This window comes from Diadema setosum, chromosome 7, assembly GCF_964275005.1.
Source record: "Diadema setosum chromosome 7, eeDiaSeto1, whole genome shotgun sequence".
NCBI classification, from domain to species: Eukaryota; Metazoa; Echinodermata; class Echinoidea; order Diadematoida; family Diadematidae; genus Diadema; species Diadema setosum.
The window spans coordinates 24,748,069-24,868,682 of NC_092691.1; the positions used below are offsets into that span (position 1 = coordinate 24,748,069).

General features: G+C 37.8%; 2 protein-coding genes and 1 long non-coding RNA gene across 3 annotated transcripts; 1 reads left to right on the top strand and 2 right to left on the bottom strand.

The window, feature by feature from the left end:
• Positions 1 to 5,346: 5,346 nt before the first annotated feature.
• On the bottom strand, positions 5,347 to 20,898 carry LOC140230978 (WD repeat-containing protein 41-like). The gene is made up of 10 exons (XM_072311122.1): positions 20,826 to 20,898; positions 16,034 to 16,146; positions 15,204 to 15,468; positions 12,841 to 12,949; positions 12,014 to 12,223; positions 11,027 to 11,175; positions 9,062 to 9,186; positions 8,150 to 8,287; positions 6,774 to 6,945; positions 5,347 to 5,756 (listed from the first exon to the last, which is right to left on the bottom strand). Exons 1-10 carry the CDS (start codon positions 20,853 to 20,855, stop codon positions 5,682 to 5,684), a joined length of 1,386 nt encoding a protein of 461 aa, XP_072167223.1. The 5' UTR covers positions 20,856 to 20,898; the 3' UTR covers positions 5,347 to 5,681.
• A 2,382-nt stretch (positions 20,899 to 23,280) lies between these two features.
• LOC140230471 (uncharacterized) lies at positions 23,281 to 29,969 on the bottom strand. The gene is made up of 3 exons (XR_011901396.1): positions 29,865 to 29,969; positions 26,959 to 27,076; positions 23,281 to 25,527 (listed from the first exon to the last, which is right to left on the bottom strand). It is a non-coding gene; the product is annotated as an uncharacterized lncRNA (long non-coding RNA).
• A 17,342-nt stretch (positions 29,970 to 47,311) lies between these two features.
• Positions 47,312 to 60,944, top strand: LOC140231028 (activated RNA polymerase II transcriptional coactivator p15-like). Its single transcript, XM_072311180.1, has 4 exons — positions 47,312 to 47,454; positions 51,209 to 51,310; positions 56,110 to 56,218; positions 57,724 to 60,944. The coding sequence occupies exons 1-4, from the start codon at positions 47,401 to 47,403 to the stop codon at positions 57,804 to 57,806; spliced, it is 348 nt and encodes a 115-aa protein (XP_072167281.1). The 5' UTR covers positions 47,312 to 47,400; the 3' UTR covers positions 57,807 to 60,944.
• The last annotated feature ends 59,670 nt before the right edge of the window (positions 60,945 to 120,614 follow it).

Here is a 120,614-nt window from a genome sequence, read left to right on the forward strand (position 1 = left end):
ATGCATGAGTGAGCACATTCGTTTTTGTCCTCCAAGGCACAAAATTAAAAATTGCAAAAATTAACATGTTCTCTTTCATTTGCAAATGCCCTTCACGATAACATTAACAACAAAAGACCAGTTTAACACAACGTGAAACATGAATGAAATAGGAAAAATAAGTTTTTGTTCTCTTTATCTCTTTATTACCTCTAGGAAAAACAAAGTGGGAAACTAAAGGGGAAAAATAAAAATTTTCTGTCAAGTCAAACTTCAAGTGACATAGGGAATAAAAAGCATAAAGATGGTTAAGTGAGCAGAATTTCTTTATTCATTTCTTTTAAACTAGTGATTTAAAATCCATGTGACAATTTCAAGACCAAACATTATTTACAATTTCCTAATTTGAAAAAAAAAGCTTAAATTTGTATCATTTTTGTTAATTATTACTTCTTCTCTTATTTCATTTGAATTTAGATGTGACATAAGATGTTCTATTTTCCTCCATTATTTTTAGCCTTCATTGGTCTTTTAGGCTTTAAAGATATCATAGAGATCAAAGGTTTGTTTTGCAACTTAATTCATGTTTCTTTTTGTGTGAAATTTGTTGTTTGTTCTTATTGTTCTATGGAAGAGCACATACGCATGAATGACAACTTGTTCAGTTCTGCAATTTTTACTTTTGTACCCTGGAAGAGAAAAACAATGATGTTCACTCATGCGTTAAGTTTCACTTTTTGTTGACCTACCAGGTTGATAGCCAATTAAATTACCCTCAATATGGTATATGATATTTTAGCTTTCAGCCATTTATTCTATGAGAAATCTAAACTTGAAAAAGCATTTACTTTCTTTTTTTGCTTAGTGTAGACTTATTCATTACATGACTATCTACTGTTTAAAATAGTCTTTTACTTGTCATATACAACGTAGCTGATACTAGCTTTTAGAATGATCAATATCAGTACATGCATGCAAATATACATGGTAGCTAGAGGTACTTGGCTTTTGTTAGTGTAAGCATGGATGGAGTTAGTTGTTTGGATTCATTTTAGTTGACTTCTGCTCATAAGATCAAGTGTAATACATTGCATGCTTACCAAAGTTTTGTCTTTGTTCTTCAATTTTTATGAAATGAGTTACAAATTAACCAGAGTGAACGTGAAAAACTGGAATGGAAATCATCTGATAAGTGCTTGTCTTATATATCATATTATTTTTATTACACTCTAGCAGCTAGTTCATTGTGGAATGAGTCGGACACTAGAAGAAGAAATTCATGACATCTCTCCCTTGTCAGCACCCCCTTCTCTCTTTCTCTCGCTGTACTAGTGTAGCCACAAATACACCCCAGAAACTGCAAAATATTGAGAAACAAAGTTTACCTGCATAATATACATTGCTGTGTTTATTTTATGATACAAAACAGGACAATTATTATAACAATTCATGACAACGTTTCACAATTTTTGCCCAATTCTATTACATGCACTGCTCCTATCATAACATATAGCAGCAATTATGTATTTTTTATTACCTAGTATATATTTGTGTGGTTATTGTTCCAATACGAAGTAGGACACTTATGATAACAATTCATGACAAAGGTTCAAAAAGTTTGCCCACTGTTATTTCATGCAGAGCTCCTTATTGTTACATATAGCAACAATTATGTCTTGCTTTACCTGATATACATTTTGTGTGCTTATTATTGTAATTCAAGAATAGGACAATAATAATAATAAATCGTGTGATGAAGCTTCAAAATTTTGCTCATTTTTAATAAACGCAGTGCTCCTCATCATTACATAGAGCATCACTACCATGCTTAGTAAACGCAGTTCCCCTTAATGGCACACACAGCACAGATTATGTCTGTAAATCATGACAATATATAAATTAATGTGAAACTGAAAGGAAATGTCTTCAAGAACTTTGATTTGCACAATGATGTGCATTCTTTTATCCACACAAACAATATTTTCATTAAAGAAAGAAAATTGTTCAAGGGTTTAGTAGTTATCATGAAAAGATCAGAGCAGATGTAATACATTGCATAATCACTGAAGTTTTGTCTTTGTACTTATACTAAAGGAATGATCAACAAAGTGACTAGATCTTATGCGTAAAACTCGCCGAATGGGAATTTTATTTGATATGCACCTGAAGTCTTGTACTATAATTACACTGTCATAGGTAGTACATGTATTTGTGAACAAAGTTGGACATGTCATAGAGGACGTAGTTCATGAAATGTAACATTTCAATTGGTTCTTTGGCATGTTTGGTGTTAAAGTACTTTGTGGATAACCCAGGTTTGGCGCAGTTTCTGCCTGAACTCCACTGTGAATTGTTTGTGTGATTATTACACTGTGTATCAATGGATGTTTTCACATTGTGATAAATTACTGGTTTCATTAAAATTCACTTAAACAGGTGCACTTCTGTCTTTATATGACATTTCTTGATGTCAGTTTCACAACTTAAGTCATGAGGTAAGTGATATGTTTGTCTCTAATCATGGATGCAGTCTATCTCTTCATTTGTCGGGGGAGGGGGTAATAATCATGCAGGCTCCACACTAACACTGCATGCAGTCATTAAAGACGAAGAAAAGTGAGAGTGTTTAAGAATCTCACTAAATTGTGTTTCAGGGTACAATGTTTCTTCCGTATGAAGACAAAGTTCAAAAGTATTGGCCACGTCATCCCAAGTTGCACTATTTTACTTTTCTGAAAATTCAGCCCCCCTGTTGCTCAGGGCACAAATTTCGTCAGCCGCATCAAGCTGATTAACTTTTAATCTGTATAAAGCTCTGAGTCAATAAGCATACTTTAATGTTATTCATGTATGGGTATGTTTGTTTTTCAGTATGTGTGCATGTGTATACATGTGTGTGCGTGTTTAAGTGTGTTAATATATCATATGTATGGATAGGTGTGTGTTACGCGTGGTGTACGTGTATATGTAGATATGGGTTCTTTGTTTATATGCCTGCGTGCAGGGGTGCTTGTGGTTGTACGTAGGCCTACAGGTCTGTATCAGTGTCGTGTGAGTGTGTGTGTGTGTGCATGTGTGTGAGAGGGATGCGGGACGTGAGTATAGGTGCATGTGTGTGTGTGTGTGGGGTGGGGGGGGCAGGTCAATTTGTGTAAATGGGAAAACATGAATTTACATCAAACTTTAAAAGATAAGCTCTTCTTGCTCTCAAAATATTAGTAAAATAATAATAAAATAGCCTGGTGAAGTTCTCTCTCCCTCTCTCTCTTCTCTCTCTACACTCAAAACATCTAATAAAAGAGCCTGGTGAAGTTCTCTCTCAGGCTCTCCCCCCCCCCCCCTTCTCTCCTTCTCTCTCTCTCTCACACACTCAGGATCTCCTATCTCTGTATACTATACCCCTGTGTCTCTTTATCTCTCTCTTTCATATCTTCTGCAGTTTACAAATATTTTTGTAAATACACACTGAAGTTTACAAACATTCTTTTAAACTAGCGGAGAGTTGTTTATTTGAAGTCTCTTTCAAGACGAGCGTCTGAGAGCATCGCTGATTCTGATGAGACCCCAGCTAGAAATCGGTGTTGAAACTAGCAGCTTTAAAACAAATTCATTTGATTATGAAATCATATAATTTGTTTTAAATGAAAAGAAAATGAAATTGAACGCCTAGACTGGGAGCGGCCAGAATCTCATCTTGTGTGTATGTGTTGGGTGGGGGTGGGGGGCGAAATTGCAACGCAGCCGAGCGACCGAGCGGGGAAATGTGTGGATGTTTCAACGGTTCAGTTCAGCCACAATTTTGTTATGCCTACATGTGTTACGCCTATTGGTATATACTTAACGCATAGGCGTGTATTGATTTGGAAATCGACATTCCATTGCCGTCATTACTGTGAAAATGAATGGACATCCACTACCCTTTTAATCGTAAATTTAAAAAAAAAGCAACAAAAATTTTGGTAAGATAATTCCAGCTCACTCAAGAGCCTGTTCTGGCCTTTCGCTTGTCATCCCCCCTCACTTTACTAGTATAGCCAATACTACTACTTCAAAAAGTGCGAAATAATGAATAAAGTATACCTGTTTTATCTGTGTATAAGCCTGTGACTACAATTGGAAGACGACCAATCAGATCCCGTCATTCCTCGCCAATTCATAAAAGTTTGCACTGTCTGCTCAGACAGATGCTGGCCCTCGTACCAGAGGAAATCAAGTCCAGCTAAAGACATCCCAAAAACGGGAATTTCATTCGTCATTTGAACCAACAACAGTAACAGAAGATGGGAGGATTCTAGCGATGCAAGTTAAATGCCACAGCTGCTTGAAATACATCAAGAAAAAAAAAACATGAAGGCAAGCTTAGAGGACAAGCACTCACTGACTTGAAAAAGTTTGCAGAGAGTGGGGCAATTTTTATTACTAAAAAGTTTCTGGTTGGCTTCAAGAGTCGCCATAACCTTTCCATTTGCAGTCCAGAGGCAACTTCATTAGCTTAATTGAACTACTGCGTTCAGTCATCATTCCATGGGCCTCTTCTACAATAACCTTGTCAGAGTAATGGATCAACACAGCTTTGAAGCATGGGACATATACAATCTTGATGAAACAAGATGCCATATTGTTCAAGAGCCTGGGACCATCGTCGCTGAAATTAGAATGATGTTCTAATTCACACTGATCCAAAATTTGCTCTGGTCATAGATGTGGATTGAGTACAGACACAACAGATCTATGTCTACAGTGAGCTTGCATGGGCTATGTCACTGTGTTGTGATGAAGCAGAGCCCGACTTTCAGGTGCGACTTGGTTATAAATTGATTGAGTACTCATCCAGCTTTGTATTAACTTAGGTCTAAACATCCACGGGGCATGCAACCCATGAGTTAATTTTTGGTGAAATTCAATCCACCTTTGTGAATTCGGGCCATAATCACATAAGGATTTAAAGGTCTGGCCATGGGCTGATTTGATCAATGGAATAGCTACTGCGCAAAGCTACTGTCTGAAAATATAATTTGGAGCAGAACAACTTGACTGGAAAAGTAAGTTTGATAATTTTTAAACATTCAATCGACCCCTGACATTATTTAGCTGCATGAAGAATATACTTTTCAGTATCATAAACAAAACTTATCATATTGGGGCCAAGGAGTTGGGTTTGGACTGGAGGTTGCTGTTGTTGTTGTTTTTTTCTAAACCACTTTGAGTGGTGGTGCCAAAATGCTTATTTAAAGATACTGACCCCACCATATTCAACAACAACAAAAATGAGCTCCTCAAAAAATTGCAGGAGAGTGATTTTAAGGAGCACAATTGAGCTCCTCAAAAAAAAAAAAAAAAATGTGTGATTTATGACACATGGTGGGCAATGAACACCAGACAACAGATCCAAAACGATAAATGATTGCAACAGCTCACTCAAGTCACTCGGCTCGGATGAGCTACAAGATTACAAAATACAAACTTCTCCCTGCAAAACTGTCTGGTGATGCTGTGAATTCCAAGAGGATGGAACAGGTTTGCCATGTGCATTAAGTACACGTCAGAACAGTCATGTACCATCCGATCGTTCGGTGGCAACTTTGAAGATACGTAACAGGGAAACAGTCCTGTGTAAATTTAGCCATCCATACTGAAACTTCCGTTACCTACTGGAATGTCCTCTGTATCAATGTCATAAATACTCAAAGTCTCCGTGCCACCTAGAACAGTCCGCTCCTTGCATGCAGCATCTCACGGATCACATCATTTCTTTTGTTGCTCTCTGTGATGCCATCCTGAATACAAATATGAAAAGAAGAGAAATAGGATCAGGACAAGAAACACCTTTCTGAACTGCACAAGAAGCGGTTTTCTGTATTGAATGTAAGTGAATATTTCTATAAACACATCTAATTGGAGAGTAAAGCAATTCTTGAACATGCATTTATCACATGAATACACATGCAAATGGTATAAAAAGTAGAAAGGCAAAGAAACATGAAGTCTACAAAGACCCTATCAATTCATATTCATTTATTGAAAGAACTTCTGAGACATTTTCAAAATAAAAAATCGGCTCGAGTGTATACTTCTGAATCCCTACGAATAGTAAATGAATACAAAGAACGTAAAAAACATTTAAAAAACTATTAAAGTATTAGCAATAGATGCGAATGTGCCTTCAAATTTTCGAATTCATTGGATTTGTTGGTTCAATACGCTCAAGTATGATGCGGTCTTTAAAGAGGTGTAAACTTGAAGTCACATAATTTCTATAGTCACCAAATAAGAAAATGAATCTGTCAAGGAATATATGCAGCTTTACAAAACATGAGAAGTGAATAGATCTTCCCACTCACTGATAGTGTACTCCTAGCTGATGACTCTAAAAAAAAAAAAAAAAAAAATACCCTCCCGACCTCTGTATGTGCATGATCAGAGAAAGTGTGTGAGGTTAAAAGGAAGACAGACCTGGCATTCGAGAGGGCACTGTTGGATGGAGCGATAATTGCCACCGTGGGTGCATATTGCATGAGCTCTCTCTCGTACATGTTCAATAATCGTTCATGATTCGCTGAATGCTGAATCAGCCAGGAACAACAGTTAAATCAAGAGACAAATGCAGATTGACATTACTTTGGCCATTTTTCATATACTAACATATGAATCAGTGTTATTTGGATGTTTGGAACAAAGTAGATGCATAAGCATCAAAATTATCACAAACCCTCTTTAACCCAGAATCTGAGTGCCTTTTAAAGGGGTGAAGGTGGGGGAGGATCACCATGCAAGTATCATGCAACTGCACTCACCTTCCAGAGAATGACTAGTCCATCGGCTCCACAGGACACCATTCCCTCCTCCCTGAAGTCCAGCACCATTTGGACAGCCCCTGAGTGGGCAACACACTCCCCCTGCAGACACAGGATGGGCGGCCGAGACTCTTCCCTCCGGAAGAGCCTTCTCGTCTCCTTGGACTGCCGACTGAAATCCGGAGGAGGGGGGGGGGGGGAACAGATTGCAGAGGTGTGATTCGTGAGATTTGACACCAAAGAATCAGTTAAAACTCTTATCCCAGTCCTAACATAGTTCAGATTTGCATAATTTGGAGCAACATTTCTGCCTACATTCCTATTCATACCATGCTTGACAATCACATGTAAATATATCTCGGACGAGTATTACCACTGCAACAGACTTACACTTGCAGTTCTTCAATGTATATTTCACCTGGTTTCAATGCATGTATCATTAATTTCACAAATGCAAATGTAACAATATAATAACAGATTTCTTATAAAATTTAAATCATAGCAGAGTTTAGGATTTTCTCTACAAATTTGCTCACAGAATGTCTAGTGTTACAAAAATCTATAAAAAGTTGAATGAATTTAATACACAGAGTGCTTTCCTAAAACATGCCTATGGTTGCAGTCTCAGAATAAGGTGGCACACAGGGGGTTGTTACATGGCACATAAAGAGTTAAAAAGCCATTATTGCTTAGTATGCAATGTTTTGATGTAAAGAACACACTGTCATCATCTTGCAAACATGTTACATTGGAAATTCAATGACATCATCATCTCTTCTAATTGGCATTAATGATCATAACCAATATCATCCTCTTGTGACAACATGGGCAACAAAGTTTAAACTTCTCTTATATTCTCATTTTCATTAATGATTTATGATTTTTAATCTCTTATTATTATTATTATTTTTTAAATCTGACTCTTTTTATCAAAGTAAACTTGAACAGGATAGAGTTCCCTTCTATGCAGTTCATCAGAGAAACGCAGGTTCACCTTCCATCAGTCCTGGGCCCCGTTTCATTAAGTTGTTCGTAAAGTTACGCATGACTTTACGAACGACTGAAATATGAAGTGTCAATATGTGTGCCCATTTTTTTCCCCTTACGTTTTAACAAAGTACAACTGTATGTCAATATTTCATCTGCATTCTGGCAAAAATACACTTTCAACTAAAAATGTGTGTTAACATGTAAGAATAATCATTATCATCTGCAAATTTTAACTTTAGCTATTGAAATTAACAAAGATTAGGAAACCCACTTGGCTTGCCATATTCAAGTTGTTTGTAAAATCTTGCGTAACTCTACATATGGCTTTATGAAACAGGCCCCTGGTAAACTTGCTGCAAGCTCTATCAATACCCGAGTGTCCTCACCTTGCCTGTACAATGCTGTCAAACTTGTGCAGGGAAAATTCTTCCCCGCTGTAGTCTCCTTCTTCAGCCACTTTCAGCCTGGTGTCCACTCCCCACAGCCTCACCATGCCGTCCTCGGAGCATGTGGCCAGGAATTTCCTACATGCATCATCACAATTATACTGGCCATCATTGTTTATCAGTTGGGATGCACTCCTTATATCAACTATCATCTCACATATACCACAGATGTGTATCATATGAACGATTCCCTTTACTTTCTGTGTATTTTCTATTTCAAAGTCTGTTGCATAGACTATGACCAAAGTGACAGGCTAGAATGAGTAGAGAGGGAAATATATACTTGTACATAGTGGCAGGCGAAGCTGATACTTTAAACCGTTAGCTCTTGTCATCTTAGGTAGGTATTACAGGTGAGATGGGTGATATACACATAGTATAAACTGGTAACTTGAGAGATAGAAAGAATACGATGCCATAAAATGGTCAGTTTTATGTAATTCATCTCCTTGCTTAGCGGCATGGAATTAATTTCATGTGTGTGTGTAAGTTTTGTGGGCACAGACCAGATAACACAGCAAGGCAATAGGAAATACATGTATGTTAACACAGTGTGCTGTAATTCAAGTAAGCTTTATGCTTAGGCACAAATTCATGTCTTAATACTGCACAATTGAAAAATATGTTTCCATTTCTATGCCAATTTCATGTGATGCAAAACATTTCCCACCAAGAAATGTTTAACATTTTGAGCAGCTCTCCCTGCAGTCAATAACTCAAAGTTCAGGTGTGACATAGGGAAAACACCACCCGGCAAAATGACTACTGACAATCTCTTCTGAGCCAAGCAAACTGATATTCCTGCAGAAACTCTGACGTGGAAGAAGAAGAGAAAGGGAAATATATGCTCACCCATCATACACCACGCTGATGAATGTGATCTTGGAGTAATGTGCCTTCAGTTGCTTCCACAGACAGTCTCCGGTGATGATGTCAAAGATGGCAAGACCAGACCCTATTGTCACACACAGATGATTCTGCAGAGAGAAAGATAGAGAAATTGTATTGATAACTAGAGAAGCACTCTGAGAGCGCAGACCTCCGCAAAGCAGCTACTTTTCACCAATGATCTTGTTCTTCCACAGAGATCAGTGATTTCCACCCATAGGTATGTATGCTGAAAAATCGCCCAATTTCCCAATATACTGTATATGCTGAATATTTCACGAGGTTTTTATTTTCGCGAATTTCGCAAGTCAGCTGCTGTGCATGAAATTAAAAACACGCAAAAAAAAATGACTCTGATGCCGATATGAGTGTGACATAAGCGAACACATTTCTCCATTCAGTATAGAACTCCACGATCGCGAATTTAACCACTTGCGAAATTGTCTGGAAGTCCCGATTCGTGAAAATTTAGACTCGCAAAATATATGGCCTATACAGTAGAAGCCTTTTGTTACGTGATCAACCCTCAGCTGCGTGGCGTGCCTCACCCTAGCAGAAACTAGTGCATGTATGAAAACCTCAAAAATGAGCAGCTTGACCTCCCAAATTCATTGACCCTACTTGCCACAATATTGAAAATCCTTCATAAAATCCATACAAATTTCTGGATCACTACCAAAATTTAATCATCTGTTCCTTGTGTCATTCTCAACCTTTCCTGCAAGTTTCATCCAAACCTGTTCACTACTTTTTGAGTTATTTTGCACATGGACAAACAAACCAACCAACCAACAAACAAACAAACAAACAAACAGTAATGAAAACATAACCTCCTCCGTTGGTGGAGCTAATAACTGGCACGGAAGTGGACATACAGAATGTTCCATCCTGGGGATTGACATGAAATCCAGTGATGTATAGATTCTCCCTGAGAGATTGAATTATTTGTGTATTCACGACAATAAAAGTTATTGACTGTTACATCATTTGGGTTGGTCAAAGCAACTGAGAATAATGCATACCTTCAACTTGAGTTGTTTGTTTGTTTGTTTGTCAAATATGCTGAACACACAGCATCAGCCATTTATAGGCCAATTCCTGCCCATATTGAACCAAAGTCCTGAAACTCATCACAACAAAGAATGCACACTTGTATTAGTATGCTTCTCTGCAAGGTCAACAATCTGTCTCACAGAGAGACCATAATACTGTAATGAAATGAGTTTAGAGCAATGGAGTTGGTGTCTCTGGTACATCTGGTAGGATGTAAGCGTGTGGTGACCCCATGGCTGTAAGAGTTTCGGTGGGGGGTCACGGGTCGCATGTGGGGATACTCTCGCTCAGTAGGTACAACCTGCAGGAGCAAGGAGTGGAGATCTGATGCTCAACGGGGGCGGACGTGTCCGCGTCCATGGTTTTGTAGTGTATTGTACTCTAGAATCTTGTTAACGCTGTGTGTATCAGCAATTCGTGTGGCAATACAGTGGTGCATCGTGTCAGGCAACCAGTCCTGACAGGTAGCCGGATTGGCGAGTACGGGTAATAAAGTTTCTTCTTCGTACGCACTTCGATTGTCATCTCGGTGAATTATTGATGCTGTCTCGGCATGATAATGCGATGTGATGTGATCGTTGTGAGTCTAAGTGAGGTGTCCACGAACATACCCATAAAAGATCCCACACAGTAACTGGAGAATTTCGGCTATATTACAATACATTTAAAATTCCCATGTGTTATATCCCAAAGGTATGTTTAACCCTTTGTGTGCTGTGAGTGATGACTGGCACAAAAAAACCAACAACATTACTCATGCTGTCAATAGTCCTGACACAGAAAGAGTTAAACTTTAGCAGTAGAATTCTAAACCAAACTGTGGGGATATTCTGTGACACTACTTCCCGCAAGTCAACATCCTCGTAGCAAGCCTACCTTGTCCAAGGGAAGCATGTGCCGTACACACCAGGGGAAGCCGTTCCTCTCGTAATCCTTGATGTGGTTCAGCTGCCGTGAGGTCCCCAGGGTACGTGTGTTCCACACCTTCACCGTTCCATCAAGTGAGGCTGATGCAAAGTATGAGTCTGCACACACACACACAAATACCAGTGGAAAAAACAAAAACAAAACATCGATAACATTTCAACAGGATCATTATGGTTTATTTAGATGACATTCACTAAAGTATGAAACGTTTCACAGATATGAGTACACATTTACTTTTTGATAGTGAACAAGGAGTCAACAGTAGAGGGAAAACTTGAGAAAACGGTTTCTGTGTGTATTATACAGGAAGAAAAAACAAAATGTAGTTTGCAATAATCACGTAGACATACAGGTAGGGAAAAAGAGAGTCAGAGGATAGCTTTAGAAATAATATCAAAGCCAGGAGAAGGAATTTTAACCCATGACAGGGTCTACCAGTGGGAGTTGACGCGAGTACACCTGACTGGCTGCCATGTTTCCTCGGTATCGCCAATACCTAGGTGCCGTGCACTGAGCAGCATTTTAGATGCATTATGGGATAGCTCAGGGGGCAAACTTGCCCCGGTTTTGGCTGCATATGCTCTCAGGTCATGTTCTGTCTTTATCCAGGGGTATTTTTTGTTGAAGACTTCTTCTCTTTCCATCATGTGACCAGCACATTGAAGCCTTGCAGTAGTGAACCATGACTCTAGTGACCGCAAATCAGTAAAATTTAGAAACTTTTACAGCCAAGAAAAAAGGAATATTACCACAACGGAAAAGCAGACAAATAACTCCACTGAATCTTATGGGAACTGTGACGCGCGCGAAACAACCGGAAGTGACACTGGCACCGAGGAATCCCACAGTGCATCTGTGTGTGACAGGGCTCTTCAGCGTGCGCAGAAGTTTTTGGTGCATTGGCGATACCGAGAATTCTACATGCACTGCGGCTACCTGACACACTGGTGAGACACATGACCGCCTCCCTGTGCTGGGGCGCCAGCTTCTTGACCCTTCTCAGCTGGTAGGAGGTGACCCCCAGCTGGCCAATCTGCGTGTCTATTGAGTACATTTCCAGGGCGCAGCCGGCTGCCACGATAAAGCGGTCATCTGGGATGGCAAGCATGTGCTTGATGTCTGCGAGTGGACAGTCGCTGTTTCCAGCTGGATAAAAAGCAATAGGCTCAAAGAGCTTACTTTGCAGTACGAGAATGATACTCACTGGATGTGTTTATTTTTCAATAAATATTCAATTCTCGTGTTGACAAAGAGCATGTGTGTATTAATGAGATCCTTTAACCTATTCTCAATTTCTGGGCTTGGGGATCTCTTTCTCTTCCGCATAACTTGAACCTAGTCACTGCTTTGTACTCATAATGTAGTCACATTCTGTCTTGAGTTTCTCTTGAATCAATTGTATAACCTCTCTTTGTTTTTTGTTTTTAAAAAGCAAGTATTCCTCTAATGGAAATATAAAAGAAGGGTTAGATGAAATAAATGGTACTATTAGTTCTGAGTACAGCAAAAACACAGTGTAGTTATATAAACTTTGTCACCAGCATCACAAATAGACTGTTACATCACTTTATCGTTGATAAGGAAAATTCCATGATAGGGAAAGAGACAGCAATCCCCGTTTCCAATGATCTCATGCATTAATACAATAACATATTGTCATTTTCAAGGAAAGATCATACTCGTGTTGCAAATGATCTCCCCTTGGCATTATATTCCTAATGAAAAGCTTCTACACAGGGTGTGGTTCTATTCCAGATGCATACCCTCAGATTCTTGGCTGACTTGATGTAGCAGCTGTCTCTGAGAATTCCAGAGGAAGAGTTCTTGCCCTCCAGTGCAAAACAGACCGCTCTTTGGGAAGCTTAGTATTGCCTGGATAAGAAGACACCAGAAGGAACTCTTAGAAGGAACTTTTTGAAGTAATAAATCATATTAATTCCTAGTAATGATTTGTCTTCCCTCAGAAAAGAAAAGAAAAGAAAAGAAAGAAAGAAAAAATATATATATATCTCATAATTTATTTATGGAAGAAAAACATCTACTAAACAATACTGAAACAGACTGATCAAAATCTGACCAATCCCTACAAAATTTTTCTTTGAAAATTTCTGTCAAATTAAAATAATCCTTTTCAGGAAAAATATTTGTAGAAGAATACAGTAAGCATACAGGAGTACCCGTCATATGAAGCTTTATATCTCTATTTTGTACTCCCTGATGTTTTGATAGGATCCTCTACAAGCCTAAGAATATGAACCAAATTCATATTTCCTGAATCACACATTTTCTCTTTTGTGTGTTTACATTATTTTTCATTTACCCAAATATGAAATGTGAGTAGACATTATTTTGTTCGTTCAAGCATAGTGGTAAAGCCACCATTTTCACCTTAAAAATTGCGCTCTTCTTGATGAGTACAATGTTCCCTTTCAATGCCATGAAAATACTACAATCATTAGGACAGACCATGGTCTGTGATGAGAAACATCAGAGTACAAAGACTGCAAAAAATCTGATGAGAATACTGAAAATGTAAACAAGTATTTAAAATCTAATTTTTTATACAGTGCAATACACCTGCGTGACACTATTTGCTGCGTATAACTAGAAACCAGAGAACAAGGCAACATATATACAGCATACTTGCCAACATTTTGAAATCCTGAAGGGGTAGATTTTGCGAGGGAGCGAAGCAACCAAGCCCAAGCGCACTTGCGCGCGAGGGGGGGAGGGTGTGGGAGGGGAGTGTCCCCCCTCCCACGGTGTGGACTTTTTTTATTTTTCAATATCAAAATATGAGATTTGGTGCATGCATTTCAACTTTTTTACAGGGTTCTTGGTATTGATAAAAAAACATATAATCCATGTAAATCTATGAACTATTTTGTAGACTATGCATATAAAAACAAAATATTGGTAAATAATTTTTGTAGGCTAAGCATATGTGAAAAAGTAATCAAACATATTGGCAAATACTTATCCCCTTATAGTGTACTTTCTATGGTGGAGCTAGTGTGATGAATAAGACATAATGTTGCCCTCACCAAATCTAAATTAATTAGCAGATGACCTGGCTGTGAGATTCCTGTACGTGGCAGACTTTGCTCTCTTCTGCAGTGTTTGGGAGGGTTTCCATTCGTAGCATTCACTCTTGCAGAACGTGAGCTACCAAAATATTACTATTACGTGTGGTTCTAGCTACACGTACATGTGTACAGTAAGTCTTGCACGCACGTAGATATGATAGAGACGAGTGCGCCACTGCAGTGTGCATACATGTGTGCATATTAGAAGGCTGAATACGGCGTTTTTGAGGAACGAGTTCCTTGAAATCATTATTAGTATTCTAATTACTAGCTTATTTTAGGGAATCAACGCACAATGAAGGGAAAATATGACTTCCATTTCATTTTATGGTAGGTTTGCTACAAAATCGGTAGATCAGAAGAGAAAATTGGTAGCCGGTCAAAACCTCTAAAAAGCGGTATCAAAACCTCTAAAAAGCGGTAGAGTTGGCAAGTATGATACAGTGTACTATGTCCAAAAAAAAATTACAACGGGACCCTCCACAATGATAACTTTAAAAATAGTGAATCAATCCAAATACAATTTCAGGGTATGAAACTATAACCCATTTGCCACATCTTACAGAAAACCCCATTCGATTTGCTTCAGTGGTCAAAGAGAAATGAGGATTTTTGAAGAGCATGTCAGGAATCTGTTCCCTCCAAGTTCAGTCCACTGTGTTCAGACATTAATATGCAGTTCCAAGAGCATCCAAGTGCTACACTTGGATCATTCAGACCCATGACATGCTTTACAGCAATCCACATTTCTCTGTGACCACTTAACCAAATTGAATGGGTTTTCTGTAAAACAGAGCCAAGATGTTACATCTTAAGACCCTGAAGTAGCATTTACATAGTTTACTTATAATGGAAGTTATCAATGGAAAAATCCAGTTGTAATTTTTTGGGGGACATACTGTATTATATGGCCCATCAAACTGGGTTTGATTCCTTTCCTCTCTGAGAACAGAACTGACATCTTTTTACAAGCTCTGGGTTGTGACTCTCTCAACCTGGGGCCTCCACCTCATGTCCCAAGGGCATGTAGAACACCTCACCTTGGTAGTAGCGTTGTGTTCAGAGATCACTCGAAGGCAGGCACCCGTCTCTGTACTCCACAGCCTAATGGTCTTGTCCGATGACCCCGTGAGGAGGAAGGGACTGGAGGGAGGAACTTCCGCACCCGGCGCTCTGTCGTCACTGGTGGGCTCCACAAGGGTGGCACATGTGATGGGTCGGGTGTGTCCCACCAGCGTGCTGCATTTCAGGCAGGTTGTGATGTCCCATATTATACCGGTGTTGTCGTCTGATACCGACAAGAACCTGCCATCATAGATTTATTGTAATAGGATATGACCTTGGTTCTTCTCTCTACATAATCTGCATTAATCCACATCCATTTAAAATGATTATTTTGTATTTCACTCTGTATTGTAAATTTATAAAAGGAAGAAGTCGCAACTTCATCACAAACCTCTTAGAAGTTTGTTCAGAATAGAACCAAAAAAAAAAAAAAAAAAAATGAACCCAATCTTCAGGCTAATGTGTAAAGTACTTTGTTTTAAATTGACATGTTTTTGCACAGTGTTTGAAATTTGGAAAGAAACATCCACACAAATGAATTAGGTGGTGTTGCTTGTGTATACTTAAGTGAGCAAGTGTCTTTGTTGCAGCTTGTTTGGTAACGATCTAAAATTGTGTTATACGATAGTCAAATAAAAATGACATTCAGGGAAAATAAATGATGGTGGAAGATTTTTGCAGGTGAAACAAAATAATAAAAAACAAATAAACACACAAACAAACAAAGTAATCAGAGGTCAGGTGTTCTGTTTCTTTGTCACTGGGTAAGAAAATCAGTCATACAATACATCAAGATTATACTTACTTATTCTCGCTTATCTGTAGAAGAAATTTGATCAAGTCTGTGTGATCGGGGAGAATCTGGATTTCTGTGTAGGGGTTCAACGGCTGATCATCCTGGAGGATCTCCACTTGATTCTATGGAAAGATGCCCACAAGATAAAATCAGCAAAAGTTATAACTTAGGCATCCAGATAAGATTCACCCAATGAAGAAACAGTAGGAACCAAAAAGTTGCCTCCATCTGCTTGCCACTGGCTGATGGATGGGGCTGAAAAATTATGACATTGGAATAAAAATCTGCAGACTGCACTTTCAAAGTGCTTTGACCATGACATGTCTACATGTGGTTCATCCATGCTAGAGCTTCCATTGTTACATTATTATTATTATTATTATTATTATTATTATTATTATTATTATTATTATTATTATTATTATTATTATTTGTGTATATTGTAATAATCTTGCCCCATCTTATCTCAAAGACTTGATTTCTTTTTCGTCCCCACTTCAACCCGTTCTCTCTGTCCTTCCTCCACTCTGCAGCTATCACATGGTCCACGCACTTGATGGTGATAGGGCATTTTCTGTTTTTTTTTTCCATCTCTTTGAAACAAACCCCCTCTTTACATCTGAAATGCTGAAAGTGTTGATAAGTTTAAATCATTGCTGAAAACTTATCTATTCACTCAATCCTAATCAGCATTCTTGTTGTTGTCACACGTATATTATATGCACAATATGTACATAATGCTGTATATTTTTTCCATATCAATGCTCTTAGAAATGACTGTATCAAGCACTTTATAAGTGTTATTTAATATCATTATCATTTACTTCCTATTCACAACTTGCAAGTCTTTATTTTCACACATGCACAAAGAAATAAATAAGTTTCATCATAAATTAACACCTAATTGTACTAAGTAGCACTTAAAGGGAAGATAAACCCCAAGAACAATGTGGATTGAGTGAAAGCAGCAACATAAGTTGAATACATCAGTGAAAGTTTGAAGAAAATCTGACAATCGATGCAAAAGTTATGAATTTTTAAAGTTTTGGTGTTGGAACCGCTGGATGAGGAGACTACTAGAGGTTATGACGTATGAGTGGACTACAGTATCAAGAAAATACAAAGAAAATACTACAAAAATCCATTTTTCATGAAAATTACAAATTCCATCAACTTGATATTGACATATGTTAAGGGTAGCAATTATTCCCCCTGCTTTCTGAAAGCGGTTGGTCCACTGCTCTTTCATAATTCCAGAAAAGTGAATTTTTGTTGAATATCCTTTATATTTTCTTTGTATTGTTGTCCACTCATACGTCATATCCTCTAGTAGTCTCCTCATCCAGCGGTTCCAACACCAAAACTTTAAAAATTCATAACTTTTGCATCGATTGTCCGATTTTTCTCAAACTTTCACTGATGTGTTCTACTAATGTTGCTGCTTTCACTCAATCCACATTGTTCTTTGGGTTTACCTTCCCTTTAAGATGACCAGAAAACAATAATCAACATCCAGGGTGAAATACATAAACTTAGGGGTAGCATGTGAGCACACATCGAACTACCGTACACAAATACGGGGTAGCATTTGTAGAGTGCTATCTGTATCGGTCTCATAGACCATTGTGTGAAATCACATCCACTGCACTAGGTATAAACTGTCTGTCTGTGCTGCAATATGTGAAAACAAACAACCAAACTAGAGCAACATTTGGAAATGAAAACATTTCATTATCTTTTCAAAAAGATTTGTTTGAGGGTATAGAAAATACTTTTTAAAAATCATTCACTATTTTGAGCCTCAGGTGAAATTAAGTATTGAACTCCATGAGAAGTTAAGCTGGAAACCTCACATTGAAGCTGTAGCATCTAAAGCTGGGAAAACCCTTGGATTCTTGCGGAGAAACCTTGGAAAATGTTCTACCGACATCAAGAAATTAGCCTACATAACCCTAGTACGATCACAGTTCAGACACTGTGCTGAGCACAGGGTCTGACATGTGTTAGTGTTTCAACGTTGTAAACGACCGTCACTATTGACGGCAAAATCACATAAAATACCTTTTATTTTGTATGATTTTAAGAGTAATATAATTGCAACACTTACCTACAGCATATTTTCCTGATTGTTGAGTTGAATTCGGCGTTTTGTTGGTATCCAGACCTTATTGTTGAATTTTTCGGAGTTTAGATCGTGCGGTGGCATCTTTTCCTTCGAGAGCTTCAAAAAATCAACAAACTACCACGCATGCGCATTCAGAAGTGGTTGCTTTTTACCTACGCCCGTGCGCCCGTGCGTTTCATGTGTTACGTAAAACTTGTAGTAGATCCGCGCGTGCTGCACCGGCAATGATTTGACCTTTTTTAGTCGGGGTCACCCGACTATCTCCGACTACCTACGTTGTAGTATACGAGAGTGAATGCCATTCATATAACACGCAGATGAGGAGTGAAGCAGTAAGGACGTTTGCAGACCTGATTTCAGCCATAGATTTCGGTAAGTTTTCGACGTAATTAAACAAAAAATCGCATACCGGTTATTGAATGATGGTCATAGATTACGATAGTTCCTTATATTTTAGTTTTCCACGATTAATAAAGATATTCATGAAGGAAACAGTGAACGATAACAACGTCCGCGAAGGAAAAGGGGTGCAGCGCTGTCGCGATTCGCGACAGCGCTGCGTGTAGTTAAGTTAGAGTATGCATCAACACCCCTACAAGCAAAACCAAATAGACCTGCTGGAGAAAATTCAAAGGAGAGCTGTTCGCTTTGTATGTGGGTGGATTTACCAGAGAGAGGCCAGTGTCACGGCTATGAGGGAAAGTATCTGTCTCCCTACCCTAGAAGACAGAAGAAAGCAAGCTCGACTCACTACCTTCTACAAAGCAATAAACAACCAAATTGCAGTACCTATACCACATTACCTCAAACAGAGACAAAGAACAACACGAAGCAGCCAACATCAACGTTTTATGAGAACCGGCTCTACCTTGGATGCCTACAAATACAGTTTTTTCCCAAGGACAATTAGAGACTGGGATAGGCTTCCTCAACACATCATTGAACTGCCCTCTGTTGAGCAGTTCAAGAGAGTCATAGAAGCCAATTAAGCATGGCAGAGATTTTTTACTTGCACAAGCACAAAGCACAAATGGCATCCACTGTCTGAAGCACCACACCACAAACCCTCATCCAGTTGCTGAACAGGCTTTGATGAGCTTGAGAAGCACCATAGAAGTAGAAGTATTCCTGACCATGGTGACAGGACGAGCAATATTCTATACACCCCTTAGAAAATGGTGCTGTCCCTGTCACTTTGGAATCAATAATTTCAACAAGGGGCTCTCAGTGACATAATGGTATATCAAAATGTTTTACTATGCATAAGTCATAACATTAATACATACTTGAGTGGTCTAGATATAGCGGTTGGTCTACATTGGTACATACATTAAACAGCAACACTTTGAAATATTTATGACTGTCCACTGATCATCTGATGAGCATTGTGTCAAAATGAACGGTGATTAATGCAAGCCACCCATAATTTGACCATAACACCGTCCAAAATTTGACCGCCTGATACAGCAAAAACCTATCTATCGTCTGGTCATCATACATTTTTACAATCTATGATTGACTGATCATGCTGATAGATCTACAGTACAGACTAGGCCTACACCTAACTACACGCAGCGCTGTCGCGAATCGCGACAGCGCTGCACCCCTTTTCCTTCGCGGACGTTGTTATCGTTCACTGTTTCCTTCATGAATATCTTTATTAATCGTGGAAAACTAAAATATAAGGAACTATCGTAATCTATGACCATCATTCAATAACCGGTATGCGATTTTTTGTTTAATTACGTCGAAAACTTACCGAAATCTATGGCTGAAATCAGGTCTGCAAACGTCCTTACTGCTTCACTCCTCATCTGCGTGTTATATGAATGGCATTCACTCTCGTATACTACAACGTAGGTAGTCGGAGATAGTCGGGTGACCCCGACTAAAAAAGGTCAAATCATTGCCGGTGCAGCATGCGCGGATCTACTACAAGTTTTACGTAACACATGAAACGCACGGGCGCACGGGCGTAGGTAAAAAGCAACCACTTCTGAATGCGCATGCGTGGTAGTTTGTTGATTTTTTGAAGCTCTCGAAGGAAAAGATGCCACCGCACGATCTATACTCCGAAAAATTCAACAATAAGGTCTGGATACCAACAAAACGCCGAATTCAACTCAACAATCAGGAAAATATGCTGTAGGTAAGTGTTGCAATTATATTACTCTTAAAATCATACAAAATAAAAGGTATTTTATGTGATTTTGCCGTCAATAGTGACGGTCGTTTACAACGTTGAAACACTAACACATGTCAGACCCTGTGCGCAGCACAGTGTCTGGTCAGGCTAGGCCTACACCCTACTCTCGTGAGTGTCCAGAGACTACAAATTTAGGCACTCTATGATAGAAACCTAGCTAGTAGGCAGTGGTAAATTGATATGACCTAGGCTACTGAATGAAGTCTGGTGGTAAAATCTGGTAACTGCGACCAGCCCGAACGTGAAGCGTTCGGCTCCCGCAGTAATTTACAACTGTGTAGCCGGTGTTATTTAGTCTGCGTATATAAATTACGTACAGTGCTAACACCATTATACATACATCGGACTGAAAGTAGTTTTTCGGCTACCCTCGACGACATTTTATCATCATCTGCGACTACATCCATCCGCACAAATCCGCAGCTCAAGTTATGAGAAAAACTGCCACTAATTTTCACACTGGCATTTACCTGCGACATCTTGCTTCTTCCATTAGCCATTCGGTAAAGAACGGGATAAACTAGTCTCCTACACAGTTAAACCGTCCAAGCTCTAACACTTTTTTCCCCTCCACCAATAACAATATAAACAGAATACACATGTGATCCAAGATGTAGTCTCGATTCGAGACACTAAAGACGACGGTACGAGTAATTTTATTTGCGTACCACGTGCAGATACATGTACACAGCTATCTATTTGCGTCGGTGGCCATCTTCTAGTTCCTCAAGGGAGTGCCGTGATGTATAGTACACTGAGATAAGGTTACAAACATTTATTACAAGCTGGATTAGAAATATTATGTTTGAATTAAAAAAAAAGTCACAAACAAATAGTAGATGACATATTAGCCCTACTTTCAGGATCACCATTCATTTCTCTCCCTCTCCCTCACTCTCTCTCCCTCTCTCCCCCTCCCTCTCTCACTTTTACCACAAGAGTACCGCTAGTAAATCGCCCAAAATGAATATGGAGGTGTTCCTGTGATCATATAGTTGCTTCTGATGCCACAAATATATCCTCTCGATACCATTCATTCAGCACGGAATTTCCCACCAAGTAGAGGTCTATACTTGTATTTTGAGTGTGTACAAATAAGGCACACCCATCTCCCATACCTGTACTGGCATCTACAAGATTCAACACCTATCATTATGAGCACTGTAAAAACTACAACATAAAGATCAGTGCCTACTATGAGTCCTTGCTGGAGAATACTCGAGCATTATATTGGATGCTAAAACAAACAAACAAACAATCCTGGATGGCAAGTGCATTGTATATTATTATGTATTTCATGTATGGTGTCAAAAGATTATTACTTTTGTTGTAAATGATGTTGTCTTCAGTGGATGCCTAGGTTAATCAGCAGGCATACATTATGTCTATTTATTCAAATTGTTTCATATTGTCCCCTTGCAACTTTTTTTTTTCTTTTTGATTAAAATACATTATAACTACAATTACCTCCACACAAACTGTATATTTCTATTTACTATTGTTGATATGCACATGTAGGCCCTACAGTGCACTCCCCTTATGAGGAACACAACGAAAGTCCGGTTACTATGAAGTAAAAATTCAGGCCGCATCATTATTTGCTCTATGTTTCTTATTGTTTATTTGTTCGGTTATAATGAAAGAAAACTGCTGGTCCTATAAGGAATTCGTTGTAACAGGAGTCCACTGTATCTGCATGTACGTATGTCTATGCCTTGTGCAGCTAGGTGAACCGTAAAATTGTTACTACAGACAACCTGTGAGATATCATTTCCCTATTTTGATAAGTGTGCGAAATCCTTATCAAAATAATCATGTACTAGTAATTACTGTATGTATTATATACACACACACACACACACATGATATATATAATATAATATAGTTGTGAGTCGTGCGTCTTCAGCTGCTAAACCCCTGGGCCGTCGCATCTTTTAGTAGTGTGTATAACGAGAGTAAAGAAGAGGCGGTAGAAGAGGCTTTTGAATCCTCGCAATTTGACTTTACTTCGAGCTTTCGGGCTCTGCCCTTTGTCAAGACTGAGGACAAATCGGACAAAATACAGAACATGGATATCATATACAAAAAATAATGATGATCAAGACAATAGACTATTGTCTTGATCATCATTATCAAATTGCGAGGATTCAAAAGCAACGTCTACCACCTCTTCTTTACTCTCGTTATAGAGAGAGAGAGAGAGAGAGAGAGAGAGAGAGAACACAGAGGGAGGAGAGATTTGTATGTGTGGTCTGTCTGTGTGTGTGTGCGTGTGTGTGTACATATAAATATAAACATACATAGCATTTACACAAATCAAGATAATCATGTACTAGTAATTACTGCATATATTTAACATACACACACACACATACACACACACACACATATCTATATATATATATATATATATATATATATATATATATATATATATATATATATATATATAAACATATACAGAGAGAGAGAGAGAGAGAGATTTGTACATGTGGTCTATGTGACTCTGTCTGTGGGTGTGGGTGTGTGCATATAAATACACACACATAATATTTACACAGAATATAACCAGAATATAGTAGTACATGTATACACATGTTTTAGATTTGACATACAAACAAAACTTTTGTGTGAACAAGTGTATGAGTTCAAAGTTTGCACAAGCAGTTATCATTACATTAAGAAAACACCAAGTAATGGCAAGCTTAGAATTACAAGAAAAATGTAAATGAGTCTTTATTGGCATGTCTCATGAAGTGAATTCACTCTATGAGAAAACATGGTAAAATGTGAAAGAGAATAGCTGGCCATTGGTTGTAAATGTGAACCCAATAAGGAACTGAAGCTCAACTAATAATTTTCTTTACACATTACAAATAAGATAGAGTGGTAGTCAGCATAGATACACCAATATACAGTTTCCCCACAGCAAAGATGATTACATCTACTGTTTCTCTACCAGTGTTCTTATTGGTACCATTGCAGGAGATATGAATGAAAAGATTACATGATACCAGTCTGCATCATCTCACTCAAAATATTGAAGTTAACCTGCAAAATGGTATCAAATATAGAGCAAACACATTTATGTAGTTGTGGGTTTTGATAATGCCAAATATCCAAGTTGACAAGAAATAAATACATGCATGTATAGACATGAAGTGGTCATCACCTTACCAGTTTGCTCACCATTATTTTGATAAATACACGTATGACTAATTTCATCGGTAGTTGAGCAGCACAACATAAATATCAATGTAAACAGGATGAGCTGGCATTCACACATGGGAGTAGGAACAGAAGTTATATCTAAATTATGTTTTCACTGTTTCCATTACAATGTACAGACATTAGGTACAAATCTGTCCATACAACCTTACAACTGAGATTGCTTTGATAAGGGCCAGTCTCGTGATACGCAACATGTATGATTTCTGCACCTCAGGGTCAATGTTACGCTTTGTGTAACCAGTGCTTGGAGATTTTTTTTTTTTTACGCGCCAGAGCAACGATGCAGGGCAAGCAAACAGTACATCATACAAATGTATATCTACATTACAAAACTTATACAACTGTACAGTTCAACAAAATGGGGGTACAGTTCATCAAACATCCACAACGAATAAGTGCATCACTTGCCTTAACTATTGAAACAGTACATGTGTAATGAGCCAGTTCTAGAATATTACAGTATGTGACCTTTGCCAAGTTGTGGTTCTGAACAGTTTCCAGAAATGATGGCAGATAAACACTTTTTTTGCAATTAAATTCATGATCTGATAAAAATCTGGTATGTACAGGGTGTCAAGTGACATAGGTCATGTATTCAAAAGCAGGAAAAGACTGTCTCTGTGAAAAATATCTACAAGTTTGTTAAAAAATCCCACAAATGAACTCAATATGGGGCAAATGGTTGTGTCAGGTACAATTAAACAATCTAGAGAAATGTTGAAAGGGGTATGGAAAAAATCCAGCAAACTCTCCTTAGCTATGACAGTGACATGTGGAGATACACTACAGCCTATTGTGAGATTTAAACATTAATTTGCTAACTGAATATTGTTTTTCCAGCTTGGCAAACACTAGGCGGTGAGTATCTCAGAGCCAACTACCATCACCAGGACATATGGCACTGATTATCCTGAATGATCAATGCTGGCTTTGGGATTGTACTCACAACTGTGACTGACTGGCTCACCTTCATGCACCATAATCTGCAAAATGAAACAATATGACAAGTCCTAAGACCTTACTGCTTATGCTGATTGGGTTCAAATAAATGATAAGCATCTATGACAGACCCTCAGGCAAAATATGCAAAGAAGTCACAACTTGATGATCCCAAATTTATTTGAAGAAAACTGCCTTTAAAGTCTACATGATGCATTTTCTGAAAATACTTGGATCTCCTAATCCATTTTTAAAGGTAATTGTGAATAAGTACAAAAATAATAATAATATTAAAGAGTGATCGCAAATCTCGAGCAATTCAAATTTGTCAAATATCAGTTATCAAAGCATCAGGGATCTCTGCCTATCATATCCTGAAAGAAAGAAGTTAGGTTGGTAATTGAATTTAGTTTTGTGTGCTTTTACACTAAAACCATATCATACTACCTCCTGTGTGATATTTATTGCTGCTGACTACTACAAAGTACATTGTAGCTCTTAAGTCTCCTGAAATACAAATTCTGCATCAAAATTCTGAAGAGGGGAAAAAATATTAAGATGTTTGAAGGTAAACACTACACAAAATAGAGACATTTGAAGTTCACTCACTACATGCACAAGTATGCATAAACCTAGAACAAATTTGTCTAACGTGAGGTGAAATGCTTAAAGAAATGAAACAAAGCATTGTGATCATCAAATTTAGCATAGGCTACAACTGAGGTAACCCTTGATAGCTACCATTCCCTTCAGTTGGCATCTGTTCCATCTTGGTCACTAGGCGTGTTCCTTGTGGCACTAAGTGTCACGCACCGCTGACTGCTGCTATTCAATCTAAATGTTGATATTTCTTTTTCTTTTCCTTTGGCAATCCAGCTGTGACTCGAGGACGACTTTGTTCAGTGCTCTCATGCCCTCCTCCATTACTTGCCCTTCGACGTTCCTTGCTCGGATGCCTTGGCGGCAGCTTTTAATTGCTTTTGTCTCATGATGTCTGCATCTCTGGAGAAATAGGAAGAGAAAGAAAAAAAAAGCTTGACATGCATACTCCCTGGAAAAGTCAACACTGAACAATGAATATCTGCTGCATTTCATCTCACAGTTGTTCTTTTCTCAACTTCCTGAGCATTTAGCGATGGAGCTGATTTTGCAAGGAACAGACTGAAACAACAGTTTTAATTCTTGAAATGCACGACAAAGAGAAGGCAAGATGTTCTCATAAAGTTCTCTTGTCTAAATGGGAAATACAGAAAGACAGTTACACGCAAATGAATAAGAATAAACATCTGTTAAGCTGATGTACAACAAAAGGTTAAATGGCAGCAGGCATATGGACCACAGTTTCATCATAGTAACTACTGACTTCTACACAATCTCACCTCAGTTGTATGTCCTATTACAAATACACTGATACTTTTAAATTATGCAGAGATGCCAGTTAGAATGAAATAGAGGGCCTGAAATACATCTAAATGAAGCTACTTTCTACAAGAAAGGGCCTGAACTTTGATACTACCAGGGCCTGAATTCAGGTTTTGCCTGAAAACTTGCATCCCGGATTATGCTGTCTTATTTGCTTGATTCAGATACATGTCCCATTGTGTTTTCTTTGCATAATTTTTCTTGGCAGTTTTGAACATTCAAATAGCAGGACAAAGAGCATATGTGAGCCAATACAGTGTAGTCTCCCTTCAAGGTGTCAATGAACAATCTGTCTCTGAACAAATAGAAAAAGGTGTAATTCAGGAAAATAATCAATTTCATGAGAGATCCAATGTACACTAAAAGCAAAACAGAATAAAGCAGTGGTGATCAAGGGTGTATGCACCGATATTCACACAGTTTGAACACATGTTTGTACAGTGTAGGTGTGTACAAAATACTAGTGTGTGGACTACAAGCTTGTATATGATGCATCACACGTTACCCCGTGGTACCACGTTGTGTAGCGCCACCTCATGTCCACTCGAGGACAACCGCAGAGAAATGCATGCGCTGTGTGTGCGTGTACATAGTCATTCCCATGCCACTGAATGTTATACTATGCATGCATGGTACAATCACAGTGGGTACACTGTGCTAGCAATAGCATGTGCTTCAGTGCAGTGCAGTCCAGTGCAGTGGCTAGTGCGCGCTAGCTCCAGCACCAAAATAATATCCCACTTTTTGGCAACCCAGGGTACAACCTTTAATAAAAAAAAAAAAAAAAAAAATTCAACGAAGTGGCTGATTTTTATTTAATTTGGTACACCGGGGTACCATTTATGTCATCATATAGGGAGACCAGGATGTTTGCACTGAAGCATGATCCGTTCAAGTCCTGGAAATAAACTACTAGTACTCTGTGTTGATGGCAAAGTACAGAATCTACAGTATGTTCCTCACTTTCTATGGACAACCATTGGTATTGATGATTGACCATAATTATTTTACCTTTGTTTCCTATCCTCCAGGCTTTTTCCTTTGTTTCCAGTCTGGTCAGAGGCAGATTTCTTCTGAGTTTGCTGCTTCTTTTGATTCTTTGCCCGAGCAAGTTCTCTTTGATTTCCCCCTGTTGGGGAATAAAAAAAGAAAGAAAGAAAGAAGAAGACAAAGAAGATGAAGAAGAAGAAGGAAACAGAAAATAGGGGAAAACAGCATTGTGAGTTTATGACATAAGCACATTAGGTACAACTGTAATTCACACATGTGTACACTAGTTGCAACCAATATCACTACTGCTATTTGGTAAAATCATGTGGAATTCTAAGGGGGTATAAATTTAAACCATGGTTTATGTAAATTTCTTCTGCATCACACTTCTCACAATCTGTGGTCACAAAACAAAAGCTGCCCATTCATTATTTTTTTTTTTAATAGCAGATTCAACTTTACTCTTAGTTTTTAGTCAACAAATCCCTTTGAATTTTATAATAAAATGATGAAATAATCGGTCCACCATTGATGGTCTACTGTATCAAAGTGCAACATGTACACTGTTGTATGTACGTGTGAATTGTGATTAGAAGGCAAGGCTTTTAAACACACACAGGATACATGTGTGACTGGAGCTTTGTACTTAAAAAAAAACCACAACAACAACAAACAAACATGAATGATGAGGGAGCATGTAGGTATTAGGAGCAGGACATTAAAGTCTATAGTATATTACATCACATTATACAGGTGATCTCTGATGTACTCAGGATGGTATACATGTACACTTGTACTATGGAATTACCGGACAGCATGGTAATTCCGGATATGCACATCTCTGTGTACTAATGACATTCAATACACATGGGACTTCGTAGACTAGCCTTGCAAAGCGTTGCATGGGAATAGAAACTTGCAAAAAAATGTGACACAATAATGTACAAACGCTCAGAAATTCACATTTTACCTCAGATTTAGAAGAAGATGTTGATTTATCACAAGATTTTATTGTGTGAATTGTTCAAAATGTTCATGTATGACCTTTTACCGTACAATACGAAATTTGAGCCTCATTTGCCAATTTTCTTTCTTGTCTGCTCAGTACAAATATGTACAATGAATCATGGGTATGATTAATGTGATTCTGGTGCAAGGACAAGATGTGAAAGACGTCGACTATTCCATTACGAAATATCATGTCCGGAATCATCCTCAAGCTCAGAATTGGATCCTTTGAATGGCCCTCTACAAGTCTTTGACTACAGTGTATACTGCATACTGCGCATCATCATACAACTGTAGGTAATTCAGGTAATCAAAATGTGATTTTACACTGCGCTAAAAAATAACTTTATGTAGAGGGGTACACTTGATGTCTATTTTCCAAAAATTGGAGTGAATAATTTTCATAACTTTGCTGAATTCATAATTTTCAGAACTTTGTAAATAACTGGTGTTGTTTTTGGCTGAAATTTTATGCTCTACTCCGAGTATGGAATTCACAGCCAAGAAAAAAAAAAAAACATCCAGTGACATGATATACAAATGTACATGTAGGGTCCTTCCCATCTCCCTGCTTCTACTCTCTTTCAAAGGTTCTTACTCATATTACAATGTATAAACACAATTGTATTGTACATTGTACATGTGTAACTAATAAAATTTCACTGAAAAAAGATGCAATCTGTGGCTTTTGTTTCACTGAGTTCTTGATAAACACGAATACAGTACAGTTCGACCTCGATTATCCAGCCATGTCAGGACCGGCGCTCATCCGGATTTAAGCGAATTGGCCGGATATGGGAGACACAATATAGCTGCCATCCAAGCTGCCGTCCCAGTGCACTGGCAGCTAGGCAGGTAGCGTACCCCGCAACCGTGGTGTAATCTATGCTAGCCTGCGCAAAATTGTAGTCCCTTACTTTTACGATGATAATGTGGTGTGAATTTATGTTAGTTCTGTCAGGAATATTGTAGGGAAATCGTACGAGTTTTGTAGGAATTTTGAGTTTAAAGTCACTATTTTTTCTAAATTTGGGGATTAAAAAAAAAAGTCCTTCACTGCGTGAACACGTCCGGATAATAGAGATTTTCGGATAAAAGGAGATCGGATAATCGAGGTCAAACTGTGAATGTATACACATCTGCAGATCTGTGGGTTACCAGGCAGCATCAGGAGAACTGTGTTCAAGGAGTTACATTGTACGGTACATCCCTTGCCTTGTAGGGCCGTTGTACTTGCAAGCTTACATAAGTTACAAATACAATGAATGCTTCAGAAATATTACAAATAATTTTTAAATTATAAAATTATGATCAAGAAATGACTAGAGTTCTTCTCAGTAGATAGTACTTTACACTTTTTTGAATGGACATTCCCCAAATCCATCTTGATTTGTGATGTATTCTATTGTCTGGAGACCAAATATCTCCTAATGTTAGGTTTGACTGTAAAAGGTGTTGCATCAAGCGATGGCAACATGTGTCGCAAGCTGAAAATCCCCAGTAGTAATTACAGTAGACACGCTCTCCCTCGACCTGCGCTGCGCGCCGCGCTGGAGCGCCTATAATCATTGATGGCGAGCACCTGTGAACTACCATTCACAAAAAGATCCAGAACTAGACATATTTCTAGACTGATAGACCCTGATAGACAACAACAACATGTATTAGTCCATATAAATTCGACCCTAGCTCGGCTGGTACAGAATTGCCGAGATTTGTCATATTTATGCAGAAAGAAACTACACTCGTCGGTGAGCGAAGGTTTACACGTAGGCTATAAGAGACAAATGACGCGCCAGAGTTATGACACTCGAACTGATCAATGAATTATACACTTTTAAACAACAGAGCTACAGTTTTAACGATTTTCATAGTTAATATGTACGTAAATAATTTAGATGAAATACCGAAATACTTACTAGTCATTTTTGAGTCCGATATACATGCGAAATAACACGTGAAAAGAAGATCAACTTCTTTCTACCGGAAGCGTACAAAGCTGGCTGTATGGCTGTAACGTTCGTTTGTGTTGTTCAGTGGTATAATTCGTGCTGCGGTTATGTGTGTACAACGTAGTGTGTCAATCCGACGTGCTGTGATGATGCTGACAAAACGATTCGCGGGGTAAGCACTATTATTGGGCACCCGTCCCGCTTCATCATGAATATTCATCAGGCAGTAAGATACTGTACTAGTAAATGGCAGAACGCTGGATACGTGCCATAGAATGTAAAAACGTATCGCCGGGAAATATAAAAATCTCGAAAAATTGCATCTACGGGGAATGTTAAAACGTCTCGCCGGGAGATGGAAAAATGTTTAGTTTTGCCGGGAAAATGTAAAAACGCTGCCGGGAAGCGATTTTTTTTTTCCGTAACCATAACGCGTCGAAATTGCCAATTGTGGCACTTGAGCAAAGACTATCACTGTACTACTAGTAGTTGGTTGCGATACTTGTGTTGCTTTCTTGTATAGACGTCTACAGTACCATGGTCGTCTGCTAACCACAGAATCAGATTAGAATGTGAGAATGGCACGCCGCCTTGTGAACTGTCATAACAACGGTTTTGTGTGTGTGTGTGTGTGTGTGTGTGTGTGTTGTGTGTTGTGTGTGTGTGTGCGTGTTTCCACTTCACCATCGGCATCGCGTTCTGCTTTGCCGTCTGCTTACACTACTGGTATTCCTGTGGTTTTGTTCGCCGTCTGCTGACACTTTTCCTTTGTCTCGCAAGACTTAATTGCGCTGTTAATGATAATAATAAATATCATTTATAAAGCGCTTATTACAATGTTTCTAATCGCTGAGTGTCTCGATGAAAACATTAGAAAAGAGAAATTCAGTCATGGAGTACAAATTGTTGTTAAGATGCAAACTCGAAGTTTTCATCAATATCTTGCAAAAGTAAATTGGAAATCTAAGCTTGGAATGAATTATGATATAAGTATTATATAGGCCTATATAGGCGTACAACTGCAGCAATTGCTATTGTTAACATTGATCATGTTTATTAAGCCACGGAGAATCAGATTCGAAGTGGGTATTAGGTCTAATTGGGTAACATGAATACACTACTTGGTTAATTTGGGTTTATACTTCTCCAACCTCACGATGATTGTGCTTTTTAAAAAAATGATTCAGAAAGGCGTAGTAGGCTCCTTTTTAGTTCAGGTTCATGTAGATCAAGATATAATTATGATTAAATTCTCATGCACTAACATCCAAGATGAAGATGGGGAGGGAAGAGAAGCTGGGGGAGAGTAATCATCGATTTCGATCGATAAAATCTCTATATTAATATATCAATTCAATCCGCTTTATAAAGGCATTTTGAAACAGCGTTTATAAAGCAAACAGCAACTCATTTTCATTCTAATATCACGTACGGTTTGAATTGATCTATCAATATAGATATATAGGTCTATATTTTTTGATGTTCACTTTATCATTGCCAAACCTATAGTTCTCCTCATCAAGTGCCTCGTTACCTCTACCAAAACGACCATCAGTGAAGGAAACCCAAACCCAAAGAGAAATGTGGATTGAGTGAAAGCAGCATCATTAGTAAAACACATCGGTGACAGTTAAAGGAAAATCGCACAATTGTAAAAGATGAAAAAGTTATGCATTTTTAACGTTTTGATGTTGGTACAACTGGATAAGGGGATACTATAAAAACCGCTTTCAGAAAGTAGGGGGAATGGTTACTGCCTTTAACATAACTTATGTCAGCATCAATTAAGTTGATGGAATGTGTAATTTTCATGAAAAATTATTTCTTTGTGGAATTCTCTTCATGTTTTCTTTACATTGTTGTCCACACATGACGTCATGGACTCTAGTAGTCTCCTTATCCAGTGATTACAACACCAAAACTATAAAAATGAATAATTTTTGCATCGATTGTCGGATTTTCCTCAACCTTTCACTAATGTTGCTGCGTTCACTCAATCCATATTGCTCTTTTGGGTTTTGGTTTCCGTTAATATCAAGCAATCATCACTACCATCATTGCTTCAATTAGATTATAAAACTGAGGGATCGATCACAGAAAAGAGTTCTGTGGGATCGACCATAAACATCATTACAGAAATTGCTTTTTTTAGGAAGGAAAAAATAAGACACCCCCAACGGAATATTTCATTAAAACGTCTATAGAGCAGGATAGGTTAGAAGAAGAAAAATTAGCAGTTATACGTAATACGTTGTCAATACATTTACAAAAGTGGGAAAACTGGAAAAAGAATTGAGAATTTGCTTTACGTTTACTTAACAGAGTATGGTCTGCCGCGCATCCACCAGGAAATGCCTTTTCGACGCACTCGTATTAAGTGTTATAATGTAAGTCAGGACACACAGGTTTCAGTTGCTTTTGAGGTTTTGTTGTGATGGGGGTTCTGGAAGGGGGAGGGGGGATGGGGTGGGGTAGTAAGAGGGAGAATGGACGGGGGTATTGAGAAGGGGGGTGGCGAGGGGGTTGTTTTTGTTTTGTTTTTTAACAAAAAACTTCAATCAATGGATATTGATATTTTAGGTTGGATTGTATGAAAGCTGAAAAGAAATATTTTTGGGGTAAGTGATTCAGTTAATAGAATTTATTATGTAATGAAAGAAAAAAATTGTTAAGAGATTGAGGAATTAGTAATGTAAGACTAGAAAAGAAGAGATGTTTATATGGATTGTATATATTGATTGTGAAAAAAATGTACCAGAGTGTATCAAAACATGTTAAACCGATGTAAAGTTTTGGTATCAGTGTTGCATCCAATGTTGAAAAGGACTATAAAATTGGTCCGGAGATTTTTGTATCAATTTATTTGTATATTATGTTTCCATTGATGAAGAATAAAATATTCTTTAAAAAACAAAAAAAAAAAAAATACTATCATTTCACAACTGGATATCATCTTATCATCATCATCACCATGATTGCTACTCGTATTACCATCGTATACAAATTACAACAAGCAATCTTCCTCCACCATATTGCACTTATCAATACTTTTTTTTTTCATGTCACCAATCCATCAACAACTTCACGAAATCTCTTGCATATTTTCAGCTTCATCATTTTCATCATTCTAAATAAGCATTGCGACTATCAATATATTCCTACTCGATCCCTCCCTTCAATGCCCACATGGCCTAGCACCCTTATTGTTAGTCGATTCAATGGATAACGAAGATAAATGATTGAATATTAATACACTGATTAAATTTTGTTTGTTTGTTTGTTTGTTTATAAGAACACTAGCCGCATTCACACGTGTTAGCTGGTTACCGAGCGCGCTCCAAAACTCGAGTTCTTGTTATACTCGTAACTTTTTATGAAACTTCATGATCGATATATTAGATATAGAAACAATCACCTGGCATTAACTGGTATCAGATTCCCAGGTGGGTTCATGAGTTTATGAGTAATACACATTTGTGGAAGCGACTTGAAACGATCGTTTTATAATGTGTTGTTATTTGGCACAAATTAATTTCATTTATTCTAATGGTGAAGGATAACCAAAAGAAAATTAATCTACCCGATATTAGCCAAATTTAAGGTCTTTTCATTAAGTTGGAACATCAAGCATCTGTTCAGAGTCACAGACGCTACTTACGCGTTTTTATAATATGCATTTATAGGAAACTGATATACGTTTAAACGATGTTAGCCATCATATTATGGTGTCCTATATAGCTCCATACCAAGCCTGGACAAAAGTACGGAATCTATCTGCAATGTTGCAATGTGTGTGTGTGTGTGTGTGTGTGTTTTCTTTGCACCGAAAACTCGAGGGCGGGCGCCTGAAAGTGCAATGATTGCACCTTCCATACACTTTGTGCGTGTGTCTTTGTGTGTATGTGCGAGTGCGTGCAATGTGTGTTGTGTGTTTGTGTGTTTAGGTGTTTGTGTGGGTGTGGTAGGTGTGCAGTATATCGTTACTTGCAAAGTTTTGTGTATGCTAACGTAAAAATCGTAATCAAGAGTTATTCTGAAAGAAAATGAAAGCGAGGTCACAGCTGGTCGTTGTTCACGTCTGAAAAACTAAAAATTCTGGTTATAATCATAAAAGTGTCAGAAATTGTGCATTCTATTGTTAAAAAATGTTTGTTATTCAAACTTCAGCGTGTTTTATGAACACATATTTATATATTTCAAGATTGAGCCTGCTGTGACCTAGTTTAGCAACCATGTCATAAAGCATTACAAATTTTTCTGATACAACAATGCTAGCAACTATATATGAATAGGTGGTAGACATAGATATAAGGCTTAGGACATTTGCAGGAGTAGGGTAGGTTAGATTTTTATCATGATTTGTACCTTGAGGTGCTGACAAGTGCTTTATTAGATCTTAAACTGAAATACTGATAAACCAACTGGCCACGACTTCAAAATGACGTCAAAATCACGTCCATTTCCCTTGTTCTTGAAGAAAAGGCGTCTTTCAGATGTATTCCTTGTTTTCTTTTCCAATATACGTTAAAAAGTCATATAAATTGACGTGTAAACGACGTGCTCATGACGTTCTGACGTACATCTTGTCTTTAGAATTGTGATTTACATGTCATTAAGACGACTCTTATATGACGTCTTTTGGACAACTTCCTTTTGAGCAAAAATACGACATACTGACGTCAGTTTGAAACGTTAATATGACGTACAGTATCTTTGTTTATTTTCGTCTAAAAGATTTTTTTTTGACGTCAGTCTCGTCTATAAATTAGTAATTTACACGTCTTTATGACGTCTTTGTATAACAACCCAGACGTCAGAAAGACGTCACAAATATGTCGTCTTTTCGACGTCATCCATTTGAGCAGAAATACGACTTTCTGGCGTCAGTTTAAGACGTCTAAATGATGTCTGCTTTCTTTGCTTATTTATGTTAAACAAACGACAATTATTGCGCCTTTCTGAAGTCTAAATAATGACGTCATTTTTATATCTTCCATTTGAACAAAAATTCCTCTTATTGTTGACAGTTTCGACGTCTTTCTGACGACAGTAATGACGTGATAATGTCGTCATTCTGACGACAGTATGACGCAAAGCAAACTGATATAACTCTATAAAACTCTATAATTAGTAGGCCTAATTAAATGACGTTATAAAGACGTCGAAAAACTTACGTAAACGTAACGTTAATATGTCGCTAATATAACGTCATAAATACGTCGCAAAACAACGTAAATTTAACGTCATAATACGTCATTGATATGACGTGATAAATACGTTGCAAAGCAAACTGATATAACTCTACAAAACTATAATTCGTAGGCCTAATTATATGACCTCATGACGACGTCGCAAAAATGACGTGAACATAACGTTCATATGTCGTTAATATAACGTCATAAATACGTCGCAAAACAACATAAATTTAACGTTATAATGCGTCATTAATATGACGTGATAAATACGTTGCAAAGCAAACCAATATAACTCTATAAAACTATTGGTAGGCCTAATAAAATGACGTCATAAAGACGTCGCAAAACTGACGTGAACATAACGTTCATATTTCGCTAATATAACATCATAAACACGTTCCAAAACAATGTAGCCTAAATTTCACGTTATAATACGTCATAAATACGTTGCAAAACAAGCTGATATAACTCTACAAAACAATAATTCGTAGGTCTAATTATATGACGTCATAAAGACGTCACAAAACTGACGTGAACATAACGTTCACATGTCATTAATATAACGTCATAAATACGTCGCAAATCAACGTAAATTCAACGTTATGATACGTCAATATATGATGTGATAAACACGTTGCAAAAAAAACTGATATAACTATAAAACTCTATAATTCGTAGGCCTTATTATATGACGTCCCAAAGACGTCGTAAAACTGACGGGAACATAACGTTCACATGTCGCTAATATAACGTCATAAATACGTCCCAAAACAATGTAGCCTAAATTTCACGTTATAATACGTCATTAATATGACGTGATAAATGCATTGCAAAGCAACGGTAATTTTACTTCACTTATGCGTCGTAAATACGACGTGAATAATACGTCACAAAATTGACTTGAATTTTACGTCTTAGTTCGTCGCTAATATGACGTCATAAATACGTCGCAAAACTGAAGAAAATTTCACGTTAATACGTCGCTCATATGACGTCATAAATGCGTTGTAAAACAAAGTATATATTACGGTATTAAGACGTCATCTAAATCACGCTATGAATACGTTGCAAACCAACGTAGATTGCGTCATTAATACGTGTTTATGACGTAAAAATTACGTCGCAAAATTGACGTAAATTTTACGTCATCAGTATGTCACCAATATTAGGTAATAAATACGTCGCAAAACTGACGTAACACATCAGGAGGTCCATAACATGACGTGATAAATTCGTTTCAAAGAGACGTTGAAATCACGCCATTTTCTCGTCATTTTCAGACTTGCGACAACTTTGACCATGTAGTTGCGACCAAATTGAGACGTCTTTCTGACCTCCGTCTGCTAGCTGGGATGTTCATAAAGTTTGTTCCATCCCTTTCTGCCAATTCAACCGCTCATATGACTACTTTAGTATTAGTGATATATGTTTTTCCTAACCAATTTCTGTGCATTTTCTGCATGCATCCTAGTGCATCCAGGCTGTAGAAATCGACAACTTTTGCTGATCTGAGATACAACGTCAAACGTTGAAATAGATGAATTTACAGGTCTGAAACCTAAAGCAAGGGGAAGTCCAAACTAAAGATAACTTCTTTAAAAAAAAAAACCCTTGGCAAATAGGAACATATTGTTGGTTAAAGATTGAGGAAAACTTTCTTAAGAAAGGTATCATTCTAATTTTCAACAAATTATAATCGATCAAGAAAATCAGGCAATCTATGACGTTTCCAGCGACTTCCTATACAAGAGAATAGAAAAGAAAGTACATGTATTCAAAATTTCATATTCTAACGTAAAGGCATCATTTACCTTTTGCATATGAAACAAAAACCCAGCATCGGTGCTTCAAAGTAGTTCTTAAATGTGCGTTAGGGATAAAAACAACCAATGTAAATATTTGAACCATTATCATCGATGTTATGTATTTTTAGATATACAAAATGTGTACAATAGTTACGATAAAAATGTTTCCAGATTAAACCGTCTACAGTTATGGTTTAGTGAGAAAAATAGTGATATCTCCTTATATTTCATGCTTTATTGAAAACGTTTTATATGGTGGGATGTGGAATGACCTACACATGCATCAAAAGTGATATCTTGAACATTTTTTAAATCACTGTTCTCAACGGTAAACAGAACCTTTAGAATACATGTTTGTATTCCATTTTAAATTCATCCTCTTTAGTAATCACTCCAAATATTTTACAAATAACCTCTGTGACATCAGTTCTATTACTTCATCAAAACATCATGGAAAATACATTTCAAATAAATTTCTCAATTATATCTTTACAAATGCCTACGAATGAGAAAATCATCAAAATACTCTTCATAAATTAAGTGACGAGCACATCAAAACACCACTTTTCTGCGGGGTAGGGGGGCAGAATGAATATTTGAACACTGTGTAGGTGATTAATTCCTAGTGGAGCACATCTTGGTTTCGAACCAATGTTGGCTCAACCTTATACATGCACGTAGTTATGTCGTGCCACGCTGGACTAACCATTCATGTAAACGTCACATGGATGTTGGCACAATGCTTCTTTGAATACTGTCATTTCTTTTAACATCTTTAAACCGTAGATTTTTTTATGTTATACAAGTGCGATCCTATACACGAACCCTTCACAGACAGCTGTTAACGCCATCCTAACAGTTGACTAGCAAATTACTACTCTCTAAAAAAATCGAGTGAAAATTTTCACTCTAAAAAGAGTGAATACAAAAAAGAGTGAATTTCGAGTGAAATTGGAGTGAATTTTGAGTGAAAATGCTCATTTTCACTCATTTTAGAGTGACGTCAGGGATCACTCCCGAGTGATCCCTGACGTCACTCTAAAATGAGTGAAAATGAGCATTTTCACTCAAAATTCACTCCAATTTCACTCGAAATTCACTCTTTTTTGTATTCACTCTTTTTAGAGTGAAAATTTTCACTCGATTTTTTTAAGAGAGTATATCATATACACTATCTCAGCTGTTCTAAAACAAAAACAAAAGAACAATCGTATGGATGTAATTTATACGGTTTTGTCAAAAAACATAGACTTACATTTTTGTACGTTCACACACGTATACACATATACACGCACACACACGCACGTAAATAACCTTCGAGATTTTTATATATACAATCACTTATTTAGACGTAAATATGTATTAATTTATATTGTTTAAAAGTTTTATATAGTTATTATAAATCTGATACATATTTACACACTTGTGTATGTTAATGCACACCACACCCAACACAACGTTGATTTATACAGATCAATATTTCTTTAATGTTATATATTTCTGACAATGACATTGACATTTTATTGCTGTATATCTCTTGTGTGTTTATCATGTCTATGTTTCCATGTTAAACGTGTGCTCTGTATATTGTATGTATCGATGTAACTTGTATGCATGCTAACAAAACAAATTTCCAGAAACGGACAATAAAATCGAATTGAATTGAATTGAAATTAAATTTCTTTTACCTCACGGCCCATGTATACATCATTATATCAATCAGCACTATTATCCTACCCCCCCCCCCAAAAAAAAAAAAAAAAAAAAAAATCATTCGTGGCTTGTCAACGGACACCACCTGACGCTCACTCCACTTTTGAGGCTGCCGCGTAAGGCAGCCCATAAATAATCTGAACACAAGTGATCGCTGTCAGTGAAAGTGACCAGTGATTTGTAACTTAGCTTGAAAAAGGCACCCTCCCGTGTACCAGGGAGGTGAGAGAATTTTAGTCTCACCTCCCTGCTAATATACCAGCAAGGTGAGTCACCTCCCTGCTTATGTTGTACACGATATACCGAGTGCCGAGTTTTGTAAAATGATATACTGTACTTGCTAAATGGCTTGCTCATGTGAAACGTCTTCGAATAAAGCTCCAATTTACCATGTACGACTTGTGTCCTCACTTCTCATTTTCCTCTGGAACTTCGATTAATGGGAACGTGTTACTGTTGAGTGTGTACTTGCAGTGCGAACAGAATGATACACACACACACACACAAAAAAAAACTTTAAAAAATGATATTCTTCATTAGAATTTCATCGATATCAGGCCCATGTTTACAATGAAATTAATTTGAACAAAAATAAGCAGCTGAATTCTTATCTCTTGTGCTTCTAAATCGTATTTTTCTTACACACAGTACAATATAGGCCTACAGTGTGTATAACCATGTGTAGCGTATTACTTGACATAGAATTCTGCATGAATATCTCAGAAAATGCTTTCTGATTACTTAGTAACTTCAAGCCAATCCATATCTGCCTTACGCACACACTTGTGCTGCTGAATCACCTTCTTTTGTAAACACACACACACACACACATACACACACACACACGCACACACATACGCACACACACACACACACACACACCTACACACAAACCCGTTGTTATGTTTGAAGGGCGTGCCATTCACATTCGAATCTGATTCTGTGTTAGCAGACGACCATGCCACTGGTATATGTGTACATACTGTACAGCAGTACAGTAACAAGTCCAAGCGCATGCGTACAAAACCAGCCAAGTACACTGATAGTCTTTGCTCAAGTGACACAATTGGCAATTTCGACGCGTTAGGGTTACGGAAAAAAAAATCGCTGCCGGGAAATGTAAAAATCATGTATTTCCACGGTTATTACGGATACATGTAGATGATGAATATTCATGATGAAGCGGGACGGGTGCCCAAAACACGCATGCACCGATCTCTACACGAAGGGTCTACGTTGAATTTCTGCTATTTTGAAGCCAAACGACGGGAGAAGAAAAGCCACACAGGCAAGCGAATTAACCCTTCTGTACTCTGCATGGTGAAATAGCGCACCTGTACCAAGCTCACCGAACTCTCTTTTTCTCCTTTTCTTCTTCTCCTCTCTAAATTCCTTAGATTGAGATGAGGGACCAATTCAAAATTAGATTGAAAATCTCAATCTAATAGATTTGATCTAATAGATTTAGAAATCAATCTTTTTCTCGATCTAATTTTGGATTGGTCCCTTGCCAAAATCTTCAGTCTACTGTAGATTGATTTCCAACTTCAGAAATTTAATATAAGAGAGTTCTTTTCTTCCCTTCTTTTCTGCCTGAGAGTTCTTCTTTGCTTCTCCCCCTTCTGCCTGTTCTTTTTTCTGTTATACGTGGTACACGCGGCTCAAGGTCTGTGCCGCAATATTGATGTTGAATTCGTATATTAAAGTACTGTTATTGACAATATGCTTTTTATCATAAACAGTTAACTAATGTTTTATCCAACGTGACTTTTATTCTGTATATTATGTTACATACAGATATTGTTTACCGAGGGATCCACGTCTACAAGCTCAGTCTGTGCTTTTTGGTGGATCACTCTTTTCCATCTCTTTTTCACTAGTTTACATATTTCATAGTATATGCAGTGTTTGTTTTGATAAACATTATTCTAACATACATTTAGTTAACTATTCTTTATAGTGTGTAAATTTCTTTACTTTTAGCTTGTATATTTATGTTGCTGCCTTCAAGTGTTCGATGGAAATAAAGAAATTGAATTGAATTGAATTGAAAAATTGAATTGAACTATAGACAATAAATATCTGAGAGCTCAGCTGCTGGAACACTTCTGTGATCACTCTTCAAGCTAGTTATGACAGTAACTCATGCACAGAGTTGACTGCGAGTATATAGTGCTCCGATGAAAACGCCTAGAGTTACTTATTTAATAAACGAGCATGTTTCTACGCATACTAGTAACAGTGGACACCCGTCACGAAGTCCTCGGAACCGGCAGTTTTCTTTCGTTATTTATCGAAATTTCGATGTAACCAAACATTTAATGAATTAATAATAAATATATAGAGCAGATAATGTTGCGGCCTGAATTTTTACTTAATTCGTTGTAACATAAATTTCGTTATAATAGTGTTCGTTATAACGGGAGTGCACTGTATGCCATGAAATATAAGTGATCTGCTTGCATCACTATTTATACGTAATAGCCACTATGATAGAAAAAATAAATGTATCCGGCCGTGGGTTAAGCGGTAATGTTATTTCACTTTATGTATAGGCCTATTGTTTTTGTTTTTGTTTTTTGCTGCCTAAAGACTGCAACTTCAATCCTGTCTGCTATTATTATAGTTACCATCATTTATATAGTATACCCAAAAATAGTTTTATCTCAAGTGATGAATACAGATCTCACCGAAAATTGTTATTGATAGAAAAAAAAAAAGAGAGGCTTGAATGAATAAATGAATGAGTGAATTACGAAACAGATGAGCTAAAGATATAAATCTCAGAGACGCTCGTATTGGATATTATAGTGATACATATAGGTGCCTATACATACGTAGGTCCTTATATGTACATATAATACGAACATGCATACATTTTAACAGAAATACAGTATGGACGTTGGGGCTTCCTTATACCAACTTTCTGTATGAAGTAAAGTTCCGTTTGACTTCGCATTCAGAAGACATGCGTGTGCATTAAAGCTATGTTCACACCGACGCCGAATGTCGCGCTTTAAATCGGCGATCAATTCGGCGTCATTTTTGTTTACTTTTCAAAAAATCTCACGATCTCCTCAGATATGTTATGCTCTGATAAGCTCTGATACGAAGTTCGTTCCCGTTTTGGGCGACAAGACTATTAATTATTTCCCGAATCGCTACGGCTTCTCACGCTTTGATGCCGATTGATCAGGATTTGTTACGCTTTAAATCACGCTTTGAGTAATATGCTTTATACTCTTTGATAAGCTTTGATGCGCTTATCACGCTTTGAATAACGCTCTGATACGATTATCAAGCTCTCGTGTGCATTGATAGATTGTTACGCAATGGAAAATTTCGAGATCCCGATTGCATCCCGCCTCTGATCCAGAGCATTATAAAGATGCAGCAGATAGACGAAATCATTGCATCTTTGGCAGAAGAACAAGATATGGAAGTTCAAGATATACCAGAGTATGAACCATCTTATGAAGTAGACATGACCTTTGTCTCCCTGCTCTATAACTACATCCTAGCCCTCGAGGCGGAGGAGAGAGAGGAAGAACAGCAAAGACAAGAGGGGGGTGAACTACCAGCAGGAGGGAGAAGACCATTCATCAGGAGCTGCTGGACCAGGCCATGGCTCACTGAAGAAAGAAGACAGCAGTACGGCCAGCACACTAGCCTCCTTGACACACAACTGAGATTAGAGGACCCTGTTGCCTTTAGAAACTTCACCAGAGTGACCCCTAGGTGTTCGATGAGATCCTGGAGAGAATGGCACCAGTCATCCAGAAGCAAGAGACTAACTACATTCCGCAGGCACCCTTTGTCAGCTGGCCTCAAACTGGCAATCACCTTGAGACATCTGGCCACTGGGGACAACAACTACAGATCACTGGCATATGGTTTCAGATGTGGTATCTCAACCATTATCAGAGATGATTCCAGAAGTGTGCAGGGCCATTGTAGAGGCGTATAAAGATGAGGTCTTCAACATACCTACTACCCCTGAAGCATGAAGCACCCTTGCCCAGCAGTTTGAACAGATATGGAATGTCCCCCATGCAATTGGTACCTTGGATGGAAAGCACATAGCCATCAAGAAGCCAGCAAACACAGGCAGTCTCTACCACAACTACAAGGGGTTCTTTTCCATACCACTGCTGGCATTGGTCTTAGATGCAGAGTACAAGTTCATCTGGATTGAGCTGGGAGGTAAAGGACACATGTCTGACTCCCAGATATCCACAGACTTAGCTCTTCGAATGCCTAGAAGATGGGTCCATAGGGCTGCCCCCACCATGCCCTCTCCCTGGAGAAAATCAGCCTGATATTCCCTACTTCATCCTGGGTGACGATGCTTTTGCCCTGAAGAGCTACACGATGAAGCCATACAGTATAGAAGAGGGATGACAGATGAACAGAGGATCCGCAACTACAGGATCTCAAGGGGGAGAAGAGTGGTGGAGAATGCCTTTGGCATCTTGGCCAACAGATTCCGGTGCCTGTTGGGAACACTGGAACAGAAGATAGAAAACGTCAGAGATTTGATGGAGACTGCTGTGGTGCTCCACAACCTGCTGAGGAAGAGGGTGGCGCTGGCAGCCAATGAGGTGGACCACGAAGATGAAGAGCACAACTTCGTACCAGGGGCCTGGAGAGAAGGACCTCACTGGGAAGATGTTCCGCAACCACCTGCAAGGGGGAACCTCGCCACTGTGGATGCCAGACATCAGCGAGATCATCTCAGAGAATACTTCGTCTCTCCAGTGGGTGCTGTTGACTGGCAACAAAGGATGGCTGGGCTGGTATTTCCTGATTGAGTTAAGAAAGGAGTGGCTCAGATATCGTCAGAAGCAGATGATGAAGATAAAGACTTGTGTGTCTGGAAATAAGAACTTTCTCCCATATGCACACTTTGTTTATTTTTAATATAAGTTTGAAATAATTTTTGTATTATGTGTACTTGTGAAGATGTTACTATTATTATTATTATTATTATTATTGATGTTATTGTTGTTGTTATGTATTTCATCTGCTTGTAAATAATATAAATACAGACTTTATTGATTTTTCCCCATGAAAAATCAGATAATACTACTATTGTAAATCAGGAGTGAAAATTTAAAGAAATCAAGTTGTAGAATTTGAAATTTAGATGTGTGTGATAAAAGATCTTTAAAATAGGCAATTTTTTGTTAAATTGATTATTACAAATTATTATTACAAATTGATTTTCTTACTAATTGAAAAGATTAGTAAGAAAATCAATTTCATATGTGAGATAAATAACCCTTATTGTAACAAAGAAAATAAAACAAAGGAAAAAATATAAAACAGTATAATATTAAAAAATGAAATATAATTCAAAAAAATAAATAGAAAAAAAAAACTTTGTGAAGAACTCAGAATACTAAGTTTTCCACAGAGTTTTTCTATTTATTTTTTATTCAATTGCCTTTTCTATTTTATTATGTTTTATACAGGGTGTCCCTGTTAAGCTTTCCTACGCTTTGAGCAAAACTTTGATAAGCTTTGTGACGCTTTGATAAGCTTTAATACGCTCTCCCCGCTTTACGCAATTCGTGACAGATCGCCTCAAATTTTTAAACAGTTTAACATTTTTTGGCGCTCTTGCCGAATGTCCCGAATTGTTCAAAGCTTTCTCACGCTCTACGGTCTTTACGGTTTAATTAAGCTTTGTTACGCTTTGCCGCCGCTTTGCTCGCCGATTTAATTCGCCATCAATTCGGCGTCGGTGTGAACTAGGTATAACCAGCTATATAGTGAAATCAAAATTCACATTCAATATTCCCCGAGTGCCACCCTGGCTATTCGGTCACATGATTGTTAAATGTTTCTTTTAGCTCTTATACGCTGGTTTGAATGGACTTCAGACACTATGAAGTTAATGCATGCTATAGGGCCTACACTGCTGTAAGTGGTGCGTTGATGATAATGGAAATGATAATGAAATAACAACGATAACAATACATAACAATTCAGTAATAATAATAATAATAATGATTATGACAATTGTGATTATGATCATCATCAGCCATAATCGAGTAATCGCTAAATTGCAAAAATGGTATAGGGCTATTCAAATAATAATAACAACAATTATAATTATAGTATATGATAACGATATAAAATAATTATGATCATTATCATCAACCATAGTAATCGCTAAATTGCAAAAATGGTATAGGGCTATTCAAATAATAATAACAATTATAATTATGATCAGTTATAATTATAGTATGATAACGATATAAAATGATTATGATCATTATCATCATCAACCATAGTAAACGCTATACTAATTGCAAAAATGGTAGGGCTATACATTCAAATTGATTTTCTTACTAAGGATGGGCGTTGGATAACAACTGCTATATATCCAAATGACACGATGTCCCGTGTAGCTCTTAAAATGCAACAACGTATCTTGGTTATCTTAGTCTGACCAACAACGGATGTTGACATTTATCAATATATCTATTGACTTATATGTATTTAGGCCTATCTGTGGGTCTGTCGTCCAGTCTGTATGTTTTTATCATATGGGCAGTTTTGCACAATCTCGTATCAACCATAAAATCTTACTGAATTAAATAACAAGCACGACAAAAAAGTAGTGCGTTTCTCATAGTCCAATAATGAAATATTATACAACGAACGCATTTTGAATGCATATTATTGTGCATGACCGAGTATACTTTTTGCAATATCGAGTATTTGTATGATTTAATAATTTTATGTATTTTGTATAACGTCGATTCCTCGACAGTGCAAAAATCCATCCATCATCTACTTCGGTTGTTGATTTGGTGTTTGTAATAATGTATACAGGCCCCATATCGTGTATTATAAGGCTATATCTGTAATAATTACCATTTTCTCTCCGTTTTGGGTTGGGTGTGCTGACAATATGAGTACAATATGAGTATCGCACAGGTTCTAAATTGCCGGAAATAATTCTGGCATTATTAATGATGGTAATTCTAATTTACTTTTTACAGTGCAAAAAATCTGTAAATTACGTGTACGCACAATATTGCTAACCTCTATGTGTTGTGTGGTAATATGAACTTATCCGTGTTCACGTTCATAGGACCTCCTCACACACATTAACATTCGTGAGTATAATAGGAAAAGTAAAAGACATTGTTTTCGATGTGGCTGAGATCTAAATTATGCTCCATTTTACGTAGCACATGCATGGCTTAGTTGGGGAGGTGACCTCTCTGCATGCTTATAAGTAGGCCTACTCGTGATATAGCAAAACTCCATATATCATATTATTTGTCCATTGACGGTCGTGAAATGAGTTAAGTTTCGTTTTTCATCTAAGTATTGCAGACCTTTCTTTCTTGAGAATGTATTTCTTGTTCGTTCCCTCCATGTTTTTATACACGATGCAGAAGAATTTCACAAAGGTATAGGGCCTATTAACCATTAGGCCTAACCACCCCCCCCCCCTTATAAACGCTTTATTATTCTTCATAGTTACATGTTCTTCTTTTTTTTTTGAATTTTAGTAGGCCTAACTTCATTCCTCCCTGGCCTCCTCCTTCTACTTTCATCATCATCATCATCTTATTATTATTGTTATTATTATTATCATTATTATTATTATTATCGTTATTATTATTACTATTATTTTCATTGACATTATCATAATTTTTTTTTATTATTATTATCCTTATTGTTATCATAATCGTTATCATTATTGTTGTCATTAAAGGGACTGTACAGTACTGGTTGAGGTGGGGATTCATGTTTTGAACATTCCTAAGTGAGATAATGAAAAACCTCTTATGAAATATGAAAGAGCATGTAATTCTAAGAAGGATTCAACGTTTATTTGATGAAAATTGGTTTTCAAATGACTGAGATATCCAAAAAAGTGCTAATAATAAAAGGCGACATGCCACAACTTTATTAGGATCTCTTTGTTTCAACTTGTTTTTGGATATTTCAGCCATTTCAAAACCGATTTTCATCGAATAAACTTTTGATACCCCTGAGAACTGCATGCTCTTTGACATCTCATAGAATGGTTTGTGAATATCTCGCAAAACGTTATAGATCCCCACCTCGACCAGAACTGTACACACCCATTATTACCATTATTACCATTGCCGCTCGTTGCATTCTTAGTCACAATTTCACAGCAGAATTCACATTATAATCTATAAGTGCTCATTTAGGCCTACAGGCAATGATAAAGATATTCTCACTTAGTTCCAGTTTTCGAATCAATTCTGAATGAAAGATTTATAAAATTATAGCATTCCACATTCCATTGCATAGAAAATATTAATTGGTGTCGATAGTGTCGCTTGGCCCCGGCGCTTGGCCAAGTCTCCCAATGGCGACACCATTGAAAACAGTTTCAGACACCCGCTCAAATTTCAAGTGTTTACACAATTGTAATAAAGCATGTGCAAAAAATGCGTACCAAATCCAGCAACCAAAATGGCAGGCTCTCGCATCCTTTTTGGCATCGACGCCACAGTAAGCAAGCATTGCTTCATGTGCTTCCGAGGCGGGAATTCCCCGCTTTGTTCGCGGGCTGATCGCCGAGAGAAGCCCACGTGTTTAGCTGCAAGTGAAGGAGCACGGAGCTGTGCACGTACACCACCATTCATGCCCGTGCACACAGCACGCACATACATATTATACACACAGTAGTGGTACAGTTGTACACATACGTGGCTATTATAGCACTCAAAAACGTCTACCATCATCTGTGCCTGAACAAGTCTCCGAAAGCTAACGTACCAGCACACAATCATGCCGAAATACAAGACCAAGGAGGCCCTTTCCAGCGGTTCAGACTCTGACGAGGTAAATTTTGTGTTCGTCTGCATTAAAATTATGATGTTAATAAGCATGATTTGTCAAGCCTGGAACGGTGTTCTGACCTCTCAATTGTCAAGTGTTTCCTGTCTGTCTCAACATTGCCCTCACCTTGCTCATTGCAATAATGCAATACTACATTGAAAGAATGCTCTAGGCTCTAACGTTAGCAGCTAGCTCTTTCTTCCAACACTGCAAGGTGCCAAGGAGTTACTGTTAAGTTTACTTATTTTTCTTCTTCTCCTCGGTCATTCCCTAATGAAGCAGAAAAAGGATGAAATGAGTGAAGAATACAATAAACACGAGACCATTGACAGAATATGCAGTTCAGTGTAAAACGCTTGCAGTTTGTGTGATGATGCGTAAAAAGTGAAATTGAGCAGATCTCTCTGATGTTAAATGTAAAGCCAGATGCAGAGGCATGCATATGATTTGACCGAAAGATCGGTCTGTATCTGGTCGTCGGGGGAAATGTTCCGCGGAGACTGCGTCTGGCTTCACGGATCCCCTCTTAAACGGAGAAGAGCGATAACGTCAAAAAAATAAAAGACTCCTCCAGACAGACGGATCTTTCTGTCTAGCATTTACATTATTAGATTTCAATGATATGTATATGCACACGCATCATGGCTTTTCTGTAATCTCAGTTGATGTGATGATATTGGGGTCAGTAATCCTTGTTCGGTGGCCTCTCGTTAAAGGACAAGTTCACCTTCATAAACATGTGGGTTGAGTGAATGCAGCAATATTAATAAGTAGAGCACATCACTGAGAGTTTGAGGAAAATCGGACAATCCGTTCAAAAGTTATGACTTTATAAAGTTTCTACTCAGTCACGGCTGATATAAAGAAAGTATAAAGAAAATTCAACATATTTTCACTTTTCTTGCATAAAAAAGAACACTCGATTTCTCTCTTTCAGAAGGCAAGGGGAATGATATTTCCCTTAACATACGTCAGTAACGAGTCGAAGAAATGTGCACTTTATTAAAAAAACAAAGTTTTGTGAAATTCTCTTCTTATTTTCCTTATACCGTTGTATGTAAGTGACATCATACACTGTAGTAGTCTCCTCATTCAACACTGCGCAGATGCTTTAAAAATTCATAACTAATAAAATTAAACTATTAAGACAATAATGCATTCATATTATTGGCAAGACTTCCAGAAATGTCCCCCACTATAAGACTACAACTGTGTTTGGTACAGTAGTTGAGAGTTTGATCATGTGGGTATAGAGAATGTTGCACACACACTGGGGACTCGACCTCCTGTAGGTAGGTAGGCCTACAGTACTAGCACATGCACGTGTTGCTTGACTTTGTATGCAAACGATTTTCAGGTCAGCCAATTACTTTATACGCCGAATATTTCGCGAGTTTTTTATTTTCGCGAATTTTGCGAGTCGGGTGCTATTCGCAAAATTAAAGACACACGAAAATATTGACTCTGATCCCGATGTGAATATGACGTATGCATGTACATTTCTCCGTTCAGTACAGGACTCCACCATCGCGAATTTAACCGCTCGCGAAATCGTCGGGAATTCCTGATTCACGAAAATTTAGACTCGCGAAATATATGGCGTATACAGTAGCTTAATTAAGCAATCACATCATGGACCTTGTGTGGCACTGTAAAGCCAGAAATGTTGGTGTGCATTTTAATTTTGCAAATTTCACAAAAGCCATCAAGATTCGTGAAATCAAAATGCACACAAAAGTTCTTGTGTACAATATATACACTGAATACCAGTGGCAGTTCATGAAAATTTCATGCCACAAAAATAGACTGTCAGCTGCAATTCATGAAAGTATCATGCCGCAAAAATATTCTGCTTAAGTATTGGTATTGTATAATTCCCAGTAAAGACAATCCTGAAGATTAAAAAAAAAGAAGAATCTGAACCACTGGAGCAGTCATCAGCACCAAGGAGGTTCAAGAGAGTGGAGTCACAACTGTCATATTTCCTTTGAAGTCACGTTTGATGCCGCCACTCGAAAGTATTTGAAGCATGTGGCAAACTGGATCTGCCGCGCAGATAGGAAGACAATTGACTCATGTCTCATTGCATAATCATCAGTCACTTTCTAACGAAAATATGTCTTTGTGATGGTAATTACTTTTCGCCACCCCTACTTATAAAAGATAGGTGGTATATAATGGTGAAGACACGGCGATGCGCAAATAGAAATTGTGCAAAAAAGATGAAATGAAAATGAAAATTACTCAACTGGCCGTGCCCGGCCACTAATCTGATATATCTATTAATATAGAATTATACTCGAAGATTATTCCATATCAGTTTTATTTTGAGGAATTAAGTGGAAAAATGATAAAACCGGCTTTCTGGGAGGGTACAGTTTTAAACACTTTCACATGATACAGCTCTGATTTACACATTTGCACATATTTCTTGAAGAGATTGGCCTTTGTTTAATGAGCTTTATCATTAAAGGGGAAGGCTAGTAACTGATCAGTGGGAATCAGTGGAAATGCTGGGAGATGATTGTTCCAATGGGATTCATTCAAGAGTTCATTGTATATCTATTGTTGTGTGAAAATGATTTGCTTCAGAACGGTTTCATATTCAAGTAATGTGCAGTTTAATGCTTCCAGGTTAGCGTCCCTGGTCAGTGACGGAGCATTAATCTGCACATTACTTGAATATGAAACCGTTCTGAAGCAAATCATTTTCAGACAACAATAGATATAAAATGAACTCTTGAATGAATCCCATAATGATTGGAACAATCATTTCCCAGCATTTCCACTGATTCCCACTGATCAGTTACTAGCCTTCCCCTTTAATGTTGATCCCCCCACAAACTGAAATAGCTGCTTTTATGTTGTGTTTGTCTGTTGTAAAATCCTTGTAAGTTGGACTTATTTTTCTTGTATTGTTGCAATGTCCTACTGTGTATGTATCGTTCCTGCATTTTGTAAATGCATTTTATCAGGATGTGGAAATGAAATTAAGGGAGATTTCGTTTCATTTAATAGATAAACAAGCAAAATATAGCCAACATTAAGTTAACGTTCAAAATTAATCTTCAGATTGCTCAGCAAGACGGCGGCATCAAACCCCGTCACCAAAGGCACAGATGCACCTGTGGAATTCTTTTGTACATCAATAGAAAAGTGACAACCGTTTGAATAATTACAGCCAGTTGGAACTCCATCTCTTAAACCTCCTTGTCAGCACTGACCAATCGAGTGGTACATATGTGTGCATGTGTGCCCACCACTGAATCTACAGGGTATGTAGGTTCGTGGGGACAGTACATAGAATTTCATTCCAGTGGATAATGTTTTGTATGCGTTAGATGAAGCTATGTTGGGCAAGACATGTGCAAGCTTCTCATCTTTAGGAACAGCCTTATTGTTAACTTCGAATGTAGTAGTGAAGAATTGAAGCATGCAGAATTACCAAGCATGAAATCTTTATGCAGTGAGAATGTGGCAAATAGTGGGATGTCGGTAATTCTCTGCTAAGAGTATGGAGCATCGAAAGAAGTAACCATATCATTTCATGTTTTTATTCTTTGGAATTACATCGATAGATTTACGTTCACTGTTTAGTGAATTTACAACAATGTAAGGTGTCTTATAAGCCAAATCTATTCTGGGCAGTTTGTGAGAAAAAAAAAAGAGAAACTTTTCATACTGAATAATTCTGGTGAGTATTGTCAGAGATTATGTACATTTAATTGCAGTCTGTGGTCTCCAACATTCTCTTTAGCCTACCCAGAAAAAGCAGAAGAAGGGAGCTGCTGCCAAGCCAGCCAAGAAGCCGGCAAAGAAGGCTTCATCAGACGACAACGATGTGTCCAGCATGTTTTCTGTGAGTATCTGATCGTTATACACTGGGCTGTCTTGCTTGTTATAAACCTGTAGATGATCAAGGAAAGCAGTGGAATGTGTAATCCTGCTTTCGCAAGGTCCTAGCCAAATTTCGAATAAGTCAGGCAGTCTGCCCGCCATGTGTGTCGTGGCAGCTCATCAGTCATCTCTAGAGTTTTTTTGATTGATTTTCTGTGCCAACTCTATGACTCCCCCCACCCCCCCACAACCTTTGTACCTTAGTTTAGCCATTTCACATCTAGAGCTCTCACACAATGTCGATCTAGCTTCTACATGCACCTATTATTGTAAGGAAGCCGCAGTAAATTTCACACCATTGCTTTGGATTCAATCGAGAGTATTCCGATACAGGGAATTGTATGAACCAGGCAAGGAGAGACACACATTTTCACACACTTATACTCCACATAGTGTACACATGGACCCATAGTCCACATGTGCACACACATGCTTGCACGCAAACACAATGATGACTGCAGTGGGATGTCATGTAGTGACACCTAAACTATAGAGTGAAAGTGAGGTCTAGATAATTTCCCTGCACAGTACAATGGAACTTTGCCCTGTTTTTAAGTGTTTTAAATGCATCACTCTCTTCCATGTTATATCGTGTGAAAAAATGTATGCATTTTCAACAGAGTGGTAATTTTCCATATTTAAATCTGATGTTGAAAAGGTAGCCAGGTATATTTTTATTTTACATACTTTACACACATCATGCAAATAGTTATACACTGTGATTCAGATTTAAATCACATTTTAATATTGTATATGTGACAGTGTTTGATGTCATTGTGTTGATATAGAATAGGATTCAAAGGAACAACATCAAGCACTGACAATAAGATTGTGTACTAGCACTGAAGTGATGGTGTACACAGCTGTTCTACAGTGTGTATTCACAGATAGACATGAAAGAGCAACCTGTGAAAGTATGATAGTGCTAATACTTTCATATAAAATATGTAAAGTTTGTGCCTCTGCTCATCAGAAGATTGGGACAATTACTGAGCACTATTTGTAACCACAGAGGTTTCAAAGAGACTATATCATTCTCTATGACTACTATACTACTATACCCAGAATATACTACTACTATACCCAGAATATTGCAAAGTGAAATATCAATCAATATATTGCACAGAATTCTGCATTCAGCTGCAAGACTTGACTACTGGACTTTTAAGAAGAGAACACATTTCAGCTACTGTAAAAGTGGAAATTTTCACGGTGTTGAAATCTTCGCGCATTTCGCGCAACCAGAAACTAGTGTGAAAATAAAAGCACGCAAATATTTTCCCCTGCTATATGTTGAAGTAGTTGAGGTATTGATTCCGCGGAATTAAAAACACGCCTAACTCTTCTTACCCCGCTGAGCGCGAAAGATTAGTCGCGCGAAAATATCCACTTATACAGTATTTACCAATCGCTGTATTGCCTACCAGTAACATTTTGTATTAGATTCAAGATCCTACTGATATACACTGTCTTCTTGATTTCACCTCCTCTGGTCTGTACGATATCAGTATGGGGTGCATCCCCTCCAAGGAATTTTAGATCTAAAGCAAAGTGCCTCTTAATAAATCACTCAATTTGCACTAAATTCTGCAGAGTTCATGCTTTTCAAGGTAGCTGCCACCGAATTATGGAAGAGGTCACCTTGTATTCAGAAGCAGGCAAATGCAGTGAACATGCTTTATAAGCCATTAATGAAAACACATCAGACATGATTGGATCATTAGAGGTTATTATGCAGTTTCTTGTCATAGTGCTGTTATGCAGTTTCTTGTCATAGTGTTGTCTTACAGTGAAGCAAGGGGCCTATCATCTTCACAAGTAATTGATTCAACACACATCTAAGTTAGTATGCTGATACAGTGTATGTTTCTTACTTTCACTTGTCTGTATAACACACATCATACATGGTAATGTGTGATATGTGCTATACACATACCATTCCCTCGTCATTACGCACCAAAACTGAAACTTCGCTGGGGAAAAAAAAAACAAAAAAACATGGTGTAGGAGCGGGTGTGCATTTTATGTTAGTAAGAATTTGTTTTGGCAAAGTAGTTTATGGTTATTAAAGAATGGACACACACACACAAACCCACTTTAGCCTTGTCTAGAATAAGAACTGTGTTGGAAGTATGAATATTGGGAGTTCAAAAGGTGGACAATGGTGGACTATAGCCTTGTCTAAAATAAGAGCTGTGTTGAAGTATGAATATTGGGAGTTCAAAAGGTGGACAAAGTTGTAATGCCTGTAACACGACATTTGTGCATTTGTGAAATCGGACAATCCATTCAAACGTTATGAAAAGTTTCAGTACCACCATCGCTGGATGAGAAGACAGCTACAGTTTGTGATGTCACATGTGAAGACAATTTGAAGAAAATATTAAAAGAATTCCACAATATTTCATATTTTATGAAAAGTACACATCCCTTTTGCTTGTTACTGACATATGTTAGGGTAATATTATTCCCCCTGCTTTCTGAAGGAGGCAAGTCAAGTGCTCTTTTATTATTTAATTTCATTTCATTTCATTTATTAAGTTTCCACACAAATCATATAGTGTTGTATTTACAACATCCATCCATTAAGATGTAAAGTAACACATAAATTATAAGTTCAGTATTTACAGAAAAAAAAAATTACATGACACAAAATCAATTTAAATCATTCTCAAGCATATTGCCTTCATGACGAATGAATAAAATTGGGTGTAGTGGAAACCTACATAGAAGCAGATACTTGTGAGAGTAGGTTCCCCAAAACTAAAAGGAAGTCAAACGCAGGCTGTTACATGTACACTCACACACACTCTGCACGCATGCAAGTGCACCTGGACAAGCGTGTGTGCACACACACTATGAAAGAAAAGAATTAAAAATCAAACCACGTGGGCCTGTTCTGCAATCGTGCCATTTTTAAAAAAATTTTTATGCTTCCGCCACAAAGTGGTGCCGGAGGCATTATGTTTTCGGGTTGTCCGTCCGTCCGTCCGTAATCAAATTTTGTGGACAGCGAAACTAAAAAAACCTTTTAAGGTATCCTAATGAAACTTGGCATGTTGTATGTGTATGAGGGGATGAAGTTGTGCCTATCAACTTTAGGGGTGCACATGCTAAAGGTCAAAGGTCAAGGTCAAATGCTCAAAATTTCACTATTTCCTCCATGTCTATGCAATGCCTGGAGATATTGTCTTGAAACTTAGTGTATACAAGTACTACCCAATTAGGATTCTCTGGTCAGAGTTTCAGGTCATGAGGTCAAAGGTCAAGTGAAAATGTTAAAATTTCACTTTTCTTCTGCATATTTTGGAAATGGTTCAAGGTATCTTCATGGAACATAGTATATATGCATGTACTGACTGGCAGTGATTATCTAGGGATTTGGGGTCATTGGTTCAAAGGTCAGGGGTCAAAGGTCAAGGTCAAAGATCAAGTGAAAGTGTTTCTTCCTCCATCTTGGAAGTGGCTCAAGTTATCTTGAAACTTAGTACACAATTATGCATGTTCTGCCTGACAGTGATTCTCTTATGGATTTTAGGGTCAAAGGTCAAGAGTCAAAGGCCATGAGAAAATGGTAGAAATTTAATATTCAATACAGAAATTGCACTTTTTCCTCCATACCTTGAAAATTACTCAATGCATAAACTTATAAAAGGGTCAAAGTCAAGTAAAAGTCCTCAAATCCCCAAGTGTATGCTCTCCCATTTGTCCAATTAAACCTACATTGTAGGTCAAGGAAGGTGAACATTCAACACATTGTGACAAACATGTCATTTTAATATTTTGCCTGTTATGTGAAACTGTCATCACACATTGTCCACATGTACTATACACCTATTAGGAGAATCATGCATTATGGCGGAGGCATACCAGTCGCCATAGCGACATTTCTAGTTTTATTATGCTAGGAAAGTGAAAATGTGTTGACTTTCCTTTGTACCGTTCTTCATTATGTGACATCCAAACTTGTGGTATTCTCTGCATTTAGCCATGGCTGCACAAAAACTTAAAAAATTCATAACTTTTGAACCAATTTTTCAATTTCCTCAAACTTTCACCAATGTGTTCTGTTATAATATTGCTGCTTTCACTCAATCCACACATTTTGGTGAACTTGTCCTTTAATTTCACGCAAAGACCTTTGCTTAACCAATCACAATGTTATTCAAATACAGAGAAGAACGAGAAAACAATAAAATAGTTTTCTTTAAACTCATTTCTTTTTGTTAAATGACAAGACCACAAGCATTCTAAGATCTCCAATGAGTGTGTGTGCATTAAAATAAGCATATGTTGAAAATATCACCACAGATACGACTGTGGTAATGAAATCTCATTTGCCTTGAATCTGTCCTGTCAATAAAGGCCACCTCTTCTTTAAGGTTGGCACAAATAGGTTTGACACTTTCTGTCATATGACCTGTGTGATGGGTCCTAACCATAGCATCTATGCTGATTTACAGTAGTCAGACCCAATGAGGTTCAGATGATAGACTGCAATGGCGCCCTCTTCAGTCTGATGTGACACAATCTGTACTTATGTTTAGTGGGATTCAATTTTTTTTTTTTTTTTTTTGCCAGATGACATTATTGATATAATTTTTTTTTTCTAAAGACCAGCATAAAGCAAAGGAATTGAGATGTTCTTGTTTAATCTTGTTTGTCATTTGTTTGTTTTATCCTTGGTCACCTCAGCTGTGCTTGTCTCATTCTGTTTTGCACTTTTTCCTTCTTGTATCTCCATTTATCTCTGTTATTTAGCTCTCAAGGCAGAGGTTTGTGAATGTCCGTGAATTCAGGGGAAAAGTACTGGTCGACATCAGAGAGTACTATGAGCCAGAAATTGGAGATCTTAAACCAGGGAAGAAAGGTATGACGATGCTGCTAATTTCTCCCAGACTCTGCAGCAGTCTTCCTTAAAAACTTATATACAATGCACTCCTGTTATCAAGAACACAGTTGTAATGAAATTCCATTTACAACGAAATAAGAATTCAGGCCCTGACATTATCCTCTTTATGTTTTTTATTGTTTATTTGTTCAGTTATAATGAAATTTCGATATAACGAAAGAAAACTGCCAGTTCCGAGGACTTCATTATCGCAGGAGACCACTGTATCTTTCGACATCTTAAAAACAAGAAAAATTAAAACCCCACTGATTTGGGAATTGGTTTTGCCTACTGAGATGCATGTAGTGCACAAGTGTCTCCCTGGCAGCTTTTTGCAAGTCTCCCTGATTATGATTTGAAAATGTTGGTATCCAGGGTGTAATTATAGGAGACAAAGTCAAAAATAAACTGTGAATAGATCTACAGGGTGTACGTGAGCAGACTGCTGTAAAAGAAATGAAGCAATCAGGGCAGCAAACCCGAAGTGAAAACCTTTTGCAGTTTTAACAATTTACTGAAGCAGAACTGAAACAAAATTTTTGTTCTGGCATTACGTGGTTTTCTCCATGTAGGTGAAAAAATATCTTGTGAATGTTAGAATGATAATTTACAGGGGTGACTTCCTGTACTTATACCTCAGCATCCTGCAGAGATAAAGGCATCATATTTGAAGCTCTATCTATTCATTTCCCCCTAGTGTTTGTGTACCTGATTTATGGAAAACAGTTTGGATTTAGCCCAAGTATGCTACATGGAAAGCAGGTGTACTAATTAGATTTTGGGCAAACCACCAATAGGTCAACAGTCAAAGGTTACTAAACGTTTGGTTAAAGATGCTTTTTCCACCCTTGATATCATCTAGCAACATCAAATGGCTCTATAATTTGAAAGGACAGGACAAAAATGAAGAGCTAGATAAAATCACAGGGGTGACAGAAAAAAAAAAATCTGATTTCATAGTTTACATATATGGGCTGAAAATGCCGTATTCAGCCATAACTTCAGCCAAGAAAGTTCTGTGGTAATATCTTTTAGTAGGAAGGATAGAAAAAAAAGGAATATGATTATTCTGATGAAATGACAGGGAATGGTCAAGGCCAAAAGTCATTAAACAAGAGTGTCATTTTTAAAGCAATAACTCTACCCAGGACTATCTAATTGAACTGTGCATTGCTTATTTTAGGCTTAGAAGTGATACAGGAATTATATAAAGAATTGGGGTTGAGATACAACTGTAAGGGTCAAATGTCAAAGTCATCGAACCTTATTTAGATGTAAGTGATGGACCATACTTATAGAATTATTATAGTGAAAGAATAAGATGGCAGGGACATCCCAATGTGCAGTGGAATAGTTCATAATTTACTTGACAGATTTCTTCCTTTTCATCACAGATTGAGATGATCATGAGAAAGGAAACATAGCATGCATAAATTGAGTCACATTAGTGTATGACTTTCATCTTGTCCTTTTTTCTTTCTTAGGCATCAGCTTGACGGTTGACCAGTGGAGGAAACTGACCAACCAGATCGATGAGATTAATGAGAGGATAGAAGAGATGGCCTGAAGAGGGTTATCTGCCTGGAGGAAGCGTTGCCACTTTCACAGAAATTTGCAGCTTATTCTCTTTTGTTTTCTAGTATTTCTGCTTAAAACATCAGTACCCAGATCAAATCAATGCTGTTGCAATCATTAGCATTTTGTAAGTTTATTCAGGATAGCATTCCATCTTATTGCTAGCAGTTATTACTCAAGGTAGCTTTCAGCTTTTTTTTTTTGTTAGATTATTATATGTTGAAGATCCTGAACTGTGGAAGTAGTGTTTGAGATGCAGGTTTCGTAATGAAGAACTAAGGATGCCTTCCAATGGCAAACTTCGAACCTGCAGCCACAGGTGTAACAAAAAATGCACATATTTTCAATGCTCATATTAGTAGTATGTAGTACACAGAAGATAGCTACTGCACCTTTAAAAAGAAAAAGACATAGTAAACATTGACAACAAGTGAATGTGCCAAGTAGAATGTTCTAGAAACAGTGTTTTGGTCAGGCTGGATGGCATCATTTTACATTTTTGGTGAAGTTTGAATGGTGCTTCCAGTGTCGTCTGACATTGAGATGCCAAAATTCTGCAGCACCATCAGTGGGGAAAGGAGATATAGAGAAAGAAAGAGAAATGTAGGTGCCAAAGGCAGTTTAACTTGGAAGTTTTCAGTACATTGGGGTAAATGAGGTACCTCTTTTTATCAACGAGCCTCTACCCTTACAAAAATGTACATAGTTGGACAAGTTATTTATCTGTATCACCAAAGAGTTATTGATTTTTTAAACTTTTTCTGGTGGAAGTATTCCCAGTAGCATGGGTCACTCTTACGGTAGCCGTGTCATAGCAGACAAGCCCCTGTAGAGTGTCTTTGAGATATGTGTATTGTGAGTCCTGCCCCCAGTTACCAGTAAATAAGATAAGCCTATACGTTGGTCACATTACAATGTGACAGCATTGAAGGGTACCCAAAAAACTATTGCACAAGCAGGGTCTGAATATTTCATCATTGGTCAAAAGGGAGCACTGCATGGGTTGGTAAGAGGGCGATAATCATTGGTATACATGAAAAAAGGCCGCCATCAAAATTATTCATTATTGCTTGTGGATCACAAGAAGGCTCTCTGTGTCAAACTTTAGACCAATGTTTTCCATTCTTCAGTTTGCAAGAAATGCAGTACATGATGTTGTAGGCCTGCATTACACATGCAGCAGCATCTGCTCGAGTCACACAGTAAGTTTGGCTGCTTTACATGCAACTCAGTGTGATATCCTGTTGAAATCAAGCTATTCTTACCAACAGCTTGGAATTGTCCTTGCAATTCTTTTTTAATCACTTCTGCACTACAGCACTTGTCACGGCAAAGTTTTCAGTGATATTGAATGCCAAATCAGCACAGGGGTCTGTGGGGAAAATTATGTGTTCAGTACAATTCATATTTCACATGGAGTGCTATAATCTGTAGATGTTCCAGGGAAGGGATACAAAGTATCTGTATATATTGATGCAGAAAACTTTCATCAGTTGGGGAGATCATACATTTGGAGATTCAGGCTTAAACATGTACCAACCTTTAATAGTTTGCTGGCTAGCTTTTGTCCGCTGCTGTGGACTTCTTCAGGATAAGTGGTTACAGGAGTGGATGAAAGTTAGCCAGCAAACTACTAAAGGTTGGTATAAGCCTGAATCTCCTATTGTAGTATCTATATGGCTTTATTAGAATGCCTGATAGAACAGGAAAGTAAACCTTGAATTTGTAAAGCTAGGTAGAATGGATTTTGATAATTGTAGAGAGCTATGGTACAGGTCACAGAATTCTTCAGCTTCTTGTTTATATTTGTAAGTTTATTCAAAGATTGTGATTATCTTAATTTTGAAAAGTCGTGTGTCTTCTACGCAGAAGGGACATGTTATCAAGTCACTTGATGAAAAAAAAGTCTTGCCGGCACATGTAAGCAACTGATGAATGTCCAAACATGAATCTTGAGCAAAAGAGTTGTGATTCATCAAAAAAGTAAGATAATTTGTCTTTAAAAATCTTTTTTAATCCCTTGATTCGGTTGCTACAGACCTGTTTGACTGTGCCATGCCAGCCAGCCACTGGCTCATGTGTGTTTTGGTGAAGGCGATAAATATCCAGCAAATGTGCTATAATTGCGCTTTTCTATCAGCTTCACCCCTCGTGTATGCTTTGCTTAGCCATTAGTATGTTTTCATGTTTTGCCTGCTTTTTTGTGTGTAATGTAAGCTGCACCAATAAGAAGAAATGAGATAAAGAGGGGAGGGGAACCTCTCTAGGCATAATGAATCTTGTTAGGCTGTGGTGGCAGTTATGGTCAAACCATGGTGTCCTACAACTATGTATTGGTCAACTGAGAGTAAATTTACAGTGATTTCTCAGTGATTTCATCATATTTATCATGTTAGTGCATCCTTCCCTTGTCTATTTAAAGCCACAAAGTGGTAATTTCATCGGCCATTAAGAATTAATGTCCTCCATTGTTCAGTATTATCCTTGTAGGGATCGGGAGGGCACGCATCGCTGGTTGAGGGCAGCATTTATTCTCATCACTTAAAATTACGCTATTGATGAAGCAGAGCATGAAACCATTTTGCGTGTCATTTGGAGTTTAAAGTAGTGCTCCGTGGCTCCAATAAAAGCAGAGCAAAGCCAGATAAACAGAATGGTAGAGGGCTTCATTTAATATTTGGATGTAAAGGAAAAAAGTAATGAGATTTGTGAAATTGTAACAAGTTTTTACAAAAACATAATGATACTGGTCGCAAACACAAAAATCTTGCATTGCTTTGCCCTGCCCTATTAATAGGGGGAAAAGCAAATTGTGGAATGATGGTTTAGTCATTACAAACTATTCTCCCTTCCAAGGTTATTTCCAAATCATATCAATTCAGCCATAATTGCATGCAAAAGATGAAGTTCTGATTTGTTTTTGGGTTTTTTTGTGCACTAGGGAAAGAAAAAGTAGTGTAAATTTGGGGCTTTGTATGAAGGTTAATGGGACACTTGTGAGGCGATGACACGATAGCTTTGTCTAATTTTCTTCTGTGATTATGACCAGTGTCATTGTTTTGTGAAAATATGTTTAAAGATGCTGTTACTTTTTGATCTTATGTCTAAATAAAACAAAAACAAACTTCTATTTTTCTCTTTGCTTGATTTTATTTTATATGTCAAAGTGAACATAAGTCTGGAGTGGCATTTCAGTACAGTGTGAATGACTTGTTCAATGTTATGTGATGTCATTTGAGTAACAGGTGCACTTACAAATCATTACACTAGACAAATTTGTATGTGTAATTGACTAACTTTCTCTGTGCTGTGTACACTATTTTTAAAGTACAAGTAATTAAAATATAATTAGATGAAATGGAGCAAGAAAATACGTTTGTTCTTTTCTCTATTTTCTTTTATCACATTGTCAGGCTTTTAGACATACACTAAGGATGTTCAAGAGATCGGAACCACAACATTTTTATTCCCTTTGAAAACCATGATTGATGCTGCCACTCAAACACACCGTATAATATTATGTATATAACATACACATAATGCAACGTACAATGTACACATAATACAGCTGTATAACGTATCTGAAGTGTCAAACTGGATCTGCCACACAGATAGGAAGACATTATTCATGTCTCATTGCATTATGACCGGCCGCTTTGTATGGAAGAAACAGGTATATATATATATATATATATACATGTATAATTATTATCTTCATGATGGTACATGTAATTACTTCCTACCGTCTCTACTTACAAGAGATGAGCAATACATTAATTAGTGGTATAAATGCGAGGAATGTGATGATACAGAAATTGCTTAAAGATTAATTGAATGAAAATAAAAACTACTCAACTGGTCATAACTTTGCACTATATCTGATATCATAATGTACAGTATAAAAGAACTACTTTGTATACTTTCAATTCAATTCAATTCAATAAAGGTTTTATTCAATCATGTATCGCAGCCAGTGGCTGAATTGCACATGTTTACAAAGATAAAAGATACAATCATGATTATTAATTCATATAAAACAACAAGAAAATTGAATCTCCTACAAAATACACTTAACTTAAACTGAAAATATTAACTTAAACATTGAAAAGCTTAAAATATACAAAAAATTATTACTAAAATAATTATCACTATTAATGATAAACAATAAAAAAATAATATGAACATAATTCAATCATCAAATTACAAATTACTAATTACATTTCTATTTATATACTCCCTAGATCAACAATTTAAAACTTAAAAAGACGCTTATATATTTATATAAGCGTCTTTTTAAGTTTTAAATTGTTGATCTAGGGAGTATATAAATAGAAATGTAATTAGTAATTTGTAATTTGATGATTGAATTATGTTCATATTATTTTTTTTTGCACTGATGGCATATAATTGCACTGATGGCATAATTGCACATATTTCTATAATAAACATTAATATAATCACTATTAAAAAAGGCAATATCTAGTGTGTATATACAATGTATAATACACTCAAAGCAATGAAAAATAAACTGACTTAATGACGAAAGCATAAAAATATAATTATAAAAGATATTATAAGAAGAATAATCCATGTAATATACTCTATGTTTGAACAAAAAATAATATATTGCACCAGGAACAAAATCAATATTGAAACTTAAATTATGTATTTGAGAATGTGTGCTTATTTGCGCATATGTATGGAAAGGGGGTAAGTGTGTTTGAGTGTGTGTTGGGGGTATGTGTGTGTGTGTGTGTGTGTGTGAGCGTGTGTGTGTGTGTGTGTGAGTGTGTGAGTGTGTTTGTGCGTGCATGTGGGGGTGGGTGGATGTGCGTGTGTGCATACCCACAATCAATGAATCAAAGTTATATGATAAATTATATCAAAATAAGAGCAATGGAAACATTGTCATAATCACCTAAAATATATAAAGTACACAATCTTTAAATCTTGTGCATTGTATCAAAATAGATTGCAAATCCATTAATACGCTATAATGTATTGCTTATTCACCATCTAATTACAAATGACACATTATGCATATCTGAGTATATAAATGAGATGCACAAACCCCCCCCCCCAAAAAAAAAAAAAGGGGGGGGGCATACATAATGATTTTGCATATTTTTCAACTAAAAAGATATATATATATATATATATATATATATATATATATATATATATATATATATACATATATGTATATCAAACATACAGACCACATATACAATGATTGTGGGTTTATATTTTTTTTCCTCATTTCCCAAATAATACTTATGGTTTCAATACACACTTAAAAATCATACCATGTCAGTTTTATTTGTCGTTATTAATCAGAAAAGTTATACAATCGGCTTCCCAGGAGTGTGCAGTTTCAAACACTTTGCCAACATACACAGTGATTTACATCTTTGCACAAATTTCTTGACAGAATTGACATCTGTTTCATGTGTTTTATTATCAGGTGAAACTTGATCTCATTTGATAGATGAACAAGCAAAAATACCTGACGTTATGTTAGACTTCAAAATGAATCTTCAGATCGCTCAGAAAGATTGTGGCATCAAAGCCAGGCATCATTAAATGCACCTGTGGAATTCAGTTGTGCATCCCTAGAAATCTGACAGCTGTTTGACTAAGTACAGCCAGTTGAAACTCCAGCTCTTGAACCTCCTGGCCTTGGACATAACAAGTACAGACGTTACATGTTGATAGACAAGTGAAAATTAGAGTGGATCTTAGATTACCGGTATAAAATAATAATAATAATGATAATAATAATGATAATAATAATAATAATAATAATAACAATAATGATAATAATGATAATAATAACAACAAATATATTATCATTATCATTATTATCATTATTATTATTATTATCATTATTATTATTACTACTACTATTGTTATTATTACTATTATCATTTTTATCATCATCATTATCATCATCATCATCTTCATCATTATCATCATCATCATTATTTCTAAGAATGATGGATGATACCAGTCTAAGCCGCATGTGAAAGAGAAACGTGTGAATAGAGAGAGCAAATCAAACCCAAGAATGATTAATTCCCTGCATTTACATTTCAGTTTATTTTGTTCAAATTCTCTTCATGTGCCATGCAGGGGGTAGACCATAAGAACATTTCACAAGTACACAGAAAAGCATGTTCAAATATGGGACTTACCCTTTAGTTAATCTGCATTCTGTTAATCGCGACGACTTTGGAAATTTTAGCGGTGAGTGCTGTTCACCGTTCTCATTAATGGTTAAATGAAAGCTGAAGTGTAATTAGCATCGTCAGTACACTATACACAGTTATTCTGACAAGTCCTTATGCGGCGACATACTACGCGTTTTGGCTCTATGGGTAATAAATTCCAGGAATTACCCACTTTCCTCATCTCGAGATCATCACCAGCGTGACTCTGTCGAAGGCTTTTTCAACTCGGTGCTCAGTTGGGTATGCAACTCTTGTGTGACCGAACTCCCCCGACCCGACACACACACACACACACACACATACACACACACACACGCACACACGCACACACACACACACACACACACACACACACACACACACACGCACACACACACACACACACAAACAGACAAACAAACAAACACAAGCACCAAAATCGAACACTTGATTTTAGACAAAATGTAGACACTGCTGTAGAAATCGCTGCTTTACTGCACCAGCCGTTTAATGCGGAAGGGACGAGGAAGCATTCAATACCCAGCCCAGCCTCTATATTGTAGTTTGACACCCAACTACTGTATGGAATGCTTTTTGTCGGTGGCGGAGGAGACCATTGCGAAAAAAACCCCTCAGAACAAACAAACAAACAAGCAAAAAAAAAAAAGAGAGAGAAAAAAAAAAACAACCCAGCAACTCTTGATGGTCTCGACAATACATATGGCGGTAAGAATATGATTGTGCTCTTCCTCGTCTTTTTATTTTTTTCTCTCTCTCCTGGCTTGATACACATTTCCAGACTCCCATCAAATCTGACGAAGTATCAAAATTGAAACGTACATGGGGGGGGGGGGGGAGGGAGGGGGGGGGGGAGGGTGGGAGGGACTTCCGCGTTATTTTCACAAGATACCGGGAAGTGTAATATTCCAGATTTCTCGAAATCTGGGTCCTGCGACGCCGCGCCGCCTCGCTCTCTATTGTCATTGCTACGCTCTGCCAAAACTTATTTCAATAACAGCGAGAGGTACAATGTATTCGTCGTATACTCCGAGTCAGGCTTGATTCCTAAACGGGTTTTATGATGCGAAATTGCACATGTATTTGATGGTTACCATTATTACCCTTCGTGTGACTTTCACTGGTCCCGTGCGTTGAGTGCTTCATATCGGTGTGTACCATGCTATCTACGAGGGATTGACCTTTCTTGCGATCATCGTAAACCCTCTGAATATTTGTTTCCCGGGAACGAATTGCATTTTGGAAAGGTGATGTTATTGCTTTTGATTATGAGAACCTGAGTTTCCCGTGCCAAGACGCGGTTATAAGAGAAGAAGGTATGCACAGCCGTTATAAGTTGTACCGGCATTGAAAAGTGATGGACGAGAAACGTCTTCGTACCAGATAAGTTTGTTCAGATCCATGGATGCTTGTTTGTTTCACATTTCATTGTAAGCGAAATCTGCTGAACACAAGGAACGCAGGAAGGGTGGCTTGAAAATCGTAGGACATTTATTCTTTTCTCCTTCATGTACTCTTTTTTTCCCGTCAATCCGATATCCTTACTCTTTTCCCAACATCTTTCATTTTGATATTTGCGTCTCATTCTCAGTGTTTCCTTTTTCATATTCGTATTCTTCTCCCTTTCCTCCATTCTTCCTCAACCTAATTCCTTAATCAAAGGCTGCATTTTCTTGAACACTTCTCCCTTTCTTCTTCTTTGTCTCCATTTGTTTCTTTTTTTTTCGTTATCCTCTCACTTTCTCCCTATTCTCCTCTGCCACGTTCTCATCTTTTTTTTAAGTTCCCATTCTAGACTTTTTGTTCTTTGTTATTTCGTCCGCCTTAGTAATTTAAAATCTTAATGCATTCTACAAAAAAACATGCATCTCATTAATGTTTCATGTGCACATACTAATTTTGTAGGGCAGAAGAATGTAAGAAGGAGGAGGAGGAAGAGGAGGAGGAGGAAGGGATGGAGGTTCGACAAAGTGAAAAAAAGAAGAGAACGAAGACAAGAAAAAGACGAATATTATGACGACGAAGAAGAAGACGAGGAAGGGAAGAAAGGAAGAAGGAAAAAGAAAAAGAAAATAAGGAGGACGAAGATAATAATAAGAATGGGAAGAAGAGAGGAGAGATACACGAAAAAGCAAAGGTAAAGGATGAGAGGGCTCATGCAATAAACTGGGAGCAAACAAAAAGTACACCGCGACGAAAGGTATAACTCTCAATCATCATCATGTCTCGATATATTTCGCCATCAGTGTCATTGTCAATTCATCTACTCCTCTACATCAACATATAAAGCACATGTTTTCACAGCATTCTGTTTTACTGCAGTGCAATAAAGTTTGACCTGCAGAGGATAAACGATGATGTGTCAATTTGTTGATTTGAGAGACACAAAGCAATATAACTTGTTTTTCTCTCTTTTTTGTATCGAAGGTGGAAAGTTAATAATCGTCTTAAAGAACCTTTTACAAAGAACCTTTCGCCTTTCTATGAAATGTTCATGGAAAGCAATGACAAAGCTCTTAACGATATCTGTCTCACGGAATTGGAGCTTTACGTTATTCATTTCAGAAACGCTGTGCTAATATTGCAGCAAAAGTTCAGCAAAACTTTGAAATACATTGGGCACACTGTGGGTGGAAGGGGATTGACAGCTTTTCTTCTTTAGCACTGATTGTTTTTCTGTACAAGATGCCATCAAATGAAAGTTTGTCAACACACCCACAATTTCACAATTCAGTGATTATGTTTGTAAAATCAAAGAAATGATATTGCTCTAATCTTGATGTGACATATACCCACATGCACCTTTACCAAAATACGCAACTCATCACGCACTCAATACCTCTCTTTTCCATTACTATAGTATTTGTCCATTTATATAATATTATAGTGACTCAGGTAAATTTGTTGATGTAGAAATAGGAAAAGAAAGTGAGAGACTGTACGATTTCTTCTCAGTATAAAACAAACATATCAATATGAGTGGAGAGATATGAATGAATATAGAAATACATATAGGTTGATATAGAAAGAGAGAGAATGATAGATAAAGATAGATAGATAACTGGATATAGATAGATGGATGAATGGATAGACAGACAGACAGATAGATAGATAGGTAGACAGACAGATAGATAGATAGATAGATAGATAGATAGATAGATAGATAGAAAGAGAGACCGAGAAGGGGAAGTAAAAGGGGTGGGGTAATGTCGTCGATCTGTCACCTGTCTCCAGGGAAGTCCATTGCCACCACTCAACGTGACATGACGCGTGCGGATCGATCCACGAATGTGCTTCGGACTTCGAAGTTGACTCCGCGCATTTCCTTGCGAGGGCGGGCCGAGACCCTATACCCCTCGACGTGGGATCAATTTCAATCTCGCTATGTTTTGAAAGAAATCAAAGGCACATATCTCACAAGCGCGGGCGTGCATATGCGGCGCTAGCACTAATAGCCTGCCGGAGACACACTGTATACGATGTACATGCATAAACCCTAATAACCTATACGCAAAGAACTACGTCTCACACCGCGGAGAACAGCTTGGCACCTCATGTACATTTGCAATATTTTGTTTTGCTTTCTAGGGGGACTTACGAGTCAATGCACAATGTGTGGAATAATGTTTCCCCCCTCCTAGTAGTTGTTTGAACTTTCTGTCCTGCGAATGGAGTCTAGTACCAAGGTAGTTGCCGGAGGAGTCAAACCCACACACCACTTACATGCATGATATTCCACTTCACATGCAGCCATAGCTTATAGCTCTCGTTTCGGAAAAAGGACAGTGTAATCGTGTTTTCAGGTTAAAAGGGGAAGACAGTATCATCAGCACGTGATGAATTTAACACCATTGGCTTGTTGCTTGAAAACAAAATATAAACCATTATCATCTTTAAAAGTGAGGGTTTAGTATTAGGGAGGGGGAGGAGGAGGAGGAGGAGGAAGAAGAAGAAGAGGAGGAGGAGGCAAGAGGAGGAGGAAGAAGTTGCTTGAAGGGTATAGGCTCCTACTGACACTGTATGAAGTCTGTAGACTACGTCTCAACGATTTCAGCCAGTTTAAGTGCTATGACTTAATAGTTAATGCTGGAACTCCACACGACAAAAGGGCCTGCCCCGTTCGTTGTGGATTTTAACAGCAGTCTGTCTTATTTGCAAGACATCTAGTTCTTACACAAAATCATCCCTCGCATCTCATTTCGCGACTGAATGCATTTAGAACCATCAGTGCTGTATTGTTAAAAACGGACGCATAATGTTACAGAGACTCAACATTTAACATGGGAGGGATGGGGTTCACTTCCGTTATTTCGACCACGAGAAGCAACATCGCAGTCGGAGTTCAAGCGCTAGAGAATTCACACGCGACAAACGAAAAGTTACGTGGCCACCTGTCTTTCCATGTCCTCGTAAACAGTATAACGTTCGAGGAGCTTGTGATGTGTGTGGGTGTGGGCGTGGGTGTGAGTGCGTTTCTGTATGCATGTGTGTACGTGTGTGTTTTTTGTGGTTTTTGTACGTATGTGTGTGTTGTACTGTAACATTCTTGGATATATATTTGAAAGGGCCTGCCCCGTTCGTTGTGGATTTTAACAGCAGTCTGTCTTATTTGCAAGACATCTAGTTCTTACACAAAATCATCCCTCGCATCTCATTTCGCGACTGAATGCATTTAGAACCATCAGTGCTGTATTGTTAAAAACGGACGCATAATGTTACAGAGACTCAACATTTAACATCGTGATGATGACTTTGGTAACGACAATGGCAATAATGGCAATGATCACAATAATAATAATACATAATAATGATGATTATAACTATGATAATAAATCACCATCATAGTGATAATTACGCATTATTTTCTTAATAAGTAGTGTCATATTTGTCAACAGTCTTCTCTTTTAGGACCTTTTAGGTGTGAGTGCGTTTCTGTATGCATGTGTGTACGTGTGTGTTTTTTGTGGTTTTTGTACGTATGTGTGTGTTGTACTGTAACATTCTTGGATATATATTTGAAAGGGCCTGCCCCGTTCGTTGTGGATTTTAACAGCAGTCTGTCTTATTTGCAAGACATCTAGTTCTTACACAAAATCATCCCTCGCATCTCATTTCGCGACTGAATGCATTTAGAACCATCAGTGCTGTATTGTTAAAAACGGACGCATAATGTTACAGAGACTCAACATTTAACATCGTGATGATGACTTTGGTAACGACAATGGCAATAATGGCAATGATCACAATAATAATAATACATAATAATGATGATTATAACTATGATAATAAATCACCATCATAGTGATAATTACGCATTATTTTCTTAATAAGTAGTGTCATATTTGTCAACAGTCTTCTCTTTTAGGACCGTGCTATCTCTATACCAATTTATATTCCTCGGCATATCAAAACATCTTTCAAAAATGACGTGCGCGCAAGACAGTATTCGAACTTGGGGTCTCTTTTTCATGACCCCTAGAGCTTGACCACAGCAGCACAGTGCTCCAACATGGAAAAAATGTGAGAGATTTGGTGTAAGTTGATAGGACTTGGGAGGGATGGGGTTCACTTCCGTTATTTCGACCACGAGAAGCAACATCGCAGTCGGAGTTCAAGCGCTAGAGAATTCACACGCGACAAACGAAAAGTTACGTGGCCACCTGTCTTTCCATGTCCTCGTAAACAGTATAACGTTCGAGGAGCTTGTGATGTGTGTGGGTGTGGGCGTGGGTGTGAGTGCGTTTCTGTATGCATGTGTGTACGTGTGTGTTTTTTGTGGTTTTTGTACGTATGTGTGTGTTGTACTGTAACATTCTTGGATATATATTTGAAGACTTTTGTAAAGTCTTTTTGTTTGTTTGTATGACTCTACATAGTGTTCGTTTCATTGTGAAAACGATGGTGATATCGAGCGAAATTCGAATATGAATATCTATAAAAAAAGTGTGTGTGTCGTGTGTGTGTGTGTGTGTGTGTGTGTGTGAGTGAGTGAGTGTGTAGAAAGCTGGGAGGGTTGAACAGGCGCAAGGGACAAAAAAAAAAAAAAAAGGATTGAACAAACGTATAGAGTACAGGTCTAGGAGAGGCCGCCGGCGGAGAGCTGGCGGGGGAGTTGACTTGTTTAGTCTTTTATAATAAATCCATTCTGTTTCGATGTGCAATGTCTTTGGGTTTTTTTTTTTCAATGGAATATTGTTATCAATCTGACAAATGAGATGTAGGTGTTTATATTATCAAATTAGAGCTTCTATTTTTGTGAAAAAAAAAAATTGTACACAGGAAGGGTATGATTCTTTTTTAAGCTGTGTCCAAATTTATATAACTTTGTTACAATGTAGGCCTACTAGTATATATTACCTGTTGTTGTTATTTTGTTATAATATGCTATGTTACTTTGTTACAGCAATACTAGTTTATGATATTACCTGTGTATCATTTGAATGGTAATGATGAAATACCAATGACAATCAGTGTGTATTTATGTATATCTTGTATGTATGTATGTATGTGTGTGTGTGTGTTTGTGTGTTTCAATTCCATTATTGGAAGGCAGCGAGCTTCAACCGCGCTGTCTTAGTATCGAGTAAACAAGTGACAAAGTCGCATTTCGAGTGCATCCTCTCGTCATTTTAATGCGCTTTGTGGTGACGTCACAAAGATTTGAAATGCGAAGCAATTCTCCAACCTCCTGCATTATCAGCGCTCAAGGACTACCATAAAAGAGAGCACTCCGATTGAGTGCTTCTGACAAGTAGACGAGGGGAAAAAATCCACAAAAGAACAACAAACAAACAAGAAATAAACATGCCGAACTGATGATTTGTCGCCTTGCCCATGCCGCGGAAATGGTGTCAAATACCATCCCAGCAAGGTCGTTTTGCATGGCCCGCGTGTCAGGCTAATAGCCATGGTAGAATTATTCCGAAACGCGGTTGTACGTTGTTTTCATCACAGTCCGTCTTACATTATGAGAGAGATTTGTGCTCTCTACGCAGACCGGAATGTTCACATCTTGTGTAGATCGTCCCTCACCTGTAACGTTGCCAATTTGGAACCGCTTCAACGTTGTTTACGTTGTTTATTGTATTAAGTTTGATAGGAGCTGACAATGCTTGTACGTAATAATATCATTATCATCATAACTATTCAAAGCATACTTAAGTATCACTGTTACATTTATCTGTCATGATTTAAAAAAAAACCACCAAAAAACAGGTCTAATCTCTAATACAGATCACCGTCGAGAGCACAAACACCACTCGACGACCTTACTTAGACCTTGCGGCGGGAAATCGCGAACAAAGCTGGGCCATATCACGTTCGTATTCTTCCTCTACTTACAAACTGGATTAAAAGGACACAGGGTCAAAGAGGAAAATATGATTACAGAAAAAGCTTGAGTGTGTGCCGAGGCATTGCTATTAAGATCTTCCTCTTTCTCCGTATGAATACCCTCTTGATAATCTATTTATGCCCTTGAGATAAAATCTAGGGCACTGACGGAGAGATCTCAATGGCCAGACGTCTCAGCGGAGTCGAACGAAAGTAGAAAAGCGTCCTCATCGTCGTAATTAGGCAATAGCTGACGCTGCTATAGCTTGCATTACGAAAGGAATAAGAAAGACAGAAAGAAGGACAAGATAAGATAAGAAAAGAAGGGGAAAAGAAAGATACAGTCATGAAGATTTCATCAGCATGAGATAGCAAGGTCGTTGTCATTCAAATCATGTTTCCGCCTTGTAACATTGTGAGTGTATAAGAGTGTCGGTTTTACCTTGATCTTTTTGCTTGCTTTTTTTTTCTGGGATAGGGATGGGGTGAAAAGTAAGGCGGAGTTGAAATCGTCTAAAACACTGATTTCCCTTGGTATTTCTGACATCGATATCAAGCTATTTTGATACTCCATAGAAGGCGCTTTTATATAACCAGTGAAATGCGTATTTGTATCTAAAATAAAATATAAATTTCAGATTGTGGGATTTTGTTTTGTTTTTGTTTTGTTTTGTTTTGTTTTGTTTTTGTTTCTCTTGATATTCTTTTCAGCAACTCGTTGAGATAATAATATAGGAAAGGTTGCCCGTTTTCTAGGTCTTCGGATTCAAAGCATCTGCGACGGCTGTTGAAAATATCGCTTGACTCAAGTGCTAGTCCTTTTTGGCAACTTATCAAAACAATGGTGGTTGCATTTCTGTGGCATTACCCGTTAGTCACTGAAGATAGCATTATGAACATCATTTTCTAGCACTGTTGTAGTATGGTCAAAATGGCACCACTGAGAAAAGAATCAAGCAGATCTATTAGGACGTCTCCTCTCTCTCTCTCTATAATCATAGGCCCTTTATATATATATATATATATATATATATATATATATATATATATATATATATATATATATATATACATGTGTGTGTGTGTGCATACATATATACATATATATATATACATGTATATATATGATATATATACACATATTCATACGTAGTCCTACTGCAAATTCTAAATAGGAAACAAGATTCTTTTTTTTTTGTATTTTCATGATTATATCTACAGTATAGCGCAATGCTGGGTTGCCTCCCTAAATCTTCTCTGTCTCTCTGCTTATCTGTTGGGATCACATGCGTTCTATTTTAGTGTGGTTGTTTAACATGATTTCATACATGGATTGGTGTAATATGAGTCCAGCGATCGGACACGCGTGGTCAATATCGATCCATCTTTTGTAGTCGGAGTACGTGAAAATACCAACGTGAGCTCCTTAAATCAGGAGAATCCTGTACACGTGTGATGTTAAATCAAACTATAGGTGATTTTCTCGTCCACAGAGTTTAGGTGCTTGGATTTTGAATTGTCTTTTGTAACACAAACAGAAATTTCCATCCATCCTTTGTAGTCGGAGAAGCCCGAAATAAGAGTATGTGAAAATACCAACGTGAGCTCCTTAAATCACGACAATCCTACCTGTGATATTATACCAAACTTGATGATTTTATCTTCCACAAAGTTTTCGTGCTTGGATTTTGAATTGAAATAACCGGATGCATTGTAACCATAAAGTCGCTAATCGTGCCTACCTACAGGAAATATCTTTTCAATAATTCCATTTCTTTTTTTTTCTGACACATCCTGTTATGATCTTTTTACGATCCTCCGATTTTGATACTTATGCTGACGATATATACTTCAACATCCTTAGATGATATTAACATTAATGTGCAATGACAAATGCGTTTTGTTGTAGCTTGCGTTGCACCAATTAATACTTGAATTATCTGCAGAGGAAAAAAAAAAACCTTCCACATTACTAGCCCTAAAAACAAAATAGGTATGATTCTGCGAATTTGCAATGAGCGAGTTAAAGTATGATCATTTCAAGAACACTTTATGAACTACGATGATGCGAGACATTGCAATAACTTTGAGCCTGTCGACAATATTGTATTTTAAGATGTTGGTTCAGAGAGTGTTAACGGCATATTGATCAGATTCGTCATCTAATGAAGATCTGGGGGTGTTCACAAAGCTGTTCGTAAAGTTACGAACAACTTACGAGCGACTGGTGATCAGTTCTTGTGGTGAATTATGGAAATTCTGATAAGTATAGCACATCACACCTGATCACCAGTTGCTCGTAAGTTGTTTGTAACTTTACGAACAGCTTTATGAAACAGGGCCCAGAACACATTTAAACGTTCTACATAACAAAGCCTTGAATATCGTGTCAAAATATTTGCTGCCGTTTTTAATGGAATGTCGATAAATATTTTGTTTAAAGATTATGAATATCATGTTTATCATTAATTACTGTCAAACAGAATGGTATTAAAGTTAAAAAAAAGTAAGCTGTGCATCTTCTCAATCTGCGTGTAGTGTATACTGTCAGACTAGGTTTGCGTTGTTTCACAAGGATGTGCTGTCTCCTGTGCTATAGTTTGAGTCTACACTAGAATGTGATAGCTGTAAACAAACTTTCATTGCTACTTTTTTTTTCCGGCGGATCAGTTAAAGCATAGCCCGCGGAAAAACACGGCCACCTGATATATTCATATTTCATTTCATTTATTGTTTTCTGCATGTTTGTCATGAACGAAATTCTGCAAAGACATCAGTGCATATACGTAATAGAATGAAACTGAGGTTACTATACAATAGTACATTCTGGTTTCGTGTTACAAACTACCATAATAAAATCTTTGAAGGCTTCCGTGGTGGTAGAACGTTGGGTGGTAGAAGGTTTCACGGTGCACCACGTATTCTTTCTATAGGGTAAGTGTGTGGCCCTGAAAACGGCCTAACCTTAGGGATTAGGTAGGTCCTTTTCAGGGCCACACACTTACCCTAGAAAGAATACGTGGTGCACCGTGAAACCTTCTACCACCCTACCATACTTAAATTACAAAATTTGTATAAACGCGCTCATTAATTGTTCCACAATTCAAAGGGGTAATCACACGAGCTAGACACCTGTTAGTCATACCGCCCACGACCTAGATATTGAAAAAAGGTCTATGAGTCATATAAAAACGGGTCATACAGCCCACGAGCAGTCCCGCGAACCAGACACTATAGTCAAGGCCCATCCAGCTCACGACCTGGACATTGACAAAAAGGTATATGAGTCATACACCAACGGGTCATACAGCCCACGAGCTACAGTAAAACAGGTCCGCGAACCAGACACTACAGGCAAATAAGGTCCACCAGCTCGACTATAAACATACGTAAATCAAGTCCCATGATGTAATGTCGAGCTCGTGGACCTTTTGTGCTTAGTGTCCAGCTCGTGGTACTTATTTGCCTAGTGTTGAACTCGTGGACCGTATAGCTTGCAGGCCTAATTCATTTGATGTCAAACTCATGGGCCTCACGTTTGTTTCTCGCCTGTAGGCCGTATGGCTCGTGAGCTGTATGACTCGTGGACAGTATGACTCGTAGACTGTATACTAGTAACTCTTTGGTGTCCAGCTGGTGACGTGTACCCAATGGAAGTTCTGAGACCACATATAGGCGCAGAAAGAAACGAGATAAAAAACATTGTTTGAATTTGTTTTCCTGTTAACAGTTAATGATATAATACTATTGTATGTATGTTTGTGCGCGTGTATTCCTATGTACCTTTGACGTTACTGCATGAATAACCAATCAAGTGTATGCAAGATGTTTAAAACAAAACAAAAGCAAAACGCAAGTGTACACGGACGAATAAAGTCAGTTTTTGAGGGAAATTGCCGAATGATAAAATGTTATTTGTGCCTATATTGATAGTGCACTTGTAGTTGCAGTTGAGCTTTCCCGAAACTATCACAAAGTCGTACCAAAGTTTCAGAAAACAAAGTGGAAGTAGAAATAGTGGGGAAAAAAAGTGAAGTAAGGAATACACCAGTTTCTTGACACCATGTTTACTGTGCTAGTCGAGAATTCCTTTCGATCTGCATGTGTACTCCCATTGGAGACACATAGGGCATCAAGACTGTCTGCATCATTGACAACTGGTCCCTGGTTTCAGCCTCTGTGAGATCAGCTGAGACTCATTCGCTTAGGAGCAGAACATTCAGTCCCTCGGATGATTGGCAAGGGCATTAAGAAGATGGTCCCGGGTGTCTGGGAGAGTCACAACCCATCGTAAGGGCGAAAATATTCCACTTCACCTCTCGCGCGAGAAGCAAGGTGAAGTGGTCTGTTGCACACACATTCTGATCGACGGGTGAGCGATTCGAACCCTCTTCCTTTACCCCAGGAGACCTGTAATAGTCAGAGAGCGGTATCAACTAACTCTACCGTGTATAAAAAAGAGGAGGGAAAGAGGAGGAGGAGGAAGAAAAGGACAAAGAAAAATGGGGGACAGAACGAAGAAGAAGAAGAAGAAGAACAGGAAGAAGAAGAACAAGAAGAACAAAAACAACAGCAACAACAACAACAACAACAACAACAAAAAGAACAAGTACAAGAATTCATTCATTCGTTCATTCATTTCTTTATTTTTCCGAATTATGTATACAAGCATGGCATGGAAAATTGGTTTTGTCACACATTTATAAACACACATAATTGACAACAGATAAACAACAAATTACATTACATATGACATGGAATGACAACTTTAAAAAAAATGCAGGGAACTAAACATACATCAAAACACAAACTATCATCATGTGGTGAACGTGCAAAGAGGGGGGAAAATAAATATACATATGCACATACACAAAAAACTATGGGAGAGTCAACTGCTGCAAAAGGTATAACCACAAATTCTAAAACACCTCACTTTATACAGATTACCCCAACATCATAATCCATAAATCATAACACATATTGCACATAATTGCTCGCACCCCCCCCCATACAAACAGCTAAAATCTGCCTCCTTATAGCACAAAACCAGATTTTGTTTCCTCCAGATAGCACAAAACACATTTTAGCTTAACCACAGAAGTACAAAATCAACTAATCAGATGATTTCATAGCAAAATAATACATACGTACAAAACAAGAATTAAAAAACAAAAAAAAATAACAAGAGGAGAAGGAAAAGAAGTAGAATAAGAAGAAAAGAAGAAGGATGAGAAAGAGAAGAAAAGGGAGAAGGAGGAAGTGGAGGACAGGAAGTGAGAAGATGATGATTAAGATTTTTTTTTCTTCAAAGCTCAGATTTCCAGAACATTATATTTTTGCAATGTACGGGTATTTTTTTTCCATTTTTTCCGAAATATGTTATTTCTTTTAACTTCACTCAGCAAACAATAGACCAGATGATATGACTGTAAAGACCCTTGTGTGTGATAAGCTCAAATGCAATCTCGAAAGAAAATCCAAGCACTGAAAATGATGAGTTAGTTTTTCTAGGAAAGCATATTACGACAAACAGTATGCAGTTAACGGATTTTTGGATATCTATTCATTGCCAAAGATATGTCTTTTCGTTATAAGACAACAACTTAACTGATTGCAGCTGTAAATCCCTTAACGGACCGATTGTGAATGACTCCCGTTGGCGACGAGATTTGTAGAAGGAGGTTGGGTGCAACTCCCGTCAACCGTTTACTCATTCTCTATGAGGCCTCTCGCCTGATAATAATTCCCTCTAGAGCCTTTTTGTGTTAGAAATTGGGAAAAAAGTAGATATGTAAAACCTGTATATTACTTTGGATGTGCTGTGATATCTTATTTGGAGAATAATGTGATAAAAAACACATCTCATATCACAATTACATGTACTCGTTTTCGTGACAGTTACGATGAACGTTAAGAACATAACATATGAAGAAATCAACTAAAATGTCCATTATGATTAATGTGCCTCCGCTGTGTCACATTAGTCTAGCATCTCAAGCTAATCAATGTGACATAGTGGAGGCACATTAATCATGGGGACATTTTTGGTTGATTTATTTATATGTTATGTTCGTAACGTTCATTGACACTGTCGTGGAAACAAGTAACTGATGTGAGATGTGTGTGTGTGTGTGTGTGTGTGCGTGTGTGCGTGTGTGTGTGTGTGTGTGTGTGTGTGCGTGCGTTTATTGTACCGATGTCAATGGAAGCAATATTACAGTGTCCTATGATAGATCAATAAAGATGAATCTGAATCTGAATCTGAATATTAAAAACACGAAAGCTCCAACATATATTTTCGAATTCACGAAATTCTTCTGTCGAGTTGTTTTCATTGCAACTGATTGACAAATTGCCTTCCACTGACGTGGATAAGCACTGAATTGATCAGTGTTTCAGTAGTAGCCATGCATGACAAAAGAAATCATGTGCTTAAGTACTCGAGCAGGATTTGAACCTACAACCTCCAGATCGCCGGACAGGCGTCTTCTCCTATTATTGTTATTATTATCATTATTATTATTATTATTGTTATTATTATTATTATTATTATTATTATTATTATTATTATTATTATTATTATTATTATTATTATTATTATTATTGTTTTCATTATTATTACTATTGTCATCAACATTACGTGTATTAATATTAGTAGCAGTGTACTATAATTAGTAGTAGTAGCAGTAGTAGTAGTAGTAGTAGTAGTAGTAGTAGTAGTAGTAGTAAGCGGCTGGGACTGGTTCATCCTTCTTACAGGTGTGAGAAGGGGCGATAAAAGCCCTGCGAGTGTCAGTAAGCGGCAAGCCGCCAGCGCTTTTTCATTTTTTTCTTCAAGCAGTTTACATTTGCGATTCGCCGGAAATTTGGCCACTCAGTTCGAATGGGAAGACTGTTTATCACCATAACGTATCGCCTGGAACTTGATGCAATTCATACAATCTTATCGAGGTCGGCAACAGAGATGCTCCCTGTTGCGCTGTATAACCTTTATTTTTTGGTCATCGCTTTTCTTGAAAGGTGCCACTTTAACTCCATAACCTCATTCCTTTTGTGACATTCGTTAAACGTGCCAGATAGGTGAACATACACACGTCAACAGACAGATAGAATGCAAACGATATGACCCGATGAAGTTATCGATCATCTCCATAACAGCAAAGATTTCCATATCTTGTTTCCAGGGTGGCCATGATAAATCATTTTTTATTCCAACCTTCTTAGTGAAACCCTTTTTTATCGCTTTGATGTACTTACAATTTTTGTTCATCAAAAGGATGAACTGTTAAAAAAAAGACGTGTGCAAAGTAGTGAACAAATAAAAAGCATTTTCCCCGAGACGAACAAAAGTAACCCCGTACTCCTATACCCTAGCCTGTTCCTTGTCACGTGGCTTCCTCGGCGAAGTTTATTCAGTCGTGGAACGGGCAAGGCGGTTGCATGAGTGCACTGCAGTTCGAGCGAGAGCAGCAAAGTGGAAACCCTTAGAAAAGAGATAACATCCCAAGACGTTAAGCAGCCACCCCTCCCCAACCCTGTCTCCTCACCCATTCCCTTTTTGGTCGCCTGAAATGCCACACAGGTTACAGCAAACAACCACATGAGCTTTTCATGCGGTCAAAGGTGCGTAAAACTCTCTGTTTTGCATATTGGCCTATACGCCTTGATATCTGGGAAGGGCTTATGTTAAAGTACATTAATACATCAGTTTGTATTTTTGTTTTTAGAACCCTAACTTCAATTATATATAAAGTTCAGACGGGATCGCCAAACTTTTGTTACCATTATTAATGTGTAGATGTATGGGTCGAACGAATGTCATTCGTGGAAAATTTAATAGATGAAAATAGATATAAAATACCTGAATGAAGGAATTTCGTGTGTAATGACATTTGGCAGAAAATCAATACTGTTTATGTATTCACTCAAGGCAGTGATGTATTGATGTGATGGTAAAGGATGCCTGAAAAAAGTTGCAAGAACGCACTTTTTGCGACGCATGTCGAAGACTGATTTTGATTTGATTGATTAGTTTTGATTTGAGGAAACATCATCTTCAGGCAGTATCCACGATGTTTTCCCTCGAGATGTGGAAAAAATAAAATGAGCGAATTCAACTTCTCACGGATACGAAGTCAACTTGAATGAGGACTTTTATTTTGATATATAAGATTGACGATCATCCATTGTTTTCAGTTGTTTTCAACCAAGAATCACTCCCAGGGGACGGATGCTTTGGGAAAACAAACTATTTCCTGCCCTGGTGATATTTAGATTTTTTTTCTTCAAATTTTTAGAATCTCTTTTGTGACTTGATGATTAATGTGAAATCATAAACTTAGTAATCTCGATTCGAGCAAGAGCATTTTTTTTAACGCAAACGCCTTGTTTTCCAAAACAAGTTTGCAGCAATTGAGTCCCAAAGTCCAACGAAGAGATACTTGTCTCTGAATAATTTGTGTGTGCTAAATTTCCCTCTCGAGTGTAGAATAGCTCTAGCTGCTTGTTTAATGTAGGCAGTGAGATAGCAAAGCACTCTGTAATTTCCTTCACCCACTCGTCTTGTTTAAGGGATCTTCAAGCCGTAGAATTCATCGGGTTACTCTTAGCAGGAGACTGTCAATCGAATGTTTACCACGTGGGTTGTCATTAATTTTTGAGGAGAGGGACGACCTCAATTTCGCACAAAGGTTAATGTCTCCCAATGAAGGGGCACACGTCCGTCATGGAATGGAATAGAGGCTTTGAGCACAACAAATCATATGGAGTAATGAACATAATACATTGAATATAGTTTCACCATGGGTTAACGACTTCAGAACATACTTGGCAACTTATTTAGCAATTACAAAACATTCCACAATATATTATATATTATATATTATATATTATATATTATATATTATATATTATATATTATATATTATATGTTATATGTTATATATCATATATTATATATTATATCATATGTTATATATTACATATTATATATCATATATTATATATCATATAATTTGTTATGTTCAAAACCTCTATTCCATTTCGTATAAACAGACAATAAAGCTGACGAAGACCTGAGGTCGAAAGCTTCTACCGCCAGCCGGCATCATGCGACATCTACTGTCTTCATTGTCTCAATAATATCATTCTTCCCAAGATGAAAGAAGCGTTCGGTAAAAATATCAGCATGATCCCACTATATATATATATATATATATATATATATATATATATATATATATATATATATATACATATATATATGTATATATATATATAATATATATATATATATATACATACACGTGATGGGGAGGGGTATGATTTTATCTGCACATGGGCAGAAAAGTCACCAGGTTAAGAGACATATTATGATTCATGACTCAATCAATACTCATGTCTCTGGAAGGAATATCGCTGTATACTGAAAAGGGCCAAAATAACATGACGATCATTCTTGATGTTTCCCCCTTTTCCACGTTTCCACACCACGGTGAGTTCTTCCTCATAAAGACGTCATATAGGGCCTACTCCTATTGCAAGTGAAACAGCAAGGGGAAAATGGAGAGGTTTTTACCCCAGTGTGCTTAACACGTGATTACGTCATCGGATGTAAGTTGATCGACTGGAAATGCATGTACTTATATACTTCAAATCAAATGAATAAAAAACAATGAACACACATGAAACGTGTTAAGAGTAGACCTGCAGCAAATGTCACATGTTTCAGCATGCCTCAATTGATAATGATATATTTTACTTTTAGTTTGTTTTAGTTTATTTATCTACGTTCATGTGCCAACAGTCAATTTATGAAAGCGACATTTAAATCTATGCTTATATAAGCAATTAACAGGTTTGTCTTAAGAGAGTCAAAAGAAATTGAATGCAAGTGGGGTTCAATTTGTCTTTACCATTGGCATCTTGATATTTCTCTGAACTGTGACTGCTCTGTCGGTAATTGCCATCCGTTTCTTCGAATTTATATGGGATTTTCAATGATGTGGGTACGATCTGGAAAATGGGCGCTTGATGTGGTTGAATGTCATGGAAGTAGCACACGAATCAGACTACACGGCTATAGGCTCACGACTGAAAATTCGTCAGCATATACTTGTAGCGTGATTGGCTGAAAGTCCACGACCAGTCGTGAAAATTCGACATGCCAAAGCCGTATACCACCGGCACTGCCATCCAGTCGCACGACGGGGAAACTGACAAGGTTGGTGACGTCAAACTCCCGGTCTCCATATCGTCCTACATCTGAATGGTGTGGTAAAGTTGTGTAGTGGGAAAAGTGCTAATCATGAAATTGATTGCGAAAGACAAAGGAGCGTCATGTGGATCTCTGATAAGGGAGGGGGGGGGGAAAGAAAAACACACATTGTGCATAATAAGAAAACCGCATTTCCTTATATCGCTCGCAAATAATTATTTGAAGCTTTCACAGTAGTAGCAATGCATTGTGATATACCAAGAGTAGGCTTATATAGCAGGAAGACATACTTTTCAAAAACTGATCTGACAGCACAAAAGAGCTTTAGAAAGTTTGTTTTCTAAGAAATGATTGCAAAACATTTCTGTTAATTTCAATTTTGATATTTCGTTGATGCGCTTGTCTAAAATGTCCGTGCGTTCGTGTTGGATGATGTTTTCTAATGTCATGAAAATCACACCAAAGCAGAGCGTTGTATTTTATTCTATTTCATCTTATTCTCTGTTTGTAAAAATAAACCTCGGATAATTCCATTGATTAATCTGGAAGCTATAACTGTCAGATTTCTTCAATTTGATATGATACTTGTTATTGCTATATATTCAGGTTTCGGGGAAATATCCGAACAAACAATGAAGACGTTATTCTTGTTATTCTACACGAATCGACAGTAACAGTGTAATTCCGGCTGTACATTGGCTTGCAATTTTACATGAAAAAAATATTGCTACGGGCAGTTCAAAACAGTGTTGTCATGTTACAAATTTTGCCGAAACTCATTCGGGAATTAATCCTTCTGGACATTTACGCCTTGCCTAGCCTAATCAAAATTGCAGGCATTGCTTATCTTGCGGTAAAACTGAAAAAAAAAAGGGCATTAGACAAAGTAGTATTGATCAGTAAAAAGCATCGAAATGAAAAAAAAAAGGTTCATCGCTTACATCCTAGCAACTACCAATGATTAAGTTTGACAGGCTTCTTTGGTAACGCAATTTTACATTTTTTTCTGGAGCACGTTGATTTGCGTGGTGGTGCTCCGATGCAAGTACCTACTCGATGTTTTAAAAAGGAAGAATTTGCGTTAGATTAGTCACAGATAAGAGATACATGAGTCGCCAAGCTCTTAAAAGACCTCAGACAATACCGGTGGTTCTTCGAAATTCAATCTATGTTGCTTGTTTGAGTAGAATAAAGCATCATTAGTGCAACAGCAAAACAAGGATTTGTGTGGCCATCAAATCGTCTTGTATTAAGCCGAAGCTCTGGAAGCGAGGGCCCCTTCCTCTGGTAGGATAAAATGTTGATTCTCCTTTGAAAAAACAGACTTGGAGAGGAGGATAAAATCAAGATCTATTGTGCAGTAAATGTACTCTTGTAAATGAGAAAATTAGAGATACATTTCTGTCAGTATTATAGCCAAGCGCGTTGTGACAAGCGACTTCAGCATACATTTTCGTCATGGCAGGAACGTGCAAAGTTCTCAACTGTCGGTTGGAGAAGGTGTGTACGCCTTCCTATAGATTATTGTAATATTGTTATTTTGTTCTTGTTGTTTCTGATAGATTGAACCTCTTCGGGGATTTCGACCCATTCAAGCACGCGCATTCACCTGTTCGGGTGGTCGCACTTTTCGTAACGGTCGGAACGGAAGGGGCGCCTCCCAGATCAAAGCGGAAAGGAACTGAGAAGGCCCTCGAACGATTTCAGTTGCGTAGCATCTACGTAGGTTGACTCAGCGGCGTGCAGGCGTCATAGCCCCCCTTTTTTCACCGTTTGTCCTGAAGTCTACTGCGATGCTGAGTGCAAAGGTGTTTGCTGGACCCGACAATGCCGAACAACTCGACACACCAGGGACCCGCGATATATAGGGCGTCATCTGGCACTCAACAATCATTTCCCGAATTCAGAAAGTTGGGATATCTCGGCTTCTCATTGGCAGATGCTAGCCCACTCCTCAGGCAGATACAATTGCTTTTGATGTCGTTTTGTTTTGTTTTGTTGTTGTTCTTGTTTTTTTTTTCTTCAGATGACACCGATCGCCTTCGGCCACTATCCCTGTGTTCAAAACAAATAATGTGTGAGAGCTCAGATACCTTTCTCGTACTTGTCGTACTTGGAAAATATACCATCGACATTGTCCCATGAAGGCACTGTTCACGATCCTATACTCCCGAATAGGTTATGATACATATGAAGACCATGAATATTCATGAATATCCCTTGTTTTATGCAACAATAAGTGGGAATCATTGAAGAATTCTATTGTGCTCTATCTGATGACGAACTTACTTTAAAACGTTTAACCTGTTACATGATCAAACTCTTCATACATTTTTTTTTTATGATATACTTATTTACTTTTATTCATATATACATTTATGATATACAATACGTTGTTACACATAGTTGTGTAATACGTTATTATCTATATGTCATATCTGACATGCCATTGCAACCGTTATTTTTGTTAACTTTTTTTTAACAGAGATCAATCCCTTTTATCAGTTTTATCACCTGATACCCTCCGCCGTATTGACTAGTAACAGGTGCACGATGTCTTCATAAACCAAAAGCTCACAAATCAATTTGCAACCTACTTGAAAATGTAGCTATCCCCCGATCTGTGACGTTACTTGCTTTGATCGCTTGATCCTTGACATAGTAATTACGCAGAGATACATTGTAATTTCATATGATAACAATCCCTGTGAATGCAGGCATGTTTAATGTGTCTGTTGAGTGTTTTTTTTTTTTTTTTCAGTCTCGAGTATGCAAAATTGCGCATGCAGCTGAACTATGATTTTTGTTTTTGTGCCGAAAGAAGATTTTTGCGGAGGGTAGAATTTCATGTAGAGATCTCACAGGGACAATATTCCTTTAGATGAAGGTTCATTTCATTTCATTTCTTTTCAGTCCATTTCCTTTCATTTCTATTCATTTCATTTCAATGCATTTCATTTCAGTCCATTTCCTTTAATTTCAATTCATTTAATTTCATTTCCGTCCATTTCCTTTTATTTCAATTCAATTCAATTCATTTCATTTCATTTCATTTCATTTCATTTCAGTCCATTTCCTTTAATTTCAATTCATTTCATTTCATTTCCGTCCATTTCCTTTTATTTCAATTCAATTTAATTCATTTCATTTCATTTCAGTCCATTTCCTTTTATTTCAATTCATTTCATTTCAATTCATTTCATTTCAGTCCATTTCCTTTCATTTCAATTCATTTCATTTCCAACAAAAGTATAAAGTACAGTATACATAGGAGCACATATACATACGACATCAATGCAGCTCATTTTTATGATAAGGAAAACATAGTTTAAGAGAATGAAATCATAATAGGTTAACTGTGACTTCATTGTATCAAAGAAAAGTTGTTGGAAATGGAGGAACCTGCTGAAAAGCATGGCTTGTAAAATGCAGTCCCCTCAATCAATGTGTCAAGAGTAAAAAGCCCGGTCACACAGCGCTTTACGGCTTAATCACGGTCAAAACCCGTCAAAAAGTGGTCTCACGTGAAGCAGACGATGTTGTTCGCGTTGATGTCGAGTTTAAGACGAGCTACGGTCGATTTATAGACGTGGCAGGACGCGGGGAAAATCGGAACGGCGTCGGACGCGGTAAAAAGTTTTGAAATGCTCAAAATTTTATTCCGCGGACAACCATGGGCGGCACACGTGGTAAAGACGTGCAACACACGTGACACACACGTGATAATCCGTGTGACGGCAGTGATTAAAACTTGGGGAGATGCGGTAAGACGCGAAAGTCTAGCGGTCTATCACGGCCAGAGCACGGTCATCTGACGCGTGTTACGCGTTGGTATCACGGGAAATAGAGTGTGTTTAGCGGCTTATCACTGACAAATGGATTTTTCCGCGTACATACACGTGGCTGGACGTGGTTAGCCGTGCTTAGGCAGTGCTTCAGCAGTGGAACAGCCGCCAACGGCCATATCCCGTACAAAGCACGGCCAAACCAAAATTGACCAAAAAATTACCACTTACGACCACGGCCACCAGATTTGCATAATTTTTTGTACGTGATTTAGACGTGGAGTGCTGTGTGACCGGGGCTTAAAGCCCGGTCACACAGCAATTTACGGCTTAATCACGGCCAAAACCTGTCAAAAAGTGGTCTCCCGTGAAGCAGACGATGTTGTTCGCGTTGATGTCGAGTTTAAGACGAGCTACGGTCGATTTATAGACGTGGCAGGACGCGGGGAAAATCGAAACGGCGTCGGACGCGGTATCAAGTTATGAACTGCTCAAAATTTTATTCCGCGGACAACCACGGGCGGCACACGTGGTAAAGACGTGCAACACACGTGAAACACACGTGATAATCCGTGTTCCGGCAATTATTAAAACTTGGGGAGAGGCAGTAAGACGCGAAAGTTTAGCGGTCTGTCACGGGAAGAGCACTGTCATCTGACGCTTGTTACGCATTGGTATCACGGGAAATAGAGTGTGTTTAGCGGCTTATCACTGACAAATGGATTTTATCCGCGTACATACACGTGGCTGGACGTGGTTAGCCGTGCTTAGGCAGTGCTTCAGCAGTGGAACAGCCGCCAACGGCCATACCCCGTACAAAGCACGGCCAAACCAAAATTGACCAAAAAATTACCACTTACGACCACGTCCACCAGATTTTCATAACTTTTTGTACGTGATTTAGACGTGGAGTGCTGTGTGACCGGGGCTTTATGAGGTTATAAAGACATTTTGTCTGTTTGTTTATTTAATTTAATTTCAGGAAAGTCCCACAGTAGGCCCTACATGTCGTGTAACCATGATGTTAGTCTACAGCATTTTGACAATACATTGTATACCTCTGTGTGATGGCGTGTGTAACATCGGACGCGGGAAATTTTCAGAAGGACGCGCAAAGAGTTGAAATGTATAATCTTATTTCGGAAATAGTGGTCCGTTTTCGTTCACATAACACCTCACTAATACTTGTATGATAAAGGTAACGTCGCTGTCACCAGGTGCTTTTGATGATAATAAATGATGATGGCGTTAGGGCTGGCATTTGGTTTCCATTAGGAACTCTTCAAGATAACGTATGACAAACCTCTAGTCGATAAGTTGTCATTAATCGAAAAAAAAAAATGCAGAAATAAACTCGAACTGAACTGAAGAGACGAAGAAGTTTGCTGTGATTTGAGCCTGGCCATTACCCACTTTACAGTGTGTCCGCCAAGTGTTCCATAAGAATAGACATTTGCTCCTGCTACAATTGTTCCCATGACATATCTGCACGCTATGCCAAACAGAAATTCTACCCACAGACATAACCCTTACCCTGATACAAATCCTCACATGAAACTAGACCTAAAACCCCATCACAATCTTAACCCTAACCCTAAGTCCTTGGAGAAAATAAGACCGAAGCAACTGTCGCAGGAGCAATTATGTCGTGTCACACTGCAAACACTCTTCATCTAAAGTCAAGTTTCTTGAATGCGAAATTTTAAGGAGGCTTTTCTATCTTGGGGAACGTCCCAGATTCCACCTTAAATCATTTTGAAGGCTAATGAAAAATGAATACTTGTAAATACTTGAATAAGGAAGTGCCAACATGTATAGTTGTAGTTCGAATAGTATCATAACAAAACAATTTGTATCACTCTGAAATATTCCACGTTATTCAATTTGAAAGGGACAAACGAAATCGTAACGAAAATAAGATGAGAAAGCTTAAATGATTTGTGCACCATCCGCGCAAGCATGGGAGGAGCTTTCGTGATGTGTTTGACATACTTCGTCAGGAGGTGTATCACTCTCCCTTTGGGCAAACGTTTATTTCTCTCACATTCTATTTACTCTTCATACGCTGACCTTTTGCGCAAGCAATTCATTACCAGCCCTAAATACTGTAATCATTTGTCCTACCAGCGAGCATGTTGTGCCTTCTTTTTCTTCTTTCTTTTTCTTCCTTTTTTTTTACGGGTTTCAAGTCAGGCGGGTGAGCGAGGCCTAAATTCAAATAATGCGTCGCGTTTTATAGGATCCTAAATGCTCGCATTTCACGAGCTGCACATGCCGGATGATACGAAGCCAATATCCTCTGGGTGATATTAAACTTTCTCCTTTGTATCGAGGACGGGCCCGGTCGCCTCTTTCGCCCTAACACTTTCTACCCCAGAGGGCCTATGTACAAATGTTGGCGTTCGCGCCACACTCTGGCCGAACAGAGGCGACGGCTTGTATTTCGTAATTGCGCGCTCCCTGAAGTCGACAGCAGCGGGTGGGAAAGGGTGGAGTGAGCGAGAGAGACTTTCGATCGGTAATAGACAGCTGTAGAGAGAGAGAGAGAGAGAGAGGGGGGGGGTGGGAGTTAAAAGTAAATAGATTGATAGATGGGGCAGAGAGTGAGAGAGACGGCTTGATCGAGGCTATGACACAGGCAAATAGAACCATGGTCGAGCCTTCGAAGATAGAAGCCGTTACTGCAAAAATTTGTGTTCACATAAACACATTATGTAATATCGAGGGGCAAGATTCTTTTAAGTTTTCTGTTAAAATTCCCCCTCCCACCCCCCCCCCCCGTAAACACACACGCGCCCTCACTCACATAGCGTTATTGGCTATAGGGGTAGTGGTGGAAAGTTGCATGGTCACTACAAGCACAAGTTAACCGCATTTCAGAAATAACGCAGGGAGTTTAAATGGAAACACTTAAGAAAGCGGGTCAGTAATACTCCAAAATCATATCACCGCTCAGATTCTCAGGGCTGGAAATTGGCGTAGAAACAGATTTAACAGATTTCATCAAAATTGCTCATATCGCCTCGGCTGATCTTTATTGTTTCCACGAAATAAGAACTGTGGCAAAACACCAATATGCTTCCATCAAAGGAACAATGAACAGGTTGAAGAGTGAAAAAAGGGGTAATATCGAACACCCATTTAAGGTGTGTGTGTGTATGTGTGTGTGTCTTTGTATGTGTGTGTGTGTATGTGTATTTTCTACAAATGCAAATTATCAAATGCCATGGAGAGATTAATTATTTATATGGAAGATATATTATAGGAGAGCTAATAGATAATAAAGTCCGACACGTGGTGTATGTAAAAGATAATAAAACCTATAACACCAAGTGCAGGAATCTTTTCAGCAGCTTGAAAATCTCGAATTCCCTTTTACTTCGAGCAGGATAAAACGTAATAGTCATGTCATGATGCCATAGCAAAACTCAGGAATATTATGTATTTTATTTAAGTACCGAAATTTCAGACTACGTGATACAGACATATCCCAATTGCATCATCCATATGTAAGTGGCCTAATTCATGTTATTATCTACCAATGCCATTTATTCTTGTAACCATCTATTAATGCAAAAATGATAATGTTTTCTGTTTCGTAGTGCGCATTGCATTTCATTCGTATGGTAACATGTAGGCCTGGCCTATATGTATATATGACATACTTGCACAAATTTCTGATGGAACTTATATGTATTATCTCCTGATTATACATAGTTTGCTCTATCTGTTTTTTCCTATGCATTCATCTTTTCTTTTTTTTTGATAATCAAGACAACAGATTTATAATATATAATCTTTAATGATTCATAATGTATATATGATTTACAATGACATATCAGTGCATTTGTATTGCAGACCAGTTTGCATCTGTATGGTTTGCCCTATATAGATTACCGAAATAAGTAGATATTGAAGAGATAAGTCAGAACAGTTATCATCCATGAGTGCCTATAGCTCATCGTAAGGAGGCATGTGCTGAGTACTAACTATACTGCCTTCATCCCATTCAGTTTTAAAACTTGCAGAAAGAAGTTTTTCGTAACCTGATTGTGGAATTTCCCAATTGAGCCCGAAAACATCTTGGCGCGATTAGAAGTGGCCATTAAGGGTTCCTTTTAAACATCTTTGCCAATGACAGTGAACACTGATTTTGCATCAGTAACAGCAGTGAGCGGCGTTGTCGTTTTCAGATAAAAATCCTGAACATGTAGCGCGCTTTACTTGTCTCTGTGTCGTTGTCATTACTAATGAAAGTAGCTCAAGATGAGGGGGGGGGGGGGGCTGTGGGTCTCTGTATTTGGCCGATATTTTGAACTATGTGTGATGACACTCGCTATATCGACCCGGGTGCATTAACGACGTAAATGATAGTGCGAGGCCTATAGGGACCACTCGACTTCGTGTTGTAGGCTTTCTCTTCCCCCTCCCCCTGTAAAAAAAAAATCAACAAATACACACACACGATCACACACACACACACACACACACACACACACACTCTCTCTCTCTCTCTCTCTCTCTGTCTCTCTTCTTCAGACTGACATAAAAAAAAATCAACAACCAAATAAGAATGGTTGTCATCGATGACATTAGGTATAACCCTCACGTGAACATTCTCTTTCGCGCGCCGCTCCTTGGAGCCGAAGGGGCCTTCCGTCCAAGGTAGGATAGCCGCGGCGTCTACACCGCCGCCTTGGCTGAGCACGAAGCAGACAAGGTGATTAGCAAAACCAGGCCTTGGGGCAGCATTCTAAGTTTCACCTCTACGCTTCTGCGTTAATCCGTACTTCAATAAATCATACCTCCTCCTTCGAATCGGGTCAAGTTGTCCAGATTAGAGACAGACGGCGCAATCTGGCTCCGATGGAGAGATTTGATTGCAGTTAATGCTTCTGCAAGGGGAATGCAAAAATCGAATAATATGGAGCTGTCAATGAGCTCTTGACGAAATATTGAAATCTTAATAATTGATGACCCGTTGGTGCGTAATGAAGGGGGAAAAGAAGAATTAAAGACGCGTCGTCATGACTACATAAGAAGGCCAAAATGTCTTCAATTTGATATCAATTGGAAGCCATTTATTTCCTCCTTTGTAGTGATGCTCTTGAAACAACCTCGAAACACCTCTTAAATCTTGAAGAGCCATGGACTGTAAATCATGAGCAACGATTGTCTGAAATGGTACGTAGTGGACTTAAAAATTTACTGGAGTACGTCGAAGGTATCATGCAAAGTAATTTTGATTATTTGGCAGACTATTCCATTGTAATGTTTTTATAATGTTGTATATATATATATCATTTGATAAGTGTGAACAACAAATTATCAAACTCAATTCAAGTTTTCATTGTCATAGTTTATAGCCCACACCATCTAGATATGTGTGTGTGTGTATGTGTGTGTGCGTGTGTGCGTGTGTGTGTGTGTGTGTGTGTGTGTGTGTGTGTGTGCAGCGTTGTTGGATCTGAAATTTCTTTATGAAGGTCTGCAGATATGCCCTCCTTGTTCGATAACAGTCTTAAAATCATGATGACTCTGTCTTGTAACTTTCCAAGTATCAGGATGAGGACAGTCTTTATTATCTTCGACCATTCGGAAAACGTTAACTGGTATTAAATAACATATAATGGACAGGAAATGACGATTAATCACTCCTCATCAAGAATATGACGTTAGAAGTCAATTTGGTATTGACGTGGTGCGTGCTCAGAGGGTTAATGTATTCATACTTACCCACTAGGTTAACCTAAATAGACCCATGGTAGAGAGTATCAGGATGTGGTTTAGGATACTTCTCGCTTGATGAAATCAGCGCGCCAGCTCTTATTGTTCTCGATCATCATTAAGTCGACATGAATTCATTACCGGAAGGAGAACTCCATTGGATCGTTCTTGATTTTTCATGGCGTGTCGATCAAGCAGTTTGTCGGATCTGAAGGATGATTACGTCTTATAAAAGCGTAATGGAAGAGACATGAAGCGACCGGTGCACGACACACAATTTGACAAATGCGGAAGATGTTAGGCGGGGAAAGGGGTTGTAACTGCATGAACGGCGCTTCTCCCCGCCAAATGGATTTGTGGTTACAACTTGTCTCTTTGAGTATGTCATGCGAATTGTCAGCGTCGCAGTAAATGTGCATCCCCTCATAAAATGCGTAATCAAATAAATGCCGCATATTAGCAAAACGAAACAAGTCACATATTACTGAAATTGACTTGGTTCCTTTGGAGAACAATAATCACCACATCTGACGTAGATATCAATCAAGCAAGTCGAATGCACAATGATTTTTTTTTTTCAATAAAGAGCAAGCAGCGGAGATTTTTCTCTTCTCACTAGAATCTTCTTCTCTTGAAGATCTACGCAGAAGGAAGTGCGCCAACCATGTTTTCTTTGCATCGATAATAAAGGGAAAAAATGAAAACAGAAATTCCACATGTTGACCATGCTGTACATACATGGTGACGCATTCATGCAGTTTTTGGCGCTCCCTTCCGATCTCAAGATAGGAATAGATATCGATCGTATTCGTGCTATAGACAGAACTCGAGTGGGTGGGTGGTGTGTGTATGTTCGGGGGGGGGGGGGTGCAATGTTTGCGAGAACAATCATTATAGACAAGATTCTCCGGTAATGATGAGTTAGAACTCTTCCGTCAAAAATAGTCCTTAATTGTATGTAGGAACTAATTGATGGATTATTGATTGATCAGCCACACAGAATGTACTCCAGTGATGTTGAATTACCTTAAGTGGTTACCTGGAATACCCCTGGGGTGCTTAAACTGGTCACCCACAGGTCAATGTTGCTCTTCCTCAACGTCTGCAACATACCCAAAGGCACGACTACCCTGTACATTAGGGATGCGATTTTGAGACGGTAATCCTTATATACTTTAAGGGAAAAGGGAATTTAACCGAAACGTGTTTGGTCATGCAATCAGTGTCATTCTAGCGTTGCAGCAGCAAGCCAGAAGATGAAAAAATAGCCAAATTAATAATAAAAAAGAGTGTATATCAATTGTTTTAACATATAAAAATTGTCATTTTGTCTTTGATGCGTATTCATTAATCCATGACTCAACAAAAGTTAGGCAGTATACTGTAGAAATGCATTTTTATGTATACAAAAATTACAATTTTGTCTGTAATGTTGTGTACTCACTCACCCATGACTCAACAAATATTAGGCAATAACAGTAGAAATACCCTGCGGATGAAAAATTATTTTCTTTAAAAAAACAAACAAAAAACCAAAAAAAAAAAGTCGAAGATTTCCGCCATTTTGATAACGGGAGAATTATTTCTTGTTGTGTGTATTTATAATATGGGGGGGGGGGAATGGATTACAAAGGTAGACTCTATAAGGAGTTATCAGATGTCAGACTTGCACAGAGGGGTATTTGTACCAAATTCACAAATCCAGTTGGAACACGTGGTAAAGTGGATGGACTCTTAAATACAAGAATCTTGGGGCGGATCATACCCCCTACATCCCCCTCCCCCACCCCTCCTCCTATACGTGCATCCTTGGACAGGAGGTTAACCTACCATGTCATGATGAGCCCTTTGATCCCCCATCCCCCATGGAGTACAGTTTTGGGCTTTTTTGTTTGTTGAGACTATCACTTTTGGATAAGACAATATAATTATCATCATTCTCATTTCTTGATCTTCCACTTCGTTTTGTTTCTCCTGTTTTGTTCCGTCCTGACTTAAATTATATTTGTTATAAGTATTTGCAAATAAGTATTTCATTATATTTTTTTTGAGTGGTTCACAATATACAAGCTTGCTTTTTAGTGGACCTCTCAATTCTTTTTTTTCCCAACTGAAGCATAACTTTGTATTTTTTTGCCAGTATGCATGCACATATATATCTGTATCATTTATCTTTTTGCAATTTTAAGTCGAATGTATAATGTTTATGATTATAATCCCTGATATATTCTGTGTTATGTTTTGTTGGAAAAAGAAGAATGAAAATAAATGAATTGAAGTGAAAAAAAAAAACTTCACTTTGTACAGACTGACGACAAGGGCTTCATATTATGGTTCATCAGTAATAAAATACAGACATAGAAAAACAAGTATCTGAACTTGTGCGTATCAGCAATCGTGAACTATGGCACACTGTTTGCAGAATGTCTTCCCGCGCGAGTCGCATCTTCAGTCCTCGTATCCATGGTTACATAAGAGGAACCGCAAGGATACTTTGGAATGTGACAAATAATTATGACCTCATAAACGACACTATCCATGATATCATAGTGAAACATTGGAGGGGGAATTGTATGCACACACATTTCCTTATATTTATCAGTGCTCAACTGACATTTATCGATCATTTTAAGCCATAAATTGTCGTAAACCGTCTGTATTGTCGATGAATTCTGATGTGTGCTGTTCACGCAAGGGAAGAATTAATCCGTAAACGTCTTTCGTTTTCATTTGGAAATATAGTTATTTGATTCAAGCAATTTGCTCAAAATCTTGCTATATCCGGTATACACCATCAATTCGTCATAATCTTTCCTTTCATTCTCCCAGGGTACCATTTTGAGGCCATAAAACTCATCCTTTATACTTCGTCAAACACAACCTCCATAGTTCAATTTGTTTTGCTATGTGGAGAATTTTTTCCCATTCTTCTGTTGGGTACACACGACACATTGAAAAGTGTTTGCAACTTGAATATTATTCCGTTTGTCTGAAATTCTCTTTTCTGCATAATGATTCAAAATAATTACGGTTTAAATAATAATGTTGTAAACCTATTTATCATATTTTGAGTGATCCATATATATTACAAGCCTGGCTTTTTAGTGGACCACTCTTTTTCCATACCTTCTTTATCGTTATCCTTCATTGCATGCATAAGTGTTCTTAATCATACTTCTCATATCACATCTTATACTGCGCGTTTCACTTTGCATTTTGCAATTCTTATCTCCTTGATTAAAAGTAATGAAACGATGTTATTGTTTTGCGCATGCTCTATACTATATCACATTCTTTTTCACTCCTTGCTGGATGGAAAAAAAAAAATCATTTCTCGCCACGATGAATTCAGAAGAAGTTACCAACGAACAATATCGTCCATTACACCTTTGAACAATAATGAACTCCAAGGGAGCATTCAAACCGCTTCTTTTGTTTGGAAATACTCCGCAGATATTAAAAAAACTCTTAAGTACAGTTGAAGATGGTATGACGTCATCATTTTTTGCTGTCACAAAGCTGTGAGTGTGTGTGTGTGTGTGTGTGTGTGTGTGTGTGTGTGTGTGTGTGTGTGTGTGTGTGTGTGTGTGTGTGTTTGTGCACAATCCAAATGCCGAGGAACTGGACGAGAATCCAAAGTCTTTACTTTACTTTCTGAATTGGAAACACCCATGACATTAAATGAATTATGCAAGTGCACGACTTTCCTCAATTTAGTCCACTTTATTCATCTAAATTAGATATTGAAGTTTTATAGTTTTTTTCTTACGTCGTGACCTGCAGAGCCATCAACCTGAATTATATAACTGAAAGATGTATAAGAGCTAATTCTTAACTATCAAGCCTGTATAAATACACGCTTCGTAAGTTAACTTCCTATGCTTGTTGCTGTTGTATTATTAGTGGCCATTGATATAAACAGGGCACGTTCTTCAAATCAGAGATTCGAATAAAGGAAAAATAAAGCCGTTTACCGAGATTGAGCCGTATTTGTCATCCTCTAGATGGTATCTCCTCGGACAGTGCAATTACAAATGCTCATAATTCTGAGAAGACAGATGGTCGCAATGAATAAACCATTTGTTTCTCCCTTCAACTTCAATATCTCATAATATTTGGTCAGCAAGGATCATACCACGGCTCAGACATCAGTATTCCATAGTTGTAATGAAGAGTGACCCTCAACAACCTTCTACACATGGCACTAGGAAACACCATTCGGGGAACAATAAATACCGCATTTCAGGATGGGCCGGATGAAGGCCGTTTTTATGTCGTATTAAAAGGTTCAACCAGACTATTCAGGCGTCTGCAGAGACATCTTAAAAGAAACTTATCTCTGGTTTCAATGATCTGAAAGAAAATGAAAAAGAAATCAGCCAGCCAACAAACGATCCACTTCAAAACCCATCAAAACCCTATCAAAGTTGGAATTTATCCACTGGAGCATCGGAGAAATGTATACATTTCTTTGTATCTTCTACCGCCACTTCTTCTTGAGACCGTCCCTTGAGCTGTCTGGAATCCTTCCCCCATTGGTCTTTAATGTTCGATTGACACGCTCTTCTGCAACTGCTCACCCTTACAGAGTTACTGTACCAAAGTCGAGCACGTATCTCCATCAGTCTTCTTACATACCAAGGACGACTCGGCTGTGGAACTCACTTCCCACCAACATAATCTCCTTTAGCTCCAAACATGGATAGATTTAAGAATTGTGTTAATTCTTATCTAATTAGTTTGTTGCAAGAACTTAATTTGGTTATTTTGTGTATGCATACAGTTTATAGGATATTTTATTTATGGTTCATAATTTGGTAATCTAGGGCCACCTTTCATAATACTATGATAGCAAAATCTGGCCCATAAGACCAAAATCAAAAAACATACATACAAACAAACAAACAAAAACAAAACAAAAAACAAAACAAAACAAAACAAAACAAAACCATGATTGATTTCTCATGAGATTGTTGTATATTCGACGTAAAGTCCTATGAATTCTTTAGCTGTGGAAAGGCATTTTTGGGTCTAAATCTACATAACATTTTTTTTTTCTAAAAGAAACCCCATAACATCCACAGAAACATTTTTTTTCCTCATTCCTCACCCTGTTCAAAGAACAAAAATCCTGAAAACATTTACTTGAGGCAACACAATACCCTAACATTTAAGAATGGCGACAAAGCGCACATGCATTGATGGTGATAGAAACTGTTGCAAAAGTAGAACATTACATCAATGTCATTCGGAAGAGTCACGTGACACGGTATCCACCTGTCACGAGGAGACATGTTTAATCATTGTCAAGGTTTAACTTACGACACATCCGGGTATTCGTGAGTAGTGCATGCGTTGACAGATTCCTCGCATTATTGTTGTTCTTGTTGGAGAAGTCTGTTCAACTTTACGATTCCCATCGTTGTAATGCTGCACACGGGTATATACTCTGATACAAAACAACTTTAATAAAGGTATGATATGCGGGGTTTGTTTTCCTTATCTTAAAAAAAAAAGATGACAGTAATTTCTGGAAGTAAAAGAAGGGTTTCCTGTGCTTGGGTGATTACGATGAAATAATCGCGGTAAAATCGAGTATCATATGTAAACAAAATGATTAAAAAAACCAGAGACTTGCAAAAAGAGTAGACAGGTGAAATATCGTAATAGCAGAGTTTTGCAGCAAGATTGCTAACGGTGAAAGTGGAAACAACCTGTCTCTGACTGACACACATTGATTACGATAATGTGCTCTCTCCCGAAGGGCATTCTAAAAAAAAAAAAAAAATGAACCTGAAAGTTTGAGTATTATGCCCTTTGTTCCCGTATCTACGTCACAAGCCATGACAGCTGTATAAGTGACTTGTATAATGACAAAAATGAAATACTTCGTCATCGGTAAATATCAGATGGTTGGTGTTTTGTTTGTTTGTATGTTTGTTTGTTTGTTTGTCATTTTTGTTATATATATATATATATATATATATATATATATATATATATATATTTTTTTTTTTTTTTTTTTTTTTTTACAGCCAGTTATTACTATCCGGAACTACTTCAACACTTAGAAACGTAACAGACCTCTCTTGAGTCATTGCGATTACATGAATCGAAGTTTTTAGTAATTTCTTAAAAAAAAAGTGTTTTCATTCTTTTAAAAAAAGGTCTGAAATCCTGTCCAGAGAATACAGTAACATCCTATCAACTTTCCTGCATAATTATCTGATATTGCCCCTAAATAAATGTAGCATGACTTTTTGCTGGCAAATTGTCCACCATATCACACTAGTACGCCGAGAAAGATTCTGGGGAAATTTTCCCGCGTTTGTCCATGTGGATCAATAAACATGTAAACATCCAGAACTTCGGGAAACTATAATGTTGTTGCTATTAATCGTTTACTGAACCATTTATTCCAACACATCTGGCAAAGTTCTAGTAGATGGGAAGAAAGACAGATCTGATCAACCACTTTGAAGCATTTAGCGTCCCTTTCAAAGTGTATAGCAATATATATATATATATATATATAAGCACTACAAGAAGAGTGCATAGCCTTGAAGCTCAGATTTTCAAAATTGAAGTGTCTCGAAACTGCCTTTTAATTCAAGATGATTCGGTGTCATAGTTTTTAAGAATATCTTCTGTTCAGTGAAATAGTACTTTGACAAGTGACGGTTTTTCATCAAAGTACGCTGGACGTTGGAAATCAATACAATATAAACGCATCATCAGTGCAACAGCCAATCAATAATCAAATAGCAATTTAACCCGTTCCCTACGGGATACTGGTGGCCGGTGTATTAAGTCTATGGGAATTTCAAAACTCAATATGGATGGTTAGTACCAATGGGAAATCAGTAAAATACCATTGATAACCAACCGGGTGTCAATGCAACATCATTGCAATATCAATAAGATAACAGTATAAATGTTGCATCAAAACTCTATCGATGCTTTTTTTTTAAAGCCGCAATAGGTATACACATATAACTTCGTCCAGATGTTGGACGATCCTTAATAGATTCTTCTAGGTAGATTACTTGCGATTAGCCTACATGGATTAGAATTACCACTGCCCAAACTATCTCCACTTAGTTTGTGGATAGAATGTGCCCGTTTCTATCTATGCGCTTGTGTTCGTGTGTGTTTGTGTGTGTGTGAGGGGGTGGGGGTGGGAAAGATCCATACACATTGACGTATTTCATGTCTGTTTAGAACGGAACTTTCAGGCCGAGTTCTCCGCAGTATTACATCAGCCGAAAGGCATGAGTCTTTTTCCGGCTTTCTCTTCCATTTATATCATTTCAGAAGAAATTACTCCTTCCTTCACATATCATAATTTCCAACCTGTTCCAACTTCATACTTCACACGATTTGCTTATACAAATCATGCATGTCCTGTTTTAATGTCGATAATAACAGAAATCAAGGAGTTACGTGTGACTATAATAGCCAACATGAAACCTCGATTTTCGAAAATTGATGAGGGAGAGGGAGAGAGAAGGAAAAGGAAGGGGGAGGATTGAAGTCAGAAAAGTTGTGAAATGTGCCGCATCTGAAGTAGCAGCGAAATTTCATGATTTCTCTATTTAAAGGGGATGGCTAGTAACTGATCAGTGGGAATCAGTGGGAATGCTGGAGGATGATTGTTCCAATCCTTGTGGGATTCATTTAAGAGTACATTATATACCTATTGTTGTGTGAAATTTATTTGCTTCAGAACGGTGTCATATTCAAGTAATGTGCAGTTAAATGCCCCGTCACTGTAAAGCATGCTAACCTGGAAACATTAAACTGCACATTACTTAAATATGAGACCATTCTGAAGCAAATAATTTTCACACAACAACAGATATAAATGTACTCTTAAATGAATCCCACAAGGATTGGAACAATCATCCTCCAGCATTCCCACTGATTCCCACTGATCAGTTACTAGCCATCCCCTTTAACCATTTTTTTTTCATTGGGCTAAGCATCAAGCGCAATTATTTCGAACACGAAAATGACAAGTCATAATGCGATTTCGTCTAAGCACTTTTGAGATTGTCATCATCAGTAAATATCAGCTCTACAGCTTTATTTCGTCGCTAACATTCACAAAACTGTGGAAAAAATGGGAAGTAATGATTTGAGCTGAAGTCCGTGCTATCGCGAAAATATCGAATTGTCCCCTATTTTTTGTTGTAAAACAAGATTTACCAGCGGTCAAGATGATCATACATATTCATGTTTCAGAGAAATTCAACACCTTCGTACTTCATGCCTCTGCAGTCGACATATTCCCTTCCAACACACACCGTGCTCCCCTTCCCCACTCCTCACTCGTCCTCCACGCGCACACAATCGCACACACGCACAAACGCACACAGTCATATACGATGGAACTCTCGGGGGTGAAGTTGAATGCATTTTATGTCTCACACCTGTTAAGAATTATCCTTAGACACGAGTGTTAAATAATAATAAAAAAGATAAACAAAAATTATACCAAACAGGCATGACAGATTCAGTACCTTTCGTATTTCATATCTAAGAAGATCAACTTGTTCCACTTAGTATTTTTCCTTCCTTTTCTCTCTCTCTCTCTCTCTCTTCCGCTCAAATTTCCACTGCTCGAAAAATTTCACGTGTTTTCAGAATCCACGCCAAAATAATTGTAGTACAGTGTACACCTGAAACTGAAAAGGAAGGGTATCTAGCCCCCAAATAAAGTATAGGCATGTATGACAAAATTTATGTTTGTTATCATTTCCTGCTAGATTTATTTCTGCATCTTTGGTATGAAAAGGTGATGGGGTTCAGGCTGGTCCAATACAAAGTATTGCGATTACTAGTACACTTATTACACTTACAGTGGCGCCCTCAACGTACCCCGTGACTTCTGACGTCGTGCTTGACCTCTGCCTATGCAGACTGTATAATTGGATTATTTGGTATCACGGCGTGTAGTTGCGAACCTATGACGTGGGATCCCCAAGATGATTCCCAAGAAGAACCGGCAAATACCATGACCACGTGAATGTTTGAATTGGGGGCGGTTATTGAAAACATTTTACTGATCCACTGGGGTTGGCTTTAAGCATCTCTCTGACATCGACAGTGTGCACCAGTTGCAGACATCTCACTTTGATGCCAGTGGTCAGATATTAAAAACCACGTACACACAGACAGACACACCATAACTCGTTGTCATGTTAAAGGGATCGTAAAGTTTTGGTTGGGACCTAATTTCAGGTTTCTAACATTTTTTGGTGAGATAATGAGAAACCTCTTAAGAAATATGAAAAAGCATGTAATTCTATGAGGAATTCAATGTTTATTTGGTGAAAATTGGTTTTAAAATGGCTGAGATATCCAATAAAGAGCGATTCTAGTAAAGTGTGGGACCCGCACTTTATTACGATCTCTTTGTTTTACTTTGTTTTTTGATGTTTCAGTCATTCCAAACCCGATTTTCATCAAATAAACTTTGAATTCCTCTTAAAATGGTACACTCTGTACTATATCATAAGTGTTTTCTTGGCATCTTCCAAAAAGTTAAATGCCCACTTCTCATCTCCACCAATACTGTACCATCCTTTTAAAATGCTTCCACCCACACAGACTGACAGACTTGAACATGTCATGATGTGATGTCGACATGTACGTTCTCGTCAAATTTACTGGAATAAGTCTTGATCCAACTATACGTAATTATTATTATTTTCCTCTTTGTGCGTGTGTGTGTGCTTCATATACTTGAAAGATATATCACAGTGTTATGAAAACCTCGCTTGCGAATCGTACATTGAAATTTACTGTAATACACAGTGTAGTCAGTGCAAACATACCTGAGCCACCATCTGTCACCTTTCACCCATTTCTAACAAATCTTCTACCGTGAGGCTTTGAAATCTTCCTGATAGAAACCCCTCATCCTCCTCCGTGACGCAAACTTGACGTCTACTGTGCCGCTCTATTCTCTCTTCCCATTTCCAAGCATCATATTCTGCCATCATCTTATGCATGGTAAGAAGAAAAAAAAAATCGGACTTTATCTCGCAAGATGATCAAACTGATACTGCAGCTTTTCAGTCCTTTCTCGCTTTTTTTTTTCTTTTTCCCCGTTATGGTTCAGACTTTGGTTCGGTCGGGGGAATATGGTAGAAAAGAGAGTGTTACCATGGCGACCCATCCCTATTTTTCCTCGAGAACTCTACAATCTCCCATTCCACCTCCACTCTTCTCCGGACTCACAGGTTGAATGAAATTTCGAAGAGCATCGTTTCTGATTTATAGGTCAATACACTCCATGTTTGTAAGCAGGTCGGGGTTTTGTGTGTGTGTGTGTGTGTGTGTGTGTGTGTGTGTGTGTGCGTGCGTGTGTGTGCTTGCGTGTTTGTGTGTGTGTGTGTGTGTGTTTGCGGCCCGGACGTCGAATTCCTATACAATCGGGATCAAGTTTCTCTCGACCTCCTCAAAACGAAAGTGGGAGGACAAAAGGAAGAAAGGAAGAAAAAGAGAGCGACAGAACACTAAGAGAGGGAGAGCAGGAAAAAAAAAAAAAAAAACGGGGCTCTTAAAAGACATTTTGTTATCAGGAAAGAATCGTACTTTTAAAGAGGCATCGTGAAGAGGTTGCATTCTTCTTTCTTCGACAAATAATAGCAAGGATGTTTCACGATAGCAATCAGTAGGTTTGTCTTACAATAGCAATTTTACGATACTGTTACATTCCTGCAGTCTCTGCCTCCTGGCGACACTTCTTTTTTTTTTTTTTTTTTCGTTTTTAGCTATGGTGCGGCATAAGGAGCTATGTCTGGTTCTGTTACAATATCACTTCCCCACTAACAATTTTGTTACAAAATAAATCATCAACTGGTGATTTTGTTGCTCTTGATTTTGGCATGAGAATGAAATCGTTGGTGATTTCGTACCGAATTATTGTTTTGTTTGTTTGTTTGTTTGTGTGTGTGTGTGTGTGTGTGTGTGTGTTTTACAGAACCAAACATGGTTCTTTTTGGCGTACCATCGCAAAAAACCGGACCGTTGCTGCGCTCGGTGTGCCGAGGCCTTCAGAATGCCCCCTTTTTTAATGAATAGTATACATTCCTTCCATTCATTTATTCATTTATATTATATTCTTTTATAGTGTTGTCGTACTGTAACATCATCAATATTGTTGGAGTCTTCTTATCCAGCAATGTTAGCACCGAATGTTAAGAATTCCTAACTTTTGAACGTATCGTCTGTTAAAAACAAACAAACAAACAAAAAGAAAAAACTACACTGTTATGTCCTACTAATATTTCTTTTTTTTTTTCTTTTTTTTTTGCATTTGCTCAATCCACATAAACATACTTAGGTGTCACTCCCTTAAAGCACAAAGTGTGGTGGAAATGACGATTGTTAATTTGCCAGCTTGTCTGATTGTATATCAGGAGAAACCCCGGATGACATGTGCTAGACATTGGACATGATACCTCATTATGTTCGTTGAACATCATAATGATTCGGCAGCTAGACATAAATGACGTTCATTACCGAACAGGAAATAAGTTGTAAATGATTTTGACGTTCCCACTTAAGGCAGATCTCTAGATGATTTTCCAGGCTATTGCATTTGAACAGCTATAAATTGGTTCTACTGGGTACGAGTTTCAGAATTGACAGTGATTGCCAGGATGAGAAATAAGAATGTTTTCAAAATTCATAACAAATCGCAATGAACAAAGATGATTACATAACAGATTCACATAAGAATGCATGATTGAGTACTCAGGGAATAAATTTCCTCTTCCCACGAAGCCAAGAGGAAGAAATCTTTTCTCCCTTCAAATCAGTCTCGGATGGCAATGATTTAGCGATCATGATGTCGTAAGGGGTTATAGTTACTGAATCATTGTCAGAAGAATGCTTTCATTGTTTATATCTTTGTACAAAGCAGTAGAAAATCTGGAAGATGATGACGTAATCGCCTTGACTGGAATAACTGTTGATCTACAGTATTTACAATCTTTAACAAACATGTCGGAAAAAGGATACAATAGAAGTCGAACCTGTCATCTCCTGCTTTCCGGACAGCGACACTACCACCACGCTATCGGCCTGGTTGCCGGCAGTAACATGATTAACTTGAAACAAATACTTGGGCTCTGCAATTCCAGTCTACCATAATCATGAGAATCCCTTTGATCTGTAACTTTTCAGAAAGTTTGGGGTCGGGAAATTAAAATGAACTTGTTTTATAACGGGATTGTATTTTTAATAAGACATCATGCTCAGTAAGCAAGAGTACAGTTTGGACACTGTTAATTAAACGCATTGCAATCATTCATTACTTTTTTTTTCAATAGTTTATTTATTTATTTCCATCATCAAAAAGAAAAGAAAAGAAAAAGTTGACATGATCCAAAGTGATACATTTTCTTTTCATTTCTCTTACACTCGTCTGATAAAGTATTTTTTAAAATACAATATAAAGTATATACACGAATGATGTCGTAAACTAGATATATCGCTACGGCGACTGATATGCCTCCGCCATAATGCATGGTTCTCCTAATAGGTCTATAGTACAATGTCTTGACAATGTGTGATGACAGTTTCACACAATTGGCAAAATATTAAAATGACAGATTTGCCACAAATGTGCTGAATGTTCACTTTCCTAGAACTAGGTTCAATTGGATGAATGATTAAAATGTCAGAGTGCAGGTATTTGGGGAACTGATGATTTTTACTTGACTTTTGACCCTTTTATAAGTTTATGCATTGATTAATTTTCAAGGTATTGAGAAAAAGTATAATTTCAGTATCAAATGGGAAAATAGCATTATCTAAACCTGGCCTTTGACCTTTGACCTCACAGTTCCAAAGAGAATCACTGATAGGTTGAACATGCATAGATATGTAAGTTTCATGATGATACCTTGAGTTACTTTTGAGATATGGAGGAAAAAGTGCAATTCAGCACTTTCACTTGACTTTTGACCTTTTGACCTTTGACCTTTTGGCAAGAAACTTCTCACAGAATATATATTGGGTAATACATGCATACATCAAGTTAACAAAAAAAAAACCTTCAGGCATTGCATAAATATAAGGAAAGTAGTGATATTTTGAGGAGTTGACCTTGACCTTTGACCCCCTGACCTTTGACCCATGACCCCTAACTTCCCTAGATAGTCATTGCCCATCGGTACAAGCATATATACTAAGTTCCATGAAGATACCTTGAACCATTTGCGAGATATGGAGAAAAACATGAAATTTCAATTTTTTTTTCACAAAATAACCTGTGACCTTTGACCTTTGACCCTGTGACCCCAAAATCTACACAAAGTATTATCCCCCAAGGATATACCCTAATACCAAGTTTGATGTAAAACCACCACACGGTTCTTGAGATATCGACAAAAACAAAACGGGACGGACGGACGGACGGACGGACGGACGGACGACCCGAAAACATAATGCCTCCGGCCACTTCGTTGCGGAGGCATAAAAAGAAACAATGCACTTTGCCATGGCGACAAAAATAGTAAATAATCACAATGATGGAAAACAGTGTTCCACTAAAAAAGCCAAGCTTGTAAGACGTAAAACACTTCAGATCATAAGGATTCACTCTATCCACATGGATTTATTTATTTTTTTACTTTCGCTTAATTGATATTCCAAGGCTGTGTGGGAGTGGATCAGAAAATTATATATATGTTTGCTTAAATAAGTTATGTAATTTGTAATGAGAGCTTATTTTCTCTACCTCATTCGTGTGATTACATATACACACACGCACGCGTACAAAAAACTGGTATGCAACACTATCGTGATGTGTGTACCAATCGTTCTAGGCAAACTATTCACAAGCAGGTCAGGTATTGCTTTATATCGCTGGGTGGCACTAAGATGTGCGGTAAACGCTATATCGCCTCAAGAGAGGTGAATTCTAGAAGGTCATAATGTCACTACACAATATTTCTTTTAGGTATACACACTGTGAAAATAAGGTATTTGAAAAATTAACGTGTATTATAGTCATGTAGGTTGGAGAGCGTTTCCAAAATTTGTAACGTTCTTGCGGCCCGTTCAGATTCAGTTTACTCTTCATCGCTGCTTTCCTGTCAATGCATTAAGGATGGTATTCATTTTGTCCGACTGCTCTTACCTGATTTGAATTCATTTGATTTGCTCATTTGTACCTAAAAACAAGCTTCATGTATGCATACCGTTTGTGCGTCAGCGTGTTAAATGGCATTAAGTTACGACAAAGACGTAGTTGCTGGGCAATATACGAAAAGTGAAAGGAGAAAATTATCTTGGGCTATAGGTGGAATACGTGTAAAAAAAGGCCATGCTGTAGTTGTTTTGTACCATGTGTCAAAATTACGGTGTTCGTGTTCGCACTTATTGCTCCAGGTTAAATAGAACTCATGGGACTACTTTTGTCTTTATCTTGCTTTCCAAGAACTGATACGTCGTACTATCGCTGAAGTTTCAAAATAACAACGACTTCTACAACGGACTCACCCTCAGGTAAAGACTGTACACGATGAGAAACACGGATAGAGTGTGTGACAACTCGGAGTCATGCGAGTCCTTGTTTATAGTATTTGGCTCGACCGATTTCGCCTAACTTTCGTCGTATTTCATGGCGCTAGGAAAAATCAAGTGAATGGTCTGTCTTGACAAAAAGAACAGTGAGAAAGGATTCGGTAATTGATGTTAATGTGTTTTGTGATATGTCTCTCATCAATATCATGGAAGCATAGCAAGGTTATTGAAAACACACGTACACGCACACACAAACAAACAAAACAGTAACAGCAAACGGGAAGAATGTAATTTGTTGTTATACGGCAGTTTGTTTTATCAAATCTGGAGGGCATTTCCCGAAGCGTTCTGTCCGAAAAATTAGTCGGACAAATTTGCTCTCAGCCAATTGCAAAGATTTCAGTAGCTTATAACAGTTTGTCAGAAAAAAAAAAATCTGACAAAGCGCTTCATGAAACGCCCTTTGATACCTTAATACAAGGAGTACGATCCTTTCACATGACGTATCGCTGATCTTTGACCAGCAGAATTCACCCGTGAGAACGAGCGGTAAGACACCTTGACAAATGCTCTTTGATTGACGCTTATTCCTCGAGGAACCTGATGTCAGGTGAGGTTTATTCATGGAGCATTAGATATTTGTTGATTTCCGCTTTATGATGTACAATGAGGTCGAGAGTGTCCCAATTTGAAAGGAGTCTATAGCTAGTGGAATTCTCACTATAAGATCATGGTAAAAAAACCCGGCTTCCTCGTCTTCTTTCCTTCACTCTAATTTGCGATATTTTTATCAAAGCTTAGCTTTTTTACATATTCATAGTCCTCTAGATGGTCCCCCAGTCATGTTCTTCATCTTTTACGCCACCCTTATCCACAACAACAACAACAACAACAACAACAACAACAACAACAACAACAACAACAACAACAACAAAGAGGAATAGAAAGAGAAATAAAATGAAGAACAGGAAGAACTAACGAATGGAAGAAAACAAGAAGGAAAGGCATACGGGATGGGAAAAATGATAACACCGTACAAAGGAGGTTTGTGAAATGTGTGTGTATGTGTGTGTGTGTGTGTGTGTGTGAGAGAGAGAGTGTATGTTTGTGATCATCTGCGTGTGTGTGTGTGTGTGTGTGTGTACGTGTGTGCGTGTGTGTGAGGGTGCGCGTGCGCGCACGTGTATGTGTGATATTCATGTTGAAGAGAAATTATTTGCAGGATAAATTGAAACATGGATATGTTTGTGTTTTGAATTGTTGTTTTTTGTTCATGCTACACCCAGAATGGGTTAATTCATGAATGATTTGAATGAAAATAATAGATATCAAGGAAAAACAAAAAAGGTGTGTGGTACTGGTATGTGTAGGGGAGAAGGAAGGGGATGGGGCATCACTGTCCCCTTTGCTCGCCTATTACGTATCAGTGAGCGGTTGATGCCCCGCCCATCACTGAGCCCTCCCGAGACGAGTTCATCCCTCAGCTTCAGGCCATCTATTCTCGTGTTTCTGTCAAAGACCCTTGTCTGGTCACTGCAGCTCAACGATTTTAGGTCACGACTGAGCACTATTGTCCCTTGTTTGTGGCATGCCTGGTAACGCATGGACTTATTTTGGGTTTCGGAATGCTAAGCAGAGCTATCTTTTTTATGTCTTAATTCTATTGTTTTCCATCTATATTTTCTTTTAAGCGCCCGCCATGTATAATAGCATCCTATGATACATTCCAGGGACTATTGATTCACATTCTTCATTGTGTTCTGTCTTCATGTATGCCTCTTTCTTTTAAAGACATCGTTACCTCTGACAAAAAAAAAAGTTGTTGTCGTTATTGTTTGTTGTTGTTGTTGTTGTTGAAATCAGTCGTCGTTGCGTGTAAGAATAAGGTTCCCTTCTGAGGCCATTGCCAACATCTGTATTTGTTTTTGTTATTTAGTTTATATTGCAATACGCCATGTACCCGGTGATTAACTGAAATTTTTATGATTTCAGTGATTACACTTAATAAGGTTCCCCTCTGAGGCCATTGCCAACATCTGTATTTGTTTTTGTCATTTAGTTTATATTGCAATACGCCATGTACCCGGTGATTAACTGAAATATTTATGATTTCAGTGATTACACTTAATAAAGTTCCCCTCTAAGGCCATTGCCAACATCTGTATTTGTTTTTGTTATTTAGTTTATATTGCAATACGCCATGTACCTGGTGATCAACTGAAATCTCTATGATTTCAGTGATTACACCTATAACTGAATTAGTGTTATAATCTCAGCAGGATAAAAGTTAAATCCGTATCACAGGGTGAGTACATTTCTAGATTCCAGCGTTGTTTGCATAACGTGTTTGATAGTATTCATGATTTGGGATTGTAAGTGCATTTCGCATATAAAAATCAAATAACATCTGGAAATTATGTCTGTATCTACTTGTTGTGCTAGATTCTTTGCTATATTCGGTCTGAGGAAAATTTTAATCAAATAGCTTATGAAGAGTTGATGTATTTTAAATTGCATTTTCATACCTGTTTCCTCTGGAACTGTCCTCAATCTACAATAGAATACTCAAGCTTACACTCAACGCGTTTTCCCTCGTGTAATGATTTATCTAATCATAGCCGTTTCATCTCCCCCACCCTCTCTTTGCGTGAGCCAGGTAGCATAGTTTTGAAAATGTCGTCAAATGATAATGCAACACTCGTTCACGTTTGACGTACAACGAATTATAAAGACCAGCCACCACCATTCTACGTTCCAATATGACAACATGCAGACAATCTTAATTGATCGACATAAACAACGGAAATATGACTGATAATGCGTGACGTCTGCACATACACACACTCATACACACATACACATCCACACCCCCACACACTCAGAAAACCGGAATTTTAATCTAGAATAACGAGATTGATCAAGAGGATGAGACAAAGACGCATTACGGACAATTTGGGGTGTTATGGTTATCTCGCCATATTCATTTTCACTTCCTCACTTTAATTTGTTTACACTGCTCCCAAACAAACCATTTCAAAGATCATAATCACTCTCCAAGCGTAACAAGCGTAATATTGGCATGTTTCATAAAGTTCCCCCTCAGCGCTATTTCCCGTCAAACTCCTGACGGCTTCGGGAAATTAAAAGAAAAACCGAAAGAAGTGTCATTTTCAATACTCATCACACTCCACACTTTATGAACATCTCTCCGGCAGGCGTCCGCTCACCCCTCCCGCCCACCCCCATCCCCATTCTCCACCGGATTTGGGTACAGGATGACTTGGATCGGAGAAGACAACCGCTGTAGTTTGTCCCAAGGCGGCGCGAAGAAAGCCAGAAAAAAAAAAATGATTGCTATTGTCACACTTGGATATGATAGCCAAGCAAAGAGCGCCGACTGGACAGTATTGAAACAGAAAACAACAACAAACACAGATGCAGGACACTGTATAGGCCTACATGTATTGAAAAAAAAAATCATGATTCTCTGCTACTTTACTCAGGACAGCAGAAATGTGAGAAGAATTGCACGTTATTTTGACTGAAACTGCCGTTCGTATAATCAACAGCATTTTACGAACTCAGGACCAACTTTAATTCTTTCATTTCATATACTCATTATACTACTCCCCCTCTCTCTATCTAATCTCTCTTCCTTCCTCCATTTTCTTCTTTTTTATAACTCTTTTGTGGTCTTAAAGGTCCTGTTTACCTTTGGGAGCAGTGATTTAAAAAATGTTAAAGATATCACATTTGCCGCAAATATGTATAAGATATACCACACATTTTCCTAATAAAGCCTAAAATAGGAATAAGTATATGCTATAGGAAGTTAAAGGAGACTACTAGAGTTCTTGACGTCATGTGTGGACAACAATGTAAAGAAGATATGAAGAGAATTCCACAAAAATTGTTTTTTTTTCATGAAAATTACGCATTCTATCAACTTGATGCTGACATAAAAAGGTAGTAATTATTCCCTCTGCTTTCTGAAAGCGGTTAGTCAAGTGCTCTTTCATTACGCTAAAAAAGTGAAAGAATGTTGAATTTACTTTAGATTTTCTTTATATTGATGTCCACACATGATATTATAAACTCAAGTAGTCTCCTTATCCAGTGGTTAAACGCCTTAATCAGGTCCATGAAAATACCAATAGCATGTTACCTTTTGTATAGTATCGACAACACAAGCTACATCACTTTGGTTATATTGTCATAGACAAAGTATACTTGGAGAATAACGCCTGCACCCCCCAAAAAGAAGAAAATGCTACTATTTTACACAACAGTGAAAAGCAGTTAACAAGATAAACAACGTACACACATAACACTGAACAAATCAAATATCGGGATAATACTTTGACCGTAGAAATCGAAATGTTAAGCTGGTAGGTGGGAATGTAAGATGACAAATGATAATCCCCAGGAGATAATCGGATGAAATTATAATTCGTCAGGGTGTGTATGACAGGAAGTATTCATCAATCTGGAATCATCAAAAATAGTACTCATAATAATCATACAGCCCCAATTAAAGACTATTATGCTCTTATGAGTCCCTTGATAACAATTACGGGAAATTATGTTGCTTGGGTCGAAATGTTTTCAGTTTAAATTTCAGTAAGTGAATGTGAAACAAGAATTAATGCATTCTGGGAGAATATGATTGTGATCTCTCAAATGTCGAAAATGATGTTTCAAAAAGGAATGCCTCGATATTCACTGATGTCAGATAATCATTATTATTATCTTCTGCCCATATCTATTTGTATTCCCATAATTATGAAATTCTTGTCATAAATCGTTCTTCGCCTTTTTTTATATGTGTTAGATGAAGAACTGATCCTTTGTGTTTTTCCATTGTTTTTTTTTTTTATGGCTCTCTCGCACTTGAGACTATACACCCACGTGTTGTGGTTGCCAAGGCAACGTGGCTGAAGGATATAAGTCTGAGAGCAGGCACCGTCTTTCAGTCGAAAGAAAGCAAGATGATCCATTCCATTCTTCTCCACTCATTAAACATTTACTCCCTTTAATCTTTTTCCTATTTGTTGGCTTTTTCCATTCATTTTAGCCCGAGGGCAGTGAGACGAGGGAAGGAGATGTACTGTTATTTCTTTCACCCACTTTTTTTCCCTGTATTCCACGGAGGAATGCAGAAGTAATGGCAGTAATGTCAGTTAATCCGGCAGGCCTCTATGACTTAGACCTTCACCAAGACGCAAGCCAAAATTGCTCTTTCTGGCGCATTTCGGGGCAGAAGGGCTTCTTCCAAGAACTCACTTCATGGCATCGAACAAAAAATGCAAACAATTCAACCTGCTTATTAGGGTACTCTACATAAATACGTACAGGCTCAAAGTAAGCTAACGCATTATCATTTAGGTCATTACAACGGCGTCACTTATGTGAGTTAGTAGGTCTTACAGTGTGTATTTGGCTGGTATTTGTGATGTATCCTCTGGATGGGAGTAAAGAAAAAAAAAAGAAGGGGCGGTTTCGGAACAGAAGTCACGACGAAATTCACCGTTTGACCTCTGGGTGATATTGATAAAAACCGGCCGATCAGATTGCCTGGGTATCTTAGTAACGGAGAGAAATTGTGCAGTATGTAACTATCATGGTTCTTCCTGGTCAAACTTTTTTGGTGCGCTGACCAGAAGAATTGCACGGAGCACTAAGACGTCATTCACTCAGACCCCATTACTTTCGAAGCTGTGAGAAGGTGGCGCAAGATGAAGTGTTTTCAATACCTCTTCTTCCTCCTGTTTTGTTTTATTTTGTTTTGTTTTGTGTTGTTTTGCTCACCATCTGATGAAAGTCATTTCGAAAATGACAAGGATAGCACCGACCGACCGACCACTCGCCGTGATTCCGATTCGAAAAGAAGAGGAAGAAAAAAGAAAACACTCCTGGTGATAGTTTTGCGGTCTCTGAACTCATGTGCTGTTGTCAGCGTTTAAAGTCTGGCTGCTATAATCTTCACAAAAGTGCGTGTCGTGCTAGGAGTATATTATATGAGGAGCCAACATTCCAGTGTTGTTTCGTCAATCGTTCCGAAGCCAGCATGTTGGGCCATCGATCTGATTTTTTTTTTCTTGTTTTGTATTCTCTTTTCATTTTTAAAAGGTGGACGTATAAGCAGCTGAGATATGAAACCGTTATAGAGAACGCGATAACGACAATGCTTGAGAGGGTATTGTACCCCAGATGAAACTTTTCATAATAAAAATTGTCGGTCTATTTCGAGTAATGAATGTCTTTCCTCTTGAGATGTTCTTTATTCAAGCCACTACCTATGTTTTTCAAGAAATGAAGAATAAAGATTATAGGTATGTTTTGTTCATACAGTTGCACTAGTTACTCTAGTCAAAATATATACACCCACTTATATTTCTATTCACACGCAAACACACACACACACACACACACACACACACACACACATATATATATATATATATATATATATATATATATATATATATATACACGCAACACAAGTAACCTTCAAAATTTTATTCGATGGCTCATTTAAACAAAACAAAAAAAAAATACACTCACTCATATCTTTTGAAACTCGTTGATTTGACACATACTTATACACACATGCACACTCGAACATCACACCCAACACGATTTTGACTAATATGCAGTCCAATATTTCCGCCGATGTTATGTATCTTTGACATTGATTTTGATATTATATTGTTGAATATGTCTACTATGTCTAAATATCTATGTTATATCTGTGTTCTGTGTGTACGCATCCTAGGTAGACCTATGCACCGATGTGTTTTGTATATGTTTGCAAAACAAAACAAATGTTCAGAAATGGACAATTAGATTGAATTGAATTGAATTGAATTGAATTGAATTGAATAGAATAGAAATAAAAAAAACGAATTTCAACATTTCTTGCACTCACCTTTTTTTTCAATTTGATTTGATTTGATTTCTGCATTTTTCACAAAGTGTATAGGACGTAACAAACAATTTCCCGATACTAATCATATCATATCCAACACAAAATGAATCTAAATATAATCACATATAATTTATCAATTAAACAAATATTGCATAGGTGAGTTATAATCATATAAATACAATTGGAAAATCATTGATAATTCAGTCGAATTAATACAAACAAAATTTAGGAGACCGTCATCTTAAGCTTTAATTCTTTCATGTCAACCTTGGACCTATAGCTTCATCCCTTCTCTGATTTATTGTGTTCACATCGCTATCATAAGGTGAAATCTTCCAAATGAACCTGAATGGTAGAGATCTCGTTTAGTCTTTTATTCTTGAGGTCTATTTTCGCATTCAAGATGCGAGAAGTTCCACTTCGCTCAAAACGGATGCGTTTTGTTTAATACTGAAGTCGCCAAAGTTCGTGGCGATGCAGTACGCCTTCGGGACACCTTCGGTGAGCGGTCCGCCGAGGCGCAGCTAATCGCACTCTTACAAGCATGTGCCTTTCACGGGGAAAAAAAGCTCCAAAACATTCCACGAACAATACATAAGCAGTGTACTTTACCATGACCACTGCAAAAACACAAGTAAACCATGGTTAAAATCCGAATTGTATGCCAAAATCTTCATGCGTTCATTTCGTTTTGAAATATATCTATGAATACTCCAAAATGCTCTTGTCAAAAGCAGACTATACTGGCTTCTGCACGTCTATAAAGTGTTAATATTTGTTACCTGTACCTGGTATTTATCTTGTAACAAACTCCTAGGAAAATATAACAATAATAATGATAGTAATTTATACAGCTGAATATCTATCATCACTTGAAACACTTACGGTACGCTCAACAGCCAAAGCTGCTGCACCTGACAGTTTATCTCGGTACAAATGTTTGTAAAATGCAAATTATACTCTAAACAGCAGACGGATACACTGTCGAATGAGAATGAGAAGAAGAAGACGATGAGCGCATCCATTCTCATGGTCTTAGAATGAATTCGTGTAGATCTATGCATGCGTGCTGAAGCTCTGTAAAATCTGTTTTGTTTAATTGTGTGTGTGTGTTCGCGCACGTGTGTGTGTGTGTGTGTGTTGTGTGTGTTGGTAGTGTGTGGGTGTGTGAGAGAGGCAATGTGTGCTGTCCCCCAGAGGGGTGTCCTCGCATGAACGTTAAGATCGGTTTATTAGACAAGAAGTGCACTCCTGAAGGAGGTATATTATATAGTTCCCCTGTTGTTGTTTTGGCTTATTGCTTATACCTCTCGTCCTTATCCAAAGCCTTCCGGCTTCACCTTTGGAAGATGGCCTCTCATCGCGAAGGAATTCCCAGATTTCTTTTCTCTCTTTTTTTTTTTTGTGTGTGTGTGTGGGGGGGGGGGGGGGAGGGGGATCCACCACACTATCACAGATTCAATACTTCCTAAGAGAGAACTTGTCCCGTTTTCATATATCTGTGTATATAGCATTATCCAGACGTGCTCCAGTTGACGCGGATCATGAGGGAAAACAGCAAATTCAAAGTCGGTATACATTGTAAACATACACACACACACACACACACACACACACACACACACACACACACACACACACACACACACATACATACACACACTCCCACGCACACAGGTACGTTTGGTCAATATTGCAGTCAATTCAATATTAAAACAACTTATTGTTGATGGCTAACAAGTTTACTAAAGAACCAGGAAAATAATAACAAATCCGATTCTAATGGGAAACAAACAATCTTAGATGTTTTACTTAAAATCAAGAGTAATTTGATAGTTAGAATTTAGTCTTTAGCAGACAGACTTTAAAAGTATCTTGTTTTGACATGTGCATGAAAATCACGTAGGGTTTTCAACAAGGCCTTACGTGAAAGGAAACGCAATTTTAAATTGAGCGCAATTTTATATTGAACTAAACATATGGTGTACTTGGTATACATTTTATATGTTTTTTTTTTTATTGTGTATCAGTTCAGACCATCTATGAGGAAATGGATAAAGTTGTTCTACAGAAATGCTTTTTCTTTATAATCTGGCGATTAAATACCTGAGAAAGTTGCCAAAGAAAAAATATTTCCAACCTCATTAATACACCAAAGATGCAAGTAATATGGATTGGGCAGAATAGGATCGTTTAAACAAAATTATTCTGCAAGAATACAAGATGGTGATTTGGCTAAAAGCAACAATTTATATCCCCGTTTGTGTAAACGACTGCAGCTACAGAACCTTAGTAGTGAAATTATCTCTTCCGCATGGAAGGTTAACAAACGCCGAACACATTTTGCGCTTACGAATATTATATCCTAGTCCGAATATGTTTCTCATTTAACGATTCATTTACTCGTTTGCTTATTACATAGACTATGAATAAAATGCTCCTTTTCGCTGAAAGAAAAAGAGATGAATATACTTCCTTTCAAACCGGTCAAGCTGCATCCTTGATACATTTTAGAATCCTTTCACCGATATCGTGTGATGTGAATGTACCCCAGTGGCGTTTCGGATTACCCGCATTTCGGAATTCAGTGGAGGCAACAGAGGGTATTGAATTACACTCTACCGCAGAGCCTGTAAGCGCCCATTGTCTGTCCCTCAAAGATGACTATTGTATGACATGTTCGACAAAAGTTTCTACTCTATCTTTTTCCCCCTTTTAATCGGAGATAGAACTGGGACGATTATTTATAATCCAAGGCCACATAACGAGACTCTAGATGTACACGTTATGGTTGATATCACGAAGTGAACGCCGTATTTGTTCAACGTCTTCATTTTCTACACAACGTGGTAGATACGCCCGTTTATCAACTGTTATACTCCTCAATTGGTTAACATTATCAAACGTCCACTGTCCGCTTTTTTACTTGAATCTCGCAGGCACCTGATGTCAAGAAGCTCATCTTTATACGTCACCTCATGTGAAAAGCCTTTTTTTTTCTGTAAATCGAGGATCGCGAAGAAATGATAATGAGTGCCCCTGGTGAAATGGTACGGAAAGAAAAGAAAACACGTTTTATAGCCTAAACGGACTCATCAGACTCAGCGTTGTAATCACATCTCTGAGTGGTAGAAGGTTTCACGGTGCACCACGAATTCTTTTTAGGGTAAGTGTGTGGCCCTGAGTGGCCCTGAAAAAGGCCTACCCAATCCCGACGTTTCGGCGAGCATGTTCTCGCCGTTCTCGCCCATTCCCTTGAGAACGGCGAAAACATGCTTGCCGAAACGTCGGGATTGCGTAGGCCCTATTCAGGGCCACACACTTACCCTAGAAAGAATACGTGGTGCACCATGAAACCTACCACCCAACGCTCTACCATGACACGGAAGCTTTCAAAGATTTCATCACATCTCTGAGACGAGAGATAGCGAGTTTTGCAGTCGAGTGGAAGGAGAAGATAAAGAGGATGAAACGAGCAGCCTGTTAGAGCTGATATTCCAATTCTAAGCATCGCATCTCTTTATTTTGTTTTCTGTGGTAATCTAACATGATAATTAACAGTATGTTAGTGTGCAAAATGATGCACAATATCTATGATGTAGAAATAAGATTACTAATGAAACGAAAGTTCAAAGATTTTGAAGTGTCCCAAATGGTATAAGTGGCATTACCTGATTACTGCTACTACACACCAATGCATCATTCTCATAACTTTTCAATAGTAGAGTAATTAGTCTTTACAGCAGTTTGAAAGGCTACTTCCTTTTTATGAATATATGGTCACACTGTGTGGCTGCCCTTTGATTGATTAATCGCCATATCGTACATAAATATCGCTTGTTTCATCGCCAATGCCCTATCTACCGAAACAGACCCTCAGCACTGAAATAGAAAAAAAACAAAAAAACGTAGGAAACATATATCGACAGTTGGAACGTGTTTCCTGATGCAAGTGCCAGGTGCAGATAAAACAGTGGATATGGAAATTATAATGCACGGAAGAGGGAAGCCTCCTTTAAGGGCCGATCATGCTTGTTTTTTCCTTCTTCAAGAGTACATCCTGGGACCTTTTGAGCTTCAAGCAAACGCTATCACGTTACGCAGCAACGCGTCTCCAGCGCGGGCCAGGGCAGGACACTGTTGTTATCACAATCTTTGGTGGCCGTTGGGGACGCTCTCCTTCAGAGATAATGTGGCAGGAAGTTTAGCCCAACACACCCATCCCGCCGCTGCCCCCCCCCCCCACACACATCATATTCCACCTTTTAAATGCATATTATCTACAGTGTGATTAAAACGCTTCCATTCAAGATAAGCTCACTGTCATTAGCATAAAGTAATAGTATCTTTTTGTCCAAATTTTGACTAAACGTGCTGCTTTGTTTAAAACTCTATTTCCTTTAATTGTAACTTCGGAATAACCATTGAATAAAGACAGCAAAGAGAAAGAGAGAGAGAGTGGGAGAGAGAGAGAGAATGGTTGAGAGTGCAGAGGGGGAGGAGATTATCTGAGGAATTTAGGAAAAGTATCCGAACCGAAGACGTCTTCATGCAATAAAACTTCATCGGAACGACTAAATAAAACGTTTCGCGATATAATTTTAGGTAATTTCTGGGAATCTGCATATTCGTGAGTACGACCTTTGTAAGCAATGATATCTTATTATGCGTGAATCATCAAAGACAGCAAACGATTTCTTTGATAGTCATCAAGGCCGGCGAACGTATTCAAGAGCCAAGGGATGTTTTACCACCTCCCGTCAACCAGACCTCTACAAACACTCAAGGAACCAAAGGTTAGATATTGTATAAGATTCGAGCATGCTCGAATCTTATACAATATCTAATGGACCTAGCAAGTTTCTCCAACTCGATCACCATTCTCTGTGGAAGTTAACCCATAGAGCATTACCACACCTCGCGCAAAGTAACGACCCGCATGGTTTCCGCATGCAGAGGGGTAAGTCTATAATAACCCGCCATTTAGCTCTGCTTGCTGACACATTTAGTGTAGCCTATAAAGAGCTATCAATTCGAAAGACTCAGACTTTGAAAAGAAAAGTTCAAACATTGATTTGTTTTTTGTTTTTCTCTCTTTTTTTTGGGGGGGGGGGTGGGGTTGGGAGGGACGGGTTGGAGGTTAGGCAGACAGTCAAAGAAAATAGGATTAGATCATTTCGCAAAAAAAGAGAGGCTGAATTCCATGCAAAAGAAGTGTGGGAAACATTCGTTATTGTGTTCCCATGTCGTTGCCGCAATAATATGGTCATATATATATATATATATATATATATATATATATATATATATATATGCGTGTACATATACGTTAATATACTAGTATATAATCAAGATATTGATATATAAATCATATACATATATGCGTGTGTTTGTGTAGGAGAAAGTTGGCAAATCGCAGCAGTATCTCGGTGACCTTCAAAATAAACTTTCTTCCGAGATCTCAAATACATTCACGCACACTCACACGCACGCACACACACACACACACGCGCACACACACACACATATACATACGTGTGTGTGTATGTGTGTGTAAATATATTTCTTCGGTTCCTTGAGTGATTGTAGTTTGCCAAGAGCTAGGGATGCGAACATGATAGCAAAGATTTATCGCCAAGTGCCAAAGAGATTGCTGCAGGTTACGGATGTTATGGCAAGAATCACCAATACAATGAATTGCGATTATAGATGTGTTTGCGCTGGTGTCAAAGAGTCGCCAAGGGATGGTTGCTGCTCCAGGTGCTGCAGTCGTAAATGCAAGCAGCAAATAAATACAAAATATGCGTTTATTCCGTGCTCTGGGGATGACAAATGAAAACGACACTGAAAATCTGGTCACAAAGCGGAAGACAAGGACGAGTCTATAAGTGCGTAAGTTTTGAAGAGGCGAGTTAGTACTTTTCATTCTCAGCGAAATAGAATTACAGACCTTTGAACCCATGTACAGTGTAAACAGGAGAAGGTATATAATACACATGCAAGCGTAAAGGTTCTCGTGATTTTTCTAATGACCGTAAAATCACAGTAATCTACTGTATGTCCCCCTCCCCCCCCCCAAAAAAAAAAAAATCAACGGGATTCTCCACAATGATAACTTTTATAATTGAGAATCAATCAAATACAATTTCAGGGTATGAAACTATAACTTATCACCCACATCTTGCAGAAAAGCCCATCCAATTTGCTTCAGTGGTCAAAGAGAAATGAGGATTTTTGTAGAGCATTGTGTTCACACATTATCATACAGTTCCAAGAGCATCCAAGTTCTGAACTTGGAAGAAACATACCCATGACACGCTTTACAATGATTCACACTTCTCTGTGACCACGTAATTGAATTGAATGGAGTTTTCTGCAAACATAGTTAAGATGTTATATTTTAAGACCCTGAAATAGCATTCTGACAGTTTATTCATGTTGGAAGTTATCAAGCGAAAATCTTATTGTTTTTTTGTTTTGTTTTGTTGTTTTGTTTTGTTTTGTTTTGTTTTGTTTTTTGTTGTTATTTTTGTTTGTTTGTTTGTTTGTTTGTTTTTTTTGGAGGGGGGACATACTGTATTAGTCAAGTTTAGGACACTGGATGAAGATACTGCACACGAACCAACAAAGAATATATATAATTATAACAAGGCAACATTAACGGTGCAGATGTCCCACGGGACACTTTTCAGACAGACAAAACGCCTCTGGTCGTTTTGCAATTCGAATGGATTGATGCCATCTTAAAACTACTGTATAAGCCACGATACCTTCACAACATATCAGAACGTCTATAGACGTCTTAAAGACATGCTACACTTCCTTTCCTCAATTCTTTGGTACATGACATCTAGCGACATTGATTAATGTTTAAATATGTAATCGGGTACTCCACTTTGTAATTCAGTTAATTCATTTTCATATCTCACAAGTGAAGATACATAAAAACTGAAAAAAAAGTAACATACAACTGAAAACTCTTAAGCAGCATTAAATTCAACGTCGTCATTGATACAACAATTGTTTATATAGATTAAGTTAAGAATTTAATGATGAAGGGAGAAAGATATGATTAGGCTTACATAAAACATTTTGCTTAATTGTACGTCCCAGTGAATTATTGGTCTTTTGAAATAAAGACCATTTATCACTGAAAAATAGTGGCCCAAAACACCAACAAGAAACTTATGAAATTGAACAATTATAGTCACAAAAGCACGATAAACTCAGACGCATTATACTAATAAAGCTATTATATTAAATTTTCTAGTCTGTAACCCTATGTACAAGACATCGACAAAACTTCTATTCATATCATCTTTTCTATTCTGTTCATATACAAACCATGGAATGTTATAATAATAATAATGTTAATGATTATAATTATGATAAAAATAACAACAGCATCAATAACGATGATGATGATGATGATGATGATAATAATAATAATAATAATAATAATAATAATGATAATAATAATAATGATAATAAATTGCTTCGTTTTCAGACTTTTAAACTCTTTAGTATATTCCAAAAGTAGAGTATTTGATTTTCTATTATGTAAAGTAATGCTCTTGAGTTAAAAGCTCGAGCTCGAGTTCAAGGCCATGATGTCCTTTACTACGAATACCAGACTATTATTATTGTATCTCAGCTTCATCGGTCCAATCGTTGTCTTTATGTACACTGTACTTCAAACAGTTTGCTGTGACATACAATGATCACTACTGAAAATACATGTGAAGAGTTTGATCACAAAACGACTCTCTTGTGAAGAGATGGTCATTTGAGCATAAGCTGAAGCTTAATGAGCTCAAAACTGAAATGCTTCATCCCTCATCCAAGTTCCGTAATACAGACCGCCTGCCATCTCTTAACTTTGAATCTGGAAGCATTTCTTCGTCAGAGAGTATTCGAGACCTCGGGGCTATTCTTGACAAGAACCTGACTCTTAATCACCAAATTAAAAGTATATGTCGATCTGCCTCATGGGGTGTCTGCAAAATCGGAAAGATAAGGCGATATCTCGATAAGTCATCCA

Bases quoted from the DNA above. Each gene is read 5' to 3' on its own strand.
- LOC140231028 (XM_072311180.1), top strand. From the start codon at position 47,401: ATGCCGAAATACAAGACCAAGGAGGCCCTTTCCAGCGGTTCAGACTCT. The intron at 51,311-56,109 runs GTGAGTATCTGA...TCTGTTATTTAG, and splicing joins ATGTGTCCAGCATGTTTTCT to CTCTCAAGGCAGAGGTTTGT. The intron at 56,219-57,723 runs GTATGACGATGC...TTTCTTTCTTAG, and splicing joins TCTTAAACCAGGGAAGAAAG to GCATCAGCTTGACGGTTGAC.
- LOC140230978 (XM_072311122.1), bottom strand. From the start codon at position 20,855: ATGGCTAATGGAAGAAGCAAGATGTCGCAG. The intron at 15,469-16,033 runs GTAAGTATAATC...CTATGATGGCAG, and splicing joins CTACAGATAAGCGAGAATAA to GTTCTTGTCGGTATCAGACG. The intron at 12,950-15,203 runs GTGAGGTGTTCT...CTTCTTATCCAG, and splicing joins AACACAACGCTACTACCAAG to GCAATACTAAGCTTCCCAAA.